The sequence below is a fragment of the Canis lupus genome, chromosome 27 (genome assembly GCF_003254725.2).
Source record: "Canis lupus dingo isolate Sandy chromosome 27, ASM325472v2, whole genome shotgun sequence".
Classification (NCBI taxonomy): domain Eukaryota; kingdom Metazoa; phylum Chordata; class Mammalia; order Carnivora; family Canidae; genus Canis; species Canis lupus.
Window position 1 is genome coordinate 2251864 of NC_064269.1, and position 138863 is coordinate 2390726.

Genomic DNA, 138863 nt, shown 5'->3' on the forward strand with positions numbered 1-138863 from the left:
CACACGTGTGCCCGTGTGTGTATGTGATTCAATCTGGTTCTAGGTGCAGGCGGCAGAGGGGCAATGGTTGGCAGTGCCCTGTCCGGGGGTGCTGGGTGGGGAGTAGAGGGGTCTGGGCTTCCTGGGTTGGGGTTTGGCCAGGCCCTGGAACCAATTTGCTTCTGCAACAAATCCACATGCCATTCCTGCTCCCCCATCACCCGCATTCTAGGGGTTTGGACAGTGTGTGCACAGCGACCTACAAACCATTTACCACTCTGTGTAACCGCGCCACTCACTGTATATGTGTTTCCCCTAAGTGCCGCGTGTGTAGCACGTGAAATATGCATGTGTAAGTGTGACACATACTCCTGTGTGTCTACGTGCAATACCCCCCCCAACATTGGGCACGTGCATTCGTGTGCATGGGACAGTCGCTGTGCATGTGTGCGTGGGTCCCAGGAAGTGCATGGAGCTCGCGGACAGTGTGCCTCCTCGGCCCTCTCCCTGCTGGGGCCCTGGCGCATGCATTCTGTTGCCTCCTCCAAGGCCCCCATGTCCTGACACTCAGCTGGGACGAGGAAGCCTGGGTGACGTCGAGGACTGGGCCTTTCCGGGGTCAGTGATTTCCCCCCACATTTGCTATCGCAGAAAGGGGCCAAGTGGAGGCTGCCGCCAGCTCGGGCGTTCGAGGAGCGGCCACCTCCAGGCGGGAGAGCATCTGTTTTAAAGCGAGACAAGAGGGCAGCCCGGGGTGGGGGGGGGGGGGGGCTCAGCGGTTTAGCGCCGCCTTGGGCCCAGGGCCTGATCCTGGAGTCCCGGGATTGAGTCCCGCGTCGGGCTCCCTGCATGGAGCCTGCTTCTCCCTTTGCCTGTGTCTCTGCCTCTCTCTCTCTCTCTCTGTGTCTCTCATGAATAAATAAAATCTTAAAAAAAAAAAAAAAAAGCCAGACAAGACCTGGGGTTAAATTCAGACTCTCGAAAGCTGTACGTGTGACTTGCTAATGCCTCAGTTTCTCCTTTGCTTATTTTTGGAGTTGCTGTGAGAAGCAATGGGTGAGATGAACATACGGCCCCTAGCACAGGGCTTGGCACCCAGTCGTCTTTGGACCCGGGTCCTTTTCTGTTCAAGGGATGGCGTTAAGATCACTGTGAGATGTTGCAGGTAAGGCCCAGGGGTTGGAGGGGTGCCTGGAGCCCCAGGCGCAGGGTAGCACCTGGTCTCTGACCCGCAGGGGCCCTGCAGTGCGGAGATGGGCAGAGCCTGAGCTGGAGAACTCTCCAAATGGAGCCCCTGACAGAGGGTTCTGGGCCTTTCTGAGCCTAGGCCTTGGAACTGTTTCTGAAGAGAGGCAGGGAGGTGGCGTCCAGGAAGCGTTTGGAGGGTATGGGGGTGGTGATGCAGTGCAGAGATGATCTTGAAACGGGGGGCCAGAATGACACCCCAAGTGGACCAACATGCACACAAAGGCCGGAGTGCATTAGCTGGACCTGCAAAGATCCAGGAGAGGGAGCCGCAGAGACGCTTCCAGAAGGCTGGGACCAGCTTCCCATGCAGAGGGACGGAAGTCCCCGCCACCCCAAGCACAGAGACTGGGATCCCCCAGGAAAACGGACACCAGCCTGGTCCCCTCCAAGCTGCCCCTCCGCCCTCCCGCCCTCCCTCCCTGCTGAGTCAGGCTGTCCCAGCGCAGCGGGCGGGTCTGGGCTGGAAGCAACTGGCAGCCGGCCAGCCCGGGCGGGGGCGGGGGGGGGGGGGGGTGAGTCACCCGAGGGCCCCAGGCTGCCGTGGGAGCGCGGGGCCCAGCCAATCGGTGGCTGCCACCCAGCCTGGCGCCCTGGCCCCGCCCCGCCGCGCCCTGCTTCCCAGGCCCGGGAGGGGGGCCCTGACCCGCACCCACCCTGAGGTCTGGGCTTCCCAGGCCCCAGGGGACTCCTGACCTGCACCCACCCCGCACCCCGGCTTCCCAGTCCCCGGTGGGGGGGGACCCCTGACCCGCACCCACCCCGCACCCCAGCTTCCCAGCCCCCAGGGGGCCCCTGACCCGCACCCACCCTGCATCCCGGCTTCCCAGCCCCCAGGGGACCTCTGACCCGCACCCACTCCATGGTCCAGGCTCCCAGGGAGGAGAGCTCCCTGCCGGGTGGGCTGCCCTGCCCGGGGCCTGCCCGCTTTGCTGTGCCCTGGCTGCTGAGGGGCAGGGGGGCCCTGCGGGGAGTGGGGTGTCTCTGCAGGGCGCTCAGCTCCCCGGGAAGGGGCCAGACTGCCGGCGTTTCCCGGCTAAGGGGCCGAGCTGGCTGCGCACCGGCATTTCCTGAACCGAGTTCCCGGCCCTCAGTCGGGCACGCTGCTGTCTTCAGAAAATGCAGGCGCCTTCTCTGGAGGGTCCTGGTTCCTAAGGCTCTGGTGACACCAGCTCCTGAGCCTGGCCTGGCCGGGCCCCGGCCTGGGCACTGACGTGCCTGCGGACCTGCAGAGACCCCCGCCCCGGGCAGACGCCCGGACCCGCACAGCTGGGCCTGCAGATGCCATTGCCGGAGCCTCGCAGGTGCATGCGACACGCACACAGACCTTTGCAGGGAGAGGCAAGCATCCCCGCTCTGCGCCTCGCCAGTTATCTAACTTTGGGTTGGTTATCCAATGTCTCCGTTTCCTTATCTGTAAAATAGAGACAGCAAGAATGCCTCCCTTAAAGGTTGTTGGGGGATTCAAAGGCAGTAACAGCTGGAAAGTGCCTGGAACACTGTACTAATTGCATACAGGGCAGCTGCGATGATCGCCCGGCCCCACAGGGTATGTCCATACAAATGCACTCGTGGGCACACACCAAAGCACACAGACACGCCAGACCCCAGACATCAGTACACACACAAGGACCAGGTGTGTTTGCACACGGATACACAGACACAAACAGCACCCCCAAGGAAAACAGCAACCCCCACAACAACCATAAAAGCAAGTTTTACTGCTCTGGGTGTGATGGGAACAGTCAGCCCAGCTGGGTGGGGGGCGGAGGCCTCCGCGTCGGGCGGCGCCCGCTCTGCTCCAGCTCCCACTCAGCCCCAGGGAGAGGACGCTTTCATTCTTCCAACACGCCCCTCTCTGCCCCCCCTAGAGCAGTCACCCCATCCTTTTTCCACTGTCGTCTGAAACCAAACCCCACCTTTTCGTCACAGCCTGAGTCCCAGGGTGGGGCCCCCAAGGACTTGGGCTCTGTGTGGTTGGTGGTTGGTGGTCGGGCTCTACGATGGCCTGGCTCTCTGGGGTGGGCCTGGGGGTTGTCAGGGGTGGCGCCGTCCCCACACTTTTTTTTTATTTTATTTATTTTTATTTTTATTTTTATTTTTATTTTTTTTCGTCCCCACACTTCTCTGGGCTGGTGGATTCTGGAGGGTAGTGGTTGTGGGGATTTGGCTGCTGGGCCCGGGAAGCAGCCAGCGGGGACCACCTGCAGCTGGGGAGATCCCCCTGGGACCTGGACAGATTCAGACAGCCTCTCTCTACTTTTTATTTTTATTTGTATTGTGGCAAGAACTCTTCCCTGACCTTCAACCCCCATCCCTGGGGACATTGGAAAATGGGTCTTTTTTTTTTTTTTTAAAGATTTTATTTATTTATCCATGGGAGACACACACAGAGAGGCAGAGATACAAGCAGGCTCCACGCAGGAAGCCCGACGTGGGACTTGATCCCGGGTCTCCAGGATCAGGCAGGCCCTGGTCTGAAGCTGGTGCTAAACTGCTGAGCCACTGGGTTTGCCTGGAAAATGGGTTTTTAGTCTCAGGAAAGGCTAAAAGGAATCCCTGGCCCCAGCTTGGGAGGGGGAATCCTTTTGTGTGGAGCCATGGCCCCACCAGCCTGGTTCCCCACCTAGTGCTTTGCCACTGCCCTGGAGTTCTCCTCGTTAACACGTTTGGATACTGGATCACTCCAGGACCACAGGCCGTCAGAGCTGGCAGGGACCCCCAAGGTTACTGAGCCGCAACCTGAGATGGAGGGTCCCACGCCTGAGTTTGCACAGTGATTCTGTAGAAGTAGCAGCGGATGGAACTCAGGGCTCCTGCCTCCTCATCCAGAGGAGCCCCATTCCTCAGTGCTCCCGTCTCCCCTACCCCTCATGTCCATTTTCACAGTGAGCAGGTCTGAGCCGCTCCCCTGGGCCCCTGGTTGGAGACTGGAGGAGTGAGGGCCCTGGAACTGGGCCTGATGGGGGAGGAGGGTGTCAGATCCAGGGACCAGGGGGCACGAGCCACAAATGGGACCCGAACACACCTGCCGGACTGGAAGGGTCTCACCTCTGGGAGGCTTATCATGCAGGTGCCTGGAGGAGGATTTTGGAGGAGAAGAGGGACATGGACAGGTCTAGGGGGTGGTCTCCAGACGGGGCCGTTGGAGGTGGTGCTGGGCGTCTTGAGGGAAGATGGATGAGGCTTGTTCTAGCCACTTTAAGGAGGAAAGGTACTGCTTCCACTCTGGGGACTAGATTTTGGGGATTTGAAGCAGGTAACTCTCTGCTTCAAATGGTTGGCACGACTTAAAATGGCCAAAGAAAGGCCTGAATGTCTTACCCAGGCCTGGACCTGGGTGTAATGCCCTATAGTGTAACCTTCGGGGCACGGACACTGGCCACTCTGGGGGCTTGGTCTCGCTGGGGGAGCTGGGAGGGGGGCAGGAGACGACAGGTCCAGCAACGCCTTGCCAACCTCCACACCCCTGTTCCAGAAGAAGCCAGGTCCCAGCCTCTCAGAGGCCAGCTGGCCCTCAAGTGTGTGGCCCTGCCCCGCCGATGGGTCCTCAGAGGACTGAGAAAGCCTCTCAGATGCCCAGGTGTTCCCCAGACCCCTTCCTTTCCTGCTTGCAGATTTCCTGCCCCCTTCTGCCCCCGGGGCCTGGATGAGCCAGAAGGGTGGGGCTCTCAGTTGGCAAGACCCTATTTTGCTGGCTGGGAGTTTTTCAGGGTGCTAATTAAAAGGAGCCACCCAGAGAGAATGACTTCACTTGTTCACACACACACCCTTCTGCCCTGCCCTCTCTTCTGCCCCCATTCACACGCCCAGCCAAGGCAGGGGCGGCGGGCAGAGGAGCCCAGCGGCGAAAGCACGGGCTGTGAGGGTGCGTAGATGTCAACAAGCAAACTGCAGGCTCAGAGCATTTTTGACATTTTTTTTTGAGAGTCAAATGTTGCAGTCACTGCGTTTCTCGGTGGTTCCCCTCCCAGCTGAACTGAATGGGAAGGGATCTAGGTGTCACTCAGAGGCCCCGAAATAGCCCCACGGAGCGGGGGACACCCCTGCTTGACCTCAATCCAGCCGGCTGCGGGCCCTCCTTGGTGGCTTCGTCCCCCGTGGCCTGAGGCCTCAGCTGGCCGGAGAGGCCTTGGCGACTCTGCCCTTCGTATCGGTTGAGGTTCTCCCCACTTCTTCACAATTCTCTGTGTTCCCTGAATTCTTCCAACAGTAACACCACCGCCCCTTCTGTGGCCGGGCTGCAGGATGGGGGTGTGGTGGCGAGGTGGGCGCTGGTGCAGATCCAGTGGTATCTGGGGGCACGGGTGTTGCCCAGAGCGCAGAGCTGCCACATATTTCTGCTTTGGTGCTTGCTACAGCCCTCCCTGAGCCCTTGGTCTTGGCTAATTGGGAGCGGGAGGTGAGGTTCCAGGTTCTTTTTTTTTTTTAAAAAAAGATTTTATTTACTTATTCATGTGAGACTGCACAGAGAGAGGCAGGGACGCAGGCAGAGGGAGAAGCAGGCTCCCTGCGGGGATCAGGATGCTGGATTTGATCCCAGGACCCCGGGGTTAACGCCCTGAGCTGAAGGCAGATGCTCAACCGCTGAGCCACCCAGGGGTCCCTAGTTTCCAGATTCTAGGAGGACCTGGTAGGGGACGACCCTCAGACTCCACCGGGGGAGGAGTGGGGCACCCGGGAGGCAGGGCGCTCCGGGAGGGGAGGAGGGAGGGGAGGAGCAGGCGCCCGCGTCCTCCCCCTCTATTCTGGGAACTCCCTGCAGGGGTCGCCCTAAGCCAGGCTTCCTGGTTGCGGTGGGAGAACAGGTCCTCCTGGGGAGGCGGGTCCCGTCTCAGCCCCGGGTGGCCCACAGGGGCTCTCTAGTCCCTCTAGGGTCCGCCAGCCCTCGGGAGTCCAGAAAGGGCCAGAGGAAGGGCCAGAGGCTCTGAAGCGACAGAGGGACAAGTGTCCAGTGGCTAGACAAAGTGCATGCAAATGACATGCAAAGGAGCCTGGCTGGCCTGCGGGGCCTGAGCCAGAGGCTGTTTGGGCCCAGGCCCCTCTTCTGTGTCCCAGGGGTGTGGAGAGAACTTGCCGGCCTGCTTTCCCCCCGGCTGTGGGTGTTAGGAACCCTCCTGCTGTTGCACCTCCAGGGAACTGACTGTGCCAGGCACGAGCTAAGTGCTTAGTTGTCCCCACCACCCCCCCCCGGCCCCCACCTGGCAGGGACCCTCATCCTTGTTTACGCGTGGCCCCCGCGGGGTTGGAGTACTATTTCCCCATCTATCCCTTTTTCTTCACAAATCACCAGCTACCAAATGGGCCTTGCAAAGGAGGTGATGGGACCCCACCCCCACCCTCTGGAGAGCGGAGTCCTCCTGGGAGGTCCCTGAGGAGGGGGGCTGGGGTGGGGGGCTCTGGTTTGCAGTTTGCCACAGAAAGACTGCTGGGAGTCAAGCCTGGGAGGGGCCTCTAAAGAAGTCACCTGAAGGTTCCGCTGCTGCCTCTGGGGGGGCCGCCCCCACCCCTCCCCGACCCACTGGGTCCCAGCCCTCGCGAGGCATGGGGAGCTTCGGGTGGGGCTGGACGCAGGTTCCCTGGGGCACTTGGCTGGGCCTGGGGACGACGGGGGTGTGGGGGGGGTGAGGCCAGGTGAGGTGCATCCTCCCCCACCGCCACCCCGCACCAGCAAGGAAGCCTGCGCCAGGCCCCGTGGGAACCCCTGACCCCAGTCCTCCCCCATGTTCTCCTCCTCCTCCTCCTCCTCCTCCTCCTCTCAGCTTCTCGATGGCCCCTGTGGCTGTCCCCCCACCCCCCGCCTGCCCCTCTGGGCGCTTGGGCCGCTTACTCCGCAGCCCGCCGAGTTCTCTTCCCCACAAGCCCAGGGCTCAGGCGCGCCTCCCCGTTGCTGGGAATGGGGCAGCTAGAGGAGTGAAGCCCTGGCGCATTCCAGACTTGGAGGGCGCTCAGTTGCTCAACGCCCCGGCTCTCCCGGGCGGCCGACACCCCTGGCCCGGCAGGGCTCAAGAGGCAGATGGCCCAGGCCTCTGTGGGGACAGTGACTGGCACAGGGAGACAGGTGCTGTGGGGGCTCAAACCCCGGGCCCCAATTTTTACCGTCTCTGTTCCCTCTGCCCCGCCCAGCCAGGTGTCACAGAGGCCGGACGCCCCCTTCTCATCCCTTCTTTCCTCCTCTTACAGTCTCTGCCCCTTGCTTCTTGAGCTCCCTCCACGCCCCCATCCCCTGGAAGTCTGTGCCAGCGGCCCCAGCCCACCATCCCCCCGACCGGTCCGTCTAGTCTGAGCACGTTCCTTTCTTCGGATTCCCCGGCCCCCCTGGTGGGAGAGGAAGAACAGAGGTGCCCATCCTGGCTGAGGACAGACAGGGCCGTGCAGGCACAGACCTAAGAAAGGGTCCAGACCTTACAGGCAGACCTGGGATCGAATCCCGGCTCTGTGTGATCTAGGACAACTTACTTAACCTGAGCGAGCCTCAGTTTCCCCATCCATAAAATGGGGGTTAATTAGAGGTCCCATGTGTAAGGCACCTGGCATGGAGTGGTTGCACATTAAGTGCTGGTTATTGTTAATACGCACAACGCGGCTAACAATCGAGCAGCTTCCTGGATGAGAGGTCTTGTCTGGAACCCCTAAACGAAAGGACGTCCTGCCTCTGCGTCCAAGAGGCCCTGCTGTCTGAGATACCCTCCTCTCCCAGTCCTCTACGCTGGTTTTGCCTTCTCAGGAGCTGCAGGGTGGGGTGGGGCGCCTGCGCCTGGGAGGCGGTTGGCTGTGGGCTTTGAAGTTGGTCCCCCCGCTGCACCCCCAGCTCCCCTCCGGCAGGGAGTCGCCGGCTGCCCCTGGGTAAGGCCTGCCCGGGCAGGTAGGCAAGTGCTCCCCCAGCGTGCAGGGGGGCTTAAGCCTCGTGTCCAAGGCTGGGAGCTGCCCCAGGTGCCCTCTGGGGGGTTCGGGAGAGCGGGAGGGGTGAGGGTGCCGGAGGTGGAGGGCGGCGAGGTGTGGGTCCCCGCCAGGAGCGCTCGGGGCAGGGCGGGGGGTGCAGGGTGGGGACGGCTGGCGCTCGGCTCCATCCTGAGTTTCGATCAGTGGGGCGGGTTTAAGGCCGGGCCCTGGTGAGCTGGCAGGGTTTCTCTAGGAAACTCAAAAGCTTTAGAAGAGGAAAAACATCAAGGCTGTTCTCCCACCGGGTCAGGGACACTGTCCCCGCCCCCCGACCTGCGCGGGGGGATCTTTGCCTGTGGCAGCCCCCTCCCTGGGAGGTGTGTGCGGGTGCGGGCCGGGGAGCACGGACCTGCACACACAACCTTCCTGCACGCCCGCACCCTATGCATTCACAACATACAAGCCGGTACACGTTCACACCTTGTCCCCCCCCAGCCCCGTGCACACGTCCTTCTCGGGTACACGTTCACAGAGCCACGCATCTGCACACCCACCCTTATGTGCACAGCGGGCCCACATTCACGGATGCACCGTGCTTCCACTGCCTGTCCACGTGACTCGTGCACACACCCTCACTCCCTCGTGGTCATCTGATCTCTGCACATCCCACTCATTACCTCGCATCCCCCTGGCAGCGCCCACAGCATACTCCCCACGTGTACCCACGCACGTTCACACGCGAGTCCCGGCTCTCCGGGTCTCTTGCCCCCCCGCGCTCAGATGACGGCGGGGCAGGAGCAGGGCCAGGAAATTCAGCCTCCAGTAGGCCGGGCCTGGCTGGCGCCGCGGGCCTGGGGAGGTGGTGGTACTAAGAGCTGGTACACAGTACTCTGTGCCAAGTGCTGTTCTGGGCACTGCCCGTATCGTCTTGTTTGACATGCACAGCAACCCTAGGAAATAGGAATTATTTCTCCCTTATTGCAACTGTGGACATGGAGGCACGGGGAGGTCAGGTCACTTGCCTGAGGCCACCGAGCCGGTGGGTAGTGGAGGCAGAGTCGGAAGCACCCCTGCAGGTCCTCTCTCCCCATCCTCAGCCTCACTCTGCCCAAGGACCCCAGGACCCCAGGAGCTAGCTTCCCCGGAGCGTGCGGACCGTGGATCTCCCCAGCTTGGCCCCGGGAGCCAGCGGGGGCTTCACAAATCCAGAAACACACTCAGGAGTCCCTGGTGTTCCCATCCCCGTGGGAGGCCTGTTTGGGGGCTCTCGCCTGTGAGGCCGTCTGGTGCCAGGAAGGGTGGTCGGGAAGGCACCTCAGGCAGGTCCTGACCAACCCAGCCCCTCCAGGTTAGGAGTTGGGGCAGCGCAGGGAGGGCCCCAGGTCCCCCCCCCCCCCCTCCGTGTGTGAGAGCCGCCGCGGCAGCTGCCTGCAGGGGGAGTCGAGAGCGGAGAAGCCAGACTCCAGGCGGAGGACTTGGTGAAAAGCCCTGAGAACCGGGGCAAGAGAATACGCTGAGCCACTTACAATAATCTCGTCTGCACTTACTGAGGCCGACAGGGTGGAACTGGTTTTACGTGTGTGTGTGATCTGATCCCACGCCTGGGAAATACATATTTACATGCGTGGGTGGTGCTTACACCGGAGCAGCGTGTAGCGCTGTGCCAGACGCGTGAACATGCGCGTTACACGTGGGTGCATCGTTATAAGACGCACGTTCCATAAGGGCTTGGATATTTATCTGTTTCTTTCTTTCTTTTTTTTTTTTTTTAAAGATTTTATTTATTTAGTCACGAGAGACACAGAGAGAGGGAGAGGCAGAGACACAGGCAGACGTGGGACTCGATCCCGGGTCTCCAGGATCACACCCTGGGCCAAAGGCGGCGCTAAACCGCTGAGCCACCCGGGCTACCCTATTTATCTGTTTCATCGGCTACTTTATCCCTGGTGCTAGGACCATACCTGGCCCAGAGAAAGCATCCAATAAACATCAGTTGAATGAATAACGAAAAGATATTTACACGCAGAAAAGTCTGGAAGGTCATGCACCAAACTGTTGATAGTGACTATTCCAGGTTGTCGTTTTTGGAAAGAGTTATACTGTTCCTAATTTTATTTTATTCCCTATATTGTGTTAAATTTTTCAACAATGAATTTGTATTATTTGAATAAAGAAAAGGAAGTGCCGCAAGCCTTAGAATCGTCTTCCTCTGCATCTAGAAATCATCAGCCTAGACTTTAAAAAAGCGAGACCGTAGGTGGGATCTGCGTGTCCTTCCCCGTCCACTGTCCACATCTTCCCCCAACATCTTCCTGCTGGTCTTCTGCTCTCTCTGCCCCCTCCCTGCCCACAAGCTCCTGCTGGCACAGCTCCCTGGGCTCTCATGCCACCGTGGAGATCATGGATGGGCCAAGTCGGGGGCCAGGAGAGGGCCGTGGGGAGCGCAGGCGGCCTCCCCCCTTTCCAGGCCAGGTCAGCGAGCAGGTGCCTTCCGAGGCCTCGAGAAACTGGGCCCGATGTTGCAGCAGGAAGGAGTGAGGTGAGGCCTGAGAACTTCCAGAACGCAGGTGAGGGGGGCGGGTCACAGAGCCGGCTCCTTCCCTGGAGGGCCGCAGATGCGCTCCCTTCTTGGGTGGAGGGGATTATTCCTCGTAGCTGAAGCACCTAGCTGAGACGCGCCCCGTAAACGTTATGGGTGGGTGACAGCCCTCATGAGCTTGCTGGGATGGGGGAGGCGGGTGGGCGGGTGGGGATTTGGGGTCCTCTTCCATGGGCCTCTATCCTAGTCTCGTGGCTCGTTGTGATGCGGGGCGAAATGTGTCCAGGCTTAGGGGTTCTAGTCCTACCCTTGCTTCCCCCCCCACAATCCGCACCCAGTTTCTCGGGTTGCTGAGGAAGGGTGTCGACCAAGATGACCCCTTAGGTGGCTCTGCTCTGACATTCGGGTCACGCTCTGTTGTGCGTCACCGTGGTCTTCCCTGGAATAGCCGGTCTCCGAGGGCAGGTGCACAGTGTGCCGTCGGCCCCCCGGCCCCGCCCGCCCTCAGCATGCTGCTGTCCCCGGCTCTGCTACCCTTGTTCTCTCCCCGCACCTGCCTGTGGGTTCCTGTCCTTGCCACTGTCAGGACTCAGTGGTTCACGGAGGAGGGGGCCCCGGTTCTCCCCTTTGGGGACCTGCAGGGTGCAGCATGCATCTGGGAGCTTAGAGGGGAGACTAGATGTTAGGAGAATTTCCTGACCCTTAGGGTAGATCGGGAGAGCACCTTACCCTTTGCCTTCCCCCTTCTCAAACCTGCTTTCCTCGCCTCTCTCTTCTGGAAAAGCCTCCCGGAGGAAAGCTCTCGTTTTCCCATCCTCGAGTCCCGACAGCTTATGCTGCTCCTGGTTCTGGGCATCTTTGTCGGGTTTGTACATGTTCAGGTGCGGGACCACTTCTTATATCCAACTTTTTTGGACGACGCGCTCTAGGAAGAAATTCATTTTATTTTATTTTTAAAAGATTTTAAGTAATCTCTACACCGGTGTCGCGGGGCTGGAACTTACAGCCCCGAGAGCAAAAGTCGCATGTTCCCCCAACCGAGCCGGCCGGGCGCCCCAGACACTCATCCCACATCGCAGCTCTGCACACACGCACACGGGCACACGCCTACGGAACAGAATTTCGCGCGCGGTGCTCGCCTCGCTCCGGTGACGCAGGCCGAGTTGCGGCTGGGACCCATTCGGTGTGTTTCACGACTTACTGCTGGGTTGTAACTTGCGGTTTTGAAAATACTGTTCTCCCAGACTGAAGGTCCTTGGGGATGGGGGCAGAGGGTCACCCTCACCCCACCCCACCCCACCCTACCCCCAGGCCCGGGGCACAGCTCTTCAGATGCCTTCCCAGGCCCGAGGAGGGATGCTGGTGAGGGGCGATGAGGGTCAGGGAGCTCGTCCAGGTGACCCCCTGCCAGTCCTGGAGGTCCTGCGGGGCCTTCCCTTCCCTTCCGAGCATGGGAGGAATCCTGCGCACTTTCCCCTAGAAATTACCCTGTGGGCCTTTCACCCTCTGGGGTGTTGGGAGGCTGTCCTTAGCAACGTGCCTCACAAATATTTGCCGTCTGGGGAGCAGCTGCTAGCAACGGGGCACCCAGCTGGCTGAACCTGATTGGGTCAGAGGGGCCGGGCTGCGTGCTGAGCCCTGGCTGAGCAAGTCTGGACTCTCAGCTGCGCTTTTCTGGTCTGAACACTTCCCTCTTCTCCCAGCCCAGCCCAGCCCAGCCTCGCTTCCCTCTCCCAGGCGCCCTCGCTTGGCTCCCAGATAAGTGTTCGTGGCTTCCATGTCCGGGACAGTCTCTTTTCACAGAAAGACTCCTACAACCCCCCCCCCCCCCCACATCCCTCGCATCCCCCCGGCCGGTGTGTGCTGGTGCCAGGTCTGCGGACTCGGGGGAGCTGACCGGGGCCCTCTCATCCCAGCTCTGCAGTCGCGGAGCTTGAAAGCAGCCCGGTGGGGTGTAGATACACCCCGGAATGGGGCCGTGTCCTCTAATCGTGCGGGGAGTCGGCTGTTCCAAGGCAGGGCAGGCTGCCCGGCGGCGCCCAAGTGCCCTCCCCAGCTCTCCCCCGCACCTGGCTCCTGGAGCTCCGCTGGACGGGGAGGCACGTGCTGGATGTGCCCCGCCGGGGGGCTCCGGGGGGCTCCGGGGGGCTCCGGGGGGCCGCGGGCTCCTGGACGACCCGCGTTCTCGTCCTGGCCCGGCCACGTACTGTCGTTGAGATCCTGAGCACTGGCTTTCGTGTCTGCGCCCGGAGCATCAATGACCCTGATACCCACTTCTCAGGTTGTGACAAGGAGATGAAGCAAAGGCTGGGCAGAGGCACAGTGAGGGCGCCCGGAGGGCCCTCGGCAGACGTTCTAAGAGTGCTCCGTAGGGACGCCTGGTGCCTCAGTGCTTGAGCGTCTGCCTTCGTCTCAGGGCATGATCCTGGGGTCCCGGGATTGAGTCCCGCATTGGGCTCCCTGCAGTGAGCCTGCTTCTCCCTCTGCCTGGGTCTCTCATGAATAATAAAAAAATTAAAAAAAATTAAAAGTGCTTCGTAAAACATGATCATGTTTTACACGTTGGAATTTGGCGTCATCCTTCACTGCTTCTCTCAACCTGGGCCTCGGGGACAGACGTTTAGATTCAGAACTCCCAGGCAAAGCTTTGCAAACCCCTGCTCTCCCAGGCCTCTGTCTTGGGATTGCTCCCTGTGGGTTTTGGGGGTTCGTTACCTGGGCTTGGAGGGCCTGCAGAGGCAGCAGCTCGCTCCACCCTTTTCTTGTTGCCATCAGCTCATTCTCTTATGAATGAATAAATAAAATCTTTAAAAAAAAAAGAGAATGTAATGAATAAAATGTGACTAAGTGGCATTTGGGTAAAAAAAAAAAAAAAAAAATAGACCGTGCAGACAGGACAGGCTTGAGTGAAAGGTTAGGGAATCATAGCTGTGACCAGGGGTGAACTAAGGGTGAGGCAGGCAGGGAGGGAGGGGGAAGCCACGAGAAACCACCCCAGCCTGGCGCTTTCCTGAAGGGGATCTCAGGTGGGCAGGGGCTGCGGAGCATGACGTGGGGCTAATGGTAGCTACCCCGGAGCTGGGGACACTGGGGACGGGCAAAACCCATGGAGCCATGTGCACTTAGGCTGCTGCATGGATTGAGATCCCTTGATGCACCTTTGCATATAGGGACACATTAGTCTGCCAGTGGAGGCCTAGCATTCGAACCCCCAAACTGTTTCAGCGTTCTCTCCGTCACCATACGATTACTTATTTATTGATCATTCATCTTATTTATTTATTTAAAGATTTTATTTATTTATTCATGAGAGACACACAGAGAGAGAGAGAGAGAGAGAGAGGCAGAGACACAGGCAGAGGGAGAAGCAGCCTCTATGCAAGGAGTCTGATGCAGGGACTCGATCCCGGGACCCCAGGATCATGCCCTGAGCTGAAGGCAGGCACTCAACCGCTGGGCCACCCAGGCGTCCCACATGTATTCATTTAAAATTTTTAATATTTATTTAAAAAGTCCCAGAATCATCTTATTTGTTTATTTATTTAAGTAAGCTCTCCGCCCCACATGGAGCTTGGACTCGCTGCCCCGAGAGTAGGAGTCATCTGCTCTAGCCACTGAGCCAGCCAGGTGCCCCTGATTTATTATTATTATTTTTTTAAGTAGAAGGAAACATGTTACAGCAGCATTAGAGAACCTGGTGATTCAAGAAGTTCCCTGGGTGTGACTGTCGTGGAGAAGAATTCATCTCTTACCACAAATACCTGTTGATGCCTGGTGGATGCCTGACCCTGAGCCGGATAGAGTGGTGGACAAGCTATAACCAGGGGCTTAGAGGGCTGCTCCGTGGGGCAGTGGCCCGGGCTGGGTGGTGGTCCTGGCTTCAGCCTAACCAGCTGTGTGGGTGGCCTTGAGCAAGTCACTCAGATCACAGGCTTAGAGGTCACCTGGTGCAATGTCTTAGGTTACCCAAGGGTGCACGGTCTCTGCACCCCGCCCTACACCCTATGGGACCTCAGAACCCTCAAGTGTAAAATGGGGGCATTGGACAGATGATCTTGAAGCTCACTCTGGCTTTAATGTTCTATAACATTACAAATAGGAAGAAGTTCCAGGGAGGAACCTCCTCCTGTGGTCTCTGTCATCCACCCTTACACTGGGAGGAGGGGTAGTCGAGTCCAGTCCACAGAGATGTTTCTCAAACACATTCATGGTGCCGGGAAGGAAGGCACCTGGTCTTCCTTGATGCTGCAAAGTGGTCCCCAGGGGGCAGGGTTGGGAGGTGGGTCCTCAATGGGATCCAGCCCATTTCCCAGATTCTTTTTCTAACTCTTATCTTTTTTTTTTCTTTTTTTTTTTTTTTTTTTTTTTAGGATTTATTGATTTATTTGACAGAGAAAGAGAGCAAGCACAGGCAGGGGGAGGTGCAGAGGGAGAAGCAGGCTCCCCACGGAGTAGGGAGCTTGATGCGGGGCTGGATTCCAGGACCCTGGGGTCATGATCTGAGCTGAGCTGAAGGGAGATGCTTAATGGACTGAGCCCCCCAGGCCTCACACCCCCAGATTCTCTTTCTAGACACTGGGGCTGCTCCACGCTGCCTCTCCTTCCTCGGTGCACTCAGATCTCCTGCTTGGATCTTTCCTCTCTTCCTCCTCACCTGGCACCTCAGTCCCTTGAGCTCTTTTGTTCTCCCCATGGAAGGCCTCGTCTTCTTCTTCCCCTTGAGGCCGTCTGTTGTTTGGCTTCATTCAGGGTGTGCCAGGTGGGGCTAGGAGAAGGAGGAAGGGGCTTCTAATCCTCTGGAGGGAGGGGAGACTTGCTCACGCTGTGTGGCCCGGAGGTGCATTGCTACGACCAACTTCCTCATTGTTGGTCTCTTGAGTGTTCATGACGTTGAGTCCCCGTTTGCTCTTGCTTTGAGCTGCATTCGCAAAGGCCCAGTATCCTAGTTTCAGGGGCAGAATTTTAGAAATTTCTAAAAATCAGAGCTGCCCAACCGTGCTTGCCAGCAGTGGAGGAGTTTCAGCAGTGGTGGCTGGCCGCCTCCTACACGGGGTCCCGTACTGGTGGGGGGCTCTCGGCATACCCGAGGGCAGACACAGCCTCCACCCTGGGGGGGACCCCTGGTTCCTGTGTCTGCTCCCAGCACCCCAAGGGAGTATCCTTCTAAGTATATATTTTATTCAGAGGCCAGGCGCCCCTGCTTCGTAACGTGACACATGCGGTGCGTGATCCAGGCCTGGCAACTGCGTGTCTGGGGAAGGAGCAGGGACGTAGGCTGGGCTTGGAAATGCACGACTCGCCCAGATCCTGGATGCAGAGGCCTGGTTTGAGCGGGGTGGTGCCTTGTGGATGATTGCTGGGTTGCGCAAGAGAAGGCACTTGGACACCCTGTTTTCCTGTTTCATTTCCAAATCCTGGGGTGTCTTTTAGCCAACGAGGACAATAACACCTCCATTAGCCTCGTAGCTTCTCCTAGTACTGCCAAGTGCCTTCCTTAAGGTAGAGTCCCCTTGAGAAGCTCCACACCCCTCAGTCCTGTGTCTCCAGGCACTCAGATGCCCCATCTGGACCCCTCCCCTTCTTCCCCATCCCCCCATCTGCTTCCCTGGGAAGCCTTCCTTGGGTGCCCCCAGCGACTGTCCTGGCCTTGGAGTCCGGTCTGGGCTGCTTCCTTGCTTCCGGGCCGTGCCCAGCTCTCCCGCGGCCTGGGGGCTCCGAGGGCAGCGTCTGGGCCTCCTCTCCCCTGGCCTCTGTCCTCCAGGTGTGTCGGACTAGGTCACCTGGAGCCAGTGACAGACACAGTCAGGCCGAGAGCATCCTGCTCCCCGAGGCCCAGCCCAGGCCCGGGAGGGGATAAAAGTCTCATGCTGGGGCCTCGGGGCAGGAACTCACACACCCGGATGATCCTCTGTCGTCTGCACTGTGTGGCCTTGTCTCCAGCATGTCTGTCCCCTCAGCCCGGGCCCCGAGGGGCTTCAGCGCCCGCTCAGCCTGCTGTGCTCGCTCGCGCTCGTGGGGCCGCGGGGGCCGCTTCAGCAGCCGGAGCTGCACTTCCTTCGGGGGGAGCAGGGGAGGCTCCCGAGGAAGGGCTTGGGGGTCAGGGGGAAGGCCGGGGGTGCAGTCTGGGGGAGCCCGAGGTGGGCCTGGCCTTCCCCTGTGCCCTCCCGGGGGCATCCAGGAAGTGACCATCGACACTGCTCTGCTGAGCCCGTTGAATATTGGGATCGACCCCCAGTTCCAGGTGGTGAGGACTCAGGAGACCCAAGAGATCCGGAGCCTCAATGACCAGTTTGCTTCCTTCATCGACAAGGTGAGGGCCAACTTGGTGAAGCCCCTGTCTCTGCCTCCCTTGGAGGAATGTTCTCGATGGATTTGGGAATGGAGAAGTCTGCTCAGCTACCATTTTCCTTCCTTCCTTCCTTCCTTCCTTCCTTCCTTCCTTCCTTCCTTCCTTCCTTCCTTCCTTCCTTCCTTCCTTCCTTTCTCCCTTCCTTCCTTTCTCCCTTCCTTCCTTCCTCTCTCATGAGAGACAGAGAGAGGCAGAGACCCAGGCAGAGGGAGAAGCAGGCTCCGTGCGGGGAGCTTGATGCAGGACTCGATCCCGGGACCCCGGGATCACGCCCTGAGCCAAAGGCAGATGCTCGACCGCTGAGCCACCCAGGCGTCCCTGCTACCACTTTCCTAATCACTTCTGCAGCCAAAAGGTCCTTCCTGTGGTCTCACTGCAGTCTCTCTGATGATGCTGAGGCCCTGCTGTTCTATGCTAGGGGCTCAGGAGCGGAGGACGGTCATTCGGCAGCGGGGAGACCCTCCCCTGTTAGCCATTCTGATCATTTTGATATGCTCAGAGCCTCCTGGGAGGGCCTGAGGCTGCCCCTGCCCAGGCTGGGTTGGGAGGTAGGGGAAATGTGGGCTCACCGGAGGAGCCCCTGAGGCTTTACTTGCCAGAGCCTGTGGCCAGGGGTCCCACGGCAGCCTCAGGGAGCCTCCGCTCGGGCTGCAGGTACGCTTCCTGGAGCAGCAGAACAAGATCTTGGAGACCAAGTGGCAGCTGCTGCAGCAGCAGGGGGTGAGGGACAGCCCCCCGGACCTGGAGACCTTCTTTGAGGGCTACGTGGCCCAGCTCAGGCGGCAACTGGAGCAGCTCCAGAGTGAGCGAAAGGCTGTGGACGCCGAGTTGAAGTCTTGCCAGGACCAGGAGGAGGAGTATAAGGCCAAGTAGGCAAATCCCAGTGCCCCTTGGGGCCCGAGGGGGGCCTGGGAGGGTTTGGATCAGGACTGTCAGTTGGTGGGTCTCCCACATGCTGAGCTCCCAGTGACATGTGGGTGGCTCCTCTGTGCATCCCCTTCCCTCTGATTCTCAGGGTGCTCCACCTGTTGCAGGTAAGGAGGCCCCACAGTCCCTGATGCCCAGGTCTAGAGAGCCTCGGTTCCAACAGACCCAGTGTGAGGGCCATGCTTGGGGTCAGGGCCGGGAGGGGCCTATTTTAACAATGCCTCAGTGGGTTTTTCCTCAATAAATTCCTGTTGAGCAGGCTGTGGGCCAAAGTGACTCAGAGGTTCTCTGGTCCTGGTGTTGTGGAAGGGAACCCATTCAGTGGGACCGTCCCCGGGCTTGTGGCATGATTCACAGCTGGGCTGTTTTTGGGTTCCCCACCTAGGTCACCAGGTGGTGTGGAGAGAGCCCTGGGCTAACAGGAGGCTTGGGTTTGGCGCCTGTGAGCAAGGGGGAGCTGTGTGGCCTTTCAGCTTTGCCTATCAGCTCCCTATCTGGAAGGTGGGAACATGCCACCTGCCCTTCTTACCTCCCAGGGCCATTGGGAGGATGGCGTGGGAGGTGGAGTGGGTCCTGGGAAGAGTTCAGGATTGGGGCCAGGAGACCTGGTTTTAGATCTGCTTGGGCCACCTATCGATGACTTGGGCAAGCCATGTAATCGCTCTGACAAAAGCCAAAATGCCCGCTTCATCACCTGATGGCTGTGAGCAGCAAGTGAGGAAAGGTGTTGGGATGTGCCCTATAGATGTGTCGGAGAGTGGTCTCACGTGGTTGGTGGAGTGAAGACGGGCAAAGCCAGGACGTAACGATGACTTCCTGATAGGAAAGGCAGAGGCAAGGGCAGCTTATGTGTTTTGTTGGGAGCATCTAATGGCAGGGGGGCCGTTTCAGGGAGGTTGTGCTCGGAGGAGGGGCATGGGCTCCGATCTCGCCACCCCGGGCAGCGGCCTTCTGTACCTACCTGACAGGTATGACGAGGAGGCCCACAAGCACGCCACGGCTGAGAATGACTTTGTGGTCCTCAAAAAGGTGAGGGGGGGTCAGGGGCTTCCCTGGGATCCTGAGCACCCACCATGCACAAAGCCGAGTCTTGGGCTGGGACAGCAGGTGGGGTGGGAGATCCTAACGCAGCACGTGGTAGTGCACTGCCTTCGGGGGGCTCCCAGGGGGTGGGACACCTGTGTGGACACAGGCGCCCTGGAAGATCTGATGGAAAGACCATGTGATGAGCTCTGGGTGTCACTGTGGGAGAAGGTGGGGAGGGAGTGGAGGACGCAGAACCGGTTGGGAGTCCTCGGGGAAGGCCTCCTGAAGGCGGTGTGTGCCAGTGTCAGGGAAAAGGGAGAGCAGGGTGACAGGGGGCTGGAGGGGGCTGGAGGGGTCCCCGGGGTGGCCGTGGGTGAGTATTGGGAAGTGGGAGAGCAGAACTCGGGAACCAGAGCGGGAGTGGGAGTCCATGGCTTCTGTGTCCCTGTCCCCAGGATGTGGATGGGGTTTTCCTGAGCAAGATGGAGCTGGAAGGCAGGCTGCAGTCTCTGCGAGAGTACGTGTGCTTCTTGAGGCGACTCTATGAAGAAGTGAGGGTCTGCCAAGGGCAGGGTGGTGCTGAGGGCGGGGTGGGGGTGGGGGTGCGGGTGGGGGTGGTCAGGAGGCCAAGGCCGGTTAGTGCCACCGGGAGCCGTCGCTCAGTCATTCGACAAACAAACGTTGCGAACGTACCGTGCGGCTTGCTGGGCAGAGGGATGCGCTAGTGAACCAGACACAACTCACGACGCTTGCTTTCTGTCGGGAGACGGACGGGAGACAATAGCCCGAGCAATAGCCCGAGTAGACTGTGTGGCATTGAGAGGGCGACGGATGCTACGGCAAACAGGAAAAATCAGAACAGGCCCGGGGGGCTTGGGAATGTCGCAGGGGGTAGGGCAGGTGGCAGCTTCGCATGGGGTGGTCAGAGGGGGCTTCATTAGGAAATAAAGTTTGCGTAAAGATTGGAAGGAGGCGAGCAGTGAACTGGGCAGGTGGAGTCGGAGATTCCGGGCAGAGGGACAGGCCCCTGGTCGTGTGCTGGTATCTTTGTGGAAATGAGGCGGCCTCGGGCATCAGAGCGGGAGGAGGAGGGGGTGGGGTGCGGTAGGGGGTCAGAGGAGTAGCGGGGACCAGGTGGTCTGGGCTCGCAGGACGTTTACCTTTAACGTCCAAGCTGCAAGGGCCATTAGGCACCACCTCCTACAAGCCTCGTCTTCAGGTGAGGAGAAGCAGGGGGCCGGGCATGCTCGATGGATCCAGGGGGGCATGAGGCCGGGCATCGCGCCCACCGCCCCGGCCCGGGGTCCCGGGGGAAAGGGAGCGGGGGCAGCTGGACGCTGACGCAACCGTCCCTGCAGGAGCTGGGCCGGCTCCAGACCCAGGCCGGCGACACGTCCGTGGTGCTGTCCATGGACAATAACCGAGGCTTGGACTTGGGCGACATCATCGCGGAGGTCGGCGCCCGCTACGAGGAGATCGCCCGGAGCAGCAAAGCCGAGGCCGAGACGCTGTACCGGACGCAGGTGCGGGAGCCCCGAGGCGGCCTGGGCGGGCAAAGCCTGGGGCTCGCTGCCCGGGCCCCGGGTGCTCGTCCACCGCGGCCCCCTTGGGGCAGGTCTGATAACCTGCCCGGGGCTCCGGGGCCAGTGGGCACGGCCACCTCCACCTCTGGGGGGGCGGCGGGGACAAGAGCAGCCCGACTCCCGCAAGCTCATCCTGCCCTGTCCTGGCTTCAGCGTTTAAGCCGCGATCCAAGTGAGGACGTGAGAGGCACAGAACGGGGGACGTGGTGTTTCTCACAGTCTTGGGGTCAAAGGTGAGGGTCCTGTCAACCGGTGGTGTCGCCCGTGTCCCTCTCAGTACCAGGAGCTTCAGGCGTCTGCCCGGCTTCACGGGGACAGCATGAAGGGAACCAGAGTCCGGATCTCCCAGCTGCAGGAGGCGAGTCAGAGGCTGCAGGGTCAGATCGAGAACCTCAGGACGCAGGTGAGGCTCCCAGAGCTCCCCAGGCCCTCCCTTGTGCTACCTTTGTGCCAGGGTCCCCGCCAGGTGTGTGTGCAGGTTTGATAACCGGCTGGAGCTCTGGGTACTTTGGGCGGAGAGCACCTGAGGCCCCGTTTTGGAGGAACTTGGCCTCCCTCCTGCGACTTCCAGCCCGTGTGGGCTCTGCATTGAACAACTCCAGGGGGCGCTGCTCACGCTGCCTTCCGTGGCCCGGGGCGCACCTTGCTTTTGGCTCCTCGGGGAGAGGGCCGATCCTTCTACTTTCTTTTGACTCTTACTCCTCAAGCGCAGGGGGACTCTAGGGCCGGGTGCTGACTTTCTGGGTCCCGTGCTGGGGAGGGTGAGAGCCAGGACCCTAGGGCGCAGGCGTGATGGGCAGTGGCGCTGGGGCGGGGAGTGAGCCCTCCTTAGGCAGATCTTTGTGCGGGTTGGAGGTGATGCCTCTGGGGCCTGGCATGCGACGAGAGGGGAGCGGCGGGGGGAGAGGATGGCAAGGGCGGAGACGCGGTTTCTTGCTAGTCCTGGAGCCCTCACTCCTGGATGTGGAGGCTTCCAGACCCTTCACGCTTTCGAGTCTCTTTGCACTCCCTTTCCCCAAACCCAAAGAATCGATTTTGGGATCAGCAGAGGGTTGAGAGCTGAGACTACAGAGTCAGGCGGTTTCCCCACGCAGTTCGGCTTGACCCCCGGGGCGCGCACGGCCTGTGCATTCCCAAGCGGGGCCCTCCCGGGAAAGCCCTTGGAGCTCAGGTCATTGGAAGCCTGGACTCAGTCTCCACCCATCCCCACCTGGCCTCCTTCGGAATGTGACATGGGACCGAGATGAAGGTGCCCAGGGCCTATTATTCAATTTGCTGCCACGGTGTTTGGGCCCCTAAGTTTGAATTCCTTGCTTTGGAATTCCCCGGGATGTCTATTAAAATGCAGATTCCTGGGCCTCTCTCAGGCTAAGGGCCTAGGTCTCTAAGGAGGGAGCCGAGAAACCCACTTGCTGAGCTCAGCTCACCCAGGTGATTGTGAGCAGGCAGTCTGGGCCCGGCAGGCAGCACCTAGGAGGCCTACCGCGTCCCCACATCTGGAACCGCTCGCCACACTGCAAGCTGCCTCTCCTGCGAGAATCCCTCTAGGAGCACAGCCCCCCCTACTCCTCCTTTTCCTGCACAAATGTACGGACTGGACTCCCCTGTGCCAGTCACCGTGCAGCCCCGAGGGCGGGAAGCGGGGGGCCAGCTGGCAGCTGTCCCGGGTTAGGGACCCAGCTGTGCCACTCACAGCTTCTCTGACTCTCAGTTTCTTTATCCGTAGAATAGAGACGATGCTCCCCACCAACAGGTGCTCATGTACAGAGTAGGATAACGAGGCTGGAATGGGAATAGGAGGGAGAGCCCCCAGGGGAGGCCTTCTTTCCTGATCCCGAGGCCGAGTCAGCGGGGTGGCCGGTTAGCTGGGGATGTTGCTCTCCTTTGGGGAGTTTTCTATCAGATCAGAAAGGTAAGCACGGAGAGCGTGCTCCTCAAACCAACAACTGAGGCACGTGGCTTGATGTGGTTTGATAAGAGGACAAAGTATTTGAAGTGGGGCTGTCCTAGAGCAATCAAGTGCCCTTAGGAGGACTCTTGTAGATAACGCTCCACGCAGCGGGACGGACAGGAAGACCAGTAAGTGCCCGGGCAGAGATGGAGTGCCTCGAGCAAGGTGCCAAGGGGTGCGTTTCCTAACAAAGTGCCACAAACTTAGAGGCTTGATGCACCAGACCGCGTATCCCCTCACTTCGGGAGGCTAGAAGCACGGAATCAGGTGTTGGCAGGTGCGGCCCCTCTGAAGATGCTGGGTGGGGGCGTCCTTCCTTGCCCTTTCTTGGCCTCCGGTGGTCCCGGGCATCCTTGCCATTCCTCGCCTTATGGCTGCATCGCTCCATCCCTGCTTCCGTTGTCACATGGCGTCATCCCCCCGCGTCTGTCCCTGTGACCTGTCATCTTTTCTAGGGACACCACTCATCGGGGTTAGGGCTCATTCTACACATAGTATGATATCATCTTGAGATCCTTAGCTAATCACACCTTGCAAAGACCCTATTTCCAAATAAGATCACAGTCTGAAGTTCTAGGTGGACATGACATTTTTGGGGACACTATTCAACCCACTCTGAGAGTTAAGGAAGCAGAAGAGGCAATGCTTTCTGTCAGAGCGAGAGGAACGGGGCAGGGGGTGGCCGTGGATAATTTTGAGCTCATGAGATTGTGGTCTAGCCACAGTAGATTCCTCGGGAGGCTGTACCCAGCTTGCAACCACTCTCTCCTTTGTTTCTACACCCCCCCCCCCCAGAATGCCAACCTGCAGGCCACCATCACCGATGCTGAGCAGCGCGGGGAGCTGGCCCTCAAGGACGCTCAGACCAAACTGGCCGAGCTGGAGGCCGCCCTGAGAGCCACCAAGCAGGAGCTGGCCCGGCTCCTGCACGAGTACCAGGAGCTCATGAGCACGAAGCTGGCCTTGGACGTGGAGATCGCCACCTACCGCAGGCTGCTGGAGGGCGAGGAGAGCAGGTGGGGGCCCGGGCACACGGGAGAGGTGGGAGAGGAGGAAGGACCGCCACCAGCGTGGCCTCCTCGCCGAGGGACATTCTGAGATTTCCTAGCGCTCCCACCCACCCTGCTGGGAGGGATTGACAACCAGGACTGGGGATTCGATCTGCTGAGAGGCTAAGAAGCACCTGGGGACCCATTCTCCGCAGCCTTTCTGAGCATTTTGTCCTCTTCTCCTTTCTCCCCCAGGATGTCTGGGAGGTGCACCAGCCAGGTCGTCGTCTGTGAGTATCGGGGAGCTGGGGAGAGTGGTCCCCTGGGGAGGACCCTGCTGTGACTCTGGTGCATTTCTTGGCAGCCGTGGGTGGAGGCAGCACCGTCCTGTCTGGAGGCGCTGGCAGTGGCCTGGGGGGCTCTTGTGGCCTCGGAGGCGAGAAAGGCAGCTTTGGGTCCAGTTGCTCCAGCGTCGTGACCGGAGGCTCCACCATCACCGTGGGCTCCGGGCAGGGCCCTGTTTTGGCCTCCTGCTCTGTGTCCGGCTCCGGCTCCGGCTCCGGCTCCAGCTGCCGCACCATCCTGAAGAAGACGGTGGAGTCAAGTCTGAAGACGTCCGTCACATACTGAGTGACCTCGCAGCCACTTGCTCCTCATGCCTTCCCGACCGAGCCGCCTCAGCCCTGCGCCCCCCTCCACCACCCACCTCCCTGCATGGCCAGCTCCGTGCGCGTTGCCCACAGCCCGAGCCAGGCCACGGGGAGCTCGCAGAAGCCAGTAAAGTCGTGCCTGCTCGCTATTCCTGCTGTGTGCCCAGGCTGGCCTTGCTCTGCGTATGGTTTGCGTCTCACTGGCCTGCTGTCCGCCCCAGGCCCCAGGTCCACGGCGCCCTGTCCTCCAGCCCTGGTGGGCTCGGCCAGCCTAGTATTGTCCTTTGTGGGGAGAGGAGGGGCCTGAGGCCCAATGACCAGAGCCTGGGGGCTGGAACCAAGGGCCACCACCCTCGTCCTCTTCCCTCCCTCTGGACTTCTCTCTTGTGAAACGAAGCAGCACCCATTTCTCCCTGAAGGGGTCTTCCTTTCTCTCTCCCCTCTCCCACTCTTTCCCTCCCACAAATTTCATCGAATGCAAACCACACTGGAGGCACCATGCCAGGACTGGGCTACTCTGGCGAGCTAGATCAACCCCATCCTGCCCTTCTAATGGGCTCAGCGTCTCTCTTTTTTTTAAAAAGTAAGCTCTACACCCAACGTGGGGCTCGAACTCACCATCCTGAGATCCGGAGTCGCATGCTCCACAGACTGAGCCAGCCGGGTGCCCCTGGGTTCAGTGTCTCTCCCGCTCCTTCAGTTTCGGGGTTCTCCAGCATAGCCCCTCCCACCCATGAGAGCCAGATCTTTCTGGAGCCTGTGGTAACCAGGGCCAGAGGCCAGCCTCCTGCGGTTAAGTCAACAGCCCGTGCTAGGAGATGGGGGTTTCTGTCCTTCTCCCAGTCCCCTCCCAGGGCTGCCTGGCTCCAGCTCCGTCCAGGGTAGCAAGCTGGGTCTTTTCATGTCAGCCCCACTTCATCTCTGAGCTTTAAGCTGGCCCTTCTCCTGGGCAGGGGTGCCCCCGGCAGGTTAATAGTTCAGCACTGATGCTAAGCAACAGCTCTAAATGCATGTCCCGAGGGGATTTAGACAGGATGCTGAAGGGCAGAGACGAGGGTTCCCTGCGGCACCGTGCAGCTTCTCTGCTGCTCCTTCCAGCAATTCAGCTCTGCCCCGGGCTTGCACCTCACCTAGCAAAACAGAAGCGGTGCGGCTGCCCAGCCCACTCTTCCCAGGGAATTCGTGGAATATCTATTAGTGTTTGGGAATTTCAAATGGGCATCTCACCCCTCATCCCAATCAGCTCATCAGGGGGCTCCTTCCAGCCTTCCACTCTGCTCCCTGGGATGTCATCCATCCCCTCCATCTCCACTGATGCTTCAGTATCTTTTTTAGCTCGTTCCCTGGTAAAGTAACTGTATTCTGGACTGGAGACAGCTCCTCATCCCTGCTCCTCCTCTTCCTCCTCCTCCTCCTTCTTTTTTTTTTTTTTTAAGATTCTATTTGTTTATTCATGAGAGACACACAGAAAGAGAGAGGCAGAGACAGAGGGAGAAGCAGGCTCCATGCAGGGAACCTGACGTGGGACTTGATCCCGGGTCTCCAGGATCACGCCCTGGGCCGAAGGCTGGCGCTGAACCCCTGAGCCATGCAGGGATCTCCAACCTGCTCCTCCTTCTTCCCATGTCTGCACCAGATTTATCTCCTCCTGGAAACTCTCCTTAATTCCTCAAGTCTGAATGTGCCAGACCCTTTCTGTCTCTGGCACAGCCTGGCTACACCTGTCCTTGGCTCGGTCTCTGGCTGGTTCTCATCTGGGATCCAGCTTTCCTATTAGCCTGGGACCAATGGGCAAGTTCTTCTCCTGCACTCAGGATGGGGCTCAGCTGCTCAGCTTGTGTAGGGGGGCTCTGATGAGCCCTTGGGACTGGAACTCTGTCCATCCCCTTACCTCTTGGCTCTCACCCCACCACTGGGCCCATCTGAACACGAGGCTGGAAGCGTCTCCTTCCCTTTTCTGCAGGAAGCTCTGCAGGAAGCCAGGAGTGTGGGCAACAGGGCCAGTTTCTAGGTGGGTGAGGAGGGTCACCTTCTCCACCCCAGCCCCTATCCCATCAGCCCATTGGCTCCAGCACTACTCCTGCCTTCTCCCTCCTGTGTGGCTCAACTCCAAACTCCACAGCCTAGGCCACGGGAGGTCATGTCATTGCCCCCCAGCTTTGAGGGACGTCAGCCCTTTTCTCAGACCCAAGGATCTCTCCATCAAAAGTATCCAAGAAGAGGGCTTTTCAGCCATCTGTAAGGGAGACAGGAGTTGGGGAGCACATGACCCAGAGACCAGGATCCCTGGGTTTGCATCCTGGCTCTGCCACTTACTAGTGGAGTGACTTTCACCAAGCTCTGTAACCTCTCCAGTTTCCTCATCTGTGAGAAGAAATTAATAATAATGCTGACCTCACAGGGCTGCGTGGTGGTTGTGCCATTCAGGATCCCAGCAGGAAACACAATTCACCCGAGAAAGTTTAATTACATGGGCTTTGATGCTAGAAGTACCTACGGAGTGTGGACGTGGCTAAGGGAACACAGATAGGATGGAGGGGCCGGAGCCTGGCAGCAGTGGGACGCCACTGCCACCCCCAGAGCTGGAGGGGCCAACCTCTGGTTTGTCCAGGGTGGGGTGGTTTTCCAGGATGTGGGACTTTCAGTGCTAGCAGGGAGAACCAGGAGGAGGAGGTCGCCCTGTGTAGAACTGAAAGACAGGACGAAGTGAGTGGGAGGTGAGAGAGGAGCGGGAACTCATGCGGGGGGCATCCTCTGGAAGAGGCTGTACTCCTGGAGCAAAGCAGGGAGCAAGCCGGGGGGAAATCCCTGTCCTCCCTTCCTCCCTCCTGGATCTCCTGCTGGTGCCCTCCAGCCCTGGCCAACCCATGAAGCCAGAGAGCAAGGGAGCAGCCTACGGGGCCTAGGAGGTGGGTGGCCGATCGGGGCAGGAAGGAGGTGGACGGAGCCTGCCCAGCGAGGACATCGCTGTTAGATTACCCCTGCCGGAGGGACCCACGGGCAGCCCCTGTCGTCTTCACCCCGTATCTTTCCTATGGCTCAGTACCCAGGCTGGCTTGGGTTGGGTGCTGCTGGGTACTCGGCTGACACCATCAGCCGCCTTGCCTTGTCCCCCCTGCAGCAGCCTTCCATCCCCTTGGCTCTTGCATCCCATCCTATTGCAGAGTGAGGATTGGGGGGCCCCAGGCAGGTGACAGTCTCCAGATGCAGAAGTCCTTGGTTGGAGCAGCAGCAGCGCAGGGGAGAGGGCTGCTTCTCCTGGGCCACCGAAAGAAGGTCTGAGCTTGGGTGTCCTGCGTGAAAGCAGAGAGGAGAGTCAGGGCCCGAGGAGGCACAGTGGCTCCCCACCCTCTGTCTGGGCTGGGACCCTGGAGCCCCTGCTAGGCCGGGAGGGAGCCTGTCCCCAAGCAGCAACTCGCAGGGCGAGCCCTGGCAGCCCGTGCCACTGTGTGTCACTAGCTTCCCCACAAAGCCTGGCACAGAGCGCAGGTCAACGCTGTGGCTGTCATTCCCGGGGAGGGGTGGAGTGTGTGGAGACGACTCTACTCCCACCCCCCACCCCCCACCCCCGCCCTGACTCAGAGGGCTGACATCACTCCCTTCCCCAGAAGCCCCACTCCCGACTGTCTCCCTCTCCTTCCCACGCACCTGCGGGGCGAGATAAGGGCGGCTGAGAAAGTGATCACAGCCGCAGGGACAGGAGACAAAAGTCAGTGGGAAGTGACGGCTCAGTCCTGGCTCAGTCCTGGGAGGGCAGGCCAAGGCTTTCTGCAAGGACTTCCCGTTTCGAAAAGGCAGAGGCGAAGGAGGCCCAGAGAGGTTGAGAGCAGCCCACGGGGATTCTCCTCTCAGTCTGGCTGGCCCCAGTGCCTCGGACCCTGCTCCCAGCAGGGAGGAAGATCCCCTCTTGGGGATTAGGGACTAGTTCTGGGAGAGGCCCTCACCCCATCCCTCACGGGCATTCTGACTTTGGGGCTGTGTTTGGTCCCAGGAGCCCGAGGTTGGGCGACACGGAGAGGACTGTGTGAAGGAGCCCCCGGCCCCTCTGGGTCAAGCCCCAGGCTCCTTGGGGGCTGGGAAGATGAGAACGTTGGGGTGCCCCATGGGCCTCTTGGGGCCTTTGTTGAGCACATACTTCCGAGATCTGTACTTATGTCCAATCAGAAAGGGAGGTGTCCTTGACCCACCTCCAGCCCCCTGCAAGGTGGCAGGGGCCTTCTGGGGTGCTCTGCTGCGGTGCAGGGGGCTGGGGGTCTTGGGAGGTGGTCAGAGCCCTCTGTTTCTCTTCAGCCCCCCGAGTGCTTTACTCCACTCATCCCCCCGGCCTCAGGGCGCTGCTGAGGCGCCCGGGCCCTTCCATCTTCTCCAGTGCCCCGGCCCCACGTTGGGCAGACAGCCGCTTGCTGTCCTTGTGTCCACGGGGTCTCCACCCAGCAGAGCATCTGCCAAATGTGTGACAGGAGGACAGACTGCCTCGTGCCCCCCACCCTGGACCTGCCAGGAGGTGATGAGGCCGTGGGCCAGGAGGGTGGGACTGGAGCAGGCTTGGGCACCCTCTCCCCAGCCCGTTGCCCAACCCTCCCTCCCTTACCACCTGTACAACCCTGGGCCCCCGGGGCCTTGGCTTGCGACAGGTGCCTGGGCCAAATCCCACAGAACAGAGCCCCATTGATGGCGGCCATCGGGGCTGGGTGGGAGGAGACCAAGCCAGCCACCGGGTGGGGGGTGGCCGTGGGAGCCCGTATCATCCCGTTCCAAGTCAGGAGAGCCCCAGGGGGGAGAAGGTGGCATCCTGCCCCACACAGTCTCGGCTCAGCCCCAGCTCCGGAGCACAGGTGATACCTGGGAGCAGCCCCTCCCTCCCGCTGGGGGAGAGGGGACTCCCCTGGCCCACGGGGCCCCTCCCTCTCCTCCTGGGGCAATGGGGCAGGAGTGTCTGTGGAGCTCAGGAGCCAGCCCAACTGGGAAAAGATAAAAAGCCCATCGGAGGCGCAGCAGCTCACCGCACCCCGTCTCCGCTCTCTGCACCTGCACCCCGGCCCCCCGACGGCCATGAGGTCCTCCGTGTCTCGGCAGACGTACTCTACCAGAGGGGGCTTTAGCTCCAACTCTGCGAGTGCGGGAGGCGGGTCCCGGGCCCGCAGCAGCTTCAGCTCTGTGACAGTGTCCCGGAGCAGTGGCAGTGGTGGGGGGACCCGCTGTGGCCCTGGCAAGGGTGGCTTTGGCAGCCGAAGCCTCTATAACCTGGGAGGCAGCAAGAGCATCTCGGTCAGTGTGGCTGGAGGGGCCTCCTCAGGGCGGGCCCTGGGAGGCTTCAGCTTTGGCAGTGGGGCCTTTGCAGGCCTGGGGGCCGGCAGGCAGGTGTTCGGGCCCGCCTGTCCTCCTGGAGGCATCCAGGAGGTCACCGTCAACCAGAGCCTGCTGACCCCCCTCAACGTGGAGATAGACCCCGAGATCCAGAGGGTGCGCACCCAGGAGCGGGAGCAGATCAAGACCCTCAACAACAAGTTTGCCTCCTTCATCGACAAGGTGAGCCGGGGTGGAAGGAGGCGGGGAGGGGCCCTTGGGGTGGAAGCAAGGCCCCTAAGAGGTTGGGGGCCGGGCGGAGGCTGTTGCAGCCCGTGTCCACTGTGGCAGGGCTTGACCAGGTGACTGTTGGAGCTCCCTGGCCTGGCGACAGTCTTCTGGGTCTTACCGTCCTTGCTCCGGTGAACCTCGGTTCTGCTCATGAGGCCTGATGCCAAGCCTGCCTCGACTGTGTTGTGCCTCCCCCTTGGCCGTCGCTAGCATGGTCACACGGCAGCCTGCCACACAATTAAGGAGTGGACCCTCCTCACCCTTCCTCTTAACAGGATGGTCCTTGGTGCCGCTTGTCATGTCACAGCTGGGGAAACCGGCTCAAACATCTACCGGGTTATCCCAGGAGCCCCATCTCCTCCCTGTTCTCTCCGTTTTGAAGGAGGCCTGAGGACAAAGATGTGATCAGGACACGACTGAGGGTGTTGGCCCAGGAGAAGTTACCGTTTTGCTTCTCTTATCCCTCCCTGCTATTCTGGTCGGGAAGCTCAGTTTGGGATGGACAGTGGCGAGGGTGGTCTCCTGGGGGTATAGTCTGGTGCATCCCGGACGGGGAGCATGCTGGCTCCTTCCCTGGGCTCCGGGCTGACTGGGTGGCTCTTGTGCTGCTCTCTGGCACTTCCAGGTCCATTTTGCTGCATTGTCTACCTCTGCCCCAAATCCCCAGGTAAGGGGACTGTGATGGGGAAAATCCTGGTGGGTAACCGTATCTTAGTTCAGTGGTCTGGGGGTTCCCAAAGAATATCCTCTTTCTGAACCCACAGCATCCCATGAGGAATCAGAATAGGTGATACTGTGTCCATTTTGAAGAAGAGAAAACAGAGGTCTAGAGAGGGCAAGAGATTTGCCCAGGATCCTACAGGCACTTGGAGGCAGAGGTGGGCCTGGAACCCAGGTTCATGGGCCCCAGGGTCCTTGGCATTAAGAGGTCCGGTCGCTGCTCGTGGCAGGGGCACCTGTTTCACGGTTCCCAGGCCACGTGACTTTGGGCCTGGGGTGCTGTGGGGGTGGGATCTGCAGGAACCAGATGGCAGAAGGTGAAGCAAGCTGTTCCCTCCACCCCCTCACCTTCTCCCCTAGTGACTTTTGGTTCCCTGTGGAATTGCCCCAGAGGTCAGACAAGCAGAAACCCGTCTCAGGCGCTCAGCAACATGTGGGGGTCCGCGAGGCTGACCCGGTCCGGTGTCTGTGCCCAGGCAGAGACTCCCCCAGGGGACCTATGAAGCCCACACCGTGAGCCCCCTTTTAAGTCTTTCCAGATAGGGCTGGGCATCTATATTTAAATTTTTTTTAAAAAAGGTTAAATTTACAGAAGAGTTGTCAGAACAGTACAATATATTCCTATATATTTTTTTCACCCAGATGCACCACATTTAAAATTTCAATGTAATTTATTTTAATTTCATTTAATTTTAGTTCCAATACAGTCTTATATATTTTAGGTTCCGGTGTATACCATGGTGATTCAACAGTTCCATACATCAGCCGGGGCTCGTCGCAAGAGCCCTCCTCAATCCCCGTCCCCTATTTCTCCCACCCGCCTCCCCTCCAGTAGCCAGCGGTGTGTTCTCCAGAGTTACGAACCGGTTTCTTGGTTTGTCTCTTCCTCCCTTTCTTTTTCTCTCCGCGTGTCTGTCTCTTCAATTCCACATTTGCGTGAAATCCTGTGGTATCGGTCTTTCTCTGACTGACTTAATTTCGCTTTACATTCACCAATTAAAAAAAAAGAAAAAGACTCACCAATTTTTACATTTTGTCACATTTGCTTTCTCCTTCCCTGTGTGTGTGTACGTACACGTGTACGTGTTCATGTACCTCTGCACACATATACTAGATGTGCACCTGCATTTTTAGCACTTGACTTTGATGTAGAATTAGGGTTCAGAAATATTGATCTAGTCTGGTTTACCCCGGACAAGTGGGAAAAGGAGACCCAGAGAGAAGTAACTTGACTGTCACCAAGGAGCAAATGACTGAGCCGGGGTTTTATGGTTTATTAACTCTTTAGAGTCCTTGTCATTGGATTGGACCGTCTTTTCCAGCAAAGACTGTTCCCGCAGGGACACCTCCCCTCAGCAATGCATTGACCCTGCACTGGCCCTGTGATGTCCTGGTTGGGGGCTGGTGGTGATGATGGGCCCAGTCCTGGGTCCCTCCTGGGGCAGAGGGAGGGCACCAACCCACCACCCTTCTTGCTCTGGTTTAGGTACGTTTCCTGGAGCAGCAGAATAAGGTGCTGGAGACCAAATGGGCCCTGCTGCAGGAGCAGGGCCAGAACTCTGGTGTCACCAGGAACAACCTGGAACCTCTCTTTGAGAACTACTTGGGCAACCTGCGGAGGCAGCTGGACAACCTCCAGAGCGATCGGGGGAGGCTGGACTCAGAGCTGAGGAATGTGCAGGATGTCCTTGAGGACTTCAAGAGCAAGTGAGGAGGACTGGACAGGCTGGGGCCATGTGGGGGTAGGGAGGGGACAGCGTGGGAAATATCCCCAGAGAGTCACCCCATTCCCAGGCTCCTAGGGCCTACCTGGGGAAGTGCGCAGACTGAGCTGCTTTCCTCGGGTGTCCAGGCCCTCAACTCACTGCCTCCTGGAGAATTGTCCCACTTATTTGCACACTGTTCATAATTTGAAAAACCCTAAGGTAGGGATAATAGTATAAGGGATCTTTATGTTCTTATCACTCAGCTTTAATAATTATTAACTTATAGCCAGTCTTGTTTCATCTATACGCCTATTTGACTTTTCTCCTCCCTTATGTCTTGAAGCAAATCCCAGCCATTGTGTGATTTCATTCTCAGATATTTACTGGGTATATTCATGTGGCTTATCTGCATAGCTCGACTTAATCAAATATAAACACTACACCATAACCACATCTCAGACTTTTTTTTTTTTACATCTCAGACTTTTAAAACAGTAATTCCTCAATATCATCGACTATCCATTCATTCTGAATTTTCAATTGTCCCATAAATGTCATGAGTTTAAAAATTGTTTGAATCAAGATCCAAATAAAGGTCATATATTATGATGAGTTGATATGTATATTTATAATTTTAGGGTATAATCTTTCATACCTTTTCCGATAACTCGATCCTGGTGATTTCTAACCTTTAAAATCTCAGCAAAAGTGGTTGGAGAGAAGTAAACTGTTGTAAATGACGTCCTACCTGTTGAAAGTGAACGCAAAGATAAACCACTGTTGACACATCTTTGCCTGTTCCTATAAAGCCTCCAAAGGGCCCCGATCCAAAGAGACAGCTGCTCTGTGCCATATTATTGTACAAAATCTGTGCCCGTTTCCTCAAAGCGGGTGGGCAGGAATATGTAACAACTGCCCCCCAAGCCTCTTCACTGGGCGCCTGCATTACAAACCTACTTCTCAGAGGTGTTCTTAGATAGTGTGGGACCCAATGGGGCTTAAAGCCAAGTGGGTTAAATGTCTTAAAAGGCAGAACAAGGCTGAGCCTGGCCTACGTCTTCCCGTATAACAGGTACGAGGATGAAATCAATAAGCGCACTGCAGCGGAGAATGAGTTTGTGCTGCTCAAGAAGGTGAGCAGGGGAGCGGGTGGGGGGGGCGGTTCTCGGGCTCACTGGGGTGCTGCGCTGACTCAGAGGGAGGCGACAGCCCCGGGGGCTGAGGCGTCTGCCCTGCTGTCTCTCTTTCCCCCAGGATGTGGATGCTGCATATATGAGCCGAATGGATCTGCAGGGCAAAGCGAGCACCTTGACTGAGGAGCTCGACTTCCTGAATCATCTCTATGAAATGGTGAGATGGCCAATGGACAGGGACAATTACATTTCCCTATAGCCCTGGGGAGTCCCCCTGGAGGTCTGATCTGAATTCACCAATGCAGTTTGTTTTTTTGAAATTATTTTAAAAATATTTTATTTATTTGAGAGAGAGAGAGAGAGATTGAGAGCAAAAGCAGGGGGAGCGGATGCAGAGGGAGAAGCAGGCTCCCCACTGAGCAAGGAGCCCCATGCGGGGCTAGATCCCAGGACCCTGAGATCATGACCTGAGCTGAAGGCAGATGCTTAACCACCAGGCGGTCCTTCACCAATGCAATTTAATTGAAAAAAGATAGAACCCGGACCTTTCATTAATACCAGCTTCCATGTATTAGGTGCTAAGGGTGGGCCAGACACTGGGCCAAGTTTTACATAATCCTCTCAACAAAGCCACAGTATAGGTACTTATTGTCTCTATTTTATTTTAATTAATTAATTAATTAATTTGTTTGCTTGTTTAAAAAAATTTTTTTTATTGTCTCTATTTTATAGTCAGGGACACCCGAGTTGATCCCTGACTCAGCATCCTGGATTGGGACTTGGTAGGGGCGTCACGGCCCACCTTCCCCTCCATGCTGGAGCCCTTCTCTAACATCACTGATAGGAGTCACAGGGCCTCGGATTGGATCCTCCTGGGGGCCGGGAGCTCATATTTTTTACAGCAGACGTTTCCACTATTGACCACATTAGACCACTAACTTCAATCTTCCCGTGACTTCTGCTCTTGATTGGCCCTGATTCTGCCTCCAGGCAACGAACGCAATTGTCTTCCGTGTGGCTTATGTCTTTCACATGGCGACCTTTTAGAGGTCAAGAGGCTTCAGGAACTGACATCTGAGGAAGTTGAGGAAATGGTGTTCTTAGCCCAGACTTTGGAGAACAGCAGGGGAAGGAGGGAGGCTACAGACTTGCATTCGTGCTGCCTAATGTTGCACTAGTTTGTCATCTTTAGAAGCCATTTCACAATATTTGCTCCTTAAAAAACCCTCCCGGAGTTTTTCACACAAAAGTTTTCAAGCCATGCACGTATCCATTTATTTTCAACTTTCTGTTTTTGGGTGGTTGAATTTTGGAAACCAAATGCAAGAGTTAATGAGCCCTGATTTTCCCGTGAAATGTTACTGTGGTTTCATCCCATCGTCCAGGTAACTGTGGGCACTTTGAAACTCGATGTCTCCTATCTATGTGTTGGAGAGACCCAACTGGGTAATGGGATATATTTGATATATTCATGATGCCCCAGCTTGGGGTTCTCTGCACACCTGGTAAACTTTCCAAGTAGCGTGAGAGTTCATTTCAGGGTATGTGACCAGTAAGCACGTTAAAGCCAGTATGGCCAAGACCTAAGTCTTAGTGCAGGAGCGAGGTCTTCCATGGTACCTTTCCCCCAGGCTGACCTCACTCCACAATCAATAATTTGTGGTTCAAGTGGCTCAGCTACTTTAAACGCGAGTTGACCATATCATCATCTGGTCCGCATCTTTTCTTGCGTTCAAGAATGCCATGGAAGCCTTGGTCATGTGATGTCTGTGATGGTCCGAGCATTTTAGTAATACAACCATAGGGGGAAATGAAATCCATTTGGCTTGGTCTTTCCTTAGGGAAGTCTTACTGGTTCCAACCCTCTTACATTTTGTGATTCTAGAGGCCCATAGGAGGTCGACGGCAAGTCTAATCTGAAAAAGTGTAAATATCATCCCCTTGACAATGAGGACATTTGCTGTATCTGGGGTTCTGGAATCTTTCCTCTTCTCCACATTTCTTATGGGTCTCTGGGAGTATTCATCCCCTTGGCAATCCCAAGGCCTCCTAGGATGAGTTCCTTTGGCCTGGACCCTTGACGTCCCCAACAAGGCCAAGGCCTCTCATACTCTCCGTGTCTGTCTTGGCTTTCCATTTCTCCTCCAGCATCCTGCCCTTTCTAGTCTGAGACTGTTCTCCTTGATGGGAAACAGCTAGTGAATGGTGGGCTGGGGACTTGAACTTCACTTTGCCTGTCTCCAGAGCTCATGCCTTTTCATGAAACCATGAACATTTCAGCAATTGGATGTTAGCTCCTTCCTCTCCACGCATCCCACCTTGTAAAAGACAATGTAACTTAGTAAATCTAAATCTATGTTAGTATGGGGAGCAGGTCCGGCTTTGGTAGCTCTCTTTTTCTTGATTTCTGTCTCTTTTTTAAGTCTATGTCACCTCAGTTTCTGGTGTCAGACGCTCTAGGCTTGAGCCTGGGGTCCCTGCTTATTAGTCTGCGATTCGGAGCAGGTTACCCTTTGCGCCATTGGAAAGTGCAAGTACCGAGTTGGCGCCTGTCAGGGACGGCACCTGCCCACAGCGTCTGCCCAGAGGAAGGGCTCAGCCAGGGAGAGCTGCTGTTACGATGCCGGCTCTATCTGTTAGAATCCCACTGGCTGCAGGGAAGCTGGAGGCAAGACCAGAGCACACAAGGCGTTGACTTTTAGAAGGAAGACTCTCTTCTTTGGGAGCCACTGAGGAGCACTGAGGGGCTGAGGGATCTGAGGGATTTGATTGGAGCTGGGGTTTGGGCAGTTGGTCGGCAGCTCAGGGCAGGAAGGACCACGGGAGAGTTGGAGGCAGAGCTCAGCTGGGAGCCCGTGCAGATGACCTAGCGATAGAGCTGAACTCAGAGCCAGAACACAGAGACCCAGCCTGCCGTTCGTGGCACCTTTAAAGGCCTGTTTATATGTCAAAGCGGATGGTCTTAGAAACCCAGGGAGGTTCCAAGAACATCACCATGGTCTATATATGTCAGTATATTCTAGGGGAAACCACTTGGGATTTGTTGCTCAACTGACTGGTTCCAGTCTGGCTCCTAGGACTGGACTGGAGGATCTTGGATCTGGTGACCTTGGATGCATCACTTCTCTTTCCAGAGCTTCTTTCCTCACTAATCTGTGTCAGGACCAATGTGAAGGGGGGTGCAGGTTGTTCGCTGGCTGAGTGGAGAGTGAGGTTTGAATCACGCCCATGCTCAGCTCCCTAGGCCCCACCGTCTGCCTCCTATCAGAGGGGGGACTTTTCCCAATTTGATAAAAGTGCCCCGTGTGCCAGTCATGGCCTGGCCTGCCTCCCAGAGTGTTCTGAGGATGCAGGGACTGGTGGACGTACTGGCTGTAAGCCTAGCACCGGGTTTGAGTGCAACACGTACACATTCCTTCTCCTTCTTTAATCCCTTGGAAACCTGTAAATCCACAAAAAGAAAAGATATTTATAAAAGTGAGAGCCCCATTTCACAGCTGGAGACAATGAGGCCTTTCCTTCTAGGCTGGAGCCTGGACCAGAGCACAGGCCTCCTGATGCCACCTGGGGCCCGTCCTTCACCCCTCAGCCGTCTCCTGGGGGCCTGGAGCAGGGGCTCTGGTGGCAGCTTTCTCTTTTTCTGCAGGAGCTGAGTCAAGTGCAGACCCACGTGTCTGACACCAATGTGGTCCTGTCCATGGACAACAATCGCAGCCTGGACCTGGACAGCATCATTGCTGAGGTCAAGGCCCAGTATGAGCTGATTGCCCAGAGGAGCAGGGCTGAGGCTGAGGCTTGGTACCAGACCAAGGTGAGAAGAACCGCGGGTCAGGTGTGTGGGTGGGACGGACACAGCACATCCCCCGTGGTGAGAGGTCTGGGCCAGACGCACCCAGCCCACACGGGGGGCCTCTAGCTGAGAGGTGGGCCTGGGGCTGATAGTTACCCAGGAGGGCCTAGAACTGCCACTCACTGCCGCTTGTTTGGTCTCCAGTATGAAGAGCTGCAGGTGACAGCTGGGAAGCATGGGGACAACCTGCGGGACACTAAGAATGAGATTGCTGAGCTCACCCGCACTGTCCAGAGGCTGCAGGGCGAGGTGGATGCAGTTAAGAAGCAGGTGAGCCTTTGATTGGGAGCCTGGGGGTCAGACCTGGGTTGGCAGAGGTGGGGACTTTCTCACTGTCATACTGAGGGGTGAGAACTGCTCCTTTCCTGGTGGATGGGACACACTCAGAAGCTGGACTTTAAGACCAACACACCCCTTTCACAGGGTAGAAAACTGAGGCCTGGAGAAGGATAGGGCTTGTCCAAGGTCACATAGTGTATCACAGGGGGAGCAGGTGGGATGATCTCCAAAGAGATTGGTCCCATCTTCAGGAGGTCAGAGCAGGAGGCTGACGGTTCGAGTGGCCACGTCATAGGTGCTGATTCCATCTAGGATATGGCTAAAAAGCCTGGGCTTTCCCCCAGATCAGAGTGAAGCGTCTGGTTAATGATGAGCTTCTATTACTTATTTTATCTCCTGTGAGGCACTGCGCTGAGTTGTAGCGGGAGGGAGTAACATTAGACTTCAGTAAGGACTTCCCCGCAGCGCTGGCTCCGCCGTGTAGGGGTAGCTCTTCTCTGAGAGGACTATTTCTGCTTCCCTTCTTGCTCAGTTGGCTGGGGTCGGGAGGGGGCGGGGAGTGGCGATGTCTGGGTCGGGGCAGAGAGATGGATGTGATGACCCTGGAGGGTGTTCCCAACACCTCTCATCCCTTGGGCAGTGCCAGCAACTGCAGACTGCCATCGCAGAAGCGGAGCAGCGTGGGGATATGGCCCTGAAGGACGCTCAGAAGAAGCTTGGGGACCTGGACATGGCCCTGCACCAGGCCAAGGAGGACCTGGCCCGGCTGCTGCGCGACTACCAGGCTCTCATGAACGTCAAGCTGGCCCTGGACGTGGAGATCGCCACCTACCGCAAGCTGCTGGAGAGCGAGGAGAGCAGGTGGGGGCCCCTCCTGCCCTGGGAAGAGAGCTCCGAGCTGGGGGTAGGGAGATAAGGGGGCAGCCCGGGAGCTGGGCTCCTGCCTCTTCCCCCCCCACCCCGGAGACTTTCCACTTGTGCTCACTGCCTCTGCTGTGTGTGTCCTCAGTCGGCGCAACTATCAGTAGCCTTGCGGCGGTCGGCAGCCCTGCAGGACTGAGGCTGCTTCCACCAACCTTTGACGCTTTGGAAAAATAAATCATTTCTGTCCTCGGGAAGGCATGAGATGTAAAAAAAGTCACTTTAACCAGAAATAGGAGGCTTTGTTTTGGCATGAGCTGTGTTTGCTGTCACGACGCGCAGGAGGCGGAGGGGACGACAGGGCAGAATGGGGCCATTTGGCCTCCTATGGCTCTGCTTTCTCTGTAGCGCCTGCTGGAAGGGCCGTGAGGCCCAGGGCAGCCGCGTGCACATGTCTCTTGGTCTTGTCTTGCTGGCCTGGCTTGAGTGTTGGCCCACGGAGTTGATCCACCATGAAGGCAGAGAATGGGACGGGGGAAGGAGGGAGAGGGTTTTTTCACCTGGGCTCTGGGAACCCCTGACCCTTCTCCTGGTCTTTCTGTTTCTGCAGGATGTCTGGAGAATGCCCCAGTGCAGTCAGCATTTGTGAGTACTTTGCCTCCTTGCCCTGCCCCAGGCCCAGCCCTGATCCTCTGCTCAGTCCACTCAGTCTGTCCTCGGCCAGGAGCACATGTTCCCTCCACCTGAGCCCCTGGAGACAAGTTTGGGGGTTCCCAAAGAACGAGCTTCCTGCCCCACTTTCTCCATCAGTTTCCCATGGCTCCCTGCCTCCTTGTGTTCCCATCCCTCACTGGTTTCTGCAAGTCCCCCTCCCTCTTCCAGCCCTGCCTCACCCAGACCCTTTGCCTTGCAGCGGTGACCGGCAACTCCACTACTGTGTGCGGAGGCGGCGCGGCGGGCTTCGGGGGTGGCATGTCCCTTGGCGGGGGTGGGGGTGCTGGCAAGGGCGGATTCGGCACCAGTGTGGGCTATGGCACCGTCAAGGGAGGGCCCGTCTCTGGGGGCACCTCCATCCTGCGGAAGACCACCACGGTCAAGACGTCAAGTCGGAGGTATTAGCTGCCCAGCCTTGCAACCTGGGGCCCCTGCAATTTTCTCCTTGTTGTACTCATCCCACCCCTGCTGCCCTCCCCACCCACCCCCATAAGAGAGGGAACAGCCCTAAGACCACAGGTCCAGTGTATTTGCATGTCAGACCCTGCAGGTGATCTGCATTTGGGGAAGGCTCAAATGTACCCACATTTTCTCCTTGCTTCTGCAACGTGATGGGAGGGGGGTTAAGGCCACCTCCTTGAGCAATGTATTTGAGTGACTTGGGGATGACCTTTTGACCACTGGGAGGAGACTGGATTTCCCTTGATTCCTCTGCTCCTCTGCTCTGCACTCAGGGCAGGCTGGGGGAGGAAGGAGGGAAGTTGGGAGTGGTCCCTGAAGGCCTTTCAACCTCTCTGGTCTCTCACTAGACCCGACCCCTCTCTGAATCTACCCGCCTGCCTCCCCTGTCTGTGCCTGTGATGTATCTCAATAAATGGCAACTGCAGCTAGCTGTCTGTGCCTCCTGTCTGTCCTGCCTGGGGGACTGAAATTGTCAACCACAGGCTCACGATGCTCCATGCTACTCACCACGCCAGAAGCACAGTGGCTGATACCATCACCCCTGTAGGCCTTGGTTCTTACTCTCCCTTACGGAGTTCACAGGAGAAGGCTTGAGGGGATATAGAAGTTGTTCAAGGCAGGACCCAGCCAGTGAGCAGCTGCCTATTACCAGTCCATCCCTTGATGCTACCGAGTCCTCTGCTAATTCTGTGGGGCAGGCAGCATGATTGTTCAGTGGAGAGATCTTGGGCTTCAGAACTGAGCAGACTTGGGTTTAGATCCCAGTTCTGCTGCTTACTGTGTGACCTTGGGCAAGTCACTTAACCTCTCCGAGCCCCTTCGTAAAGCAAAATGTGATGAGGACATGTGTAAAGTCCCTGGCTAATGAAGGTCTTGATAGAAACCAGCTCCTTTTGCTTCCCTTCCCTCTAGCTCCTGGTTTCCCACCTCACCAAGGAGTCTGATGGCTTCTCTCTTAGTCCTCACATCTAGTTGTCAACAAGAATCTACATTTTCCCAACAATAGCAAAATATATATTTTTCTCAAGCACACATGGGATGTTTTCTAGGATAGGTTATATGTCAGGCCATAGAAAAAGTCTTAGCAAATCCAAGAAGATTGAAACTATATCAAGTATCTTCTCTGGTCTCAATAGTATGAAACTAGAAGTCAGTAACAGGAGGAAACTGGGAAATTCATGAACACATGGAAATTAAACAGCACTTTCCTCAACCACAAATGGATCAAAAAAGAAATTAAAAAGGAAATAAGAATCTTGAGACAAATAGAAATGGAAAAATAACGTGCTAAAACTTATGGGATGCTATAAAAGCAGTTCTCAGAGGGAATTTTATAGCTATAAACACATATATCAAGAAAATAGAAAGACCTCAAATAAACCACCTAACTTGACCCCTCAAGGAACCAGAAAAACAACAACAAACTAAGCTCAAATTTAGCAGAAAGAAGGAAATGATAAAGATTAGAGCGGAAATAAATGAAATAAAGAATAGGAAAACAATAGAAAAGATTAAACGAAGAGTTGCTTCTTTGTAGAGAGAAACAAAATTGACAACTCTTAGCTAGACTCACCATGGAAAAGAAAGGCCCCAAATTAACAAAATTTTAAATGAAAAAGGAGGTGCAATCACTGATAACATAGAAATGCAAAGGATCATAAGAGACTCCTTTGAACATCTAATGACAACAAGCTGATTTGAACATCTATATGACAACATCCTACGAGAAATGACTATACTCCTAGAAACATACAACCTACTAAGACTGAATCAGAAAGAAATAGAAAATCTGAGCAGATCAATTTCTAGTAAGGAGATTGAATCAGTCATCCTTCCTGTAGAAAAGGAAACTACAGGCCAATATTGGCTTTTTTTTTTTTTTTTTACAAAAGTAGAAAGAACATAGTAAAGTATTATGGAACCACAAGAGACTCCAAATAGGCAATCCTTTGAGAACAATAATTTTATTTTATTTTAATTTTTTTAAATTTATTTATGATAGTCACACACACACACAGAGAGAGAGAGAGAGAGAGAGGCAGAGACACAGGCAGAGGGAGAAGCAGGCTCCATGCACCGGGAGCCCGACGTGGGATTCGATCCCGGGTCTCCAGGATTGCTCCCTGGGCCAAAGGCAGGCGCTAAACGGCTGCACCACCCAGGGATCCCAATCCTTTGAGAACAAAGCTGGAGGCATCACACTTCCTGATTTCAAACTGTACTATAAAGCTATACTAATCAAAAAGGGATAGGACCAGCATAAAAACACATACAGAGACCAATAGAACATAACCGAGAGTCCAGAAATAAATCCATTCATGCATACATGGTCCCCTAATATTTGAAAGGAACCAAGAATACGCAGTGGAGGGATCCCTGGGTGGCGCAGCGGTTTGGCGCCTGCCTTTGGCCCAGGGCGCGATCCTGGAGACCCAGGATCGAATCCCACATCAGGCTCCCAGTGCATGGAGCCTGCTTCTCCCTCTGTCTGTGTCTCTGCCTCTCTTGCTCTCTCTGTGACTATCATAAAAAAAAAAAAAAAAAAAAATTAAAAAAAAAAAAGAATACGCAGTGGAGAAAAGACAATCTCTTCAACAGTGGCGTTGGGAAAATTGGTTATTCACAAGTAAAAGAATAAAACTAACTTATACCACTTAACTTAAAATTAACTCTTTAGTGGACTAAAGACTTAAATGTGAAACCTAAAACCATACAGCTTCTAGAAGCTTCTAGAAGAAAACATAGAGAAAAAGCTCCTTGACAGGGGTCTTGGCAATGATTTTTGTTTTGTTTGTTTTTGAATATGACACTTACTGTATAAGCAACAACATAAAAAATAAGTGGGACTATATCAAACTAGAAAACTTCTGCACAGTGAAAGATATAATCAACAACATGAAAAGGCCACCCACGGATTGGTAAAAAAATATTTGCAAATCATATATCTGTTAAGGGGTTCGTATCCAAAATATATACATAACTTATACAACTCAAAAGCAAAAAAATCCAAATAATTCCATGAAAAATGGGAAGAGGATCTGAACAGATATTTTCCCAAAAAAGATATTCAAATAGCCAACAGGTGCGTGCAAAGGTGTTCAATGTCCCTCATCATTAGGGAAATGCGAGTCAAAACCACAATGAGATACCACATCATGCCTGTTTGGATGGCCCTCAACGAAAAGTCAAGAGAGAACAAATGCTGCCGTGGATGTGGAGAGTAAGGGGACCCCGTGCTGTGTTGATGGGAATGCAAATTGGTGGAGCCAATATGGACAACGGCATGCAGGGGCCTCAAAAAGTTAAAAAAAAAAACAGAACTATCATATGATCTAGTAATCCCACTTCTGGGAATATATCTGAAGGAAACAAAATCACTATGTTGAAGAGATCTCTGTGCTCCCACGTTCGTGGCACTCTCGCTTACAATGGCCAGTGACACGCAGAAACAACCTAAGTGTCCGTTGTGGATGAGTGGGTAAAGAACACATGGTCTATAAGGCGACAAAATACTCTTCAGCCGTAGGAAAGAAGGCAATCCCGACATTTGAGACAACATGGATAGACCTTGGGGGCATCACGCTAAGTGAAATAAATCAGGCAGAGAAAGATAAATACTGTATGCTCTCGCTTACTTGTGGAATTCAAAAAAAAAAAAAAAAAAAAAAAAGAAACCTCATAAAGAGATCCCATGTGTGGTTACTAGGAGTGAGGGCTGTGGGGAGGAGGAATTGAATGAAGGTGATGAAAAGGTACAAAATTCCAGTTATAAGATCAATATACTCTGGGTGTGTAATGCACACCATAATGACTGTAGTTAACAGTGCTGTATGGAAGGTGCTAAGAGGCTCAATCCTGAGAGTTTTCATCAGAGGGAAAAATATTTTTGGTAACTATGTAGGTGATAGATGTTAATTAATCCTATTTTGATAATCACTTTGCAGTATATACATATGCCAAGTCATTATGCTGTACACCTTAGACTTCTATAGTGTTGTGCGTCAATTATATCTTAATAAAACTGGAAAAAAACTATTTTATTTTATTTTTATTTATTTAAAAAATATTTTATTTTATTATTTGTTCATGAGAGACACAGAAAGAGAGAGAGGCAGAGACACAGGCAGAGGGAGAAGCAGGCTCCATGCAGGGAGCCCGATGTGAGACTCGATCCCGGGACCCCAGGATCATGCCCTGGGCCAAAGGCAGGCTCTGAACTGCCGAGCCACCTGGGGATCACAAAAAAACTATTATAATTGGACTTAATGGTTCACAAATACACTACTTTTAAAAAAAGATTTTATTTATTTATTTGAGAGAGAGAGAGAGAGAGCGAATAAGCAGGAGGAATGGCAGAGGGAGAGGGAGAAACAGGCTCCCCGCTGAGCAGGGAGCCAGAGGATGAGGCTTGATCCCAGGACCCTGGGGTCACCCCCCAAACTGAAGGCAGGTACCTACCCGACTGAGTCACTCAGGCGCCTCACAAATATCCTACTTTGCCTGTGACCTTCAAGCAGACCCAGAATTCAGTAGGCGGACATGTGATAGCCCATTTTACAGGTGAGGCAATCAAGGCTCGCAGGGGTCACGTCCTACACCAGCAGCCCTTTATGGTGTGGAGGGCTGCTAACTCCAAGCCCTACACCCTTTCTCCGTGAGTCATCTCTGTTCCCCCGCTCCCCTTTCTCACCAAATCTCAGTTGTCCTTCTCCTATCGTGTCTCTCTGAGTCACCCCTTTTCTTCTTCATCTCCACAGCTCCCTGCTCTGAGCCTGGACCCCTCTCCTCATTCCACACCCAGCTGCTCTGTGCCCTCCACACCCCAAAACCCTGCTACCAAATCAGTGTGCCTGAGTGGAGCCTGTCATGGTACCCACCCCCTTCCCGGGCAACCTTAAACTCCTGTTGGAATGGACTCTTCTCTCGACACCTCCTGCTCTGCACCCGGTCACCCGGTCCTCCTTGGAAGAGCCCAGACATGCCCCGTGAAAACTTCCTCGGGGGTTACGGGAAGGCCAGCACAGGGATTTTGAGCCAAACCCTAAACCACAGCTTAGGAACACAAACTCCTAGCGCTTAGCAAAACCAGCTCCACCTCACCCACCTGAGTGGTGTCCAGCTTGGGAGCCGATCACACCTGCAGAGCGGTGCTTCTCTTCTTAGGGGTGGAGTGTCGCCCCCTCCTGACGTCGACGCCTTCTAGGAATAATAGCCACTGTGATTGGGTTCTCGCCCTCTCGCTGATTCGCCCTCCGCGGCCTGGAGAGAAGTAGGTCCGAGTGGCTAAGGAACTTGCCTGAGGTCAGCAAGCAGCGGCCGAGCCGGGCCTGGAAGCTCAGTACTCGGATTCCAGAGTCCAACTTCTTAACAACTGGCTTATGCTGCTTTTCCAGAACAAGACGCCGAGAAGCAGGGGGTACGAGAGCAGTAAGGGACCCGGGACGCCGTCTAGGCCAAACTTCACGTATCGGCTGAGAGCTGGAAGGAGCTTGCTCCTGGTAGAGTAAAGCAAGCCAACGGTGCCACTGAAATTACATTTAGAGCTAAAAAACCAAATCGAGACATTTAGATGATCATGCAATAGAAGTCAAAGGTCATCTCACTTGTCAGGAAGGTCCACTAACAACATGTTACTTAGAAATACTCGTTGAAGGCTGGGAGTGGCCCGGACCCAGGGGTTCCCCACGCCGAGCTCCTGGAGTCTGAGGCCCCCAAGGGCCGCGCAGGGGTGGAGGCAGCGTGTGGGAAGCTCATACCCTCCCGCTCTGCACCGATCGGAGCATTTCTCCCTTCGTCTGTTTTGCAAATGGGGATATGCTTGTGTTTGGTTTTGCTGTCAAAATGTGTTGGGTACCCCCACTTGCTCACGCCCAGAGCCCTCCCCCCTGCGCCCCCTGAAGGTAGGAGTCCCAGCTCTCACTGTCCCCCCCCCTGCCGACCCCCTGCCCCTTCCTGAAATGCTGACGGGCCCTTTTCTGCAGAGTCTCTGATCACCAGCTTGGCTCTGGCTCCCCAAAGAGTGACTCAGGCCCAGGAGGCCCAGTGACAGCGACTGAGGACCAGGGAGGGCGGGGGCGCTTCTCACAGCACACACCGGCTTTGGGGCTGAGTGAAAGGCCCCGGGATCCCTGTAATCCCAGGCTGAATGCGAGGGCTCGCCTCCCTCGCCCAGAAAGCTCAAGGCAAACACACCTTCCCACCCAGCTCCACACCCCTGTCAGCTGCTCATCCTCTTTGATAAGATCAGGAACAGCTGCCAGAGGAGGAAGGGTCACAGAGGGCAGGAGGGGAGGCTGTAGGGGTGGGATGGGGACCAGCTTGTAGCCATTGCAGTCTGCGAGGGTCACCTTGTCCAGTCTCCTGACCCCAGCCAGGCGGGCAGGAGGCATTTCTCCCTTTTCCAGGGAAAGACTCTCCTCGCTGTCTCTCTCACTTCAAGGGTTAGATCCCTGTGCAGAGTGCGGGCGTGTCTACCTTCATTCAGTTTCTCAGGCTGCAGTTTGAGGGGCTTGTGAACTTCTGGCAATTCTGGCTATTAATAAGGCCACAGAATATGGCTCTAGTCTAGACCTTTCTTCCTGTTTGCTTTGGGTTTATTGTAGGATTTGTAATTAAGTTAATTTGGATTTGCTTAATTGAAGGACACGGAATCGGGCCCTCGGGACAACATCCTACCTTGTTGGATACTTGCAAGGACAGGGCCACATAAAGTGAGCAACCAATCATGTGATGAAGGCAAGGACAGAAGGAGCAGAGGCAGCTCTGCAGAACGTGCCCCGGGCCGGTCGAGGCCCCGTTGCTGCTCTGGTGGGTCATAGCTATGGGTTAGTAGACGTGGCCATATGCTTTATTTATTTTTTTCCCCCTGCAGGTATTGTGTGGGGCAGATGTGAAGCACTGTGGTGTAGAGTTAAGGTCACAGGCTTTGCAGTTAGAGACGCCTGGCTTCGCACTGCCATCACCTCCTAGCTGCGTGAGCTCAGACGAGTTCCGTGACCTCTCTGGGCCTCCGCGTCTGCAGCTCTGAGCAGAGCAACACCTCCTTCTCAGGGTTGTTGTGAGGAACGTGTCGAACTGTTCTGAGAAAAGCCCTCCGTGTCCAGCACATAAAGGCAGCTCTGGATGAGAGTCCCTTCTATCTGAAAAGCACTAACGGCCTTTCTCTTGTTTTATTTTTTTAATCTCAGGATGGTATGTGCCTCGGTTTAGCATTAGCTTTATGAGGAGTGCCTCAATGGGGAAGTACCCACAGGCACAAAATTAGACTGATTATAGATTATTTATTATCCCCCCCACCCTCAAATCCCTTCCACACCCACCTGCTTTCTGTTTTAGGCTCCGGGCACGAGTGGACACCATTCTAGGTACAACACATCGCATCATTTTCTCCTAGCATTGGAGTGTCGCGGCCACAGACTACAAGACCCAATGGATGCATCAGAAGCCACCTTGGGGCTTGAGCTTTGCAGATGCAAGCCTTCCTCCTAGCCCATGAGAGTTCTCATCACCGCAAGAGAAGGGGGTGGTGAGTGGGAGGTGCAGAGACCCGGGTGGGGGGGCTGGCCAGGGTCTGAGCTCCGGGCCCTCCCTCAGGCTGCGATCCTGGTGGCCTTCCCATCTCCTCTCGGGGCAGGACAGCTGAGAATCAGACCTCGGCTTCCCAAGGGGGTGGTGTAGACAGAGACGCCTGGCTTCCCACTGCCATCACCTCCTAGCTGCGTGAGCTCAGACAAGTTACGTGACCTCTCTGGGCCTCAGCGTCTGCAGCTCTAAACTGAGCAGAGCAATACCTCTTTCTCAGCTCTTTGCCAGATCTCCTCTGCTCCCATAGCTGCAGCCCCAGATACCTGCAGTAACCCCACCTTCCTTCCTAGCCACGCCCCGCCTGGGGTCAAGGTGGGAGTCAGCAGACCCTGGGATACCAGTGCCTTCAGGGCCCCCTTGACTCGAATGGTCAGTTCAGCCAGGTTTGTTCAGGTGCCCAATTCTGGATTGGCTGCTGTAGAAATTAGACAACCGATCTCATCCCAGGCAGGATGACACAGTGAGAGGCTGGGGGTGCAGGGCCTTTGGGAGCAGACTGATGTGAGTTCAAGTCCTGACTCCGCCATGTGCGACTGCATGACCCTGGAGAACTTTTAGGAAGGCAGGGTGGTGTCGTGTGTATAAAACACTCAGCACGGGGCTGGCACAAAGCTGGCCCCTCAGTAAATACTCACTGAAAGAGGGACTGAAGGTTCCACTGCATTCCTTGTAGGAGGTGGTCCTGGCTCTAAGATGCTCACTTACTACAGGTGGATGGACTATCCATTGGGCTTTCTTCCACGGACCTTCGATAGAGCCTGGGGCTTCCTGGCCTTGCTGTCACAGCTCCTCCACCTGCCCTCCATCTATTTAGAGGGCACCTGGGTAGGGGCGAGTGGAGCTGAGCAAAGGGGGAGGGAGGGATGCTGAGGGTGGGGTACAGACCAGACGTAGAGGTAAGAGGAGAGCCGGGAGAGGGGTTGAGGGTGGAAGTGGGGAGGGGAGAGAGCTCCCAGCCAGTCCAGTCCTCCCAGCAGCCCCATCCCTAAGAACTGGATCCACTGACCTCCCTCTTTGCACCCCATGGGCTCTGCCTTTTCTCTTTGCGGTGGGGAAGAGCTGGTCATTTCTGCCGTGGCCAGCTACCAGGTGGTCAGGGTCAGCTCAGGCCTATGGGAATTACCCAGGCCCTGATAACTGCTATTCCCCGGATTTGGAATAGCAGTTTTATTAGGGATTTAGAAGACGGGGAAGGGCTGCAGATTTGTCTAATTTTTCATCCTAAGCGGCAGTGGCAAAGTCTGGGCAGGCTAAGAATGAATGCCCACTGCCTGTGCCAGGCACTGTGAGGACGTAAGAGGCAGGTGTCCCTTTGTAGATGAGAGGATGGGTTGAATGAGTTCAGCTGGTTAGTGGCCACAGGTGGGATTTGAACACAGATCCATGCCACCCAGCGGAGAAGAATGTAAACAAGGGCTCAAAACTAGGACTTTGCATTTAAAAACATTGCTCTGAGAAGGGGCTCGTGGGTCTTGCTACTCTGCCAAAGGGATCCTGAGCACCAAAAGGGTTACAGACTCCTGCCCTGAATGCTGAGACCGTTAGGGGAAAGCAGAACATGCTCTGTCCTGGGGGAGCCAAGCAAACGTTTGGGCAGCAAATGGAGCAGCGGGGCACGCCCAACGGGGACCCAGACTGGAGAACGCTGATCTAGAATCCTACAGAGAGCCAAACAGAGGCCGGAGAAGGAACATGAGTTCCTCAGTCCCCAGCTCCGCAACGGGCACGAAGTAGGTTCTCTACAACTGTGTCAGGCCGAGGTGAATCTTGATTTAGGTTTGGGAGGCTATGAGGCTGGAATATGGATTTCTTCTTTTGTAGGTGCACCCAGGGCCGAGCGCAGATGGGGGATAATAATGCTGGTAATCAATATAGGTGCAGCTTCCGACAGTTTACAATGATCATAATCTCACTGCATCTGGAGAGGCGGTGAAGGCAAATATTTGTATTATTTCTCATTTCTGGGTGAAGCAACTGAACCCCAGACAGTGACTTGCTCAGGTTTGCAGAGCACGTATGAGTGGGCAATGCCCTGGAATCCAGGCCCTCTGTTTCCAAACTCGTGGAGGGAGAGGACGGGTGATAGGTCATCTCCTGTGGAGCTGGGGGCCTGCAGGGAGGCTGCCGAGTTGGAGGTGCGCTGGGTGGCAGGCCCGAGGGGCTGGGCCTGGGCAGAGGCCTGTGATTCAGGAGGCCCTGGGGCACTGTTGAGGCTCTCCCGAAGGGGAGTGTGTTGGGATCCTGTAAACTGTGCCCTCGGAATGACATCTGAAGGTGTGTTTAGTGACATACTCAGCAGGTACGAGAAGGATGGGCCTGTGCCAAAGGCCAAGCCCAGAGATGTTTCAGATTTTTCCCTTTATGCCCCTGCAACCAAGCCCTGCTGCTCCAGCGCATATAAGAGGCCGGGGCTGGGGCCGCAGCACTCACGTCTTGGCCCCCGGCGCTTCTCGAGGCTCCAGCTCGCTCGCCCGCACCCATGATCGCCAGACAGCAGGGCGCCCGCGGCTCCCGGGCCTTCAGCTGCGGCTCCGCCGTGGTCGGAGGGGGCAGGCGGGCCGCGTTCAGCTCGGCCTCCGTGTCTGGGGGCGCAGGCCGCTGCTCCTCCGGGGGCTTCGGCAGCAGGAGCCTCTACAGCCTTGGGGGCAGGAAGAGCATCTCCATGAGCGTGGCCGGCGCCCGACAAGGCGCTGGCTTTGGGGCTGCTGCTGGTTTCGGTGCCGGCAGCTTCGGGGCAGGTTTTGGAGCCGGCAACTTCGGTAGTGGATTTGGGGGTTCCTTCAGTGGACGGGGTGGCCCTGGCTTCCCCGTGTGCCCTGCCGGAGGGATCCAGGAGGTCACCATCAACCAGAGCCTGCTGACCCCCCTCCACGTGGAGATCGACCCCGAGATCCAGAAGGTCCGGACGGAGGAGCGCGAGCAGATCAAGACGCTCAACAACAAGTTCGCCTCCTTCATCGACAAGGTGAGCTCCCCTCGGCCACAAGGTGCTCGAAGCCGGGGCTCCTGAGTGCTGGGATCTCAGCCCCGGGCCTGCCGCAGGGGTGCAAACCACTGAGCTTCTCTGGGCCTCTGTGTTCCAGCTGTTAAAGGGGGGGGTCCTTCCCCCAAGTCTTTCTCTTGGGAAATGGCTGGTGGGCAGGCAGCCTGCTCAGACCAACGCGATGTTTGGAGTCTTCCTAGATGTGCCTTGTGATACTCTGCAAGTCGCTCAGCTTTTCTGAATCCAGGCATCCCAGCGATAAAGTGGGTTCGTTATTTCCCTGCTCTTTCTCAGATTTTCTGTTTCAGAAGTAGCATGGTTAATAATTTAATAATTAAAATTAATCATAGTTGAGATAGTAATTTAACTATTGGCACTTTTGTCGTCAGAGCAGAAGAAAACCAGGCTGGTTTCCCAAACGAAAAAGGGACCAACGCCAATGGCAGGTTCTGGGTTCCTATAAGACCTTGGAGGGTCATCTCCTTCATCGTCTTGACTCTGGGCAAAATTGCTCATTTCTGATTCTGTTTGGAGAGAGGAGGGGTTGGGTGTCTCCTTTTCTTTTTGTGATCCAACATCCTTTCCCATGCAGTGTCTATTGCAATAGGATGGATGATAACAAGCAGCTCAGTCCCGATTACTGAGTCACCTGGAGATTAATGAGTGAGTGGATGAGTATAGCCACTCAGCCAAGGATGCCCTGGCTCTCCGTGCATCAGTCTTAGTCCTCTAAGATGTGTGGGGCAAGACTAAAGAGTCTCGAAGTGACTGAGTGGAAGTGTTTGCTCTCCTGGCTAGTCGAGTAAACCTTCATTAGCTTAAAGAGGCTTTATGTAGGGTGACTCCAGGACATACAGATATAGAAACAAGACCCCGGGTTTGGTGCTTCCTTGTCTCCTCTCCCCTCATCTCACCTTTTGGGTTCAAACTGTGATCGGTCACCCTGACCTGCTTTTCTTTCAGCTCTGAAGCACATAAAGTGGGAATATCATGCTAAGCTAAGCTGCTACCCTGGTTTGTCTGGTTAGATGTCTTCACAGAGAGAGGGAGAGTTCCAGGAAGTCCCCTTGCAGGGTGAGCCTGGCTGAGACTCAGAATCTATCTTGGGCCTTGATCTTAACTATTTAGACTCAATCATGCACAGGTTTATAAAAGAGACACACCAGGTCCATTTATTTAAAAAGTTGTCAGTGAATTTATCACTCCTTTGCCTTGGGTCAGGATCACTTTGAATGCAAGAGTCCCCAGACTGTGGTTGTATCTCCTAGTTTTGTTTATTTTATTATTTCCTAGAAGGTCAATGTTCTTGTCAGCACCTCACCCCAGGGCCTCTGGATCGCTGTGGTCAAGAGGACATACTTGCTACATAGTCAGGCCCTATTGCTCTGGCTGTTGCTCCATTTTCTACAACACATGTGGCCCATTTGCTGCCTCGGAGCAGCGCCACCATGTTGACCCCAGTGGCTGGTGCCTGGAGTTGCAACATGGTGACCCTACTTGCATGGCTCTTGGGTGGCCTTGGCCGGTCCTCCTGCCAAAGCTTCAGGCCCTCATGGATTGATTGGTGCCTTTTTAAAACATAGGTGCGGTTCTTAGAGCAACAGAATAAGGTCTTGGAGACCAAGTGGAGCCTCCTCCAGCAGCAGACGACCACCACATCCAGCAAAAACCTTGAACCCCTCTTTGAGGCTTACATCAGTGCCCTGAGGAAGCAATTGGATACCTTGGTCAATGACAAAGGACGCCTGCAGTCTGAGTTGAAGACCACACAGGACAGCGTGGAGGACTTCAAGACCAAGTATGTGTGGAGGATAGAGGGATGCCACCTGAAAAAGTCTGCCCAGCCATGCCCCAGGGTCCCTGGGCTCCTGTCCAGTCATTTAGAATCCCAGGCTCCGAAGAGATCCCAAAAGGGTCAGAAAGGTTTTCTAGTTTGTTCCCCTGCATCTACATGGGCCCTTTTTAATGAGGGGAGGCCCAGTAACTCTAAGTTGCCCCAAGTAGAAAATTCTTGATACATTCAGGGAGTTGGGCTTGCCGTATACAAGATCAGAGACCATACGATGAGAAGTGGTGGACAGCATGGTCAGAAGAACACAGATTGTAGACAGATGGACCTTGTTTGAATACTGATTCCTCCACTTACGAGCCTTGTGCTTTTGTGTAACTTGCTTAACCTCTCTGAGCTTTATTCTTATTTATCTCTAAAATGAGGATAGTAACTCTAGTTTTGGAGAATTAGATGAAATTAAATGAGATTGAGAAAGCAGGTAACATAGCACTGGACATATAATGAGCATTTAATACATAGTAGCTCTTATGCTCACTATGGGATGGGGCTGAGAAAATGCCAACCTCCTCTCTCAATTCACTCTCACACCAAAGAGAGCTGGAGTGTTGTCAGCATCCTTGAGAACTCAATCCACCAAATAGATGGCCCTTCTGTAGAAATAAAACCAACCAGGTTGTGGCTGGTTGTCCTCCTCACATCTTGTCTCTTGAAAACGGTCTTTATAGTTTGATTTTCACTTCTCTGAATAAACCAGGGTCTAGATCAGTATTTCATACATGTAATTAATAAGTGTAAGTTGAATGAATATTTGTATGAAAATGAGAAAATGTGGCCAATTACCTGGATATGTCCAAATAGGTGTTTTTTTTTTTTTTTTAAGATTTTATTTATTCATTCATGAGAGACACAGGCAGAGGGAGAAACAGGCTCCATGCAGGGAGCCTGATGCGGGCTCGATCCCAGGACCCCGGGATCACGCCCTGAGCTGAAGGCAGTTGCTCAATCACTGAACCACCCAGGCATCCAGTTAGGTGTTTGAAACACAGCAGCAAGAGAACCGGGAACCACTAGCTCATTGTGGGGCATCTGTCTTCTCCTTCCCATCCCTACCCCCAGGTATGAAGATGAGATCAACAAGCGTGCAGCTGCAGAGAATGACTTTGTGGTCCTCAAGAAGGTAAGAGAAGGAGGAGAGGGAGAGGCTGCAAGGGTACCCCTTCCCTTGGGAGTGGCCTTTGGTTTAAACCATGGGTTTGGTCCATCCTGGCCTCACTTTTACCCCACTTGGTACTATCCAGATCTATGTGGTCAGAGGAGTGGGTAACTGAACCACACCCCAAGGAATTGAGGTTGGGGAAAAAAGCCCATTTGGATAATTAACTTCCATTTCTGCAGCTGGCTTTAGGGCAGAGTATGTCAAAAGATTAGTCCTTTGCCACCTTGCCTGGTGCCGAGACTACCTTTTTGCATCACTTAACACTCCCCTGCCCTTATTGTAATTTCTGTACTTTGTCTCTTCTGTCTCCTGTGCAGGATGTGGACGCTGCCTACATGAACAAGGTGGAGCTGGAGGCCAAGGTGGATGCTCTGAATGATGAGATCAACTTCTTGAGGGTCCTCTTTGCTGCGGTGAGGACTCCATCCCCCTGCATTGGAAGAATGGAATCCCATATCTTCACAGATATGTTGTGGGAATTCACAGTTCTTTGAAAGGACTCCAGCTCCCTAACTTGCTGAGGATGCTCTTAGCAAGGTCATAGGTCAAAAGAGTTAAAGTGAGAGACTCACCCAGGAGGTTTTCAAAACCAGATGTTGTCTTAGAGGGGTGATTAGATCTGAAGGTTGCATGGGATAGAGTTTTTTGTTGTCTAGCATTTCCTTGGTGAAATGAATCCATTCCATTCCCTTTGGTTCAATGCACTGAGCACCTACTAACATGGGGTAGCTTATGGATCCCAGAGAGCAGTAAAGACTAGAAGCATTACTTTTCTGTCTTGAAATGTCACCAATCACTTGATTTCTACATAGAAACTTACCATTCTCCCCCCTCCCTACACACTGGGATACCAGCTCTGCTTCCATCTGAGCCTATGGCATTGATTTTTGACCACAGTAGATTTCTGGTGTCAGAGATTAGGGGAGACGCTCCGGGGCACCTGACATGAGACATTTTCCCTGCAGGAGCTGTCCCAGATGCAGACACACGTCTCAGACACATCTGTGGTCCTGTCCATGGACAACAACCGGGACCTGGATTTGGACAGTATCATTGCTGAGGTCCGCGCCCAGTATGAGGAGATTGCCCAGAAGAGCAAGGCTGAGGCTGAAGCGCTGTACCAGACCAAGGTGCGTGTCAGGGATCTCTTAGGAGATGGTTTCTGGGGCTCTGCTTTTGGTGTCTGTGAGCAGGTGATCATCATCTCAAGCCCAAGAGAAGTCAGAGATGAATTGACCTTCCAGGCATTGCTGATCCTGGTCTGATTTGAGATTACATGACAGTTTATATTATCCCTGACGCCTGTGCCTATTACTGAGCTCACTTGAGAATAGACCCTACTCAAATGTCTCTGACCCCTTGTTCCCTGTGTTTTCCTGGATATTAGGTCCAGCAGCTCCAGATCTCCGTTGACCAATATGGTGACAACCTGAAGAATACCAAGAATGAGATCTCAGAGCTCAACAGGATGATCCAGAGGCTGCGGGCTGAGATTGAGAATGTCAAGAAGCAGGTAAGTGTCACCATTTTCTGGCCATGGTACGGGGTCAAGGGCCTAAGAGAGGTCTACACAATGGACAAGAAGATCAGGCATTGGGCCAGAAGATCCTGAGCTTGCATGCAGGGGATTTGTGATTCCTTATAAAAGCCACACCCAGGTCTTTTCAGCAATGCCCTAGTTAACCTGATATGACACCCAGATAAATAAGGTTTCTTGGCTCTTCTTCATTGGTTTTTGCTCATCTTCATCTAATCAGCCTGGTGGGGACATTGGTGGAATCCTGGCTGGAGTAAATGAAATGCATAAGAGTAAAGCAGGTGAGGAGTAGGACAGACAGCACCCTCACATCTTAACTCAGGAAGAACTGGGACAGGACAGGGGATAGATGGCAGGGCCTTGACAGCAGGACACTGATGATTGCCTGCTCAATGCTGTCGTCTACAGTGCCAGACTCTGCAAGCATCGGTGGCTGATGCGGAGCAGCGTGGGGAGCTGGCCCTCAAAGACGCCCAGAGCAAGTACAAAGAGCTGGAGGCCGCCCTGCACCAGGCCAAGGAGGAGCTGGCCCGGATGCTGCGCGAGTACCAGGAGCTCCTGAGCGTGAAGCTGGCCCTGGATGTGGAGATCGCCACCTACCGCAAGCTGCTGGAGGGCGAGGAGAGCAGGTGGGATAGGGAAGGCAGGGCAGGAGTGGGAGGGAGGGAGAGACCCCAGCACCAGGAGTTTGCACCGCTGCTGGGCCATCTGCTGCAGCGCTGCACAGGTGCGTTACGATCCAGCGCCGTGTAGATACCAGGTTCACATGCAGTCCTTTAATTTGGCTGTGTAAGGATGGGATAGGTGCTCGAGACCTGCTTATGGGCCAAGCATGGCTCGGGGTCCTACTGTGACTCACTGCTCTTTCTCTCCCCCGTAGAATGTCTGGAGAATGCCAGAGTGCCATGAGCATCTGTAAGTACCTTCTGTCCCTGCGATAGCTGGTTGTTCCCCCTGGTTTGGGCTGAGAGCCCTGGTTGCCAGTATTGTTGAATAACCATATCCTTTGCCTCTCTCCTGCAGCCGTGGTTGGTGGTATCGCTAGTGCCGGGGGCATCAGCGGAGGATTAGGAAGCTGCTCTGGGTTTGGCCTGGGCAGTGGCTTTGGCTCTGGCTCCGGAAGTGGCTTTGGATTTGGTGGTGGTGTTTGTGGCAGTTCCGGCAGCAAGATCGTCTCTACCACCACCTTGACCAAGAGATCCCACCGATAGAGGAGACAAGGTTCCTGCAGCCCCTGAGCCCAGCTGGGCCCAGCCCTGGTGTCTCTGTGCTTCCTTCACCCCCACCTCCACCCTCCCTCTCTGGGGCTCATCATACCAATGTCACCTCAGTGTGGACTCTGCCCTCTTGGAGTTTGGTAGCTTCTTCTCGATTTGGGCCTAGTGACCGACCTGGAATGGGTGGGGTGTCAACTGACAGAGGAGAACACTATCAGGAGCTTCATCTCCAGAGTCATCAGGGTCATGTATGCCCCCTGCCAGCCCATGATCCCAGATAGCCCTCTACATCAGCACCAAACTCCCTTGTCACTTGGCAGCAACTGGCCCTACAAGTCAGGATAGGAACCACGCTGTGTCCCATCCACCTCTTTTCCTTCCTTTTATCCGTCTTTGGGTGAATCTTTAATAAAATGCTTTTGTCATTCACTCTTGAGCCATTGTCCTTGTTCCCTGGGGAGAAGTGTCTAGATTTCAGGTGGGAGTAAAGGAGGCTGGGGCCGGAGGGATCTGTCTGCAACAGATCAAGATCGTCAGCTAATTTGAAGGAGGAGTGCAGCTTGTGGAGCCTGAAGGCTGCCTACGGAACAGGGACACAAACTCAAAGTAGCCAGCACTTGCATAAAAATGGTAGGCAATCAGAGCAGAACCATCTTTGGGTTGAGGCTGCAGGGAATCTGGAGGGGAGGGGTTGAGGAGAGGCAGCTGGACGGCCTCTTCTGAATGTGCAATGAGGGGTTAGGGAGCTTATGGAGATTTTGCACTCAGCGTCTAACAAGGCCTCCCTATTTCATGAGACTCTATGCAGAGGACTCCGTCCCACTGGACTGGCAAGGCGCTCAGAAACTTGTTCCAAGAATCAGCAATGTCCCGATTGCTGGATGGAGGAGTGGAAGCCTGTCATTCTCACAGAGCTTTCGTGCTGGACTCACTTTGCCATCTCAGGTGGTTGTATCCGGGGTTATGTCTATACTGCTGTCCCTGAGTGACAGGGGTGTGGGGGAAAGGAGGCAGGTGGGCTAGAGTGATGGGGGGTGAAGCGGCCTGATTGGGGGCAGCCCTGGAGGTTATGACTGATGAAATGAGGATAGTCAGAGGTGCGGATCTGGGCATAGCCCTTGTGGACACCCTGTTTCCATAACGGGACCACTTCCAAGATACCTGGAGGAGCCGAGTTTTCCTGCACAGCTCGCCATGTGGTCTGACCCAAATCCCTCTCACTGCAGATGCAGGATACACTCATTCCCTTGGCCACCCCGTTGGTAACTGCCACCCGGGGCTGCCAGGCACTTCATTCAGACTCCAGTCCCTCCAGCACTGTGCCCACGGGGCCCTGGTTGTGTGCAGACAGAGGACACACAGTTTGCCCAGGCCAGTCCCTGCCAATGTGGCTTTCACACCGACCCGCAGGCAGGCTCAGGGCGGCGGGGGCAGGGCAGCAAAGGGTTAATGTCAGGGGCTTGTGCTCCCCAGTGGCCCTCATAAACCCCACCCTAATCCCCTCCTTGTTTTGGGACTCACCCCCTGGCGTCTGCCACCTTCCCCTGGGGGAAAATGCTGAATTGGTTCTTTTCTAAGTTTCCAGAGTGGGGAGGAGGAATCAAAGGTTAGAAGCAGGGGAGGGACTTCTCAAGTTCACTTACCAGGAAGGGGCAGGTTGTGATGGGCCACACAGAGGAGCTGGGGGCAGGTTAACAAATTTCTCCTGCTCTCTGAGCAAGGGAGGTGTGGAAGTAGCGAACCCGAGTGGGGTTGAATAAAATGATTTACATAGGAAACTCAGATCAAGTGCGTGTGTATCTTAGAATAAATATGTCTTTGGGGGCACCTGGGGGTTGCTCACTGAGCCCCTGCCTTTGACTCAGGTCATGGTTCCCAGGGTCCGGTCCCGGCTCCCCGGAGGGAGCCTGCTTCTCCCTCTGCCTGTGTTTCTGCTTCTCTCTGTCTCTTATGAATAAATAAATAAATAAAATCTTTTGGAAAAAGAAAGTGTTATTGTAGGAAGTGGCTATGTGGGTATGTTTGTGTTTTATTTCTATAAAGAACACTCTGGTTGACATTCCTGTTGGTCTCTATTACCGAAACAGTTCAGGGGAGTGGATCCTGGCCATGATCCATACAGGTTTGGAGCTGGCTGGCTACACAAAGGGGACTATTCGAAGGGGAAAATCCACTTCTGGGATAATAGGCACCACTCTTCTCTTGGATCCTTTGAATTGGATCTGGCCAGCTCCTTGTGTTCAAGGGAACTATGGAGACACAGGTTGCATTACCTGCCCCTTGGAAGGCCCCCCGCACTCTCTACCCTATCCAAAATGCTTTGCCTTGAGGCCTCCTAAAATCACTTCTCACACTGTAATGCCCCCAATGTGGGTGGGCAGATCTTTAACTCAGCTTATTGGGTTCCTCTGCTCTGACCCCCACTCTCCAAGCTCTTGACTTCTAGCCTTGGCTATAACCTCACAGGTGGTTTGGCTCAGGTTCCCAGGCTCCCAAGCAATGACCTCATTTGCATAAGTCCCTCTCCCTTTACCAAGATCTTGTTCTCTCAGTCTAGCCCTTCTGGTTTCAGAAAATTCTTGCCAACACTTCTGAAGGCTCTCTCCTTTGTCACTAGTGAAACTGAAGGATATTAAAAAAAAAAAGAAAAGAAAAGAAACTGAAGGATAAGGCAAAGAGGGGTTTATTTAGTGTTGCTTCTTGTGGATTTTGCCTACTGTTGGGACCTAGGCTTTGGATTCTAAGACCAGAGGACCTCAAAATAAGGCAGGTCCACTACCATGTCTTGGGTGATGGTCAAGGTTTAGTGAGATAGCTATCTAGGGAAATAACTATGGGGGATATGTCCCCTTTTACTACCCCTTAGGGCAAGGTAATAGTGGGAAGCCCAGAACAAAGGGAAGGAGCAAGCTAAGAGAAGAAGTCATTTTAGCACCTGCTCCATCTTTTTGCTGTGTTGAAAGTAGAGACTGAAGAGTTATATTTGCAGCCCATGGGGAGAAGGCTGGAAGTGTAGGGCTTTGGCCATGAAGGGTCTTGGGATGGGGCCCAGGACTCAGGCTGGTTGTTGCTCATGGTTTCTTGGTTGACTTGGGGTCAAGGTAAAATTGTTCTGCATCTTCAGGTTGTTTTACTTGAAGTGTGGATTCAGTCCTCAAAAATTCACAGAAGAAGTTAGATGAGCTAGGAAGAGGTTTTTGGCAGAAAGTGTTTGGATTAACATTTGCCATTCACCTATCCATCATCCACCATCTTTCAATCCACCCATCCATCCATCCATCCACCCATTCATTAGCCTTTGAATTCTGTAAGGACAGGACAATGGTTTATTCATTTTGATATTTCAAGGCCAGTGTGCTTGTCACATCGTAGATGTTTAACAAATGTTGGTTTAATGAATGAACAAACATCCTAGGCAATGTAATAAGAATTAGACTATTCTTGGGCAGCCCGGGTGGCTCAGAGGTTTAGCATCGTCTTTGGCATTGGGTGTGATCCTGGAGACCTGGGATCGAGTCCCATGTCGGGCTCCCTGCATGGAGCCTGCTTCTCCCTCTGCCTGTGTCTCTGCCTCTCTCTCTCTCTCTCTGTTTCTCATGAATAAATAAATAAAATCTTAAAAAAAAAAAAAGAATTAGACTATTCTTTCAAGGAGTTTTCAATTGGAATATTAATGTCTAGATAAAAACACGAACATATATTACTTGGTAACCAGATAGACATGCTCTTGGGAACTGCAAACAGGGTCTATGGGAGTCCAGGAAAGGGTGAAATTACTTTCAGTCTTGGTCGGGAGCCGGCAATCACAGGCGGCTTCATGGAGGAGGTGGCATTGAAGTTGGGTCTGGAAGGGTAGGTAGGCCTGGATGTTAGAGATGGGGGTAGGCGGTGGGGGGAATGGATGTGACAGAGGGCAGGATTCTAACATCCTCTAAAAAGAAATCCTTTTTTCAGGAAGTCTCCTGAGTGGCTTCACCCTCCTGGCTCCCCTCGTTCCTCTGGCTCCCTTAGGCTTCCCCAGGCCTCATCCTGATCACATTCCCTTCCCTGCATGGAGTCCTGAGGGCTGCAGCGTTTCCCTCATCAGGCACTTGTCTGCCTGCAAATCCACCGTCTAAGAGCTTTCCCTTGACAAGCATGGAGGAGGCGGGGGGCATCACTCTTAGGGAGCACATAGTTTATTATGAATACGTGTGTGCGTGTGTGTTGTGTATGGACTGTCAGGGAGGCAGACATACTACAGACACATTTTCCATACTTTCGGGAGAATGTTAAGAGCAGCAGTGGGGCCGGCGGGGGGTGGGGGGCGCCTGGGTGGCTCAGTCAGTTAAGCATCTGCTTTCGGCTCAGGCCATGATCCCAGATCCCTGGGATTGAGCCCTTTGTCGCACGGGGGCGGGGGCGGGGTGGGGGGTGTCTCTGCTCGGCGGGGAGCCTGCTTCTTCCTCTTCGTGTCTGCCTGTTTCTCCCCCTGCTTGTGCCCACGTGCTCGCTCTCTCTTTCTGTCAAGTAAATAAATAAAATCTTAAAAAAAAAAGCAACATCCCAAAGATTTTGAACTGTTGTATCTTCATTCTCATTAGTTTCCATGAATCTTTTTAATTCTTCTTTAATTTCCTGGTTGACCCTTTCATCTTTTAGCAGGATGGTCCTTAACCTCCACGTGTTTGAGGTCCTTCCAAACTTTTTGTTGTGATTTAGTTCTAATTTCAAGGCATTATGGTCTGAGAATACGCAGGGGACTCTCCCAATCTTTTGGTATCGGTTCAGACCCGATTTGTGACCCAGTATGTGGTCTATTCTGGAGAAAGTTCCATGTGCACTTGAGAAGAATGTGTATTCAGTTGAGTTTGGATGTAAAGTTCTGTAGATATCTGTGAAATCCATCTGGTCCAGTGTAGCATTTAAAGCTCTCGTTTCTTTGGAGATGTTGTGCTTAGAAGACCTATCGAGTATAGAAAGAGCTATGACAAATACCCACCATTTGCTTCAATGTGGATGGACCTGGAGGGTATTATGCTGAGTGAAATAAGTCAATCAGAGAAGGACAAACATTGTATGTTCTCACTTATTTGGGGAATATAAATAATAGTGAAAGGGAATAGAGGGGAAGGGAGAAGAAATGAGTGGGAAATATCAGAAAGGGAGACAGAACATGAAGACTCCTAACTCTGGGAAACGAACTAGGGGTGGTGGAAGGGGAGGAGGGCGGGGGGTGGAGGTGACTGGGTGACGGGCACTGAGGGGGGCACTTGACGGGATGAGCACTGGGTGTTATTCTGTATGTTGGTAAATTGAACACCAATAAAAAATAAATTTATCATAAAAAAAAGAGCAACAGTAGGAGTCAGCCACGTGAAAGGGGTATGAGCCTAGAGCTGGGGTGAGGGGCCCTGGGGAGAAGGTGCTCTAGGCAGCAAGAACATCAGAGCCAAAGCAGGGAAGTGTGGCACAGCTAAGTATGGGTATGAACCCCAAACAGCTGAGCGTCCTTCAACAGCTTAGCATCCTTGGCATTCCACTATTAAGGGCGAGAGTGGTGGGAGTGGAAGCTGGAGAGGTAGGTCGAGGCCAGGCTGTGGAGGACCATGGTTTGACCCATTGTACAACTTGTTTGGGGCTTGAGCTTTGTGCTCTAAGACTAGACAAGCTCAGGCTGAGACATGTCCGAGAGAAGAAGCTCTGGATGAGATGAAGAGGGACCTCTGGGCCATCTGCTTCCAGGGTGTGGCCTTTAGGTCCAGGACGTGCTCTGGACTCAGGTCAGGCATTTCATGCAGCTGTAATGCTAAGCCTTGCCACTGCTCTGCCTCCTTTCCTACTCTTGTTACTATGAGAAAGTGTTCAGGGCCCACAAGTTTTGCCATCACTCCATTGTCTCCCGGCAGAAGCATCTCCCCCCGATGACATTCACTCCTTCAATATTTGCTGTGGACCTTCCATATGTTGGGGGCTGTCCATCACTGCTTCTAAATCTCCTGGGACTACTTCCATGGGATCCCATGGTCACCTTATTTCCCATTGTGATCACACCCTCTGCTTTATGTCCAACTGGATTCCCTCGAAGTCTGCAGTGGAGAGAGTGGAGAGAGTGAGAGCGCAGCTTTTCAAAACGTGGTGGAAAAAGCAATTGAAGTTTCCTGTTCACTTTCTCTCCCTCAGGTTAAATGATCATTTGACACTTTTCCCCTCTTCCCCCTTTAGGCTTTGTTTCAAGCAATTTATTTCATCATTTCCTAACTGGTGTTTGGAACCTCCTGGTGAGGACAAGATGAGGCTTCTGCTATTTGACAAGCTGCAGTTTGAGGAGCACACCGGACAAACGACTCAGCACCAACACAGAGGAGAGCTCTATCACGCAGAGGAACCTCACTGATAAAAGGTTATTGAGGGCGAGGCTCCCTCTCAGTTTTACTGTCCTATTTTTAAAAAAATATTTATTTATTTATTTATTTATTTATTTATTTATTTATTTATTTATTTATGAGAGACACACACGGAGAGGCAGAGACACAGGCAGAGGGAGAAGCAGGCTCCCTACAGGGACCCCAATGTAGGACTCGATCCCGGGACCCTGGGATTATGACCTGAGCCCAAGGCAGTCAACTGCTGAGCCACCCAGGCGTCCCTCATGATCCTATTTATCTTTTCCATAAGTGCACTATTCCTTCAATTTAATCTTACAGCAGGATATGGAAGTGAGTTGTTTAAAATCAGGAGGCAAGTTTCCATCCTGGAAGGTAAGGAAGAAGTGGGTCTCAACACCTTCTCCGTGGACCGCATAGTCTACTCTCTACACAGCAGCCATGTCTGGCCTTTGCTGAGACACTTCAGTGGCTTCTCTTCTCAGAGTGAAGGCTGGCCTTCTTCAGTGTCCCAAAGCCTCCATGGTCTGCCTCAGCTGTCCCAGACCTCGTCTCTGAGGCCACTCCTCTTCCTCAGTGTGCTTCAGATGTGCTGCCCCAAGCCAGTCCTCACATGCTCCTCACACTCCTGCCTCAGGGCCTTTGCACTTGTGGCTCCCACTGCCCAGGATGCCCTTTGTTCCCATATTTGCATGCCTTGTTCCTTCACTGTGTTCAGATTTTTGGCTCAGGTCCTCTTAGATCGTCCTCTGAGTTAGCACCCCCTGGTCATGCCTACTTCCTTCTCCTGCTGCGTTTATCTGGTAGTGCCTTTCATGGCCTGACCCACGTGTATTTATTTCTTTATTGTCTGTCTCCTACTGGTGTGTGGACTCTAGAAGAGTAGGGATGTCATCTGTTTTGTCCCCTATTGCATTCCCAGTGCCTAGAATGGTGCTTGGTAAACAGTAAGTGCTCAACAAGTGTTCATTTCATGAATAGACAGAGCCTGGGAAGGCTGAGCAGATCTGATGTTTTGCATCTGTGGAAGAAGAAGGACATTATTCAAGAATATGATGAAGAGGGGGCTCTGAGTGGCTCAGCCCGTTAAGCTTCCAACTTTGTCTCAGGACATGACCTCAGGGGCCTGGAATGGAGCCTCAGGTCAGCCTCTGTGCTCAGTGGGGAGCCTGCTTGAGGATTCTCTCCCTCTTCCCCTGCCCCTCCCCCCTGGATCGTGCCCTCTCCCAAATAAATAAATAAAATCTCTTAAAAAATTGATGAAGAAAATGGGGTGCTTGGGGTGCTGGAACAATTAATTCATTGAATTAACCTGTGATTGTTCGAGAACAACAGAAGTGCTCATGTTAGCGCTCATTCTCATGTGACGACAGAAGCACATCCCAGAGTGATGCAAAAATGACAAATCCAAAATAATAGTGAATGTTTTCTCAGTTTTCAGGATGTCTAGGTACCATCCTTAGTGTTTGCTGTGCATTATTTAATTCAATTCTCACAACAGCTACGGAAGGTTAATCTGTTATTATTTTATCTTACAGATGAGGAAACCGAGGCTTGGAGAGGTTTGAAAACTCATCCAAGAACACAAGCCAGTGAGAGGCAGAGCCAGGATTCAAGCCCAGGACTGCCTGGCTTACCTGAGGAAAGCCTCCATCTTCCCCCAGGCAGGACCAAGGTGAAAGGAGACAGAATTTTAATTTGCATTGGAAAGAAGCACTCAGTGTCCACAGCACAGATAGTAAGGGTCCTCCTAGGAGTTTTGCCACACATGACATCACCACACCTTAAAATTTTTTTTTTATTTTTAAAAAAGATTTTACTTATTTATTCATGAGAGACACAGGCAGAGGGAGAAGTAGGCTCCCTGCAAGGAGCCTGATGTGGGACTCGATCCCGAGACTCCAGGATCACTCCCTGGGCTGAAGGTGGGCGCCTAACCGCTGAGCCATCCAAGGGTCCCATCAAATGTCTTTCATGCATGTGTATTACCATTCTGAAGTGTATGCAATTATAAAATGTAATTTTATTTAAAAGCATTTTTGAGTTCATAGTATAAATATAGGTTCTCAAATGATACTGGAAATATAAGTTCTAACCAATATGAAGGTCAATATAATTTTTTTTCAATATAATTTTTTAAAGACATTCATTCATTCATTCATTCATGAGAGACACAGAAGAGAGAGAGGCAGAGACACAGGCAGAGGGAGAAGCAGGCTCCATGCAGGGAGCCCGACGTGGGACTCGATCCTGGGACTCCAGGATCACGCCCTGGACTGAGAGCAGTGCTAAACCGCTGAGCCACCTGGGCTGCCCTCAATATAATTTTTTAATGTGGAAAATGGGCCTTCAGATCTGGAGAGGAGTGGGTGCCATGGAGGCATCAAGGTCAGGTGAGTAAGATTCCTGTGGACCCCAACTTCACTGATCCCATGAAGAAGAGGTAGGCTCCCGCTGGACTTGAGAGCTCTGAAGCTCGATCCAAGCAGCACTTCCTCAGTCTAGGGTGGTGACTTGTGAGCTGGACAAGCTGAAGATTTGGTAAATAGCCTTCCATGGGGATCCTGAAGACGAGGAGAGGCTACGGGGAAGGAGAGGGGATGCTTCCTGGCTACAGCACCCTATGAGGCTCTTATTTTATATACTGTAACATAGTGACTCACTCATTTATCTAGGGAAGAAAGAATTTAGGGTACTTAGTTAAGCTTCAAATAATCCAGATGTTCAGGATGACTTGTAAGCCAACTGTGCTTTCTCCAAATATTTATTGGGTCTCACTGGTCCCAGAGGGCTGGGCCAGACCATCATGAATTTCAACCCAGGATTGTTTCCTCCCCTTCATCACCTGTATCACTCATGACTTTTCAATCAGAATCGACGTTCTAGTCCTGCTAACACACTCCCAATCCCTGGTTTGCTTCCTGTTCCCTCGTGGGCAATGTCTGCTCTGAAATCCTGGCTGCAGAACAAGAATAGATTAAGTCCTTCCTCCTACTCCTTCTGCCGTGGTTGATAACAATGGTGGTTGTGACTTTGTTTCTCAAAAATTCTTCTCCAAGCTAATTCCCTCCAGGGGAATGGCAAGTATGGCTCAGAATAAGTGGGCTCCGGCGATGGCTGGAATCTGCTCCGGTTGGGGGGCAGTTGCATACCTTGATTCACTATGGGCTGAAGAATTCTAGGGGTTCATTCCCTGGACTTTAGGGCCCACACCCAGCCATACTGCAGCCTCATTCTGTCTGGCACAAAAGGCAGCCCTTCCCTCCTGTTCCACCCTCCAATCCCTTTCCACCCTAGCCAGGCCTAGCTCATCATTGTATTAGGGTTCATATTTTGCAAATATGAACATCCATTCTGTCAACATAAATGGAAAAGAATGTATTAAAGGACATTATTGCTCATGGCCCCTCTGGGGGCTGGGTGACCTGGAACCACGCTCCGCCACACCTGGGGGCTGCTTTGGTGACAACGACGTGGCCATTGCTGCTGTGCCTGTGATGCTTGGCGTGAAATGACAACATCCCACCTCTGCCCATGGAGGCCCCATTGTGTCCGTCATCGCGCTCCTCAAGAAGCTCAATTGTTCTGTCCGTCCATGGCTATCTCCTTACATCCTCTGCATCAGAATCTGAGTCTCACGAGGGTCTACCTCATTGGAAGATTCTAGGCCATAGGCCTGGCCTCTAGCTGTAAAGGAGTCTGGGAAAGTGTATTCTGGCTTTTGCCCTAGGAACGTGGGGATCAATGTAGGAAATGGCCAAAATGTAGGAATGGTGTTCACAGATGTTGTGTAGACACAAATGACAAAAGTCCACCACGGTCTCTGTTTTCTGCATCCTACCATGCTTGTTTTCACACTGAGCCTTGGCTCGTGAGCCCCTGGGCTGGGATGCCTTCCCTTCTGTCCAATCCTGCCCTCCTCGAAAGTTTTTTTCCCACGTGTCTTCACGAAGCCTCCTGCGTAATTCCCTGTTTTCTGACTCTCCACCTCTCACAGCACCCAACACACAGCACAGTTTTACAGTCTTGCTCTGTTTGGCTTGTTTAGACTGTGAGCTCTTTGAAAACTGTCCTATCACATGGAGACTGAGAGTCAAGGCTTAGTAAACACTCCTCATATTTGTCCACTGGTTTCTCCGCGGTAGGCCGGCAGCTGAGCTTGCTTCCCTTCAACCCAAGTCACAAAGTTAGTATGATTTCCGTCTACCCAGCCCCAAGCTGTGCGCCCATTCCCTGTGGGACTTCCATGGATAAATGCAAATGGAATCATCATTTTATGGGGTTGATTCTTTTGACAGTTACAAAAGCTGAAATTCTCTGCATGAGTTGCAGAGGAAGGTAGTTAACACTGATAAGGAAGACTGCCTGACCCCAGGTGGTGTGCCAAGTACTTTCTAGGCATCACAATGACCTTATGAGAGAGGCATCGTTAATAATTGAATTTTATAGATGAGGAAACTGAGGCTGAGCTTTAAAAGCTGTGCCTATGAGGCACCTGGGAGACTCAGTTGGTTAAGTGTCTGCCTTTGGCTCGGGTCCTGATCCTAGGGTCCTGGGATCGAGCCCCGTATCTGGCTCCCTGCAGCTCCCCCTGCTTATTCTCTCTCTCTCTGTCTCAAATAAGTAAATAAAATATATTTTTTTAAAATTAAAAAAACTGTGTCTATGTAATCCTGATCTAATATGATGTTGCATGTCAATTAGACCTCCATTAAAAAAAATTTAAAAACTAGTTCTGTTTGGCTTCAAAGTGCCTACTCTTTAATATTAAGAAAATGAAATATGGCCTGATTTTTGCAATACATTTTTTTAAAGATTTATTTGCTTAGAGAGAGAGAGAGAGAGAGCTTGAGTTGAGGCAGGGCAGAGGGAGAGACAGAAAGAGACTCTCAAGCAGACTCCGTGCTGAGTGCTGAGCCCAACATGGGCCTCGATCTCACACCCTGAGCCGAAATCAAGAGTCAGACACTTAACGGACTGAGCCTCCCAGGGACCCCTGCAATACATTACTTGAAACACTTGACAGATCCCATTCATCCAGCTCTGTTCCTGTAAGATCCAGAGGGATGGAGTGATTGGCCATTTTTAATGGTTAATGATGCTGAAACCCACAGGGTCTAAACAGCTTTGGTCATGTTTAATCCCAGGATGGGGCTCTGGCCCAGCTCTAGGTTCAGTTTGTTCTTTAAAGTCTGATTCTTCTGAGGGAGCAAAGTGGAGGACAGTTTCTGAGTGTGGCCATCCTCTGGGCCTTGGGCTAATTTCACATGCCAGTAAGCCTGGGGCAGCAGCTGGGGAACGTCAGGGATCTAATTTAGACCTGTTGGAGAGGGGCTCCCAGGACTGGGCAAGAGGCAGACTGTAGGACCTGAAATGCCCAGTGAACTTCAAGCTGATTCTGTGATTGATTTTTTTTAAGGTTTTATTTATTTGAGAGAGAGAGAGAGCACGCTAAAGAGAGAGAGAGAGAGAGAAAGAGAGAGAAAATGCACAAGTGGGGAGAGGGACAGAGGGAGAGGGAGAAGCAGGCTCCCTATGAGCAGGGAGCCTGACCACAGGGCTTGATCCCAGAATCCTGGGATCCTGACCTGAGCCGAAGGCAGATGCTTAATCACCTGAGCCACCCAGGTGCTACTGATTGATTCTTTTTAAATTAAAATATAATTGACATACAATATTATGTTAGTTTCAGGTGTGCAAACAGTGATTCCCAAAATACATACATTACAAAATGCTCACCACGATAAGCGTCGTTACCATCTGCCACCATGCAAAGTTACTACAATACCACTGACTATATTCCTTATGCTGTGCTTTACATCCCTGAGACTTATTTTATTTCATTTTAAAAAAGATTTTATTCATTTATTTACTCAGGAGAGACACATACAGAGAGAGAGGCAGAGACATGGGGAGAGGGAGGAGCAGGCTCCATGTAGGGAGCCCAATGCAGGACTCGATCATAGGACTCTGGGATCACGGCCTGGGCCGAAGGCAGACACTGAACCACTGAGCCCCCCAGGCACCCCGACTTATTTATCATATAACTATAAGTTTGTACCTCTTCATCCCTTTCACCTATTTTGCCCATTCCCCCACCCCTCTGGTTGAGTGATTCTTGATTGATTGGTTCTTGAACTGTGATTCTACAACATTTTTTTTTCTGCTGGAAAGGAGGACACGTTCATTTTACATGTATATTTTGTTAAACTGCACATCAAATTTGAGAGGTCTGGATTCCTCATGTTAAGTTGGTTTCAGCTTAGGCTACCTCAAATGGAATTGAACCCACTTTTGACCGGTTTTATTTGGTTGTAATCCAGCAAAGGCTTAATTTATTCATTAATTCATCAGTTGATTAATTGATTGACTCATTCAACCAAACAACTTTTATGAGCACCTACTATTGGCACAGCACTGTGCTAAGAACCAAGGTATCCTGTACATTAACAAGATTGTAAACTCCTGGAAAGCTTATGGTTTTATTCTGGGGAGGGGGCCCAGATGATGGGTAGCCTGGGGGTAACAAATGAGGGAGAGAAGGACAAAATGGGAGAATCAGGTCACAGGAGAAAATTTCATTTCCTCTGCACTTGGGTCATTCCCAGCCGCACCCACCGTTGAGGAACCCCCTGTCCTTTCCTCCTTGCTCTGCCAATGCCGCACAGGCCACACCCTTAGCAGGGCCTAACCTGCAGCAGGCAGAACAAAAAAAGACCTGTCCTGGAGAGATAAGCGGCTAATTTGGCAGGCTTTCCTCTTGGACAAGCCAACCCCAGTCCCTAAGCCTGTGAAAAACACCAGGCTGGCAGGTTCTCAGGCTTGCGGAGTCAGGCATGTATGGCAGTATGGTGCCTCTGGCAGGTGTGGCTTCCTGGGGCAAGTGTGGGGTCTGGATCCTGAGCCCACAGACTCCTGGGAGCACAGCCCTGCAACCCGGGAATGGTTCTGTGTGTCTTGTTCACCACCGAGTCTCTACCTTGCACAGTGCCTGGCACGAGTCAGACAGTCGTAAATATTGGTTGAACAGGGGGGTGGGGCCAGATGGCGGAGGAGCAGGGTCCTCAAGTCACCTGTCCCCACCAACTTCCCTAGGTAACTTTCAAATCATCCCCAAAACCTATGAATTCGACCTGAGATTTAAAGAGAGAACAGCTGGAACGCTGTAGAGAGAAGGATTTGCGCTTCTAACAAAGTAGGAAGATGGGAAAAAAAATAAACAAGAATCCAGTGGCAGAGGAGCCCCTGCGAGGAGCCGCCAGGCTAAGGGGGGCGGTGGGAGCCATGGGGACAGAAAAGCCCAGCCCTGGAGATGCGGGAACTTTAAAAATCCACACTGGATTCTTCCCAGACCGAAAGGTGCTCAGCAGGGAACTGGGGGGGGGTGCAGGGGGGCAGTGGAGCTTCCAGGTTCCTGGGGTCACTAACAGAGGAGGGGTGCCCCGGGGAGAGTGCACCCACACTGTGGGCTGAGCTCAGTAAAGGGCTGGAGCACTCGGCAGGGCCTCGGGAGAAGCCAGGGGGGCTCCGGGTGGAGGGGGCTGCATCCCAGGATCCTGTGCTCCCCCCAGGACAGGTGGAGGCAGGGAGGGCCCAGGACAGTGAGGGCCCTCCTGCCACCGGGCACCCTCCAAGCTGTGCAGATCAGCACATCTAGGCCAGTGTGGACTGGGAGCTACAGGTGGTTACTGGGGGAGCTGACTCCAGAGCTGGAGAGATGGCTGCTGACACTGTTGTTCTTCCTCCTGGTGTCACCCTGTGCCTGGGACAGAGCGGGCTGCCAGGGGCCTTACGGGGTAAACAGCTCCCACTGAGCCATGTACCTGGAAGGGAGTAGGGTAGCTCCCCCAGGTACACACACCTGAGAATCAGCACAGCAGGCCCCTCTCCCAGAAGACCAGCTGGAAGGGCAGGGGAAGAGCAAGTTCTTGGGCGAGCAGCGCTGGAAAGCTCCAGGGAAAGTTGAGGGATTTACAGTATATAGAACCAGAGGATACCCATCCTTTTTTTCTTTTTTTCTTCTTTTTTCCAGAAAAACTCCTTTTTAGCCACTCTGTACTGAGCAAAATAACTAGAAAGAACTCACCACAAAAGAATCAGAAACAGTACTCTCTGCCAGAGTTACAGAATTTGAATTATAATTTGATATCAGAAAGCCAATTCAGAAGCACAATTATCAAGCTACTGGTGGCTCTGAAAAAAAGCATAAAGGATTCAAGAGACTTCATGACTGCGGAATTTAGATCTAATCAAGCTGAAATTAAAAATGAATTAGGGGATCCTTGGGTGGCTCAGCGGTTTAGCACCTGCCTTCGGCCCAGGGCGTGATCCTGGAGTCCCAGGATCGAGTCCCACATCAGGCTCCCTGCATGAAGCCTGCTTCTCCCTCTGCCTGTGTTTCTGCCTCTCTCTCTCTCTCTGTCTCTCATGAATAAATAAATAAAATCTTTAAAAATAAAAATAAAAATGAATTAAATGAGATGCAATCCAAACTGTAGGTCCTAATGACAAGGGTTAATGAGGTAGAAGAACGAGTGAGTGACATAGAAGACAAGTTGATGGCAAGGAAGGAAACTGAGGAAAAAAGAGAAAAACAATGAAAAGACCATGAGGAAAGGTTAAGAGAAATAAATGACAGCCTCAGAAGGAAAAATCTACATTTAATTGGGATTCCAAGGGCGCCGAGAGGGCCAGAGGGCCAGGAGGCATATTTGAACAAATCATAGCTGAGAACTTCCCTAATTTGGGGAGGGTAACAGGCATTCAGATCCAGGAAATAGAGAGGTTCCCCCCCTAAAATCAATAAAAACCATTCAACCCTTGACATTTAATAGTGAAACTTGCAAATTCCAAAGATAAAGAGAAAATCCTTAAAGCAGCAAGAGACAAGACATCCCTAACTTCTATGGGGAGAGATATTAGATTAACAGTAGACCTCTCCACGGACAGCTGGCAGGTCAGAAAGGGCTGGCAGGATATATTCAGGGTCCTAAATGAGAAGAACATGCAGCCAAGAATACTCTATCCAGCAAGGCTCTCATTCAGAATAGGAGGAGAGATAAAGAGGTTCCAAGATAGGCAGAAACTGAAAGAATATGTGACCATCAAACCAGCTCTGTCAGAAATATTAAGGGGGACTCTGTAAAAGAAAGAGGAAGTCCAAAGAAACAATCCACAAAGACAGGGACTGAATAGGTATTATGATGACACTAAATTCATATCTTTCAATAGTAACTCTGAACGTAAATGGGCTTAATGATCCCATCAAAAGATGCAGGTTTAAAAAAAAAAAGATGCAGGATTTCAGACTGGATAAAAAAGCAAGACCCATCTATCTTCTGTCTACAAGAGACTCATTTTAGACCTAAGGACACCTACAGCCGGAAAATGAAAGGTTGGAGAACCATTTACCATTCAAATGGTCCTCAAAAGAAAGCAGGGGTAGCCATCCTCATATCAGACAAATTAAAGTTTATCCCAAAGACTGTAGTAAGAGATGAAGAGGGACACTATATCATACTTAAAGGATCTATCCAACAAGAGGACCTAACAATCATGAATATTTATGCCCCTATTGTGGGAGCTGCCAAGTATGTCAATCAATTAATAACCAAAGTAAAGACATACTTAGACACTAATACACTAATACTGGGAGACTTCAACACGGCGCTATCTGCAAATGGCATATATTTTAAGCACAACATCTCCAAAGAAACAAGAGCTTTAAATGATTCACTGGACCAGATGGATTTCACAGGTATATACAGAATTTTGCATCCGAACACAACTGAATACACATTCTTCTCAAGTGCACATGGAGCTTTCTCCAGAATAGACCACATACTGGGTCACAAATCAGGTCTTAACTGATACCAAAAGATTGGGATTGTCCCCTGCATATTTTCAGACCATAATGCTTTGAAACTAGAACTCAATCACAAGAAGAAATTTGGAAGAAACTCAAACACGTGGAGGTTAAAGAGCATCCTGCTAAAAGATGAAAGGGTCAACCAGAAAATTAAAGAAGAATTAAAAAGATTCATGGAAACTAATGATAATGAAGATACAACTGTTCCACATCTTTGGGATACAGCAAAAGCAGTCCTGAGAGGGAAATATATCGCAATACAAGCATCCCTCAAAAAATTGGAAAAGACTCAAATACACAAGCTAGCCTTACACCTAAAGGAACTGGAGAAAGAACAGCAAATAAAACCTACACCAAGCAGAAGAAAAGAGTTAATGAAGATTCGAGCAGAACTCAATGAAATAGAGACCAGAAGAATTGTGGAACAGATCAACAAAACCAAGAGTTGGTTCTTTGAAAGAATTAAGAAGATAGACAAACCATTAGCCAGCCTTATTAAAAAGAGAAAAGACTCAAATTAATAAAATCACGAATAAAAAAGGTGAGATCACAACCAATACCAAGGAAATACAAACGATTTTAATTTTTATTTATTTATGATAGTCACACACACACACACACACACACACACACACACACACACAGAGGCAGAGGGAGAAGCAGGCTCCATGCACCAGGAGCCTGACGTGGGATTCGATCCCAGGTCTCCAAGATCACGCCTTGGGCCAAAGGCAGGCGCTAAACCGCTGCACCACCCAGGGATCCCAATACAAACGATTTTAAAAACATATTATGAGCAGCTACACGCCAATAAATTATGTAATATAGAAGAAATGGAAGCATTTCTGGAAAACCACAAACTACCAAAACTGGAACAGGAAGAAACAGAAAACCTGAACAGGCCAATAACCAGGGAGGACATTGAAGCAGTCATCATCAAAAACCTCCCACGACACAAAAGTCCAGGGCCAGATGGCTTCCCAGGGGAATTCTATCAAATGGTTAAAGAAGAAATAATACCTTTTCTACTAATGCTGTTCCGACGGATAGAAAGGGATGGAATATGTCCAAACTCGTTTTATGAGGCAGCATTACATTAATTCCAAAACCAGACAAAGACCCCACCAAAAAGGAGAATTATAGACCAATATCCCTGATGAACATAGATGCAAAAATTCTCAACAAAATACTGGCCAATAGGATCCAACAGTACATTAAGAAGATTATTCACCAAGACCAAGTGGGATTTATCCCTGGGACACAAGGCTGGTTCAACACTCGTAAAACAATCAGTGTGATTCATCATATCGGCAAGAGAAAAAACAAGAACCATAGGATCCTCTCAATAGATGCAGAGAAAGCATGTGACATAATACAGCATCCATTCCTGATCAAAACTCTTCAGAGTGTAGGGATAGAGGGAACATTCCTCAGCATCTTAAAAGCCATCTATGAAAAGCCCACAGCAAATATCATTCTCAATGGGGAAGCACTGGGAGCCTTTCCCCTAAGATCAGGAACACGACAGGGATGTCCACTCTCACCACTGCTATTCAACATAGTACTGGAAGTCCTAGCCTCAGCAATCAGACAACAAAAAGACATTAAAGGCATTCAAATTGGCAAAGAGGAAGTCAAACTCTCCCTCTTCGCCGATGACATGATACTCTACATAGAAAACCCAAAAGTCTCTACCCCAAGATTGCTAGAACACATACAGCAATTTGGTAGCGTGGCAGGATAAAAAATCAATGCCCAGAAGTCAGTGGCATTTCTATACACTAACAATGACACTGAAGAAAGAGAAATTAAGGAGTCAATCCCATTTACAATTGCACCCAAAAGCATAAGATACCTAGGAATAAACCTAACCAAAGAGGTAAGGGATCTATACCCTAAAAACTACAGAACACTTCTGAAAGAATTGAAGGAAGACACAGAGAGGTGGAAAAATATTCCATGCTCATGGATTGGAAGAATTAATATTGTGAAAATGTCATTGCTACCCAGGGCAATTTATACATTTAATGCCTTATCAAAATACCATGGACTTTCTTCATAGAGTTGGAACAAATCATCTTAAGATTTGTGTTGAATCAGATAAGACCCCGAATAGCCAGGGGAATATTGAAAAAGAAAACCATAGCTGGAAACATCACAATGCCAGATTTCAGGTTGTACTACAAAGCTGTGGTCATCAAGACAGTGTGGCTCTGGCACAAAAACAGACACATAGATCAATGGAACAGAATAGAGAACCCAGAAGTGGACCCTGAACTTTATGGTCAACTAATATTCGACAAAGCAGGAAAGACTATCCACTGGGAAAAGGACAGTCTCTTCAATAAATGGTGTTGGGGAAATTGGGCAGCCACATGCAGAAGAATGAAACTATCCCATTCTCTTACACCAGACACAAAGATAAACTCAAAATGGATGAAAGATCTAAATGTGAGACAAGAATCCATCCAAATCCTAGAGGAGAACACAGGCAACACCCTTTTTGAACTTGGCCACAGCAGCTTCTTGCAAGATACGTCCATGAAGGCAAAGGAAACAAAAGCAAAAATGAACTATTGGGACTTCATCAAGATAAGAAGCTTCTGCACAGCAAAAGAAACAGTCAACAGAACTAAAAGACAACCTACAGGATGGGAGAAGATATTTGTAAATGATGTAGCAGATAAAGGGCTAGTTTCCAAGATCTATAAAGAACTTATTAAACTCAACAGCAAAGAAACAAACAATCCAATCATGAAATGGGCAAAGGACATGAAGAGAAATCTCACAGAGGAAGACACAGACATGGCCAACAAGCACATGAGAAAATGCTCCACATCACGTACCATCAGGGAAATACAAACCCAAACCACAGTGAGATCCCACCTCACACCAGTGAGAATGGGGGAACATTAACAAGGCAGGAAACCACAAATGTTGGAGAGGATGCGGAGAAAGGGGAACCCTCTTGCACTGTTGGTGGGAATGTGAACTGGTGCAGCCACTCTGGAAAACTGTGTGGAGGTTCCTCAAAGTTAAAAATAGACCTGCCCTACGACCCAGCAATTGCTCTGCTAGGGATTTACCCCAAAGATCCAGATGCAGTGAAACGCCGGGACACCTGCACCCCGATGTTCATAGCAGCCATGTCCACAATAGCCCAACTGTGGAAGGAGCCTCGGTGTCCATCGACAGATGATGGATAGAGAAGCTGTGGCCTATGTATACAATGGAATATTCCTCAGCCATTAGAAATGAGAAATACCCACCATTTGCTTCAACATGGATGGACCTGGAGGGGATTATGCTGAGTGAAATAAGTCAATCGGAGAAGGACAAACATTATATGGTCTCATTCATTAGGAGAATATAAAAAATAGTGAAAGGGAATAAAGGGGAAAGGAGAGAAAAGGAGCGGGAAATATCAGAGAGGGAGACGTGAGAGACTCCTAACTCTGGGAAATGAACTAGGGGTAGTGGAAAGGGAGGTGGGCGTGAGGATGGGGTGACTGGGTGACGGGCACTGAGGGGGGCACTTGGCGGGATGAGCACTGGGTGTTATGCTGTATGTTGGAAAATCGAACTCCAATAAAAAAATATACAAAAAACCAAAAAAATATTGGTTGAACAGGTAGTAGAATTGATGTTTGAATTTCCAGTCATCTGGGGCTTGGGCTGAAACCAGAGAAGTGCCAAAACTGTGCAGAGCAAGAAAATAAGCTTTAGAGATGCACCAAGGTGTGGCACAATGTACAGTTTCCCTGGGAAGTTTTCAAAACCAACAAGCAAGCCAGCAAGCAAACATTTCTCATGCTGAATTTTGCTAATGTCTCATCAGAGTGCATAGGTGCTTTTTTTTTTTTTTTAAAGATTTTATTTTATTTATTTATTCATGAGAGATGCAGACAGAGGCAGAGACACAGGCAGAGGGAGAAGCAGGCTCCCTGCAGGGTCACGCCCTGGGCCGAAGGCAGAGGCTCAACCACTGAGCCACCCAGGTGTCCCCAAAGCACATAGGTGTTAACTGCCCTTTTTCTCAGAAGACTGTCATGAACCCAAATGCCACTGCCTCCCGAGCTGCAGCCTGGGACAGAGAGGGGCCCAGGAGGCAGATTTGTCAGGGCTCTGAGCTTTGTTTCCGGGAAAGGAGGAAGAGAGGCATCATTCCCTTCCCAAGCCCAGCGCAGAGCTGGGCACACGGTGGCTGTTCAATGACCACGTGTTGACCGCGGCGTGAACGGAATCGGCCCTTCTGTTGAGACACTTGCGCTGAGTCTTGGAGTGGGCTTCACTGTTTCCACTACCCAGACAACCGGACCCCCGCAGCCTACCTCCCACTCCACTCTTTCCACAGCGGAGGGCAGGCAGGTGGCCGCTGAGCACCTGGCAGGGATGCGTGTGCCTCCTGGGTCCTGTCAGACAAAGCTAGGAGGTGGCCGTGCCCAAGCATGGGGCACGCCAGGCACCACTCCCGGCCACGTAAGTCTGCCACCTTAGCATTTTTACCATTTCAGATTATTTTTAAGGTGTGTTTGGTAGCCTGGAACAAACTTATTGCCTTGGAGGCAAACCCCACCCATGACTATTTGGGATTAATTATCTCTCCTTCGTTTGAGCCCAGCCACCTCCTTGAGGTATATAAAGGGATTTATTCTGCACAGGTCTTCAGTTCCCTTCCCTCTTCCTCTGACTCTCAGTGTCCTGCTTAACTCTTGTGCTCTTCTTTCATCAAGCTCTCTCACCATGAACAGACAAGTCTGCAAGACATCTGGTGGCGGCAGCCAGGGCTTCTCGGGCCGCTCCGCCGTGGTCTCAGGCAGCAGCAGGATGAGCAGTGTGGCCCGCTCCGGGGGAGCCAGTGGAGGGGCCTGCGGGTTCCGGGGTGGAGCGGGAGGCTTCGGCAGTCGCAGCCTCTACAGCCTGGGTGGCAACAAGAGCATCTCCATCAGCGTGGCTGGTGGCTCCCGGGCTGGTGGCTTTGGGGGAGGGCGTAGCAGCAGTGGCAGTGTCTTTGGGGGCGGCTATGGAGGTGGCTTTGGTGGTGGCTATGGAGGTGGCTTTGGTGGTGGCAGAGGAATAGGAGGTGGCTTTGGAGGAGGTGCTGGTGGCTTTGGTGGAGCTGGTGGCTTTGGCGGGGCTGGTGGCTTTGGTGGAGCTGGTGGCTTTGGAGGGCCTGGTGGCTTTGGTGGCCCTGGTGGCTTTGGTCCTGGCAGCTTTGGTGGTCCTGGTGGCTTCCCCGGGGGGATCCAAGAGGTGACTGTCAACCAGAGCCTCCTGCAGCCCCTCAATGTGGAGATCGACCCCCAGATCGGGCAAGTGAAGACCCAGGAGCGTGAGCAGATCAAGACCCTCAACAACAAGTTTGCCTCCTTCATCGACAAGGTGATGGAGCTTTTACTGGGCCCCATTTCTAGGCTGGGACTTTGAGTGTGACATCTAGACAGCACTCAGGATCAATCGCAGATGAGCCAGGCTGGAGGGGATGGTTAGGTAGAGCTCTAGGGTTCTGGAAAGATGTTAAGGGCTGATGAGCTTGCCCAAACGGTCACCTGAGTGGGAAGACAATGGGCCCCTCTTTGGTCCTGGATATCCCCAAGTCCTGCTTGTCTGGCTCCCTGCTCACATCTCCTGACCGTTGCCTTATCTAGGCCTTGACTGGCAACGTATGTCAAGAGCCACGACCACCGGCAGGAAGGGTCTGACCCAGGACTGGGCATTTTCTGGACCTGGCTGCCCTTTCAGGCTTTCCGGGAGGCCTGTTGCCTCCATGCCCCCATGCCAGGCAAAGGCGGTGGATGCCCTCGAGAAGGGATTAAAGAGGCTTACCTGGAACCTTAGTCCTAGGAGGGCTGCAGACAAGCTGGCAACTAATTTGCACCTCTAATCGACCTGGTCAGGAAGAGAAGGGTGCTTGTGCCCTCCAGACCAGGCTGGCTTACACCGATGGGCTCCCTCCTGTAGTGCTGATTGTGACATTTCAATTGTATCAGTTCCCAGTGATTCACATCCTGAAGGGCTGAGTGTCAGCAGAGCTTTAGGCGGAAGCTGTGCCGCTGAGGTTCAAGCGCCTTTCTGCAGAGAGTAGACTCTATTTTTGGAAGTTGGGCTAGAGTCCCAAGGTCCTTGGAGAACACTGGGTGGTCATCTTTACCACTCTGCTTCTGGGACAGGGGCTACTTCCAATTTCCCCACCTTTCTCTCCTCCTCCTGTAACTTCCCAACCATGCTGCATCCTTAGTGGCCTGACCGGAGCAATCATCTGCCCATAGCCTCTCCAGCTACAGTAGGGTACAGTAGGGACCTACCTTCGCATCCTTTCTAGGCCTTTGTGCTGGGGGATGGGGAGATTCAGACCCTCAGTCCTACCTGAGGTTCAGGGAGCCAAGGCCCCCCCTGTTCCTCTGCTGCTGTTGCCTGATGCGGCTTCCCCCGATGCCCTGCAGGTGCGCTTCCTGGAGCAGCAGAACAAGGTCCTGGAGACCAAGTGGAGCCTGCTCCAGCAGCAAGGCACAAATTCCATCACAGGCACCAACAACCTAGAGCCCCTTTTTGAGAACTACATCAGCACCCAGCGGAGCTACCTGGACAGCATCCTGGGGGAGAGGGGCCGCCTGGACTCGGAGCTGAGGAACATGCAGGACCTGGTGGAAGACTTCAAGAGGAAGTGAGTGACAGAGGCACAAGTAGGAAGTTGCCCCTGGGCAGCCCTGTCTCGGAGTCCCAGCTCTTCCAGCATTCCTCCTGCCGGTGGCATTGGTGTCACCTAGCCTGGCTTCCTCTCTTTACCTTCACGGAGGGCAGCTGGGTTCATTGGGCTCTCCACTCGCCCTCCTTCTCCAAGGACAAGTAAAGTAATGGCAAGAAGGAAGAGTTTAGGGTTGAGGAAGCACTTCCTTGTGATCCATGTTGGGAAAGATTCTGGTTCTAGGATCTGAAGGATGCTGGGACACTCATGGTGTAGTGACCAACAGTCCCAGTTTCCCTAGGATGGGGTCTTCTCAGGACATGGGACGGTCAGTGCTAAAACCAGGCCAGTGTGCTTGGACAAACTGGAATGGCTGGTCCTCCTAACTTATAGGGGGGATGGTAAGGAGGATGTGTTCAGCTAAGAGGGGCAGCAGAGGGACAGGGATGGAGAGATGAACTTTCAGAGCTTCAGACAAAAGTGGTGTTTATGACTACCTCAAAACCCAAACTCAGCTATTCCTTTTCAATCCTTACAGGTATGAGGATGAAATCAATAAACGTACAGCTGCTGAGAATGATTTTGTGACCCTGAAGAAGGTAAGGGCTGTGTGTGAAGTTCCTGGGGCTTGTGGGCACAGGTTTCCAGCTGAGCTTACTCCACCACCAAAGAGCTGCCGAGTTCAGGCAGGAAGGGTAAAAAAAGCAGAAGCCAGGTGTGTCGTAGTCTGGAAAGATCCCTAAAAGAGTCAGTTTCTTTGTTTTGTTTTGAACCATCCCAGATGGGAGACCAGCCTTGGACAAGAACCAGTCAGTCCTCAGCCTGTCCCGACTCTTTCCTGCTACATGTGCAGTTTGTTGTTTGTTCCTTGGGGGGAATGAGGTCTTTCTGCTTCTGTCTTTCTCAGGATGTGGACGCCGCCTACATGAACAAGGTGGAGCTTCAGGCCAAGGTGGACGCCTTAATGGATGAAATCAACTTCCTGACAACCCTCTATGATATGGTGAGGATGCTACCTCCTAAGGGGGCGGCAAGGGAAGGTGAGATATTCTCAGGGCCTGGGGCACTTTGGTATCTAGGGCCCAGGAAGACAGCCTAGAGATAGGGCCCCTTGTTGGGGTTCTGCAGGATGGACTGCTGACATGGGGTTCTCTGAAGGGCTGGGGGCCAGGGTAGGGCAGATGCAGCTTCAGAGCTGAGTCAGAGAACAACAGGTCTGCGTTCAGGAGTCTTTCTGGGCCTCTGTGTGCTTGTTGCAGATGCCCCAAGAGTTAACAGGCCCCTCTGTGTTGGCAGGAGCTGTCCCAGATGCAGAGCCATGTCAGTGACACGTCCGTGGTGCTGTCCATGGACAACAACCGCAGCCTGGACCTGGACAGCATCATCGCCGAGGTCAAGGCCCAGTATGAGGACATCGCCCAGAGGAGCAAGGCGGAGGCTGAGGCATTGTACCAGACCAAGGTGAGAGTGAGGCACCTCTCAGAGGGTCTACTGAGGGCCTCAGGGGGGCTGTGGCCCACGGGGCTGCTGGGTGGGGAGTCCCCCGTTGTCATTGAGTGAACTCCTCTTGGTTCTGCTCTCTGGAGAGGTCTTTCTAATGGTTGTTCAGTTGCAGAAAGTGCTGCCCCTGGTGGAAAGTGGTTCCACTGCCCCCTGCCAGGCCACATGGGGCAGATTCTCACTTGCTCAGGGACTGCAGGGAGGGAGAAGTACCACGGCAACCCAGGTGTTCTCTTCCCTGCTGCCTCAGAAGTGTCCCTGCTGAGACATAAACAGTGTCATCCGAACAAATGCTTACTAAGCACCTCAAGGTTGGGTGGGTGATGTTAGGGAGGGAGAAACCCGTCAGGCAAAACTGCATCCATACCCCATCTTCCCTTCTGCTCTCCAGTTGGGAGAGCTGCAGACCACGGCCGGCAGACACGGGGATGACCTGAAGAACACCAAGAGTGAGATCATGGAGCTCAACAGGATGATCCAGAGGCTGCGGGCTGAGATCGAGAATGTTAAGAAGCAGGTGGGATGGCAATGGATACTGGTACTGAGACGGACTGGTGGGGGTGGGGGCGAGGGTCTCAGAACCCCTGGTCTGGAGTGGGCTTCTGGGGTCATCTCTGGCAGCCCTGGCCTCTGGGGAGTTCAAAGGCCAAGCCAGTCTAGACAGCTGGTAATCTATAGGGAAGATATCTCGGTGGATGAAGACAAGATAGGGGTGTTGGGGAAAGTGATGTTGCCTGGCTTTAAGATGATTGCTATGGGACCAGCTATTGCAAGATTCAGAGGGTCTGGGACCCTTGTCCTAGGCTCACCTCTTCCCCCGCCTCTCCCTGCCCTAGAATGCCAACCTGCAGACGGCCATCGCCGAGGCTGAGCAGCGTGGGGAGCTGGCCCTCAAGGACGCCAATGCCAAGCTCCAAGAGCTGCAGGCTGCCCTCCAGCAGGCCAAGGATGACCTGGCCCGGCTGCTGAAGGAGTACCAGGAGCTCATGAACGTCAAGCTGGCCCTGGACGTGGAGATCGCCACCTACCGCAAGCTGCTGGAGGGCGAGGAGTGCAGGTGGGCCTCTAATTCCGTCTTCTCACCTTTCCTGACCGAAGGTACATGCTGAGGGCCAGGTAGGTGACGGGGCAAATGGGAACGGACGGCTGCTGTATAGGAGAGGCCCCCCTCTGCCATAGGCCTCGTTGCTTTCAGCACCCACTCTCCACAGGGGGTGAGTGCACACGCAGCCGGCGCGCACAGGGCTCTGTTACGGCCGGAGCAGGGGTGCAGGAGGGTGCTCATCGGCCTGGGTTCCAAATTCAGTTCTGGTTCCTGTTCGACACTTTCACCAACGAAAAATTGCAGAAATTTGTTTTGTGACAGAGCTATCTTACTTTTGCTTTCTCCTACAGGATGTCTGGAGAGTGCCAGAGCGCCGTCAGCATCTGTAAGTAGCCGAAACAACCACGACAGTCAGAACTGATTCTGAAATCCGTGCCCTGAGCTAACACAGGGCAGCAGCACCTTAGTTAAGAAACCCTTTCAGGGAAGTTGGAGAGGTTCTCTGTGGGTGGAAGGGGCGGCGGGCCTGCTTTTGTAATTGTTCTGAGTTTAGGACACTATTAATAGGTCTGGACAGAATGGGGAATATCCATTGGGGGCCTGTTAATGGGAGGAGAAGTTCTGGGAGGTCTTCAACGGGATCATCAAGAATTGATTGTAGGAACTGCTGGAAAATTCCTAAAGACTTAGCACCATGGGGCGAGCACCTTGTGTCGTTAGAACGTATCACAGGGAGGACCAGGAGCAAAGCGGCTTTGGTGGCCTCCCCAGCATCCCGGGCCCAGCGGGTCGGCAGTTATGATACAGGGGGGTGGGTGCTGGGCCCGATCACTGATCGCTGCTCCCTCCTTTCCCCTGCAGCCGTGCTCAGCAGTGGGACATCGGCGGCAGGTGGCTTCGGCGGGACATCGGCGGCAGGTGGCTTCGGCGGCGGCTTCGGTGGGACATCGGCGGCAGGTGGCTTCGGCGGTGGCTTTGGCGGGACATCTGCGGCTGGTGGCTTCGGCGGGACATCGGCGGCAGGTGGCTTCGGCGGTGGCTTCGGCGGGACATCGGCGGCAGGTGGCTTCGGCGGCGGCTTGGGCGGCAGCTGGGGCGCAGGAGGAGGTGCAGGTGGCGGCTGGGGCCGGGCGGGTGGCATCAGCTCGGGCTCCGGGGTCCGCTGCGGGCTCAGTGGTGGAGGCTTCAGCTCGGGCAGCAGCCGGGGCGGCAGCATCAAGTTGTCCCAGTCCTCGCAGCGCAGCTCCAGATGAGTGCCGCACCCCCTGCCCGCAGCCGCCTCTCCCCTCCGCCCTCGGTGCCCCCCCAGCCTGCTCCCCTGCACCGACCCCTGCCCTGGGCTGCTCCAGGGGGGCTAGACGACCCAGGCCTCTGGCTCCTCCTGCATCCGGACCCCTGGCCGAGCAGCAGCTCGGGCTCCCCTCTGTGCCCGATTGTCCAGGTGTGGCCTCCGCCACCGCCCTCTCCTGCCCTTGGGGTCCCCTCCCTGGGGGGAATGGTCACCAGCCCTGATGTACATAACACACGGACCCCTCTGCCAACCGTTCTGTCGCCAATAAAGTGCATTGTGTTTCAATCCGGCCTTTGGGTCCTCCCTGGCCAGCTGGCTCCTCCCTGGCCTGACCCCTGTCGCCCTTTCCCAGCGGGCTTGCGGCTGATCGGCACAACGCTGGAGCGCTGATGCTCTGGCCTGAAGGCGGGCACTCCCTACTGTCCACTGTGTGGGATCCAGATGGGCGAGAGCTGGTGGTTCATGCGTTGGTTGATTGGGGGTGGGGGTGGAGGCATGGGGGCCCTCACACTCCAGGAGGTCGTGTGGCCTCGCAGTTCTTAGAGAGGAAGGTGGAACCTTGAGGACTACTATCTCCCCCTTGCCTTCTCTCTAAGAGGCCGTTGGGTGGGTGGGGGGCTTGGGGTCACAGGATTTCTTTCCTTGGCACTAGTCCCTACTCCAGCTGACATCCTGGAAGCCTTCCCCCCATCAGGCTGCACCTGGGAAGGGGTGAGCTACTAGAGCCCCAGGACCAGGCAGGGATCTTCCAAGAGCCACCCATCTCAAAGTCTGACCACAAACCCCAGCCTGCTGGGGGTGCCCTGCAGAAAAGCATTCCGTGTCCATTAAATCTTTCCTCTTTGGAGCACATATTAGAGGTTCTGAGAAGTCTTGTAGCAAAGACTACCTGTTAGCTGTCTTTAACCCAGCATTTCCCACAGAGGCCTCCTTCTGGGTAAAAAACTCTTGACACCCCTCAGAAAATATCCTACATCTGTATGCATGCACTCCGGGTCCTCAGGTTGTGTGCCAGTCATGGAAGTTTCTAGCCCCAGGAAGCCCTGATAAAGTATTAGTTGGCCATGGTAGTGCTGTCTGGAAGGTCATGGCTGAAAGAAACTCAGGGTCAAGGAGTCCAAGAGCTTTATTTGCAAAGGAGGAGACTGAGGCTCAGAGAGGTGCGGTGGTCTGCTTGGGGTCCTAGAGCCTCTGAGGGTCTGAGCAGGGAGTGCACCCAAGTATCCCGAGTCTGGAGCTCCTGCCCCTGTCCCACAATGTCTCTGAGGCTACAGTTGCTGCCCTCCTGACGTGGCCAGATGCCTGGGCACCCAGAGAACACGTAGGCAATGGAGTAGAAACATTTAGCCCAGCTGAGCCAAGGAAGCAATATTGCCATCCTAGGCCAAAGCTGAATTTCTTTCAGAGAAGAGAAATGATAATTAAAGAAAAACAGAAACTGGGGCTTGAGGTTCATATGGGGATGCCATGTTCTCACTTAGCAGAGCGATCCAGGGCCAATTCTATCTGATTTCCCAGGAAGACTCTTCGAAGAAGGGGAGATTTGGTAGTTATTGCTTCAACTTTGGGCAGGAAGCAGCCGGCATCCCTTCGTGGACAAGACTAGACGAGTGAGACTCAATGCCTGCCCCAGTTCAGATGGTTGGCCGGGTGGGAAGGTGCCAGGCCAGTGACGGGACAGCTGCTTCCCCCTGGACAAAGTCATTGTTCATGAATTCCTTCCTTCAACCAAAATTCATTAAGTTAACTCTTGGGCACTGCTGAATGCAGTGCAGTGAATGTTGGAGATACGTCGGTGAGCAAAAATAAGATGTCCCGCCATCGTTGTAGTAAGGGAGTACGACAACAACAAAGGAAGCAAGCGAACAGATAAAAACACTTCAAGCTGTGATAAGTGTATGAAGAGGAGAACCTGGGGGCTGACGTGGAGAAATGGCAGGAGTTGTGAGCAGATCGGATGCGGGGTGGGCAAAGGAGAAGGAAGATGTGGCTGTGCTGCCCGGTTTGCCAGCGGGAGCAGCTGGGTGGTGCTGGTGCCGTCAGCCGAGGGAGGGGAGGGGAGGGATGGAAGGTTGGATGGGTCTGAGGAGGTCCTTCAGGAGCTCGGCTTTAGGCAAGTTTGAGCTGCTCCCGAGATAGACATGTGGCCCACAGCTGGAGTGGTGAATGTGGTTTCAAAGGGACACATGTCAGGACTGGAGACTCCAGTTGGACGTCGTCTGCATAAGGACATTTAGGGTAGTTTCTGGAGCCCAGGAACCGGTGCGCTCTCTTAGGTGGAGGGAAGAGAAGAGGGCCCAGGCTGAGCTCCAGCATCTGGAGACAGGGAGAAGAGAACAGTCAGCCAGGCAGTAGAGCCTGGTCCAGGTTTTCTAGAATGCCTACCCCTAAGAGGTCAAGGGGTTTCTAAATGGGCTCCGAGGGAAGCTCAGAACAGGGCCAGCCTTTCCGGGGACACTGTTCATGGGTCTCAAAGTTGACTTTCAGCCGGTGGCCTCTTTTCTTTGCTGTTCTCCCTGGACTCTAGTCTATACCCACTGCCCCCTGTGCATCCTGGGCGGGGTGGGGTGGCTTACAGGAGATCCCACTACCTAAGTAGTCTTCAGGTGGCAGAGGGGAATCTATGCAGCTTCTAAAGGAGAGAAGTACCCAGAGGGGTAGGCTGGCTGAGGAAGAAGGGCACCATGTAGAGGGCGATTTCTTGGAGGCTTCATTGTCCCAGAGGAATGACCAAGTCAGTGAATTTGGGGCTGAGACCTGAGACCGAAGGAGTTAACTCCATACTTGGCTGGATACTCTCCATCCAGCCCTGATCATTTCTGATCTGGGATGAAAACACTTCCAGGGAACTTGGCCTGATTCCGAGTGCTCTTCTTTTCTTTCTTTGCTTCAGCTTTTACAGAATTTCTGTGTGAAATCCCATGGTGATTTTTCAGGCGCTCCTAAGTCTTTGGGCTTGGGGTTGCTTTTTTGCACTTGACTAGATATTTTTATTCGTTGAGGAAGGAGCCAGTTAGTGCTGTGTTGTCCATTCTTTTCCTGTCCTCTGAGGCATGTTTGTTTGCCCAAAAGGAAACTCTCTGAGATGGTTGAATAATGCTGACTTGAATGCCCTAAACTGGGATTTGGGGCCATTGGTCAGTGGTTGAATATTTCTTCTGCTCTCTCTGCTTTGTTTCATTCCTCTTTGTTTACTCCTTAGGTGTGGAGGGGTGCATCCTCCTGTGATGACGCAGGGACCCAACTGCTATCCCTCACCCTACTCCCGTCCCCATCCATTCCTCTCTGCTTACTGCCTCCCCACCCTCCACCTGGGAAGAATGCTGCAAACAGCCCCTTCCTGTTCTAAGAGCTTATTGACTCACTGGTTCACACATTCCTGGATGTTAAGGACACCAAGATGGGTTTTTAGATTTCAGGTTTCTTCATTTTTTCTCCTTCTGGGATGTAGGCTACGGGCCAGAGCAAGTATTAGCAGTAATGGGGACACGGCCACAAAAGGCTCAGCTAAGAGAACCTGGGGATTGTTTACCCCACAAGAATCTGCTTCTGGATAATCCAGACTGCTGATGATCAGGATTTGCATAGAAAGTTCTGGGTAATTTGTAGGAAACTCTCGTGTGACTCTGCTCTGTTTTGCCTACAGCTGGGTGGGGTTTGTTAGGCAACCATCAGAAATCTCACAGGTTGGGATTTGGGCTGCCCCTTCTCTGTCTTCTCAGCAGCCTGGCACCTGTGCATTAAGGCTGGAAATATAGACATCCTGCAACAATCTTGGGAAGACTGAGAAAATCTCACTTGAGTTGAAAATATCTTTTCACATATTTTATCTATATCTCTCATGAGATCTTCTGGGATGTGAACTGTACAATGCACATATCTTTTGTGGTCTAAAATCAAGCTAATCACCACCAATACTTCCAGCCCAGGCTGAAGGCCAGTTGGTTCTCTTAGGAAATCACTGATGGGGGTGTTGTGGGAGCAATCTGATATCCTTAGAATCCATGGTGACATCAAGTTCTAGAAAAGATGGGAGCGGGAAAGGATGGTTCTAGATGGCAGTAAAGCAGTGGTTTTCATTGGGGGCAATCTCCCCTCCCCTACCAGAGAACACATGGCAATGTCTGCTGACATTTTTGGTTGTTGCAACTGGAGGAGTGCTACGGGCACCTAGAGGGTAGAGGACTGGTTGCTGCTTAGCATCCTACCATGCACAGGGCAGACCCCCGACAACGAATTATCCAGCCGTAAGGGTCAATAGGGCTGCTGTTGAGAAACTCTGCACCCAAGCAAGGGGTCATCTCATTCACCCGTCTCCTTAGGAAAGGATCCTTGGCCATACTGGTCTTGGTTAGATGTGAGCTGAATAGAGACCATCCTGACTTTGAGGGAGGAAGACATTCTTTTTTTTTTTTTTTAAAGATTTTATTTTTTTAAATTTTTATTTATTTATGATAGTCACAGAGAGAGAGAGAGAGAGAGAGTCAGAGACACAGGCAGAGGGAGAAGCAGGCTCCATGCACCGGGAGCCCGACGTGGGATTCGATCCCGGGTCTCCAGGATCGCGCCCTGGGCCAAAGGCAGGCGCCAAACTGCTGCGCCACCCAGGGATCCCAGAGGAAGACATTCTTAGGTGTTTGTTTTAAAATGGAAATGCCCTTCTACTCTGGACAAAGACAGGGAGAAGAAGCAAGGCAAGCAGTGGGGCCTTACATGGGTATTTGCAAGACCTGTGCCAATGACCTGTGAAGTCTTGCAGTTCTGGAATAAACCTCACTGTTTTAGACCTCTGTGCCTTTGACAGTCTGTTTGTTCCCTTTTTTGGGAATACTCATCCTATCTTCAGTTCCTTGACTAGCTCTCTCTCTCTCCCTCTTTTTTTAAAAAATATTTTATTTAGTTATTTGGGAGAGAGAGAATGAGAGAGAGAGCACATGAGTGGAGTGAGGGGCAGAGGGAGAAGCAGACTCCCTGCTGAGCAGGGAGCCCAATGCAGGGCTCCATCCCATCGACCCTGGGATCACGACCTGAGCTGAAGGCAGACTTACCTGGCTGAACCACCCAGGTGTCCCTTGACTGGCTCTTACTTACCACTGAAGATCACTTAGGTACTGCCTCCTGCAGGCTTTCCTGGACTGCCACATGGCTCTGAGGTCTGCTGGGCTCCTGCCAGACCTGTTAACCCCTTTCTCTCACTTGCCATTTTATATTAAAATGACTAATTTCACTGTTCTTCAGTGAAGAATGGAAGGACGGATGGAAGGAAGAATGGAAGGACGGATGCACCTTCTTTGTCTTTGTGACTCTCAGTGCTCACACTGTCTCCTCTGTGACACTGTGAATTTTACTGAGCTAATGAGGTGCTGGAAAAGGGTAGGGTGGGCTCTTAAATGCAATCGCCATCCTGACATATTTCACATAAACCACGCGATTAAACAGCTCACTGTTGTTCAGCACTTACTGATGCAAGACATACACCGGGCAATTTGCACGTGTCATTTCCTTTAATCCTCATCAGAGGAGGCAGGTGATAATTATCCTCATTTTCTAGATGAGGAAACTGGGACTCGAGAGGCAGGGTAATACACCTGGCATCAGCAATGGCAGTGGCAGACCTGGGCCTCAGATCCAAAGCCCACACTGGTAACCACTGGGCTCTATGGCCGAATAGGGCCCACTGATTTGGTCGCCCGTGGGATGCCCTCGCCTGTACTAGCTCTGGAGTGTGCTGCTAACAACTCTCCGGAGTCTTGAGGAGCCAGAAGCTCCAAACCTGAAGTTCCTGTGTTAGCAGGATAGGCTTTTCCAGGGTTCCCAGGCCCTGGGAGAGGGGGCAGGTCCACCTGCAATTCTAGAGAGTTCTGATCTCCAGTAGAGAAGCCAGAGATCAACCGGGGCAAACACCTTGATGATGATGGGTCTTTCTCTTTGATGCCAAAGAGGAATTCGTAAGGTTTAAAACTATTTTCATTCATACAAGTGGATGCTTCCAGGCATGATTGGCCATCGCATTCTGTGGTGGGCTCTTTAAATGTCCAAGTGGACTTTTCACTCTGGGTCGTGTGATTTGACTTGCTGGAGTCCACATGAATCCACAATAGGCTTTGGGTAGGCTAACTGAAATCCTGGATCAGTCAGCTGATTGATTTGGGGCAAATTAATTAACCTCACTAAGCTTGTGGCCTTATCTGTAAAATGTGAGTGAACGTTCTGACCTTGCAGCATTTTTATGACCATTAGAAATGATACATGTAAATAGCTTAATTCAGTGCCTGGTGTGCAGCAGGCACTCACTCAACATTAGCCATTTGTGTATTCTTTTTACAGATAGGTGAAAGGAGCAAAGATTTAAAAGAGGAAATAAAATATTGTCACTAAATCGTAGTCCGCACAATTCTGGGAAATATGCAGTAGCTCAAATATTTATCGACTGATGGACTGCATTATTGATGAGCCCCTGTTGGGAAACTGGCTTGGCCAGGTGTGGAAGACTGGCTTTTATGGAACTTGCCATGCCCATGCCGTGATTCCTTGCAATCTGATGCAAAATTATCAGACCTCAGTGCTTCATTGAGTTTAAACTGGGCTACCTACCCCTTAGCATTCCTCCCTCTTTTCAGCTTCTAAACTGGTAACTTCTAGGAGGGCTCTGTACACCAACATCATCATCACAGGGGCTGCCATATGCTGACTACTTGCCTTGTGTAGGCACTTCCAATGCTGCTTCCTATAGTCTTCACAGCAACCCAATGACGTGGTTATGCTAACAGAAAACTGAGGGCAGAGAGTAAAGTGACTCACTGGAGGCTCCCCCCCCCCGCCTTTTTAAAGATTTTATGTATTTATTGGGGAGAGAGAGAGTGGAGAGAGAGAGCGAGCATGAGTGGAGTGAGGGGCAGAGGGAGGAGCAGACTCCCTGCTGAGCGGGGAGCCCAATGTGGGACTCCATCCCAGACCCTGGGATCATGACCTGAGAGCTGAAGACAGACACTCAACCAACTGAGCCACCCAGGTGCCCTGAGGCCTTGGAACTGGAAAGTGGTGAGGCTGGGGTTTGAACAGATGCCTAACTCAAGGCCTCCATGTTTTCCACCCCACCACCTGCAAGGAAAGAGAGAAGTGCTATCATTTAGGTCCAGAAAATTCAGCATGTCAATGAAAAGGAGGAGGCCCCTTCCACATGGTGCTTCCTGAGGGAAGACCAATGGCTTTCAGAAAGACTCAGCATGAGCTGGTGAGAAATCTGCATTGACGGGAAAATTTGTCTTCAGGGACCTGCTCCATTTTCCAAAATCCCAGAGCTCTTCTCCTGATTTCATCAACCCGCAGGCTTTATTCTGTTCTCGACTTCCTCTCTCACGCATGGAGCAAGTGCTTTCTCTCCGGGGATGAGGCAAGTCTCTTTGACTGTATGCCTTAACTCCCTGGCTGCCCTATTGGCATGTTCTCATTCATTCTGGATGCATATCTGGACTAGTGTTTCTCTAAATGTATATTGATAGTGGTTAAGATAGAAAGGTTTTGTTATTAGGTTTGTTTAGGAAACTCTAAGTAAAATTAGATTATTTTTCCTATATGACTTCTCAGGGCTTTAAAAGTGTAAATGTGCTTTATTAAAACCCCAAGAAAAAGCTATAGGATTTTCATTTTCCGAATTTATTTGGCCACAGAACTTATTTTTTTTTAATTTATTTTTTATTGGTGTTCAATTTACTAACATACAGAATAATCCCCAGTGCCCGTCACCCATTCACTCCCACCCCCTGCCCTCCTCCCCTTCTACCACCCCTAGTTCGTTTCCCAGAGTTAGCAGTCTTTACGTTCTGTCTCCCTTTCTGATATTTTTTTTTTAAATCAAATCTATCTTGGAGGATAGAATTTTGCCCCAGATAAGCCCTGGGAGAGAATCTAGTATGAGGTAAGGATTTAGGGGTGAGTTGAAGAGTATAATCAAGTCTGGAGAGATGATCAGAACTAGAATGAGTTATGATTGCTAGTAACTAAGATTTAGTAACACCAAGATTTACCCATACTTAGATTTGTTCTTCTTCTTTTTTTTAAAGTTTAAAATTTTAATTCCAGTATAGTTAACATACAGTGTTATATTAGCTTCTGGTTTACAATATAGTCATTCAACAGATTTGTTCTTCTTTATCAAACATTAGCTATAGGGACGCCTGGTGCTCAGTGCTCAGTGGTTGAGCGTCTACCTTCAGTTCAGGGCATGATCCTGGGGTCCCGGGATCGAGTCCCACGTCGGGCTCCCTGCATGGAGCCTGCTTCTCCCTCTGCCTGTGTCTCTGCCTCTCTCTGTGTCTCTCATGAATAAAACAAACAAACAAACAAACAAACAAACAAACAAACAAACCCAAAAAGCACATTGGCTATAAAGGGAGCTAGCTCTCTATGGTAATATATTTTTACTGTTCATTGGTTAAAGTTATTTCAGTAGTGATATTTTAATTTTATTTTCAAAAAGTTTTTATTTTAATTCCAGGTGGTTGATATAGAGGGTCATATTAGATTCTGGTGTACAATGTAGTGGTTCAAAACTTACATACAACATCCGGTGCTCATCACAATAAGTACCCTCCTTTATTGCCATCACCTATTAAAAAAAAAGTGTTATCTAAATGAAAGAAGATGTTACCTGAATGACGGTTCATACACTGTGTAATGTCCAATATAAGCTTTTATTTCAATATAGTAGAGAGTGGAACATGATGATTCTTAGTCCAGGAGTAGCATATCTAGAACGACTATTCATTTTTCTTTCTTTGGAGGACAAATTAATGATCATCTTGAAAATTGGATCTGTGAATCCGCATGTATACAGGGCATGTAACTATCACCCCTTCATCCTCGGCTCACAGGTAGAGAAGGATGTCTTCTCACTTTGACGGAGAGGTCGTGACTGCTGTCTCACAAGTCATTCCTCCACCCCCAATTATATTATGGGCAACTCCGAAGCATTCTCACTGCAGTTGAATATCAGAGAACAATTTGGCTAGAGGGAATAACTCTGGTTGGTAACAATTTCTCCTAATTTATGGGTGAGGAAATAAGGATCCAGAGCACTTAGCCACTTGGCAACCTTTACATGGAAGCTTCTGGCAGGTGAGGGATTAGAAGAACTCAGACTGCTGGCAGCAGGCAGCCCATTTAGACGCCACTGCTCTCAAAGATCCTGCAGTGAATAAGAGAAATATTGCCGAGGATGCTAAGTCTGGTTATTTCTAGAAGCTTCAGTCAACTGCTGAGAAAACAATCTCAACAGGCTAAATAGGGTGATGCTTTGGCAGGCTCAGGAGATGTGGGATGGGCAACCCAACCCAAACCTGTGCTTTTGTGACCTGCCCATTGCCTCTCTCTATCCCTCCGCTGCAGCATATGCCAGGGTGGCAGAGATGAACCACACTCAGGAAACTGCCATCTGCTGCCTCAGCAAAGGAGCCACGGGAGGGGAAGGGAATCAGAGACACGGATGTCTGTTCTTGTTTGCTTTGGGCTCTCACCTGGAGCAAGCCTGGCTCAGCTTTCTTCCCAGGGAGGCATTTGATCAGCTTTTAGGAGAACTGCGAAGAATGTGAATAAAGACCTCACAAAGGGGGACTGGCATTCAGTTGATGGGTGGAGTAAATGTCTCAAGAACCCAGCTCAGATCCCCTTCATGGATTGTCTATGCATAGATAGTGTTGATTTAAAAAATCCAAGCATTTTTTTTTCCTGGACCCTGTTTAAATCCCAAAACAATCTTTCAAGTAGGATAGAATCCTCATTTTACAAATAAAGAAAGAGGGGCTCAGAGAAAGCAAGTACCTTGTCCAAGGTCACTAATTAGCACAAGGTAGACAAGGGATTTGAACCGGGTCTTCTCAAGTTCCTGATGACAGGCTTCCTGTTAGACCTCAATGACCTTACTCTTGTGTGGCATTTTGTAATTTTCAAGGGACTTTCACTTATGTCATAGCCTGTGAGTCTCACTACAAAACCACCAGGTAGAGAAGGATTTGACAGATTAGAACACAGACTTAGTGTGTTAAATCAAAGCCCAGGGTCACCAACCCAAGTCCCTCCCAGCACAGGTCCTGCTCTCTACTATGCCAGCTTGGGTTTCTTACTTTCCAGCCTCACTCAGCTTTCTTTTGCTCCTCATCCTTTGGTGGGTTGCTCAGATGTGCAAAGTTGTTTTGAGAACAGCCAAGGCTAAACAAGTTATTTCCTTCCGCCACGTACTAGAGTACTTGCAATAGAGTACTAGCAATGATAGCTCAGTGTACGGTGTCCTACTAGGTGCCCCAAACCACAATACACATTTTATATTTATTTAACATAATGCTCATAACGGCCCATGAAGTACCTGCTATTATAATACCCATTTTAAAGTCGCAGAAACCAAGGCACATAAAAGCTAAGTTAACTTGTCCAAGGTCAAAGAGCTAGTGAGTGGTGAAGCTGGGATTAAAACCAGGCAGACTGGCTCTAGACAAACTTGCAGAGCAGAAAATTAAGAATTAGCTGTAGAATAGTTAAAGTTGCTTGACTTCAGGATCTTCAGACCTATCCTCTGCCCTAGAATCCCTTGTCTGGAAACCACCCCACAGAGTGCTCGCTGCTGATTTGATTGGAATTCTGGAGATGTATCAACCACCTATCTCTCTCTCTTTTTTTAAGATTTTATTTATTTATTCATGAAAGACAGGAAGAGAGAGACAGAGAGACAGACAGACAGAGACAGAGACACAGGCAGAGGGAGAAGCAGGCTCCCTGCAGGGAGCCCGATGTGGGACCCGATCCTGGGCCGAAGGCAGATGTTCAACTGCTAAGCCACCCAGGGGCCCTTCAACCACTATCTCTTGAGGAGTCTAGAATCACCTCCTCCTGCTCTGTCATATTTGTAGAGACTTGAATATGGATAACGACCTGAGAACATATTCTTGCCATGTGTGGCGTGGTTGGGTGTGGACGCGGGTTGGCATGGGGATGGGGGATAGTTGAGCTGTCAGAAGTTAGAACAGCAGTGTGTCAGTGGACCCACTCCACCACCAAGGGTCCTCCATCCTCCCTCCCCCTAACTCCTGGGCCCAGATTGGACACCCATAGCCTAAACTAGGGCTTCCCAAACTTCCCTGATCATAAGGATTACTTGAAGGGCTTGTTAAAAATATAGGCACTCAAGCCTTTTCTCTGAAGATTTTCATTCCGTAAGACTCAGGTGAGACCTGGGTCTAGATATTTATATTCTTAGACACTGGTTATGGTCAGTTAACACATGTCAGTGGTGTGCTTACCCTATGCAAGCAGCTTGCAATTCAGAATGAGTAGGACTCAGTCCCTTCCCTTGATGAGCTGAGGGCCTACAAGGGTGCGGACAAGTAAACATATAAGTTTACTTTAAGACATAGTGGGAAGAGTACAGGGTGTGGTGGGCAGACAGGGTAGGGTATCTAACCCAGGCCAGGTGGTGGAGGGGGTAGGAGATCCTAAGGCCATCAGATCTGACACAGTACACATCCTTATCCTGAGATGAATGAGATCTTTCAGCTTAGTCCACCAGCCAACTGAGGGTCCCCACATTCCATCCTCTCTTGCTTCTGGATCCAGAAATCGCCTGCTGTGGGTCAAGGATGGTGATGTGGGGGCTTGGTCCGAGACTCCTGTCTTGTACCTGCCCCTTCTCACTTCCCAAGCCTCATACTTGTTTGTTTCTTGTATGACCCTCACTTTTCCCTGGGTCAGACATTGTATCTCATTTTGTTTCCTATGAGCAGCGCTGCTCAGCTCCAATGACGCGCTGGCTCCAATGGAGCCTTTGGCTGAGGTGCTGCCAGAGTGGGTCTCTGCTCCCGTCTTCCCCCACCCCAAGCCCTCCTCTGGACATTTTTCTCAAAAGGTGGGCACAGATGACATGTTACCGGGCCGTGGCACTCTGGCATTGCAGGGAGGGACCCAGCTCACATGGAAGAAGCTGTCTGGTCCTCACCCCTGTGTCATGGAACTCAGCGCCTCCTAATCCCCTGGTGTCAAAACCCAATTCATCCTGCTGGATCAGGTGCTGTCTGAGTTCCCTAAGCCCCCTGAGGAAATCACAGGGAAGAAGGGAGGAGAGCTCCAGTCTTTTGTCAACTGTGGCAAGTTTGGGTGATTAAGCTAAAAAAGCAAAGTCATTTTGGTCCAGAGGATTAGTTTTGAGGTGTGTTGCAAATCTAGAAGTAACTTATTGCCTGCGAGGCAAACCAAACCCAAGATGACTCTCAGCTAATTGCCTGCCTTTCCTTGTGCCAAGCCTAGCTCCTTGGTATATAAAGGCCAGCCTCCTCTTCGTCCCCATCCTCTCCCTTCATCCCCCTCGGCTTTTGCTAAGTGATTGTTATCTGACCTCCAAGCTCTCTCACCATGAACAGACAAGTCTGCAAGACATCTGGTGGCGGCAGCCAGGGCTTCTCGGGCCGCTCCGCCGTGGTCTCAGGCAGCAGCAGGATGAGCAGTGTGGCCCGCTCCGGGGGAGCCAGTGGAGGGGCCTGCGGGTTCCGGGGTGGAGCGGGAGGCTTCGGCAGTCGCAGCCTCTACAGCCTGGGTGGCAACAAGAGCATCTCCATCAGCGTGGCTGGTGGCTCCCGGGCTGGTGGCTTTGGGGGAGGGCGTAGCAGCAGTGGCAGTGTCTTTGGGGGCGGCTATGGAGGTGGCTTTGGTGGTGGCAGAGGAATAGGAGGTGGCTTTGGAGGAGCTGGTGGCTTTGGAGGAGGAGCTGGTGGCTTTGGAGGAGGTGCTGGTGGCTTTGGTGGAGCTGGTGGCTTTGGTGGGCCCCGTGGCTTTGGTGGGCCCGGAGGCTTTGGTCCTGGTGGCTTTGGTGGCCCTGGTGGCTTTGGTCCTGGTGGCTTTGGTGGTCCTGGTGGCTTCCCCGGGGGAATCCAGGAGGTGACTGTCAACCAGAGCCTCCTGCAGCCCCTCAATGTGGAGATCGACCCCCAGATCGGGCAAGTGAAGACCCAGGAGCGCGAGCAGATCAAGACCCTCAACAACAAGTTTGCCTCCTTCATCGACAAGGTGAGGGCAAAGCTCAGAGGTGCCGTGGAGGGTTTGGGCTGCTCATGGGGTTGGTACATGGAGATGCCGGTGGGATCCGCCAGGCTTACAGGCGGGGGTATTGGCTTCTTGTCCTGATTCTGTCTTGGGCCCCTCAGACAGCAGGCATGTCTGTTTTACTCTTCAGGCCCTGTTTTCCCAGCTATGAAACAGAAAGGGATTTTAGCTTCTGATTTCCTTCTAGGGATAGGACTAAGGAAAACTAAGTGTGGGTCCATGTTTTCAAGAGAACATTCAATTTCTCTTGAAAAGCAGCTTCTTGACAATCTAAACCAGTTGGTAATCAAACTTGCATTAGTAAGAATCTTGGGACTGCCTCTCAGTGATGAGTGTTGGCAACTGACTTACTTTCCAAATGGTGCTATGTTGTAGTTGATAAATTTATATTTTATACATATATCAAAAATATATATTATATATATATTGGCTGATATATATATTTTAAAGATTTTATTTATTTATTCATGAGAGACACAGAGAGAGACAGAGACACAGGCAGAGGGAGAAGCAGGCTCCCTGCGGGGAGGCTGATGTGGGACTCGATCCCAGGACCCTGGGGTCACACCCTGAGCCGAAGGCAGATGCTCAACCACTGAGCCACGCAGGTGCCCCAGCCGATGTTAATTTGAGCTGTCTATGCTGGGGCAGGGAAGGGTGTGCTGGATCTTGGGGAATGAGCCTGGGGTTTGAAGTTAAACCCAGGTCAGCTATAAGCTGAGTAACTGAAAGGGGAAGCAACTAGGGAAAACGTGAAACAACTTAGGAAAAGTTAGATCCTGCTGACTATTTTCACTGCCTGTAGGAAGGTAAAGTTTTCACTTAAAAAATAATTACAATTAACTGTATTTACGCTGACCTTCTATACTTGTGTTCTGAAGGATTCCCATAGACTAGGGCAGTGCCGGCGGTGACTCTTAGCGTGGTCACTTAGTATCCAAGCCACTTTGGGCAACTTAATGTGTTAGAGACTCTGTTTCCTTATCTACGCAGGGGATAATCACATCTCTTTTATAGGTGGTTGTGAGGATTAAATGATTTAGAATAAGTGAAAATAGTGGGTATAGAGTCAACAACACATTGTGGCTCTGTCTCGTCTACATTCTCATCCTTCTCAGTTAAACAGAACAAAACCCAGAGGCTGTTACAGATTGAACTAGGTTCATTGCCACATTTCCACTCTTTGGGACGCATGATTCCACTTTCTCAACTCAAGAGGCTAACTCCTTTTCTTTCTAACTTAACACAGGTGCGGTTCCTGGAACAGCAGAACAAGGTCCTGGAGACCAAGTGGGAGCTGCTCCAGCAGCAGACCACAGGAGCTGGCTCAGGACCCAACAACCTGGAGCCTTTCTTTGAATCCTACATCAGCTTCCTGCGCAGGCAGTTGGATTTGGCTCTAGGGGAGAGAGGAAATCTGGAAGGAGAGCTGAAGAATATGCAGGACCTTGTGGAAGACTTCAAAAAGAAGTGAGGGCCCCAACTGGGGAGTTTCCCCTTCCGGGGGATTAGCAGGAAGGAGTAACTCCAATTTAAGATTTTAACTGTTCCAGACTATACCTTCAGTCAATACTCTTGGATGGATTTGTTGGGTGAAGTGTGACTGAGTGGAACGGGGTGAGAGGGTGGGGACTGAGACTTCTAAGTGGCTGATTATGACAGATTTCTCAGGATCCAGGCAGACCCCCTTCTATACTAGCCTCGATGGATGAGAGAATCCTCCCAGAGTTAAAAGCTGTTTGGGATGGAGAGCGCTCCACACTTACTGTGCATAGGAGTCACCTTGGAAGCTTGTCAGTCCTAGATATACTGAATCAGTAGGTGTGAGGCATGTCCCAGGAGTCTGAGTCCCCATAGTTCCCAGGGGTTCCTGGCAGATGGTCTAGTACTCTTTCAATGTGCCCAATACTCTGTTTCTGGAGCTTCAATCAGTCTCCTGCATGTTCGGGGTTGTAGTTGATACCCTCTGAGGTCTATGAGAGGCAAATAGGGCCTCTCGAGGTGGGAAGGAAGTTCCAGACATCCCCAGGCTCAGGACTCACAGTGGTGGGCATACCTGCTCTGGGGAGGCCCCATTCTGGTTCAACTGCACAAACCTGATGGGCACCTGCTCTGTGCCAGGCTCTGTGGTGAGCTCTGGGAATCCAGTGGCAACTCGGATTGACATTGCCCAGGAACCTCTCCTCCTGGAACCATTTCCATTTTTTAATCTTTATGAGATCTAGACCCTGGGTGGGAGATTATAGTCATTAACAAGTAGAGGTCTCATAACCTTGATGCATTTGGAAGACAAGAGTTTATTCTTTCCTAAATTCCTGTAAGAAGCAGCTCTAATTAATGGGAAGAGACACAGAACAGAGGCAGAAAGCCTCTTCTGAGCAAATACCTCTCTGGATCTCATATACACACGTTGCACTTTGTGATGTCTGTAGAGTCAGGCAAGTAGTCAGCTTCCTTGATGTCTTCCCCCACCCTGCCTACCCACACTTCAGCCTGTTCCCAGACTTCGCAGAGAAGGTTGAGGCAGTGGCCTGAGCTCTGAAAGGCCTCTAAGCAGGACTGGCTACATAATCCTGGGGGCTCAGTGCAAAATGAAAATGCAAGGCTCTTGTTAAAAAATTATCAAGAATTTCAAGATGGCGCCAGCAGAGCCATTAGATGGAATGAATGTGAGGACCTTCTGAACTCAGTCAGAGCTCCGTGTAACTGCCTAGGTCACATGCCCATGAAGCTGTCTTGTCTCTGGGTGAGGGGATTCCACATGCATGTTTGGGATCCTCATTTTTTTTTTTTCTCTGTCCCAGGTATGAAGATGAGATTAACAAGCGGAATGCGGCTGAGAATGAGTTTGTGGGGCTCAAGAAGGTAGGAGAACTGGGAAGAGCAGGTTGAGGCTCTATTTCTGGGCACTAACCCCATGGAGTCAGCTGCCCTGGGGCCCAGGGACCCTATGCTGCGTGTAGATTTTACGTTTCTCCTTATGTTTTTGGAAATGAAGGAAGCTGCTCTAAATACATTGTTGATGAGGAAAACATCTTACAGTGTTACTGCAATTAATTAATCAGTTAGTAATGTGAACTAATAATAAAGGTCTTATGTGTAGCATTAATCAAGGTTTTCAGCCTACAAGTGTACCCTGGATGTTATTAATAATAACAATCATCCAATACTTGCAGCTTACTTAACCAGTCATCATAAAGATGAGGTAGTGAGAAGAATACCCTCATTTCTATTCAGAAGGTTGGTAATATAATATCCCAAACCCAAAGTCACATGTTAAATAAATGTGATTTTCTACCCTTACTCCAATGCCTGGCTAATATGGTTTATATTTTGTTAAAGCATCAGGGTTTAATTGGTCAAGGCAACTAAAGGGAAGAAAACTGCTTTGATTTTCTTTTAAAAGGGAAAGTGAGGAGTGGAAATTAGGAGGAGGACAGGGGAGGGACAAGGAGGAGGGACAAAGGCTTAGGAAAGACCTGTGAGTGATGGAGGGGCAGTGGGTCATTCTTTTGGGTTTCTGATTTCCTGCCTTTATACCCTGCAGGATGTGGATGTGGCGTACATGACCAAGACGGAGCTGCAAGCCAAGGTGGACAGCCTGACAGATGAACTGAACTTCTTGAGGACCCTCTATGAGATGGTGATTCCTTGATTCCTTGGTTTGCCAAGCTCCAGAGCCTTCTTTTCTGCATCTTCCCAGACATGCTTCCCAAGTAGGAGTTTAGGGGATAGTCAAGTAGAAGAACACCCCCAAACCAGCAACAGGGCTTAGAACTCAACCATGCCCTGCCAGGGAAATGCTCATTTAGGTCTCCCAGCCTGCATAGACCTGGGCCATAGAGCCAGGGTCCCTTTCTGTCTTCTTTGTTTTCCTTCTGTCTTGTCCATTTTGTTCTACACCTTCCTTTTGGCTCCTAAACCAGTACCATAGCTAGCTCCTTCAGACTCCTCCTCCCTACTGCAGTCCCATGGAAACCCCACAGTTGAGCTCACTGGCTGATACTCTCAGGCTGACAACCTGATTATATTTGCACATTAACTTTTTCTTTTAACATGGTTTCTAGCAGCCTTTTGGCTATAGCGGGATGGGGCCTGAAATGCAAGCTTATTTTTCTAACTATCTCATTCCTGGCTCCATTGTTGGGATATATCTGCTGGTAGAAGATTCTTGGACTTCTTCATTCCCAGCATCTTCTGGGGCCAAGGGATGGTGAAAATGATCATGTTCCCCATAGGAGCTGTCTCAGATGCAGAGTCATGTCAGTGACACATCTGTGGTCCTGTCCATGGACAACAACCGCTGCCTGGATCTGGACAGCATCATCGCCGAGGTCAAGGCCCAGTATGAGGAGATTGCCCAGAGAAGCAAGGCCGAGGCTGAGGCATTGTACCAGACCAAGGTGAGAGCCCTCTCCTTGCCCCCATCCTCTAGGTTTAGGTCTTGCTGACCTTCATCAGGAATGTTCTAACACTGCAAAACCATGTTGATTGGTTTCTCTTCTGTCAGCTTGGGGAACTTCAGACCACTGCTGGCAGGCATGGGGATGACCTGAAGAACACCAAGAGTGAGATCATGGAGCTTAACAGGATGATCCAGAGGCTGCGGGCTGAGATTGAGAATGTTAAGAAGCAGGTGGGTCTGGACCTAATGGAGAGATGCTGAGGGTCTTCTGGGCCTTGGGGAGAAAGAGAAGCAATAACTGCCTCTGTCACATGCTTTCTCTGTCCTTTCATGGTGTCACATGTGGGATAGCAGTCTCTGGGAGAGTCCATTCTCCCAGAGATTCCTTCTGGAATTGGATTCTTGGAAAGCTCCCTAAGGAGATATTGTTGCTCATTCTGGCTTTCCCAGCAAATCTTGCAACTGTAGGGATGGCCTTAAACACTTAATTTCAGTAGAATCTGCCTTCAACGAACTATTTATCATGTACTTCACATAACCTCAATGGCTAATTTGTATCACTGGAATAAAGTGATTAATTAGGCAAGGGAGTTTTAAACAGTCTTGCAAAAAAGAGCCAGTTACTAGACCACTACTACCTTTACTAGCAAATCAGTGTTCTTATCTTGATGAGACGTGAGTTAATTTCAATGGGCTAAAGATAAATAGACCAATTGCAAAATGGACTTCTGTTTTCTGGCCATGTGCAATTGCAATTTCTAAGGTAGGGGATGGAGGGATGCTGAACGGGGAAGAAAGTTTTCAGGAAAGATCAGTTGTTTGTTTCTTGGTCACTATGCTAATCGGTCTCCTACCTCTCCCTGCCCCAGAATGCCAACCTGCAGGCAGCCATCGCTGAAGCTGAGCAGCGTGGGGAGATGGCGCTCAAGGATGCCAATGCCAAGCTCCAGGGCTTGCAGACCGCCCTGCAGAAGGCCAAGGATGACCTGGCCCGGCTGCTGAAAGAGTACCAGGAGTTGATGAATGTGAAGCTGGCGCTGGATGTGGAAATAGCCACCTACAGGAAGCTGCTGGAGGGCGAAGAGTGCAGGTGAGAGAGCATGTGGGGTCAGCATTCTCCAGATAAGATTTTAGAGTGACCTTTGATAATAAAGAAAGAGAGCAAGATGATTGGAGAGGACAACTCAGACAAAGAGTAAGGAATCTCCTGAATGACAGAATTTAGCATTCAAGTGCCATCATTTTTTTTTTTTTTTTTGTCAATCAAGATCGTCCAATTCTCCATTTTACCAGGACATCGATGTTGTATTACATAGGTCTGTTGATCCTCCTTAGGAGCAATAAGTAAGGAAAAGTGCTTTGGGGTTATGACAAAAGTTATAGTGCTGTCCACTGGAACTTTCTGAGATGACAAAATGTTCTGTGTGCTGTCCAAGACAGTAGCTATTAGTCACTTGAGTACTTGACTTGTGGCGAGCGCAACTGAAGAACTTAGTTTTATACTTAATTTAATTTTAATAAATTTAGCTAGCTTTATGTGGATATTGGACAGCACAGTATAGACAGTCCTGCAGCTTTCCACCCCTGAGGCTGTCCATAGGGAAAGGGGCTGATGCACACATACTCTGGAAAAAATAGCACAGTATCAAGTAGCAGATAAGGGCTTAGTGAGTGGATATCAAATGCCAAAGAACTATCAAGGGTTGAGAGATCCTTCTGCTGACTGGCTAGTTGCTCTAAGCATCCTGCATTGTCTCTGTCCTCAGGCAGTTCCCAATCTGAGGGAGGAAGCAGAACTCAGGTGTGAGAAGGAAACTTAAGGATTTTATATAAGTCTCTGTGAAAAGGAGTGGGAGTGATGATGGTGCTCTAAGTGTCGGGGATTGTGGGACGAGGACAGAGTGGTTGACGATAGTAAGGCACACAGTGGCAAGGTGCACAGACATGCTCCATGTGTGCTCAGGCATGTGGACATGCCTGCTCCATAAACAAGAAAGAGGCACAAGAAGAAGGGCTGTGTGGGCAGGACATTTTCAGACTCATCATGTGTTGGGTGTCAGCTCTTCTCACATTTTACCCATATAAACCACTGAGGGGCTAACCAACTGGGGGTTAGGTGTTGAGCAGTCAGCCCGGAACAGATTCTCTGGAAACTAAGGGGAAGAGGATGGACAGATGGAGAAACAGGATGGCTGGTGAAGCTCCTGAACATCTTAACTCCCCCAGAGCAGCCTCTTTTCCTGGGGAGATGTGGTCATGAAGACTCTTGGAATAGCCTTTCTTCCTTTGGGGGCTTGACTCCTAGTGAGGCACATAGGGGCATGGCTCCCAGGGTTATGAACCCTCAGCTCCGTGGCTAATGACTCATGGCGGAAATAACCCACATCTTCTTCTCTTCCTTTTTAGGATGTCTGGAGAATGTCAGAGTGCTGTGAGCATCTGTAAGTCTCCCTTCAAAAATGTTCTCCCTGGGTTGCAAAGCAGGTGACCAGAGACATCCTCACTGACTGACCTATAGCAGGAAAGCTTGGCCTATGCAAGGAGTTCAGGCCACTAAACAGTGCTAGGGTCTCGGGCCATGGTCACACACTCCCCTGCTAGCATAAGTGGGGAAACTCTCTAACGCCAAAGCTAAAATGCCTGTGGTCTTGGGGAGTTCCCTAAGTTGGAGAACCAGAAATTTCTGTGGATGCTACTGGCTCTTGTTCTTGGGGGACACTAGAAGGCCAGGCTCACTCTTGTCAGGGAAGTTGAGCATCTTTCTCAAATTTGCACAACAAGCAGGGTAGGGTTGTCATCCAAACCCAGGTCTTTGCCTAAATTGAGTGCCTGTTCTCCGCAGCGGTGGTCAGCAATGTCACCAGCACAAGCAGTGGCTCTGGTGGAAGCCGTGGAGGGTTCAGTGGTGGCAGCAGCGGTGGCTACAGAGGCGGCAGTACCAGCAGAGGCAGCAGTGGAGGCTACGGAGGAGTCCGCGGTAGCAGCAGTGGAGGCTACCAGAGCGGCAGCAGCGGGGGCTACCAGAGCGGCAGCAGCGGGGGCTACCAGAGCGGCAGCAGCGGGGGCTACCAGAGTGGCAGCAGCGGGAACAGGCTCAGCAGCGGAGGAAGCAGCTCTGTGAGCCAGAGTGGAATTGGCTCCAGCTCTGGTGGCATCCAGACCTCAGGAGGCAGCAGCTATAAGTCTGGCAGTGGAGGCAGCACCAACATCCGCTTCTCTCAGACCACCAGCTCCAGCCAGCACTGCTCCAAGTGATCCTCTGGGGTTAAGCGTCCATGCCCACCTGCATCCCTCTCGGCCTGCCCACAGCACTTCCCACTCTGCCTGGCATCAAAAAATGCCAACCTCCACCTTGCTTTTCTTCAAGTTCCCTGGAGAAGGGGCTGAACTTCTTCCTGGCTCCTCCATCCCCACGACCTCTCCTAGGCCAGGGAGGTCCAACTGCTAATCCCAGATGGTGGTGCCTCTAGATGAGCCTATGATGGCTCCTGAAGATGGTAGCAGTACGTGAGCCCAAACAACTATGGGCCTTCCCAGCCTGGTCTGTTCCCACCCTGACCCATCTCTCTCTCTCAGAGATGATGGTAGTTGATGGTCTGAAGCAGGCATGTTTCAGCCCCGCTGAGGAGGGGGGTGCTAGAAGGTGAATGGTCAAGTTCTCTTGGACTGTTGGTTCTCAGGGTGCCCTCCCCACATCTGGGCATCATGTCCTGACTTACCTCTGCCCCTTTAATTCCCCCAGCTGTGGATGCTCTGGTGATGATTATTTTGCACTTTCTTTTCTCAATAAATTGCACTGTATTTCACATTCGGGTGTTTGGCTTTCATTCAAGGAGTCATAGAATAAGCTGAGGTTCAAGAGTGGAGAGAAATCAGGTGTGGATGGTGGTCTTCCAGAAGTTCAGTGGTGGGTATAAAGGATACTCAATAGTCGTGTCTTCTCCTTTATCCATTTGCCTGGGTTCTTGTGATAGGTCTGTCCGAGAGTGTTAATGTTGCTTAAGTGGGGGCCTCCACCCCCATCCATCCTCTTTGCCTCTGAGTTGACCTCTTGGACCCAGTCTTGGAAAAATAAGGTTTTGCAGTTCATCAAGAGAATAGATTCTACTCGGCCTGCGGTTCCTTTGCTCCAGCTCTCATGTCAGCCAGACAGTGAATTCTCTTGCTGCAAACGCAGCTCCTAGAGTCTGGAGGGATCAATGCATAACACCCTCTTTTCCCTGACCAGATTGTGAGCCAACTAAAAAGTAAGACAAAGGAATACAGGACCTGAGGATTAGGCTAGATTTCCCACCCGGGCAGACACAACATAGGGCCATCATGGCCTTCCCTAAGGGGTGAGGCCCTTCATGGGAGATAGGAGAGCAGAACATCAGCTTGTTATGAACAGTCAGATCCTAAGAGATGGAGGGGCAGAACTATGCATGCCCAGTTCTCCCTTCCAAATTAGCTTTTCAGAAAAGAGAAAGAGTAAGAGAGCCACTAGTGGAGTTCACTCCAAATGGGTATAAAATTAGGATTGAGGAAGATGCATACTTGCCCTTACACTGGCATTTCCTGGCTGTTCCTAGAAAGCTGAAACCCAAACCTAGGGAGGAGAGGGACAATGAGACAGCCACTGAAGGAAGCAGGGGAATGGACAGCTTTGGTGGAGTCTCTGTTCCTTTCCCCACGCCCCAATTCAATCCCATCTTCGTGCCTTTGAGCGTGATAACATTCTGGTGTGTAAGTCACTGTGTATCATACATTATCTCCCCACACCCATAAGTCAGATCAGAGCTGGACTAATGAGAGGTCATTTGTACACTAACTGATGGGCCAAGAAGAGTGCCAGGACCTGGTCTCCATGTTCTCGAGCCTGATCCAATCTCCTACACTCACCTCATCTGATCTCCAAAATACAGCAGTTGGATCTCAAGCCTTGGAGGATACTAATTTTAAAGTTCCTATCCTTGAAAGTGTAATAAATCCTTGCCTATCTTTTCAAGGCCTGCTGGCAGAAGGTAGCCCCCTTTCCCATTTACTCTTGGCACAGCTCTGGGTACTGTGGGAGCAGGAGAGGCCATTCTGGTTTGTTGCTCTCACAAGCCAGCAGGAGACATTACAAGAAACATCACCAGCCCCTAGGAAGACACCCCAGATGCTCTGCTCCTTTGTTGCCTAACTAACTTCCTGGGTAGAGGCTGAGTGCACTGGACTAAGCCAGCTCTCATCAGACTGAAGCAGCAGAGTTTGGGGATGGTTGCTCAGTCTCTTTTCCATCATTCCATGTGTGGAGAGCTTGTTCCTGGGTGCTACTTCAGGGCCCTGGGGCATGCAGCGAATACTTAGGGCTTAACTGAAAAAATGAAGAGAGTCATGACAGCCAGACCTCCCTCCCCGCAGCCTGGAATAGGCCACACTCCAAGGCAGGATGAAGCTGAAAGTTGACACTGAGAGCCTGGCAACTTCTTATGAGCTCTTGTGAGGAGAGATGGTGGAGGGGGTTACAGAGGGAGGTGATGAAAGACTACAGGATACTTGGAATCAAGAAAGGGGGTTGATCAAGGCGTGTTGGAGAGGAAGCCTGGAGCAGGCCTGGCAAGAAGAGTCTGGGCAACCTGGAGGAAGGGCAAGGTTGTAGAAGAGATATCCAGACCAAAGACCAGGAGAATTCTGGGACTAGCATCATGTTTTATATTCTTGACACAGGCTGGGATTAAACCATGTGCTGGTGGAGCAGGGAAGCTTCCAAGGTGAGGGCCTCATTTTTGGGTCCAAGCTAGAGGCTGGAGAGAATCAAATGTCTCTAAGTATATGGGAAGCTGGCAGTCCTGAGCTTTCTGCGTCATTAAGAATCCCTCATATTCATCTCCCATGTGAAGATAGAGCTCTGGCAACTTTTTTGCTTTTGAAGGCAGCCAGGATATGCAGAATAGGTATTTACCTTACGGAATGGCCAGAGGGGTGACAGGAGCCTTCCCAAAGTGAAGCTTGAAATCCTACCAGTTATGTCTTTAGGATTAAACAATCTGTCTCCTAGAGGCAACTGCTTCTTCATTCTCTATCCTTTATCCTTTCTTCCTTTTTTTAAAAAAGATTTTATTTATTTATTTATTTGAGAGAGAGAGAGAGAGAAGTGTGGGGAGAGGGAGAGGGAGAGAGAGAATCTTGAACAGACTCTGTGCTGAGTGGAGCCCAATGTGGGGCTTGATCCCACGACCCTGAGATCATGACTTGAGCTGAAATCAAGAATTGGACGCTTCACCTACTGAGTCACCCAGGCGTCCCTATCTTTTATTCTTTATTCTTACTTTTTCCCTCTTCTTCTGAAGATCTTCCTCTATAGGAAGATCTATATCATTCCTCTATGATAAAAACAACACATATCTGTAGCAAAAATGCATAAAATTTAGCAAAGTAAAATAAAAAGATGATTTATAATTCCATCTCCCTGTGACATTTCCCTATGTGTATGCATGTGCACACCCTCCCCCCACACACATACGTAGAGATAGGTGCAGGCAGATGTATCCTCTTTTACAGAATAAAGTGTTTAACAATACATATTGCTTTACAAACTGGTTTTTCACCTAATCTATTGTGGAATTCATTCATTTAGTCATTCAACAACTAGACTGAGTGCTTATCATTTTCCAGATATTGTGCTGGGCTCAGGAATAGAGAGGAGAACATATGTCATCTCTGTTCTCATGGGGTTTATAGTCTGGCTGGGAAGAAACTTACCAAATGATATCTTTCTACAACAACCAATATAGATGGAGATCATTATTTTACTTTTCAGTGCAGACTTTTATTTTTTTTAAAAGTAGGCTCCACATCTAATATAGGGTTGGAACTCACAACCCTAAGATCAAGTCACATGCCTCTACCCACTGAGCCAGCCAGGTGCCCCTCAGTTTCTTATTTTTACTTAAAAAAACCCCACAAAGGTACACATTGGGGATTAAACTACATTTTTTCCTTTTTTAAAACAAGATTTAAAACATTTATTCATGAGAGACACACACACAGAAGGCAGAGACACTGGCAGAGGGAGAAGGAGGCTCCACGCAGGGAGCCTGATGCAGGATTCAATCCTGGACCCCGGGATCACACCCTGAGCAGAAGGCAGATGCTCAGCTGCCTCCCAGGTGTCCCTTTTTCCTTCTTTGTAGAGGTGTGGCATACATGTTTTCTGGTCATTAATATTCTACCAAACATTTTAATTAAACTTAAGCCAGACAGAGGAGCATTATTAAAGCTTTTTGGAATCCCCCTTCCATTCAGACTGCATTAGACCAGTGAATGTCACTTTGGCAGGGAGAAGAATAGAGGTGGGAAGGCACAGCTTGAAGAATCACATTTTTACTAAACTCATCCTAATTCCAACCCAAAACCTAAAAGCTGATTTATACAAGAAAGGATTTTAAGTGAGTCTGCATAAATACTTACTATGCTATACGGAAAGGATAACTTTAGTTTATATTCAGCATACAGTATATATTCATTGGTGTCCAATAAAACAGTAACTCCAAAGAAGAAAATACTTTTGCCTTCATAGCACCAACAATTAAAAACTACAGCCATTTAATACTTAGATCTTTAAGTAGGTAACCACAGACATTTTTTTAAAAAGATTTTATTTATTTATTCATGAGAGACACAGAAAGAGGCAGAGACACAGGCAGAGGGAGAAGCAGGCTCCATGCAGGGAGCCCGATGTGGGACTTGATCCCGGGACCCCAGGATCATGCCCTGGGCTGAAGGCAGATGCTCAACAGCTGAGCCACTCACGCGTCCCAATCACAGACATTCTAAGATTAAACCTACCAGATTAGTCTGAGTATTAATCTACAAAAAGTATTTTTTTTTAGTGGTGGCTGGCTGGCCCAGTTGGTAGAGCATGTGACTCTTGGCCTCAGGGTTGTGAGTTCAAGCCCCACTCTGGGTGTAAAGCCTACTTAAAAGAAAAAAAATTTTTTACCCCCAAAATGATTCTTGTTAAAAAAAAGATCTTTTGCAGCAGTGGTACGACATCAGGACCAGAAGAAGAAAATGATAAAAGAACTGCAAACTTAAGTCTAGGAGTTGATTTTCATATGTAGCTTTTGGGTAAAAGACATCCTTTTTTAGTTTATTCCCACAGCCAAGACTAGTTCTGATTTTCCCATAATGGTGGGCTGAATATAGAGGAGTTTCAGAAATCTGAAGACAAGGGCAGCTGTTTATGTTTTTTTTTTCTGTTTTGTTTTTGTTTATGTATTTAATAGATGCTGAAAGCAGTTAAGGATAGGGGCACCTGGCTGGCTCAGCAGTTGAGCATCTGCCTTTCACTCAGGTCATGATCCCGGGGTCCTGGGATCGAGTCCCACATCGGTCTCCTGGCATGGAGCCTGCTTCTTCCTCTGCCTGTCTCTGCTTCTCTCTCTCTCTCTGTGTCTTATGAATAAATAAAATCTAAAAAAACCCAAAACAATTGCAACAAAATTCCTAAATAAAATCTCCATACAGGTGGGCCATTGGGTTTGAAGGACTGAAACTCTCAACCAGAGCTGTGAGCACGGGGAAGATTTATGCAAAGCCTGCCTGTGGTACTTGGAACAGGGAGGGTTTGTGATTGTGTTGTTCTACTTGTCACAGGAGCATGTATTCTGGGGGCAGGGGCCTTCTAGGTGGAACGCCTGACATAGTCTTGTCCCAGAGCAGTCTGACTTTCAGAAGCACCTGAGAGAGGTGTCTGTTTTGGCAGGAGAACTAGGGCTTACTGAATAGAAGAGGAAAAGAAGACGTCCTGGGAGCCTCAGGAAATTATCGTTCTGACCCATCAATACCTGGTGTTAATAACCCCTGTAGAATGGGGCCAGCCTTTCCAGGTGTGTTCTCCAGTCACCGGGAGCAGAAGCCTCTCCTGACTTATTCCCGCCTTGTCCAGGAGGCCGCCACTGCTGCAGGTGGGAGCTGGTGCTAGAGATTGCTCCGGGGAAGGGGCCATGGGAGATGATTTGCACAATGAAGTCACTCCTAAACCACTGCTTAAGGCCAGCCCTTGGCCTTCTTTTTCTGCTCTATAGTCCAGAAACATCTGGATGCCAGAAAGTCCGTAAATGTGAACAGCATGTTGAATAGGTCATTGGCCACCTCATCTTCACGGTGCTGTGCTGTTGCTATGGAAGCCACCTTGTTGAATTTGGGAATCCACGCCAGCAGCTGTCTTCAATGTACTTTTCTACCAAAGAGAGGTATTCATTACAAGCGGGTGTGTAGGTGAGTTCATTCTCTACCTCCTGGTAGTATCTGTCCATGAGGTTTCTCAGCAGTACCTGGAACTCCGCATCCATGACAACGTCCTGGGTAGAGCCAACCACAGCACCAAATTGGCCTTCAGAGATGGAAGAGATGGACGATGAGAAGCTCTCTTTTCCCAAGACTTCTGCGGCCTCCATTGGCCTCGGCTACTGGCCGGCGGGCTTCCCCGCAGCCAGGGCTGGCGAATCTGCACTCTGCACCCGGCCCCCATGACTGACTTCCAGGATCCACAGCCCGTCAGCTGTCACAGTGGCCGAGATCATCATTCTTAATGGCTGCAGAATATTCCATTATGTGGATGTAACACATTTTGTTGTGTATGTTTTTTCCACTGTAATAAACATTGCTGCAGTAAACACACATGTCTCAGGACACTTGTCCCATTCATTCTTTAAGGTAACTTTCGAGATGTGGAATTGCTAAGCCACTTTAAAATTTTGATTTATATTGTCAGTCTACTGTCCAGAACGAGTGTACCAGTTAGTAATTTTACAAATAATATATAAGACTTCCTGTTTCTCCAGTTGTACATTCTGTGATATTCTTTTTTTTTTTTTTAAAGATTTATTTATTTATTCATGATAGACATAGAGAGAGAGGCAGAGACACAGGAGGGGAGAGAAGCAGGCTCCATGCCGGGACTCCAGGATCACGCCCTGGGCCAAAGGCCGGTGCCAAACTGCTGAGCTACCCAGGGATCCCCTGTGATATTCTTTTTAAATTTTGAGTTTGTATGTTTGATTTTCATTTCTCTGATTGCTAATGAGATTGAACCTTATAAATATGGTACATATTATTTAATTATTAACATTTTAAATATATTAGCTATTTAATTTTCATTTTCTGTAAATTGTTTCCATTTATTCAGTCCATTTTCTCTTTGGATGATCATTTTAGTTTTCTTATTAATCTACTCGTCCAAGACAAGGGTTCCAATAGCACCTGAGCCACTCAGAAGGCTAGAATCTAGGCAACATTCTTAATTGGGCCAGGATGAGTGCCCTGTGGGGGAAGTAGGGGTGAGGAAGGCAGAACCTGGCCCAGGTACAGGGAAGCCAGAGGGGGCTGACAGGATTGCAGGGAAGTGGGGCCAAGTTCCAAGTGGGGGAAGTCACCTCTAAAATCATGTCTGCAATGGTGGATGAGATGATGAAGTTGGGAGGCGGGGTGGCTAAGAGAGAAATGGAAGCTGGATCAGTCCCATAGGATGAGGGGTCTGCTGTGGATGGCCCTCCAACACTAATCCTGCTTTATTCACTTCCCTACAGCATTGATCCTAAAAGCACTCCAGTACATTTTCTGTCCACGTTTTCCATCTATGAGGAGGAGGAGGAGGATGAGGAGGATGCCTCTCTTCAGGCAAGAGCTAGTTCTCCTGGGGAGAGTAGAGAAGACCCTGAGATCCTTTTTTTTTTGACCCTGAGATCCTTGAAGACCCTGGAAGTGAAGAGCCAGTGGCAGTGGGCAGCTCATGGCTGATACCAAAGATTTATGACAAAATTCTGCAGGGATTTGGAAGGGAGTAGGTCCCATGACTTGCTGCCATCTGCTTAATTATAAACCTTTCCTGGGACATTCAGAAAAGCTGAGCTGTGGGTGGGACAGGGATTGATTGATGTGCTAACTGATTGGGTCAGTCTCCTCAGCCCACCTCCTACCTTGTCTGTCCATTCTAGACATTCCCTCCCCACTCCACCCCCCACCCATGGCTGAGTTTCTGAGGATTCCACTGTGATGCCCAAGGTCACTGAAGTCAAGACTTTATTAGCTGATCTTTGGCTCCTAAGAGATGAAGATAAACTCCTCTAAGAATTTTCCCTGCTGCTAGGCTGCTGGGGCTAACCTCCCCTAATCTACCTTTTACTGGCAACTGGGGAGAGCGATTGGCAAAGGTGTGCATTAAAGCTCCTTTCTCGTGCTACTGTTTAGACTAGTCTTTTGGTTGTTTCAAGACAGGTTCCACCTTACTAAAGATGCAGTTACTCATATGCAAAGCCTACACAGTACACATTTGAAAGCCCATAAATTTATTTCATGTACCTTTTGCTCTGAGAAAATAATTACGATGCAGGGTCTTATCTGTCCAACAGTAATCCTTCATGATGGAAATTCAAAGAAAACCTGGGACTTGAGGCATTTTTAACAGTTGTTTTCAACTTCGAATAATTATTACTGTTCAGTTAGAATGAAGTGCAATTTTTTTTTTTTTAGTGTGGGTGCAAAGGGAGAACAAGAAGCTCAGTCAGGCTTCATACCCCATGCTCAACATGAAGCTTGACATAGGGCTCAATCTTGCAATCCTGAGGTTGTGACTTCAGCTAAAATCAAGAGTTGGACACTTAACCAACTGAGCCAGCAAGGCACCCCAAGTACAAATTTTAGCAGAGTTGAGTGGGTCTGCCCAATTTCCCTATCTGCACATAGCTGATGCATCTGAGTTTTCTGACTGTAATCCCTGCCTCATCCACCACACACCTACACACACACACACACACACACACACACATACACACACACACATGCTTGCCTTTTTGAAACAGAGAAGCACTTGTTAAAAAAATAAAATTCAGCTGAGTAAATGTGAAGATCTAATTGGCTTTATTAAATGATTCAAGAGTTGGGCAGCATCCCATCTAGCAAGTAGAAGGGAGCTCAATGACCCAAACAAAAGGATTTTAAAGGCAGGGGGAAGGCATAAAAAAAGGAGAAAGGATTTATTAGTAAGGAATGCATTGTTCAGGCAAGGTTACCTTTCCAAGAGGAGTGGAAGGGGGTCTATCAGTAAATTTCCTGGTATTGACCAGGAAATTCTACATTGATTGGCTAAAGGTTGAAAGTGCAGTTAAGTTAGGTGTTAAGTCTTAGTTTACTGACTTGTCTTAGATGATGCTATTTTGGGCCTGTGATTTTTCTTTTTAACACTCCAGATAGCAAAAACAAAACAAAACAAAACAAAACAAAAACAAAACAAAACAAAACAAAACCAAAACCAAAAAAACCCCTCAAAACCCCAAAACCCTACCACACACAGATATGCACCCGATGAGGACGCTGGTGAGAGGTAGTTAGGTTATTTGTTTGATATGCAAGCGATGATTTTCTGTTATTGTACAGAGGAGGACACCATTAGCTAAGAGCTAATATGTACCAAATGCCTATTATTCATTAGGACCTGTTCTAAAATAATTCTTACAGGGTAGCCCAGGTGGCTCATCAGTTTAGCGCTGCCTTCAGCCCAGGGTGTGATCCTGGAGTCCCAGGATTGAGTCCTGCGTTGGGCTCCTTGCATGGAGCCTGCTTCTCCCTCTGCCTGTATCTCTGCCTCTCTCTCTCTCTCTCTCTGTGTCTCTCATGAATAAATAAAATCTTGAAAAAAAATAATCCTTACAACAACACTATGAAAGAGATCATATTGTTATCCTTGTCTTATTGATGGAAACCAAGGTGTAGCATGTTAAGCAACTTATGAAAGTCATGTAACTAGGAGCTGGAGGTCATAATTTGAACTCAGGTACTTTTACTACAACATGGCTTGACTGACTCAAAGACCAGTAGGATACAAGGGAAGAAAAGGTTTTCTAGCAGTGGATTTTTTTTGCCCCAAAACTCATGATGCCCAACTCTGATGTTCCAAGGTCTCCTTGGCCTATCTGTTTTTTTTGTGAATTGGAAAAAGGTGTCTACTCAGTGCAGATACAACTCCACAGATTTGGCAGAGGACAGCACTTTGTGTAAAGTGAAAGATGCCTGCACTCTGGACTCCTATTAGCCGATTTCTGGCTAATAGCCCAAGCCATAGCACATAGATAGGTGACCAGAGTATGGGTCTGATTTTGGCCTTTTTACTCTTGACCTGGAACTCTTGTATAGGATACAACCCACACAAATGTACATGGAAGCCTTGGTGGTTTTGTGTCTGAGCTCTGAGATCTGGGGGGTGGGGGAGATATCTCTAATTCTTGTTGACTCCTTGGTTTGTAGTCTCTGCAGCTGGCCTGCCTCTGCACCTTTCCATTTCCGGGGTTGGCACTGTCTTTCTAGAATAAGACAGTAATAACACCTGCTCTCCAGTGACTCAGGGTCCCATGGAATCTTACGGCTTTAGATTCACCTCAGCTGGCAAAGGATGGGTGTGTGCTCTCTTCAGCAAGGAATGCTTTGTCCATAATCCTGACACATTGGCTCTATCCATGGTTTATCCACCACAAGCAAAGAAGAGTTGCCAAGTTACATGAGAATGAAGACTGGGAACCTATTTATGTAGATTGTAACCCTTTAAGGAATGAAGATATTAAAAATAATAGTATAGTTATTATATTATATAGATATCAACTTTAATATAAAGTTAGTGAAGTGACACTGAAACCAATGCTTTATATGTAGCTACACGATAACACCATGTTTCAACTGTAGCTGGGAGATCTGGAGAAAGAGGCCATAAGGGTATTTTTAGGAAGCCAGCAAGAAATGTACTCTCAGGAGTGTGGTGCTCGTGATACAGGGATTATGTATGGAGAAAGATTCCAAGGGTTTAGGAGTTGACCAGTGATGGGGAAATAGACACTGAATTTGGATTAACTGAGATCTTGAGGTGAGAAGGGGGAAGAGACAGACAGGATAACAGTGAGTAGGTGTCATGGGGTCAAGAGAAGGACTTTAAAGATGGGGAAGACTTGAGCATAGAGGAGAGATTGAGGACCTGGTGGGGAGGAGGGTAACTGACTGAGTAAAGACCTAGAGGAGGCAGGTGGGGAGGCTGTTGTGTAGCCCTGTACAAGAGGAAGAAAAATAAGGTGGGTGTGGAGGCAGCTAAGAGTGAAGGCACAGAAGAGATGACCAAAGGAGATCACTTCTGACAACTTGAATTTTCTCAGGGAAGTAGGAAGCCAAGTTATCTTCTTCTGCAGGCAGGACTGAGAAGGGGCTGGAGGAGAGTAGCAGAAACTTGGGACAGAAGTCAAGGGCATGGACAAGAAGCTGACAGGACAAGGGAGGGATTGAGCACCCAGCCAAAGTGGAGATCAGGACTCTGTTGTCCCCCTGATTACATGATTCCCCCAGTAGTGCTCAGCCTTTGTGATAGGAGGGGAAAGGAAGGTTGTAGCTTTGTCCTAGACATGGGACTTTGTTAGGCTGATGATGGAAGAATTAGCAACATAAGGAAATCAAGGATGCTGGTGAGAAGGTTGTTCAGACAGATGGTCACTAAACTCTTCCCATGAAGGATGGGACAGCATTAATTTTGTTCGCCACTCCCTACCACTGGGTCAATGGCTGGCACAAAATAGATGCTCAAGAAGTATTTGTTGGATGAATGAGTAATACTTAGGTTGGGAAGAACAGGAAAAGAGGCCAGGAGAGCACTAACAGAGTAGGAGAAAATGAAGGGATGAAGACAACGGGAGTCTTTAAAAGACTCAAGAGCAGGTGTGGTGAGAGGTAGGCAAAAATAAGCTGAAGGATGAAAGGTTATGGCCAGAGAGTGGGGATTTGGGGTTTAAGCTTCGAAGAGGGAATTGTTCCTTGTGATGATCCAGGGCATGGCCCTGAGTGGGTGGCCGAGGTGGAGGAGGAAGAAGATGAGTGTAATTGGGAAGATTAGGCACTCCTCAGGCAGGGATATGGGGTGGGTCTCACTCTCAGAGGCAGAACTCTCCAAGGATGATGGTGAAGGAAAGTCAGGCAGCATCATGGGATCCCAGAACTCGAAGGGTAGGAAAAACCTCAGAAGTGGTTTGGCCCAACCTCCTACCAAACAATAGCAAGAAATTGGCTCGGAGGGAGTGGTAAGGCTTTAATATTAAAGTGGGACGCTGGGGAGGGAGGGAGGAACAGGGGGCAGATGTGGAAGGGCATTGGAGGTCAAGAGAGAAGCTCATTCTTCTATAACAGGAAGCCTAGTCATTTTCTGGATGGGAGAGTGACATGTTGAAAGTGGTGTTTGCATAACATCATGTTGGCAGCAATGTAGGGGTGGAAGGGAGCAAGGAGAGACTAGAGGCTCCGGTGAGTCTCTGGGGGAGAAGTGAACCACATCCAATTCCATGACCCACCACAGTTTGCCAGGTTTCCATGACCAGCATAATTTCTTCCCACACAATGGGTCAGGCTGGCACACGCCCCTGCATCTGTGTATATAACATGCTCCCTCTGTTGCCTTCAGTAGCTTCTGACGACCCTGTTTTGAACAAAGCTATAATGTTTGCTGCACAGCCTGGTTCCTGCAAGTCTCTTCATCACAACATGTGGTACTGCTTGCTTTCTTCATCAATTTGGCTCACGATGCTCCCTCTGGGAAGCCTTCCATGGCTAACTTCCTGCCACAGTTCCCATTTCCGCCCCCTCCTGTAACTGCAGTAGACATGTGGCTATTACTGGCTCTGTCCCTGCTTGTCTCCTGTTCTGAGTGAGAGTGTTGACAGGTATATGGAGCACATAGGTGTATAGACCGCATCTCCTTCCTCTGAGCTCCTTGTACTATCACCTAATAGATGCTCAATAAATGCTGGAATAGACCTGCTTTTGCTTAAACTTTAGCTCTCATGCTGTCCTGGGTGCCTTGCAATGAGTATGTTTCCCACAAATCTTTGAGAACTGACTTGACATCCCATGAGGTATTCTCATGGTGCTGTCTACAGAGGCAAGGCATGGTGTTAGGTCCATGCAGATTCTCAGGTGTGAATAAATGTGTGTTTCAAGCCCAGTGTAAGCTCTAGAAGAGCTCTGTAAACTCTAGTACACCAGGGCTTGCCTCCCTCTTTCCTTCCCTTTCTCCTTCCCTCCCTCCTTCCCACCTTACCTTCTTTTCTTCCTTCCTTCCATCACATGTAACTAGAAGGTACTCAAGTCCCTCACTCAGGGTTAGATGGTAGTGGACTTGTGTCTGACACTCAATCATGACATCCTTTCCCTCCAGAGGAGATGCCACAGCAGCCTGGAGTGCTCCAGGTCTCCTAGCCTTTCTGTTGGGAAGGCCTTCCACATCACTCCCACTGTAGTGTGTCCTTTTCCTTGGCCCGTGTTCACTAGAAACTGATCTCTCCTTGTAGCTAGGATGGCTGTTGCTATTACCCCAAGTGTGGAGTTCTTAATGAAATCATCTCTCTTCTGTTTATTTATATTGAGGACGATGCAACCTCTCTCCCAGGCCCTCGAGGGAGTCAGGCTGCCACGACAAGCATCTAAGTGGGATGTGAGGGTGCTAACGAGGGGTAAGAGACTGTGGGAGTTCAAGGGAGGTTCAAAGCCTTCTGATCAGTTGAGTCCCTTCTCCTACCCATGGGCTTTCTCATTGTGTTTCCTGTACACTTAAAATGGGCTTGATACACCGGTAGCATTTATAGCAAAGAGGGAAGTCATCCACACAAATGCAGCTAATTTATCAGTCTGTGTCTTAAAACATTATCCTGAGCTTGTAGGTACAGGGCTCTGTCCTAAGCTTGGGATAAGAGATAGTCTTGGTGGGAGGAATTGTCCTAGGGGACAAGCCTTTCTTGTTCGGTGTGACAATGGAGGTGGGACACACACACAGGGACCGGCATAGAAGGGCAATACCAGAAGTAGGACAAGTTGGGCAACCATTCATCCTACAAAACTTATGAGCCCACCATAGGCCAGGCTCTGTGCTAGATGATGGGGTCACTGTTGGAGCAGACAGATAAGACCTCGCCCTCATGGAGCCTATTGTCCAAGGGACTGGGCTGCAGCCTTCCTGCAGAGAAGAGGAAGGAAGGGAATTCAGGCAGTAGGACCCACGGGAGTCTGAAAGGGGGAGGCTTCCTGGAAAAGGGGACTGAGGAGGCATATTTAAAAGGGGAAGAGATGTGGTATGGGAGTGAAATAGAGGATGTGGGGGACACCAAGGCAGTGGGTTGAACAGGAGCAATAAAACCATGCAGGAAACACAGGGAGATGGGGCACTAGAGCTCTCTTGGTCACCCAAATGGTGAACAATGCTCAGATAAATGTCTCTAGTATCTAGTCCATTCACTCAGGCCTCTGAGTCAGTCTGGAACGTCTGGCCTGACATCTACCCCTCTGTGACTGGGATAGGAGAGGGGCTGCTTGTGTCTCAGAGCTTGGGACAAGCCAGCAGAGGCTCTCTGGTGAGTTCCATGGGTACACACTGTGAGACTTGGAGGTGCTACAGTTAGGAGGGAGCCCATTTTCCATTCTGTCTCTCCCAAATACAGGAGTCTGTGCCAGCCTTGTTGGTTCTGGGAGGTAGACAGCATAGTGACACCAGTGGACGCCCAGGGTTTAGGGGGAATGAAAAAGCCACAGAGTCACCTATTAGAACCAGCTGCCTCCTGAGAGGCCGGTGCCTGAGGCCCTGGGACTGGGCCATGCCTGGCAGGAACCAAGCTCATTCATTAAGGGAGGGCCCCGGTTCGGTAGTGCACAAAGTCTACAAGAGGCTAATTACAGGAAAGACTTGAAATGGAGACTCCAGGATTACAGCGAAGGAAATTGGTATGGAGATTAGTTGTAGCCATAGACTGAAACCCTGGAAATCATCCAATTAATGAACCAGTTCACTGGGACCTATAAAAGAGGCCACCTCTCTGCCTATGTCAGAAGATACCCTTTCCTCAGAGGCTTCAACCAGGACATCTTTCTGTGGCCAGAGAAAATGATGAGCCAGCAGTCCAGCAGGCTGTCCCAGGCCACCAAAGGTTCTAGGGGCTGCTCTGCTGTTGTGGTGTCCGGGCAGAGTTGTATCAGCCCAGGCAGGTCCAAGTCAGCCTCGTGCTCTGGGGGACGCAGTGCCTCCACAGCCTGTGCCATGGTAGGGGGTGCCTTCGGCAGCCAGAGCCTGCACAGCCTCGTGGGGAGCAAGCTCAGTGTGGCCAGAGGTGCTGCCCAGACTGGGAGCTCAGCCTGGAGTTGCTCGGGTGCCCTTGGAGGGAGCCTGTGTGGGGTTGGAGGAAGGGGCATGAGAGGTGGCTCTGGAGGAGGCTACTTTAGCAGTTGGGGGAGACGTGGTGGTTTTGGAGGCATTCCTGGTGGAGCTCAGGGCCTTGGAGGTTCAGGGGGCTTTCCCCTCAGCATCCAGGAGGTGGCCATCAACCAGAGCCTCCTTCAGCCCCTGAACATGGGGATCGACCCACAGATCAGGGAGGTGAAGACCCAAGAGAAGGAGCAGCTCAAGACTCTCAATGACAAGTTTGCTTCCTTCATCGACAAGGTGAGGGCCCCTGGTGAGGATGGGGCCTGGGAACATGAGGCCTAGGTTGGGGCAATGTGTCTGCTCATGAGCCAGAGGCTGGGTAGGCCATGACCCCTGCCCCCTGATTGACCACAGGTACGGTTCCTGGAGCAGCAGAACAAGGTGCTGGAGGCCAAGTGGTGCCTCCTCCAGGAGCAGTCAGCCACCTCCAGGGCCACTGCCAACAACCTGCAGCCCTTCTTTGAGTCCTATATCAGCTGCCTCCAGGCCCACCTGGACAGGCTGCTGAGTGAGCGGGGTCAGCTGGATGAAGAGCTCAGCATGATGCAGGTGCTTGCAGAGGAGTACAAGAGGAAGTGAGTGATGGAGGTGCTGTGGAAACAGCCACTGGGTCTAGGTGATTGTGGGGGAGGTCAGGAGGTGTGGAGGCTTTCCAGCTGGGAAATTGTTGGTGCATGTCCTCAAGGATGACACAGGATGGGGTGTCAGGTTATGGGTCCGATGAAAGGAGGATCTGCTCTCCTTGTTGGTGCCAAGGAGAATAAGATCTGTGACAGCGTGGGCATCTCGGGGGCCCTCTTCCAACAGAGGCAGATATGAGGCACTTTGGCATTTAACAACAATGGATCTCATACTTTGCTGCTTGCCAGAATAACCTTGGGAGCTTTATGAATTTGGAATGTCCAGGTTGCACTCATGACTCATTGCATGAGAATTTCCGGGCATGGGAGCCAGGCATTGGTAGCTTTTACAGAGCCTCAGGTGATGCCAGCATATTGCCAGTTAGACAATGTGTTTGGGCTGGGTGATGAGGGAGATTCAAGGGGAGGTAGGACACAGATGGAGAAGGGAACAGCTGGGACCTTCGGGTATAGGTGGGAGGTAGCCTTGGGAGTGAGCACAGGCTTTGCTCATGAGGACTGGACTGATTCCCTGCAGTGGAGAATCCAGAGACCTGTGTGCTGCCCAAGGATACCAGGAGTTATGAGCCAATTCCATCACATCTCTTATCTTTTTTTAAAAATTTTTATTTATTTATGATAGTCACAGAGAGAGAGAGAGAGAGAGAGAGAGAGAGAGGCAGAGACATAGGCAGAGGGAGAAGCAGGCTCCATGCACCGGGATTCAATCCCGGGTCTCCAGGATCGCGCCCTGGGCCAAAGGCAGGCGCTAAACTGCTGCGCCACCCAGGGATCCCTATCTCCTTTTTTTTAAGATAAAGATTTTATTTATTTATTCATGAGAGACAGAGAGAGAGAGACAGAGAGAGACAGAGACACAGGCAGAGGGAGAAGCAGGGCTCCCCGGGGGTAGCCTGATGCAGGACTCAACCCCCTGACCGAGGATCATGCCCTGAGCCGAAGGCAGATGCTCCACATGTTTTATCTCCTATTTCCAATATCCTGGAGTGTCAGAAATGGGGTGCCGGTGTGCTTTTAAAGGCCCCACCATGGTAATAAAGCTTGCCACTCAACCAGCTTTATCTTTGATCGTATCCAGGGAATAGTCACCTGCAGCTCTGCCCCAGGTTACGTACCACCTCCTTTCCCTGGGCACACGTGCACGTACCCTTGGCTCAGCCACCCTCAGGCATGACCTCTTTCCTTTTTCATAGGTATGAGGATGAGCTTAACAAGCGCTCAGAGGCTGAGAATGACTTCATGGTTCTGAAGAAGGTGAGCAGGCCAGGGGGGGAGAACAAGCCAGCACAGGAAGGAGACGGCACAAGGGAAAGGGGGAAAGGTAGCATCTTTCCAGGGATGTAAGACTGGATAACACTTTGCCTGGGGCAGGAAGGATGGCCAGAACCCGGGACAGTGCCAGCCTGGCATTGGGGCCTATGTCCGAAGGGTTTTCCATCTTTTGTTTTCCCTGTAGCTAAGACATTTCTCCAGTGTGTTTGGCTCAACAATTGCAAAACTGCTTGGAGCCAGTCCTTACACTTCAGAGTTTATTGCCAACTATTAATAACGACCATCATCATTATTCAAGCTGCAAAAATGGATAATGATGACCTTTTCTAACAAGTGAATTCAATTATCAAAACTTCCTACTGCGTGTATAAATTCTGCTCTAAGTGATTTTTGCTCCCTCAACTATGTAAACATGATATCAATGTTATTATTAAATGCAATGCTGTCTAATGAGAATAATACTGAAGCTAAGAAGGTGGATTCTCTGTTTTTTACTTTCAGGATGTGGATACTTCCTACGCGACCAAAGTAGACTTGGAAATAAAAATGGAGAGTCTGATCAGTGAAGTAAACTTTCTGAGAACCCTCTTTGAAGCTGTAAGGACCTTTATATTTTCCTCTAGGGTGGAAGCCGTGATGTGGGGTATCAAAACTTGCTTGATTCTGGGGGTCAGTCTCCTTTGTGAAATCTATCTGGCAGCACTTTCCCATTTTAATACCTATTTCTTCTTCATTTCTTCGATTTTACACCTCCTTAACTTATATTGCTTATGCTCTCTCTCTCTTCTCCTTCCCATGGCCCCAGGTTTTCAGAATCTGCAGTTCATGCCTTTAGAATCTCCATGTGCATAGAATCCCAAGGGAAATCTGTAAAAGGAGAGTTAAGGACAATCCCTCACTGCCTGCTGGGAATTTTCTTGCTGCCTGGTTTCTGGATCACTGTCTTGTCCTCTTCCTTTCCCTACAGTAAGACTTGGTTTTCTAGACCCCCACAACATTCCTGAGCCAGTGCTTGGAAGGTTTAGGGCATCCTAGAGAGGTGGTTACACTGCCCAATGGTGTGTCCTTGTGTATGTGTAGGAATACAACCAGGCCCTGTCAGAGTCCAGTGATATGTCTGTCATCTTGTCCATGGACAACAACCGGCATCTGGACCTGGACAGCATCATCACTGAGGTCAAGGCCCAGTATGAGGAGATCACCCAGAGGAGCAAGGCTGAGGCTGAGGGGCTATACCAGGTCAAGGTAAATAGGTGTCCCTGGATCTGTCTAGACTCACAAGCTTTTTCCAGGGCTCCTTCACCGCTAGCCCCTCCTGTCACCATCCCAGATAATGCACATTTTGTTCAGTGGGAACCCACTGAATTATCTTTCACAAATACCTATAACTTGCAATGTTTTTCATTCCACTGCCTAATATGTTTAAGGGCAACTGTGATTTTTAGTTAAGCGATCCTTTCCATCCTAAATGCCTGACGGACCTCCATGCTATATTAGGACTTTCTGGATTGACTGCACTTCTATTCTCCTTTTCAAACACATGTATTCAAGGGTTAGGGATAATTTCTCCCTGTCTGCTTCTTACCCACCAGCTTGGGGAGCTGCAGACTACAGCCAGCAGGTATGGTGATGACCTGAGGAGCACCAAGAATGAGATTGCAGAGCTCAACAGGATGGTCCAGAGGCTGCAGGCCAAGATCGAGAGCATCAAGAAGCAGGTAGGTATGGCTCCCCAAAGCCTGAGATTGTAACTCTGATGACAGTGGTGCTCTGAGGTGCCAGTGGGGCACCTGAACCTAGCAAGCTGGAAAGTCTTTCTGGTCCCCATTGGAACCTACAATGGAACTCCCCAGGTAATACCATACAGAGTGATGGCTTCTATATGTTACCTTTACTCCCACCCATCATCTTCAAGATAGAATGGTCTTCACTCATGTCATTGGTTGTGACCCCAAGACTCCATGAAATATGTGGGACTGAGTTTTTGGGGTCTCATACCATGAGTTAATCTTTTTTAAGAGGTCCAGAAGCAGGCAGCCTGGGTGGCACAGCGGTTTAGCATCGCCGTCAGCCCAGGGCTGGATCCTGGTAACCCAGGATCGAGTCCCACGTCGGGCTCCCTGCATGGAGCCTGCTTCTCCCTCTGCCTATGTCTCTGCCTCTCTCTCTCTCTCTCTGTGTGTCTCTCATGAATAAATAAATAAAAATCTTAAAAAAAAAGAGGTCGGGAAGCAGGTGATCAATATCTCTGGGCAAAGATTCAAATGACCACTGGAATTTCCTAGAATAGTGTAGCTATACTATGAAGCACATAGGTTAGAAGTTTTCATTAAGGAGACAGATGGAGACCTATGCTCACCTGCCATGTGCCCAGGTAATTTTAGAGATTCGATCCTTCTTTCTTCTCCTACTTCAGAATACCAACTTGCAGGAAACAATTGTTGACACTGAGCAACAGGGTGAACAGACCCTCAAAGATGCCCAGGCCAAGTTGGCAGAGCTCAAGAAAGCCCTGAAGCAAGCCCAGAAGAACCTGGCCTATCTCCTGCGTGACTATCAGGAGCTGATGAACATCAAGTTGGCATTAGATGTGGAGATTGCCACCTACCAGAAGATGTTAGATGGCGAAGAGTGCAGGTGGGTAGGGGCTCTGGTCAAGGCAAGGAGGACAATTTGAGAATCAAGTTTCAAAGGATTGTATGTATGGTCCTTGGTTAGACACAGTGGCAGGGGACAAAGAGGCTCTCAACAAATGCTTGATTAACAGAATGATACTACCTAGCACTCTCCCCTTTGGGCTCAGGGACACCAACTTTATTTGCTAGAGCTGAAAGCTTAGAGCTTCCCAACAGGCAGGTAGTGCACCCCAAAGGCCATTGTCAGCCAATCCTGATATAGTGGAGGATACAGATGAATACCAGTGGGTCCTAGTAGCTTGCTCCTCCTATTGTCCAAACTGGTTTCCACTTCCCTCTGCATCGGTGACTCTTCTTTGCCTCTCCATCTCTGGCACAGAAAAGAGTTGCATCACTTTTGGTATAGGCCAGGCACTGTGCCAGATATTCTTTATGGTTTAATTTACTCTTTTCAATAAACTGATGAGTCTATTATTCCAGGTTTTCCAGTGAGGGGAACCCAGGCCAAGGCGATAGCAGAATCAAGTATCCGGAGATACATTATCTCTCTGCTTCTCTGCATCCCCATCCTAGCATCCCAGGGAAGCCCTTCTCATGGGTAACTTCAATCCCTGATGCTGCAGCTCATATTACTGTACTCTGACATCCCAGGGGATAATTCTGAACAGAGATGCTGAGAGGAACCACCATGAGGTTTCCATGATATTTATTTTGTTTTCCTACACAGGATGTCTGGGGAGTGTCAGAGCCCAGTGTGCATCTGTGAGTATCATAAGCACTCCATTTCCATTGTGTGAGATGATTTCTCATGGCTTTGCTTCAGCTCTTCTACCCACAAATTTTTTTTTTCTACAGCCTGATTGCCAGGGTAAAAGAAAGGGTGGGGGGGGGCGAAAGGGGAGCCAGATTTGGGTAGGACTTATCTAATGTCCTGTGGAGTGTATGTCCTGGATTTGCCTTCAGACAAAGAACTCCCTCCCGTGAGAAGGGGGTTTCTCCTTCTCTTTTTTGGTTTTCTCTGCCACTCATTCTTCAGACAGGAATGCATGCAATGGGCATTTAGACAGACGGGGGACACTGAGCAGCCCATTCTCATTGCAGTTGTGGTCAACCACACATCCAGCAGCAAGAACATTAGTCCTGGGGGCAGCAGCAGCAGCAGAAGCAGCAATGGTATCTGGGGCAACAGAGGTGACCAGGGCATCCGAGGAGACAGTGAGTCCACCAATGGGAGGAAAGGCATCCAGTCCAGAAGCACAAGCACCTCCATGGATCAGAGTCCCAGACTGGGCAGCTCTTCCTCCTCCTTGGCTAAGATTGTGCAGATCACCGCCAGCAGTGAACAGCGTGCCTGCATCAAATACTGAGACTGGGCCCTGATGCACGACTATAAAAATTTCCCCTGCCTTTAGCCACATCTCTCTACGATCACTCCTCTCTCCCCAGGGTTGGTGATACTATACTGTCATCCGCTTGGAGGTTCAAAACCAAGAAGGGGCCCAGGTAGACATTGTCAAGTTAGGAGTTTGTCCCTGAGCCCATCACACATTCCACTACTACCTATTGTCCCCTTGTATATAAACTTTGCCTTGCCTCCTCTCAGCTCTCTCTTTCTTTTTCTTCATTAAACTGCAATATGTGATGATGGATTTGACTATTTGACTCTGAGTTTTGCAGAATAATAGGAACTCATGATGTTTGCTGAATCAGAGGGCAACACACTCAAAATGTGGCCTGCAGGAAGTTATGTTAGCAGCTGTGCACGGAGTAAGTGAGAGATGAGGAGAGAATGAGGGTGCTGAGGGAGTTTTTGGGGTTAAGCCAACTGGGCCAGACTTCACAATTTGCCCAACTGCCATGCTGTGCTTCACTCTTTCTGTATCTATATCTGGGCAAGCCACACCCTGGGGCTGGAACACTTCTCATACTGGCATCAGTCATCCTTGCCAAGAATTCCAAATGGCTCAGTGATAGCCAAGTAATTGCACTGCCCAGCCTGGGTCACCTCAGGGGGCAGCCTTTCTTTATCTCCTCCCTTGGGGGTTTTGGACCACAGTGGTGGGAGAACATGGTCAGAAGCTCCCCCGTGTCCTCATTCCTTATGGCTCGGGGGCATTTGCCCCTTTTCCCAGCAAGACTCTGTAGGATTCTGCTTCTCTTTCCCTCTCACATCCTGAGATCTCAAGGCTCTGGAAAATCAATAAATGAAACCAAGTTTTATTTAATAATTTTCACCTGCTCAGACATTGTTTTGAGAACTTCACACATAAATAATCTAATCTTCATGATGATCCTATGAGGTAAGCACGATAGCCTCACTTTACAGATGAGAAAAAGGACCACAGAGACATAAAGATCACACTATGCCAATGGTTGCAGTTAGCAAGTGGTACAGCCGGGGTTTGAACACGAGTAGTTGGGCCGTAGAGTCCATATCTGTAACTTGCATGGTGTACTAATGACACATGTGTGGTTCTTTTTTTTTTTTTTTTTTGTGATAGATTTGGGGGGTGGAATATCTTTGGTCTTTGAAGGCAGAGGCTTACTTTATGCAGATCCCTGCTCTGTCCTTGGTTCTGAAATCTGGTCCAGATACCTGGGGGACTCTTCTATTTTAAGAGGCTGACACTTGTCATCACTAACTCCAAACTTGACTTCTCAGTCCCACCTTTAGTTCCGACTACCGCATGTGCTCACAGATTTTCTGTTTAAGATCAAGTAAACATTTGTTTCAAAAGCTCAACTTTAAAAATGACCCAGACTTGTCCATTTTGTTTTATTACCTTTAAAACCAAGAACAACAACAAAAAAGTCTCAAGGTCTTTTCTTTTTATTAAAAAAAATATTTAATTTATTTGAAAGAGAGAGAGAGAGAGAGAGTGAGAGCACAAGCACAAGCAGGGGGAAGAGCAGAGGGAGAAGCAGGCTCCCCCGCCGAGCAGGGAGCCTGACATGGGGCTTGATCCCAGGATCCTCAGGATCATGACCTGAGTCGAAGGCAGGCACCCAATTGATTGAGCCACCCAGGTGCTCTCAAAATCTTTATGGATAATAAAACTTACATAATTTTGCATGTTTACTTTTTTGTCTCAGTTGCTGGGGGATATTTTTCATTGGATGATTAGAATACTTGCTTCCTTTTTAAACACATTGATGATGATGATTATGAGAGAGAGTAGGAGTGAGAGGGGGGAAGAAGGGCAGAGACAGAGGGAGAAAGAGAATCTCAAGCAGACTCCATGCTTGGTGCTGAGCCCATCTCGAGACTTGATCCCATGACCTTGGGATGACCTGAGCTAAAATCAAGAGTTGTACACTTAACTGACTGAGCCATGCAAGGTGCCCCTGGATTATTATTTTTAATTTAACTCCCTTATTATTGGCATGGAAATACAAATAAAGAAAATTGAGAAGACAGTCTTCTCTCGATTGGAGCTAGGCTTATGATAAGCACATTGGAAACTGGGCACTCACAGAGGAAGAGAGTGATTTAAAATATTAGCTGTTAGTATTATGGTAATAAAAATAACATCTGCCTCTCAGGGATGTTTCAAAGCATACATGAAACAATGTACGTGAAAGTATCCTATAAAATGAAAATACTCATATATTGTGCTACATGTATGCAAATTTTGATTAGCAAGTAGATTATAAGCTCTTTAAAGAGAGGAACTATGTCATATATTATTTGTAAGTTATATAATACTAAAAAACGTTTACTTGTTGACTGATGGACTGATTAAATAATATAAGGCATGCCAGAGCTCAGCACAATTCCTAGAACAAGAAAGGTACTCAATAAATGGGAGATATCACCATTATTATTTCTTTTTTTTTTCACCATTATTTCAAGGATTACTTTTGTTAATTAATTTGTAAAGAATCAGACTCTCAAGGCTAGAAATGACGTCAGGGGCCCTGAAAAAGAATCCCCATTTAGATATTGAAGTCTTCTCTAAAACACCTTTCTGCAGTCAGCAGCCCACCCTCCCATGGAAGCTAAATCCTTCTTCATTTACCTTGTAAATTCTGCTCATCCGTCCAAGTATTTTTTTCCCCTCTGTGACCATCAGGAACAATTCTGAGTCCTCTTGTGCATGACAATCTACAAATGTTTGAGGATGGTTTTTCCCTTCCTTGGATTTCTTCTCCAAGTGGAATACCTCCATTTCCTACTCTGCTTTGGGGCGCCCCCTGCATCCTGGGTGCTTTCCCATAGACATCGCATCATCAACCCAAACTTCCAGACGTGGCCTGACTAGACTAGCCCAGGAAAAGGGTGGTCATGGGGTTTCTTGCTGTGTACCCTCCAACCTTGTAGGTGAGTTTGGCAGCTCCTTCCTGTCGCTGACTCATCCTGAGCTGCTGCCATTTTATACAAGCCATTAGGAAACTGTCTCCCGGTGCTGAACCACACAGCTGCTTTGCTTGAATACATCTGTAGGGTTTTATTTTACATTAATCTCTGTTAAATCTTTCTTGTTAGATTTGGCACAAGCTCTAACCTGTCAAATTATTTTTGGATTGCCCATCAAGCCATCCAATTTATTACTCCAACCATGTTCAGACCAGTTGTAAATGTGAGCTATATGCAAAGCTGTCCTTGCTTGGGTGTACTAGAAAGAGAAACTGCTATAAAGGAAAAATGACTTATTTTTAATAGAAAAGAAAGGTGTGGTTATATTTAATCGTAAGGGAAGTAGCTTTTGATAAATCTTTTAATTATAGAAAGTTTCAAATAAATATAAAAATAGAATAATGCAATGAATGCTTGCTTCCGTATCCATCACCTAGCTCAACAATTAACTCATTATTCTGTTTCATTTCTATTCTCCTCACTCCTTTTACCCCTCCAGATTATGTTGAAGCAGGTCCCAAACAGAATACCATTTTATTCATACGCATTTTTAAAGTTTCTCTAAAAGATAAGGACTCTTTAAACAATATAACCATATTAATGTTATCACCCTTAACAGGATAAACATTAATTCTTTAATATGATTAAAAAAATCCAGTCCAGTGTGTCAACTATATTCAAATTAAAAATAAAAAAAAAAAATCCAGTCTGGGTTCACAGTTCCTATAATGTCTTGTGAATGTTTTCAGTAAAATCACCTATTTGGATCAGGGTTCAATGTTCAAATAATGTTCATGCATCACAATTAGTTCATAGACCTCTTTTTTATTCCTTGTAATTTATTTGTTGAAGAAACTTGGTCAGTTGTCTTGTGGATTTAGTGTCCTACTAAGTTAGTGGCCCCCCACCTCCACCCTTCCACTGTGATATTGTTCAACATGTTCCTCTTTCCTTTGTCTTTACATTTCATGATAACCCATTAAAATGGACCTTTTAGGGTGAACTATTCTATAAATTTTAACACAGTTATGCATGTATAGATTCATGAAGCCACCACCCCAACCAGGGTACAGAACACTTTCATCGTCCCACAAAACTCCCTCATCTTATTTTTGTATAGTGCCACATTCCCTCCACCTCTAACCATGGGCAACCACTGATTTGTTCTCTGTCTCTACAGTTTAGTCTTTCTGAGAATCTCATCTAAACAAATCACATAGCAGGTAAACTTTTGAGATTGACTTCTTTCCCTCAGCATAATGCCTTTGAGATTCATCCAATTTGTTGTATCAACAGTTTGCTTCTTTTTATTGCCAAGAGTATTCCATGGAATTGATGTGCTATGGTTTGTTTATCTCCTCAAGTCTTGAAGGATATTTGAATTGTTACCAATTTTTGTGATTATAAATGGAGATGCTATAAGCATTCATGTGCCTGTTTTCGTGTGAACGTAAGCTTTTATTTCTCTAGGGTAAATTCCCAGCAATGGGATTTCTGGTTATAGGGTAAGTGTGTGTTTAACTTTATAAAAAATTGCCAAACTGTTTTTAAAACTAGTTGTGCCATTTTGTATTATATGAGAATTGCAGTTAAATTGTATTCTCCAGAGCAAATGGCGAGTATTTCTAAACTTCAGCTATTCTAAGACATCTGTATCGGTATGGTTCTTTGTTTTGAAGAATATGTTGATTCTTTGCTTTTGAAAGGTGAGATCCACTCCCTCCCTCTGCCCCTGAAGTCTCGGGAGGGTGAGAAAAATGGGCATTTGTTACCCTGCATATAAAGTTAGAGGGATTTTGAATTTTCAAGGGAGGTCCAGGAGAGAAGGACAGAGCTGCACCATGGAGAGAAGAGGTGGGTGAGGAGGGCTCAGGGAGGAACAGGGGTCCCTGCAGCAATGTCAAGAGATCACATGTAGGGGCCATTTAGGGATGCATTTCCCAGGGGAAGTATTTTTCAGGGGATGGTGATGACATTTCTATCACAGGGATGCCATATAAAGAAGTGGAGTCATTCCTGGACCGTACCACACTGTCTCTCATTACTGTACATCATTGGCAAAGGAAGAGGGCTAGAGGGCAGCTGTGGGCCAGAGTGGACTGGGGGCAGGATAGTAGTCTCGGGGACTGGGACCAACAGGTAGGAAGAAGATGTGTGGTAAACTGACTCGGGAAGATCTGGCTCAGGGCTCCAAGGCGTGTGGAGAATAGGGAGGTACTGAACCCCTGCAGAACTGAACAGGGGTTGGACATTTGGTTGATTATTAAAGGAAAGGAGGTTGGAGGATTGAGGGCATCTGGATTACATTTAAAGAACAAATCTTACCTTATTGTTCCCCCATGAAGTCCTTTAATGCTCCCCACCGCCTGAGGATGCAATCTGACATCTTCACATGACATATCAGGCCTTCTCGAAGGGGTTCAGCCTATTTCTCCAACACTGTCCCCCGGACACCACCCTCTTTTGTGTACTACCTGTACCAGTGAGCAAAATGCTTCCATTTTCTTAAATACTCTGAGCTAGTCCAGCCTTGAGTCCTTTGCACGTGCTTGCCTTTGGCTGGTATACTCTCTGAGACCCCATCTTCCTTCAGTTCTGACATCTGCTCTTGTGGATAGATCTCCATCTCCATGTCTGCCCCTCATCTGTGTCACCAGCAGGCCCTGAACAGACCTCTGTCTTTTGCGGTATTTTGAATTGATATGTCTGCCTCCCTTGCTGGACTGTGACCCGGCAGTCTGAGAGGCCAGAGCAGGCAACAGCCATTTTTTGTTTTTGTGACTGTGGCACATGGGCAGTCCTGGACCCAGAGCAGACACTAGATAAATGAATGAGGGCTGAGGATGGAGCATCCCTTTAGGGGGCACTGTCTAGATCAGAGAATGGGATTCAGCTGGGCATGGATGTGTCACAGGTGCTATGCTCCCTCCAGGTATTTTTCCATCTGTTTTATGAACAGCCCAGTTGACATCTTTCTGAGACCCTGTTTCCCTACCCCAAAGCATCCCCTTGCCTTTGGGGTAAGCTGCTCCTATGGAAATGAGATAAAGTTAGTCCATCATAATGTGTCAGTAAAGATTTGCTGGCCCTGAGGTCTCATGGTGTGTGTGTGTGTGTGTGTGTGTGTGTGTGTGTGTGTGTGTGTGTGTGAAGATCTCCCCAAACGTATCTTGATCTCGTATCCTGAGGCTCCCATCTCTGCTTTCACACCAGGGCCTGTGTCTCTCAACGTCCGAGGTGTGCTTCCCATTCCCTTCGTCAATATGGGGAGCTTTCAGTGGACGAGGCTGCATCTCACCTTCTGCATCTTCTCCCCCCATCCCACCCTCCACTATCCAATAGTGAACTAATTGAAAAGGACATGAGATGGACTTCTTTATTGATCACGATACAACATAACCTTGTTCTTCGGAAATGCGACACGATTAGGGAGTAGTAGTCTGCACTGCAAAGTCAATGCCAAATCCTGGTGGCTGGTGCAGAGCTAGAAGGCAGTCTACCTGGTTATACTAAATATTCCCTACAACAGACAAATTGTACCACTTCCCCAGCATTCTTACTGATTTCCACCAGGGCTATAGCACGTGTTTATGTAGCTTTACCGAAAAGAGCTTCAAGATCAGGAGGCACCTGGGTGGCTCAGTGTCTGGCAAAGGATTGATGAATTCTAATGAATTATTATTAATTCATATTGATGAAAGGCCCAGAAACCAGATTATTAATAATAATTATCTTATTTTTTTAAGATTTATTTATTTATTTATTTATTTATTTATTTATTTATTTATTTATGATAGACAGAGAGAGAGGCAGAGACACAGGCAGAGGGAGAAGCAGGCTCCATGCAGGGAGCCCGACGTGGGACTCGATCCCCGGACTCCAGGATCGCGCCCTGGGCCAAAGGCAGGCGCCAAACCACTGAGCCACCCAGGGATCCCCTAATAATTATCTTATTATTCCTATAATATACTAACTAAAATGTGCATAATGATAAAGTATATCAAGTGCTTAGTCTGAGCCTGGCCCTGTGCTAGGCACTGGGGCTTCTGTGACTCAGGAGGTGGTGCGTGGTCCCTGTTCCCATAGAGCCCTCCGTCTGGGGACCAGATCTGCCTTGTAAGGCAGCAGCAGCGGAGCTGGGCCTCAGGTGTGGTGGCGGGGTGCTGGGCCTAGACTGAATGAGAGGCTCCAGAGAAAGAAGCCTGGACATTTGGTGATTGATCCATGGAGAGAACACTGGATAGGAGCCCTACCTATTGCTGAGTGATCATTTGGGGTTTACCTGTCCTCACCGTGTGACTGAACAGGTTCCACCTCCTCTTTGATCTTCATGGTCCTTATCTTTCCGAAGAGACCTTTGGAAGTCTCTAATCTTTGGGGTATTTCTTAAGTCACCTGGAGTAGGAGGTGGCTCTATGTTTGTTTTTTCTTTTCCTTTCTACAGCAGGATGTCTGGGGTGTGTCACAACTCTAAGTGCATCTGTGAGTATCTTACACATTTTTTTCCCCTTGAGGTTGGGTTAAATATTGCTCCTGAGATTGCATAACTACTTCCCTTAGGACAAAGCAGAATGATTCAAACTCACACAAAGGGAAAATAGGTCTCCATATAACAAAGGCATTACTGAGTTTCCCACATTCCCACCTCTTGGAGCTGGAGGAAAAGAAGAATGTATCTGCTGTTATTCCTTATGTCAGCTCTGCCACAGCTGAGCTCACCTGCTCACCACCTGCCATGGCCACCTACCCTCTAGTACACCTGTGTGCCTCTCACTTCCCACCCCTCAGCCCGGAGCACCTCCACCTTCTCCATTCATCCATGGAACCAGCACCTAAAGCAGGAAACAGACATTCTCATTACCCCAGAAGTCCCCAGCCTGTTCTCTCTTCCAACCATCCCTCCCGTAGGTTAGTTTTAAATGTTTCTGTATTTTATAAGAATATATCAGTAGAATCATACAGTTTGTGTCTGGACTCTTTTGCCTAACATGATATAGCGAGATTCCTCCAAAACCAACCAGGTGGTTGCAGATCTTTTGTTCTCATTAGTGTGCTGCTGTGTGGTTAAACCCAGGTATTTACATAATTTACTACAGTCAGACATGGGGTTTGTGTCTCGTTTTCAGCTATTATGCACAATCCTGCAATGAATACTCTAGTACACGTTTTGTGGTGAATACATGAATACGCTGAATGGTTTGTGTACATCTAGCAGTGGAATTGTTGGGCCCACAGGGTATGGTGTGTTCAGGGGTATACCAGATACTCCAAACACTTTCCCAAAGCAGCCATCCTCATCCCTGATGACACTTAGTACTTAATATTTCCTTTCTTTGGTAGTTTAGCCTTTTTGGAGGGGGTACTGTTGTCTATCTTTGTGGCTTTAATTTGCACATCCCTTAGTGGCTAAGGAGGTTGAATTCTTTTCACGTGCTTACTGGTCATTTGAGTACCCTCTCTCATGCCAGTCTTCTGCCCATTTTTTAGTGGGTTGTCTGTTCTTTTCTTGAAAATTTGTAAGGGTTCTTTATATGTTCTGGATATGAATCCTTTGTCAGATATATGAAGATTTCCTCCCACTCTGTGGGTTGCCTTTTCACTTTTTAATGGAACTTTTTGACAGAGTCACTTAATTTTATGAATTCATCATATATATATATATATATATATATATATTTTTTTTTTTTTTTTTTTTGCATCGTGCTTTTCATGTCTCGTATTCAGCTCTGTACTCTAAGGTCATGAAGACATTCTCTGGGATCTTCCAAAAGGCTTACTGTTTTACCTTTCTTTTTTTTTTTTTTTTAAAGATCTTTATTTATTCATTTTTATTTATTTATTCATATTTATTCACAGACAGAGGCAGAGACACAGGTAGAGGGAGAAGCAGGCTCCACGCAGGGAGCCTGATGTGGGACTTGATCCCAGGACTCTAGGATCAGGCCCTGGGCTGAAGGCAGTGCTAAACCACTGAGCCACCCAGGCTGCCCTGTTTTACCTTTCATGTTCAGATCTGCTGTTGACTTTTGTGTATCTTTCCCCCCATACATACATCAGTTCGGAGGTTCTGTAGCATTCAATCACCAAGAGAGACGTCCATCTGGGTAGTCTTGGTGGTAAGCAAACAGTTGTTTGCTATGTTGCTTTCCGTATGATTGAAGTATTTTACAATAAAAAATTAAATGAAAAAATATTTAAGCATTAATATTTCCCTGGATTTCCTCTTCGATCCACTTTTCTTTTCATGCTACACAGTCTTCCAGAGTCAGTTTGCCTACTTCCATCCTATTCATCTATTTATTTAAATTTCATCAAGCGCCAATTCAGTCCATGTACCTTGACGTTGCTGGCCACAGAGATGAATATAACAGGGTTGTCCCCTTAAGGGACTTGCGGTCTGGTATATATGGTGACAAAGAATTGCAGTCAAGGTCCTTAGAATAGCCATTCCAAAGAATAGCTCAGAGCTCACTCAGGTTCTTTTCAACATGAGTGTTCAGTCTTTCCTTCTTCCTCTTCTTGTCCCCTTTTAAAAATCAACTTCACCGAGGTGTAATTTGCATACAATGACAGTGCAGCCATTTCCGGAGCACATTTCAATGAGTTTTGACAAAGGTATATCGCAGTGTAAATACAGCCACAATTAAAATATAGGATATCTTCCAAAATTTTCTCCCATGCCCCTTTGCTGTCAATCACCTGCCAGCCCTCAGGCCCAGGCTGGGCCCTGCTTCCTGTCGCTATAGGTTAGTTTTGCCTCTTCTAGAATCTCACATAAATGAAATCATACAGACACACTCTTTCTGTATCTGGCTTCTTTCCCTCATCATGATGTTTTTGAGGTTCATCAGATACATGTATGCCCTAGGCTGTGGTTTGCCCTTTCTTGCCTTTTCTCAGTGATGTGTTTCGAAGCTCCCTGCACTCTGGTTGATGCCTCACATTCTTCAGCATTCGCACCTATGGCAAAGGCTGGCTGCTTGGCCCAGCCTCTTGGACTAGGTAGAAGTCTCTATATGATCTGAATTCAGGACACCTGAAGACAGGTGAATCTCTCTTACTGCTCCCCGAACCTTTCATAAAGATGTAGAAGTTTTCCTTTTTTAATGTGGTTGCTTATGTTATAGGAATTAGAATGCTAGAATCAGCAAACTGGAGCTTTAAAAAAATACCAGTGCCTGGGCCACATTCTCTAAGACCCTGATTCAGGAGGTCAGAAGTGAGGCTTGAGGATCTGGATTCTTAAAAGCTGCCCAGAGGTCCTGATGTGCAGTCAGCACTGGGGGCCACTGCCCACAGAGTAGACTCTCGATTCTGCAGCTTGGCACAGATCGACCATCACGATCAGTTTCCACTGACACCTTCAGCTCCTTCTGCATCAGCTGTCCTCCTCTGCCACGTTCCCTACTCTGCAAGCATGCGGGACCTCTCACCAACACTCTCCCTCCCCTGTATTTGAAATGTTTTCCACTCTGGCAGGGATGCCTTTCTCTTATTGTCCAACCACTGGGCCCACTCCTACTCATCCCTCAATACTTCACTCACAATGACCTCCTCTATGAGGCCTTCCATAGCCTTTCTTCTTCTTATGCCTGTAATACTGAGGTCAAAAACACGGACCCTGGTGTGATATAAGAGTTGTTGATATTACTGTCTCCTCCTTCAGTACAACTGTGAGCTTCTCTAGATGATGGACTCTCTCTTGTGCAGCATCATGTTCCCATTGGGTAGCCTGGTGCCTGACACAGTAGGTGCTTAACAAACGATTGCTGAGGGAATGAGTGGACGTTTGGAGAGATGACCGAAGGGATGGTGGTCCTTGATGTATCCCTCAGGGGGGTTGAAGTCCCAGGGGAAATAAGGGCTGGAGACTTCTGTCTGGGTTCTCCGAGCACTGAGCCTGACCCACACTTCCAGCTCCGGTTTTCAAGCCTCTTGGGAGAAAGCAGAGTCAGAGGGTAGGCTGGGATGGCTCCTGCCTTCTGACTGTATCAGTCTTCAAACCTACTTCATGCTTAATGCACTTGTCATTTTCATTTGGGGCTACAGGTTGTTTGAAAGCATTCCGTCTGTGAGTCATGAGAGGGTGTGCGTCTGTGTGTGGCATGTTTGCCCATTTGTCTGTCAGTTCAAATAAGTGAAAGGACTTTAAAAAGTTGAAGACGCTCCACAAATGTCAGATGCTATTACGTGTTGGCACATATACTTACGAGGCTGGGGCTTGGCACTTTTTGGAAACAAGAGCTTCTAAAGTTGTACAAGGCTGGCTGGCTGCTGGGGGTAGACGGACTGTTCCAAGAGTAGGGCCTGCCCTCCATGGGCTTTCCCACTGATTGAGGGGAGGAAACACATTCTCATTTGACTTTGGGCATCGTAAGGGCAACGGTGTCTCAGGAGCTGTAAGGACACAAGAGCTCAAGGGGCCAGGCTATTCATACAAGACATCGCTGTGGGGCTGGGCTGCTTGCTTGTTCCTAAATTATGGGTCAGTTTGGGTGTAAAGAAAAGGGGGAGGCGGTTTTAAGTCAGAGGACCCTTCATGGTCCCTAGGACAGAGGAGGAACCATTCAGAAGAGGTCAACAGAGTCCCCAGCCCGGCAAGGTGCTCCGGAAGGGTGGCTGGGGAGTAGGTGAGGGGGAGGGCAGAGGAGCCTCACAGGAGGGCTTCGGTTAGAGGCGGGGCTACTAGCTGTGAGCTGCTTAGTGTCAGCGTGGTGGTTCGTGGTGGTTCGTGGTTCGTGGCTCTGGCCTGTGGACCATTGGCTTGCAGATTGGGAGTGTGACCCTGACTAGGAAAAAGGGAGGTCGGGGAGCACAAACTCTCCCCTCTGCTGGGGTACCAATGCCAAATGCCCTTGCTGGCGACCACGCTTAGAAAGAGTAGGGTCCTGTTTGCGCCTTTTCTCCTCGTTCTGCACTCTGTTTCATCTGCCATTTCCCAAACTTGGTCAAGTCCGAGTCAGTTGTTCAGAGTCAGGGCCTGTTCCGTGAGCTGGGCTCTGGGTGGGAACACAGAGCATTCTGTGGGGTCCCCAGAAGGGAGGCTTTTCCGGAGGCCTGAGTCTTGCATGGCTGCTCCCCAGACATGGGCTCCCGACTGGGACAGAGCTGCACCCGGGCCGCTTACTGTCTGTGGGCCCTCGGACAAGCGATGTAACTGCTGAGTCCCAGTTTTCCTCTTCTGTGAAATGGAGCTACGGGCCCTTCCCTATAGGATGTGGGGCGGGTGGAAGGGAAGAGGTCTGTAAAGGGCAATCATAGCCCGCCCCTTGGCCAGCATGCCAAGGCTTGCCTTTCTTGCCTTTCTCCCTCCGTTAACACAGCACATTGCTCTTCAGTTAACAAAGCCCTTTGTTGCACTGACCTCACCTCCGACCCCCAGCCGCTCTGCTCCAGGCTTGGAGCAGGGTTTTCTTGTCTCCACTGTGATTGGCCACCCGGCAGGGGCTCCGGAGCCCAGGAGCGGGGCTTTCCCTTTCTGTCCATGGTGCACTGCTGGACGGCCCCCGCGGTGGCAGGGTCTGGGCACTTTGAGGAGACCCCCCGGGCAACAGGAGCCCTGTCCTACAGTTCTAGAGTTCTAGATGCAGCGAGGCTGGTCCCTCCTCATCACCGCTTGGCTCAGAGCTCGCCTGGTATTGGACAGCAGTTCCCTAGGGAGTGGCGTCCCTCTGATTGCAGGACACAGGGTGGCAGTTGGTCCCTGACACCAGAGCTCAGTTCCTCACCGCCCCCCCCCCCCCCCCCCCCCCCGCTCCACCCCATGGCCTCCTGAGCCAGTGCCCCCCCCTTCCTGATGCAGCCCGTGCAGGCTTCGACCTCCTCAGCTGCACTCACCAGCTCCACTCACCCCCTGCTGTGCCACGTGTTGCCAAGCTGGTCCTTAACCCTGAATGCCTGCATCTGAGTGTCCAGTTTCCCAGAGAAGCCGGGGCTCCCTGCAGTCAGGAGCAATTTCTCCTCTGTGCCCCTAATTCCCCCAGTGAGGGCCCAGCTTCCCCAGAGAAGAGGGGGGCCTTGGTCATGGCACCAGCCTGCGAGGCATAGCCACGCCCAAGGGCTGGGGGAAGGGCTGCGGGACCCTGTGTGTCTCCAGAAGCGCCTGTGCCCTCCCCTCTGCAAGGGCCCAGCTGGGCTAATTCTGTTAGCAGCACACTCGGTTCCTCTCCCAAAGATGCAGCGAGGAGTGCAGGTAGGCTTTATAGGCCGCAGGTGTGGGGGATTAGCAGTGGCTTTGCCAGGAAGAAGGGATTTGGGATATTTGGGATGGGCCCTCATTAGAGCCTCCAACTTCCACCCCAATTTCTCTGGAATTTGTTCTTGATGTTTAAAATGCAAACTGACTTCTCAGCATATTCAAACTGGGCCAGGTCGTTGGCAACTGTCAAGGGGTGGAAACCACTGAATTGTTCTGAAGTGCTTCCCTTCATAGCAAGGCTTGGAGAACCCGGCAGGCAGGGGCAGGAAGCCAGTGTGGGGCATTTCCTCATTTGCTCTCCCGGGTCTCTTTAGGCATGGGCCATGACGGAAAAGCAGCGTTTGGATTTAGGAGTCAGGACCAGCCTCGCAGCCCTTCGAAGAGAGCGGCTTTATGCATGGTTACGAAGTCCCCTCCGCACAACCCCTGGCCACCAGCCCACCCTCCACCCGCTTTCCCCAGGCTGACCCTGTCCTCAGCATCACAGATGGCAGCAGGCCGAGGCGGCGGAGGCAACGAGGCTAGGACACTGGGGCCCCCTTCTCCCAGGCCCATACATCCTTTGAACCCCAGGCTTTGGTAGGTCCAACGTGAGCCCCCTGCTGGGGTCTGAAGTGCTGGTTGTGCAGAGGAAGAAGGCTCAGGTGGTGGCTGCGGCGAGACAGCACCTGGGTAGTGAACCCTGTGCCCCTATTCAGACCCAGTTGCGGTGTCTTGGTTTTTTCAGATCAGCGAGATGCTTGGAGCAAGCATCAGGGCGTTGGAGGAATGGGGCACGTAGGTTTTGAAGGGGGCAAGGAGGGCAGCTCCCATCTGCGTCCTAAAGGGAGAGAGAACGCCGTGGGGTGGGGGGGCACGGACGGTAGTGTGTGTGGCTGTGTGAGTCCGTCCTACAGTGCGTTAGCGAGAGTGCATGTAGACGTGCTGGGTTTTGCTTCTCTGTCTCTGCAGGTCTCGAGTCTGGTGGTCTGAGGATCTGAATTCCGAGGGTGGGAGGGCTGGATGAGTCAGAACCTCCACTTGCCCAAACTTGCTTAGCCCGCCTTCCTTGAGGGTCTTCTGGACTATGTGTGGTTGAAGGGTTTTGGAGCCACTCTAAGGTTTGGCCGGTCACTGGTTTAAACCAGTCCTCGCCCCAGTGAGCTCGTAGGGGAGCTGTTTCCTTGCACTCCTGGTGTTAAGAGTAGGTGTGTGGCGGCCACAGGTGAACGGGGTGAACAAGAGGAGGGGCTGAGATAGATGAGAAAGGGTTCGGGGTGGGGGGAGCCTGTATCTGAGCATGGAGGCCAGATGGGAACAGAAGAGGGGAGGCTCACGGTAAAGGGGGACGGCGTCTGTGGAGACTCATTTTCCAGAGAGCACCTCGGGCTTTGCTGCTGGAAGCAGAGTCATCAAGACTGGCCTTTGCTGTTGAAGGGAAATCGAAGACAAGTGTTAGAAGAGGGACCTGCGCTCACCCTGCACACGATATACAGAGAGCTTTACTCATACGTGATCCTCTACAACCTGAGGCAGGGCGTCCTAGAAA

General features: G+C 51.0%; 6 protein-coding genes, 1 long non-coding RNA gene and 1 pseudogene across 7 annotated transcripts; 6 read left to right on the forward strand and 2 right to left on the reverse strand.

Annotated features, from left to right (window-relative positions):
* Positions 1-9841: 9841 nt before the first annotated feature.
* Positions 9842-13228, reverse strand: LOC118352553 (uncharacterized). Its single transcript, XR_007406520.1, has 3 exons — positions 12715-13228; positions 11399-11570; positions 9842-10774 (listed from the first exon to the last, which is right to left on the reverse strand). It is a non-coding gene; the product is annotated as an uncharacterized LOC118352553 (long non-coding RNA).
* A 3286-nt stretch (positions 13229-16514) lies between these two features.
* Positions 16515-24269, forward strand: KRT78 (keratin 78). The gene is made up of 9 exons (XM_025458895.3): positions 16515-16955; positions 17649-17863; positions 18890-18950; positions 19403-19498; positions 20306-20470; positions 20808-20933; positions 23277-23497; positions 23726-23760; positions 23835-24269. Exons 1-9 carry the CDS (start codon positions 16587-16589, stop codon positions 24098-24100), a joined length of 1554 nt encoding a protein of 517 aa, XP_025314680.1. The 5' UTR covers positions 16515-16586; the 3' UTR covers positions 24101-24269.
* Positions 24270-27718: 3449 nt separating this feature from the next.
* KRT79 (keratin 79) lies at positions 27719-39850 on the forward strand. The gene is made up of 9 exons (XM_025458795.2): positions 27719-29649; positions 31904-32124; positions 33196-33256; positions 33378-33473; positions 36903-37067; positions 37251-37376; positions 38026-38246; positions 38857-38891; positions 39160-39850. Exons 1-9 carry the CDS (start codon positions 29173-29175, stop codon positions 39363-39365), a joined length of 1608 nt encoding a protein of 535 aa, XP_025314580.1. The 5' UTR covers positions 27719-29172; the 3' UTR covers positions 39366-39850.
* Positions 39851-49421: 9571 nt separating this feature from the next.
* KRT4 (keratin 4) lies at positions 49422-56180 on the forward strand. Its single transcript, XM_025458796.3, has 9 exons — positions 49422-49971; positions 51573-51787; positions 52898-52958; positions 53315-53410; positions 53963-54127; positions 54385-54510; positions 54943-55163; positions 55415-55449; positions 55558-56180. Exons 1-9 carry the CDS (start codon positions 49486-49488, stop codon positions 55743-55745), a joined length of 1593 nt encoding a protein of 530 aa, XP_025314581.1. The 5' UTR covers positions 49422-49485; the 3' UTR covers positions 55746-56180.
* Positions 56181-76636: 20456 nt separating this feature from the next.
* KRT3 (keratin 3) lies at positions 76637-82790 on the forward strand. Its single transcript, XM_025458797.3, has 9 exons — positions 76637-77366; positions 78428-78648; positions 79208-79268; positions 79577-79672; positions 79966-80130; positions 80561-80686; positions 81006-81226; positions 81565-81599; positions 82076-82790. Exons 1-9 carry the CDS (start codon positions 76728-76730, stop codon positions 82465-82467), a joined length of 1956 nt encoding a protein of 651 aa, XP_025314582.1. The 5' UTR covers positions 76637-76727; the 3' UTR covers positions 82468-82790.
* Positions 82791-94835: 12045 nt separating this feature from the next.
* On the forward strand, positions 94836-103799 carry LOC112667299 (keratin, type II cytoskeletal 2 oral-like). The gene is made up of 9 exons (XM_025458896.3): positions 94836-95552; positions 96838-97058; positions 98393-98453; positions 99136-99231; positions 99827-99991; positions 100099-100224; positions 100863-101083; positions 102400-102434; positions 102836-103799. Exons 1-9 carry the CDS (start codon positions 94902-94904, stop codon positions 103246-103248), a joined length of 1989 nt encoding a protein of 662 aa, XP_025314681.1. The 5' UTR covers positions 94836-94901; the 3' UTR covers positions 103249-103799.
* A 5000-nt stretch (positions 103800-108799) lies between these two features.
* LOC112667271 (ADP-ribosylation factor-like protein 2-binding protein) lies at positions 108800-109418 on the reverse strand (annotated as a pseudogene).
* An 8648-nt stretch (positions 109419-118066) lies between these two features.
* Positions 118067-124269, forward strand: LOC112667272 (keratin, type II cytoskeletal 2 oral-like). Its single transcript, XM_049102822.1, has 10 exons — positions 118067-118136; positions 118314-118468; positions 118586-118806; positions 120066-120126; positions 120646-120741; positions 121225-121389; positions 121737-121862; positions 122561-122781; positions 123508-123542; positions 123882-124269. The coding sequence occupies exons 1-10, from the start codon at positions 118067-118069 to the stop codon at positions 124145-124147; spliced, it is 1416 nt and encodes a 471-aa protein (XP_048958779.1). The 3' UTR covers positions 124148-124269.
* The last annotated feature ends 14594 nt before the right edge of the window (positions 124270-138863 follow it).

Excerpts from the sequence above, each read along its gene's own strand:
- KRT79 (XM_025458795.2), top strand. The coding sequence starts at position 29,173 with ATGAGGTCCTCCGTGTCTCGGCAGACGTACTCTACCAGAGGGGGCTTT. Across the intron at positions 29,650-31,903 it reads TTGCCTCCTTCATCGACAAG|GTACGTTTCCTGGAGCAGCA; the intron begins GTGAGCCGGGGT and ends GCTCTGGTTTAG. Across the intron at positions 32,125-33,195 it reads CTTGAGGACTTCAAGAGCAA|GTACGAGGATGAAATCAATA; the intron begins GTGAGGAGGACT and ends CCCGTATAACAG.
- LOC112667299 (XM_025458896.3), top strand. The coding sequence starts at position 94,902 with ATGAACAGACAAGTCTGCAAGACATCTGGTGGCGGCAGCCAGGGCTTC. Across the intron at positions 99,992-100,098 it reads AGGCATTGTACCAGACCAAG|CTTGGGGAACTTCAGACCAC; the intron begins GTGAGAGCCCTC and ends CTCTTCTGTCAG. Across the intron at positions 102,435-102,835 it reads TCAGAGTGCTGTGAGCATCT|CGGTGGTCAGCAATGTCACC; the intron begins GTAAGTCTCCCT and ends TGTTCTCCGCAG.
- KRT4 (XM_025458796.3), top strand. The coding sequence starts at position 49,486 with ATGATCGCCAGACAGCAGGGCGCCCGCGGCTCCCGGGCCTTCAGCTGC. Across the intron at positions 51,788-52,897 it reads GTGGAGGACTTCAAGACCAA|GTATGAAGATGAGATCAACA; the intron begins GTATGTGTGGAG and ends CCCTACCCCCAG. Across the intron at positions 54,511-54,942 it reads TTGAGAATGTCAAGAAGCAG|TGCCAGACTCTGCAAGCATC; the intron begins GTAAGTGTCACC and ends TGTCGTCTACAG.
- LOC112667272 (XM_049102822.1), top strand. The coding sequence starts at position 118,067 with ATGGTAGGGGGTGCCTTCGGCAGCCAGAGCCTGCACAGCCTCGTGGGG. Across the intron at positions 120,742-121,224 it reads TGAGAACCCTCTTTGAAGCT|GAATACAACCAGGCCCTGTC; the intron begins GTAAGGACCTTT and ends GTGTATGTGTAG. Across the intron at positions 122,782-123,507 it reads TTAGATGGCGAAGAGTGCAG|GATGTCTGGGGAGTGTCAGA; the intron begins GTGGGTAGGGGC and ends TTTCCTACACAG.
- KRT3 (XM_025458797.3), top strand. The coding sequence starts at position 76,728 with ATGAACAGACAAGTCTGCAAGACATCTGGTGGCGGCAGCCAGGGCTTC. Across the intron at positions 78,649-79,207 it reads GTGGAAGACTTCAAGAGGAA|GTATGAGGATGAAATCAATA; the intron begins GTGAGTGACAGA and ends CAATCCTTACAG. Across the intron at positions 81,600-82,075 it reads CCAGAGCGCCGTCAGCATCT|CCGTGCTCAGCAGTGGGACA; the intron begins GTAAGTAGCCGA and ends TTTCCCCTGCAG.
- KRT78 (XM_025458895.3), top strand. The coding sequence starts at position 16,587 with ATGTCTGTCCCCTCAGCCCGGGCCCCGAGGGGCTTCAGCGCCCGCTCA. Across the intron at positions 19,499-20,305 it reads TGAGGCGACTCTATGAAGAA|GAGCTGGGCCGGCTCCAGAC; the intron begins GTGAGGGTCTGC and ends CCGTCCCTGCAG. Across the intron at positions 23,498-23,725 it reads CTGGAGGGCGAGGAGAGCAG|GATGTCTGGGAGGTGCACCA; the intron begins GTGGGGGCCCGG and ends TTTCTCCCCCAG.